Raw genomic sequence first — 122,733 nt, 5'->3', positions numbered from 1 at the left:
CAAAGCACTAAAGAACTATGTACTGAACTAAAAAAAAAAAAAGAAAAGAAAAGAAAAGCCCAAACAAACCACTTCAGGGAACTAAGAGACTGAGGAAGTGAGTGAACACCGCAGTATTTGGTTGTTATGAATCTTGTAGATTTGCTATGAGGAACCACAGGGAGAAGATAAAAACATGGCAAAAGAAAGAACACTCATAAAAGAACACTGACAGACCATGAACACAAATAACATGACAGACCATGAGCATAAATAGAAATAAATAAAAGAGAATCGTTGACCATTTCCAACAAGGTAATTACGCATGAGGTGAAGAAAATGCAAAATAAAAAACTTTATGGTGGGGTGTCGTCTGTGCTTTATAGACGGGATACATTCTGGCAGACTGAGAAGTCTAGCCTGCCAGAATCTGTATAAATAAAGGGAAAACGTCCCCATATTTACAATTTCACGTATGTGTAAAAATAAAACACATGATGTTTTAACACACTGTTCATTATAGGGAGGAAATACCGTATCTGGCAAAGGTAGAATAGAGCCGGAAAAGTCTGCCATAATTCGTATCCCTGATTAACTGTTGTAAAGAAAGGTCACACCCCTCCTTTTTCACCAGAATAATGAAGCACAATATGACACACCTGTAAAATAAAACACTTGATGTTTGAACACACACTTTGCGCAATAGAGAATGATCTTTTTTTTTCTTTTTGCATAGGAAAAACGCAGACAGGCACCTCTGGCACAATTTGTGTCTCGCTTAACTTTTTGTAATGACAAAAAAAAACTCCACAAATCAACAAGAGCAATGAAAGGTCATCTGGATTTGGTGCGAAATGACACAGTTGATGACTAGAAATACACTGCACCACAGAGCACTGATACGAAAGGTGAGGAAACATGAGACCACGACACCGGCAGAGGGCAGTGTTTTACCATTTATGCAAAGAGCTCGCTAGTTTTTGTAGGAACTTTAATAAGGACACTGATCTTGACTTTTCTGGCTGATAGATCAAGTTTCTGCTCAACATGCTGTAATTTACCGTTGGTTATGTACAAAAATCAGTATCAACCTATGCATAGGAGCTCGTTCAATATTTCTGCCATTAGAGGGACTTTCTTTTAAAAATCTAAACACATATTTGGAAAAATACAGCCACAAGCTGTGTCCACAAATTTGAAGAAAACATAGATTGATCCTCAGAATTAAAAAGCAAATATTACAGTATAATGTTGCATATGTTTAAATTTGGCATTAAATGCATGCATGTTTGCATGCAGCCTGATTAATAATTCACCTTTTTTTGTACTGTCTTTGCGTGTTGCATTTGTTTGTTCAGGGAGCCCAATGATTCATTTATCTCAACTGGTTTATTGCTCTGTGAGGGAACCGATCAACTGCCCCCCCCCCCCCCTACAAACAAAACTTGATTTTGGTTGTTTAGGTGCCACGTTTTATTGCACAGTCCGTCAGCTGTTTCAAAGGCTCTAAACAGCCTTTTGGAGTAACAAACTGAAGTTCCGCTGTACTCAACCAAATGGGACGTATACAGTATTGAGCGGACGTCACTCGGGAGGTCAGTGACGGTGCGTAGATCAGATCAGCTGTGCTAAGAGCAGCAGTGATGGTGGCGCTGGAGTCAGGGACGCAACTTCACCCACAGCTCCATTTCTCCACGGACATGGCCGCGTAAGAGCGTTTCAGACGTGATAAGGTAGGACTGCACGGGATTGTTTCGCTCGTCTTCGCATGTAAACACCTGTTAAGCCTCACACGCCACGAATGCGCGATGTTGTTTGCGTCGCGGTCGCAGCCTGTCAATCGCGACTTGAACAGATGCTTGAAGTTTGTTTCACTGCGAATTTTCTCGTAAATGTGAGCAAGTGATGGCACAGAGGAGGGAATTTGGGATGGTTCAGTTCAGCTAGGGCACCATTTGACAGAATCAATAAAAGTGTGTCAATAAACTTAATTTAGATGCGGGAAATCTCGCCTTTTGGAAAAAAAAGCTGTTGCTGTTTGATCGCTTTTTGAAAATTAACAAGCATTGCCTGGTGTTGCAACTGTAATGGTCTACTGTAAGTGTTTGAGTGTAACAGACTGTTAGTAGCCTAAATACTCTTTTAAGTCAGTTATTTTGACTTGATGGGGATAATAAGCAGGGACGTTTAGCAGTTTATCTCTTGTGCATTTTTCATTCCACCTCTGTTGATCAGTCATTGTTAATATAGTCACGTCATGTTGGTCGTCTGGAGCCAGCCCACTAATTTAAGTGATTGTCTCTTGAACACTACAATTGCCTAAGGCTTGGTGTTGAAACGTGCTTCAGCAGCTTAGATAAAGTCATATCAGATAACAGTGAGCAAAATATGTATTAGGTGGTTTGTAAGTAGAAGCAAACCAGTCTTTCCCAATTTAAGCTTCTGTTTCTCATGTATCTACATCTTCTTCTTTTTTTTTTTTACTTCAAAGATGCCATTAAGGCTAAGAAACACTGCAAGCGCATTGCAACATCCTCCCAGCCACAGCAGAGTTGAAATACACCAGATGTGAACTTACAGTTCACATATGGAACTGCAGCTTTCAAGATGTTCAATTTTTCAGTTGTAATTTGCCCCTAAACACTGTGTAAAAAGAACCCAACTTAAAATACATCCTCTAAAGTCATATAGGTAGTACAGTGAGTGCACGTTCAGTTAATGGTGCATACTGAGAATTAACTGGGTGGCCGGCCTTACTTAGAGTATGCGCAGCCCTGTCACAGAGGGCAAGGGCTGAAGGGGGCAGGGGGCCTCAGAACGCTGACCATCTGGCCCTTAGGGGGCTGGTTTCCTCACTAGCTGTCTTTGTTTCTTGCAAACAATTGGGACTTAATCTGGGAGGAGATAAGTAAGGCCCCGTGACACTGCTCCTGCACTCAGACAGGTTTCTCTCTGCAGCATTGAGGGAGACGTCTCTGTTTTTTGTTTTGTGAGAGTATTCAGTTGATGGGGTTTGGTGCTTTCTCTGTGTCATTGCTGCGTATTTTCTTTAAATGGCAAACAACAGTGACTCATTTCTTCTGACAATTCTGGAGTAGTCTTTTTGTTGTTGTTGTTGTTGGATAAATGTGTCACAAATTAGTCCCACCGTCATTATTTCCCTTTCAACAAGATACGTCGTCAGTATCTAACATTCAAAATATCAAATATCAATGATTTATTACAACCTGGTCTTGCTACATGTTTGCTTGTGCACAGCACAGCACTGTTGCTGTTTCATGATAAGAATTTAAAAAAATGCATTTGCTACATTTTACTTCTGATCTTCTGAATCCATGGACCTTCCATCCATGGAAGATCGTTAGACAGATGTCTTGCAGAACATTTTCCACAATTATTGCAATTTTTCTACTTCCCTCCTACTTGCAATTCTTTACTTTCCTATGACATTTAATGTAGATTGACACAAAAATTGATGTAAATGGTTAAGTCTAGATGTTACAAAGTAACCAGTTATAAAAATCTACATGCTTATGGCTTACATGTCATGCTGTTCAAAGCTCATGATTCAGGTCAAAACTGCCTGACAGACGACAACCAGCTAGAGATAGATTGCCATGTCAACATGTACAAATGGATCGTGTCCCTACTTTCTTTTGGAAATCTATATAAACGTACACATGCTCATTTACCCCTTCTCAAAAAAATAATGTACCTTCTGCAATTTAGGATTTAAGAAATAAAATGAATTGTAGCTCATTTCCAATCACCCTCAAATGATGAGAGCTTTAAATTGACACAATTTTTTGCTATCTTGTTATGATAACAATCTCCTCTCTTCCCTTTCTGTTTTTTGCCCAACATCTCATTCCCAGTTGTTTTATTGTGTAGAAGACCTGCTGTGAAGCAAAGAGGTGAACCAAAAATGCAACGTGACATTTCTCTCTCGAAAAAGCCCAACCATAGATAACTATTTCACATCCATTTGTGCATGAGGCAGTTGTCACCGGGGTAACAGATTGATTTATTTTATCTCATTATTTTCGCTGTAATTTACAGCACATCAGTGCTCTGCTTTTGCTGCTGATGTTCCGTGTTTGCTTAGTTGACCCTCTGTGTTTCCTTTCCTCTCTTTATTTGCACGCATGTTCATTTGAAAGTTAACATCCATCTTGTCATTGCTCTCTGTTGTGCCAAACCAGAGTGAGAGATCCTGGGATTTGTGATCAGAGTCACAACAAATCGATTGATTACTAGCCTGGTTAGTACCAGGGCTTTGGTTTCTTCTGCATTTTCAACTATCCCCTGAAACACATATATTATTCTTAGATATTGATCAAGGAAGCAAGTCTTTCTCTTGAAACATCTGCATGGATCATTCGTGATATTTAGATCAAGGAACACCACAGGGACTCGTCAGCAGTGCAGACAGATGCCTCCTTTCAGAAACACCTCTCTGTGACTGCGGGCTTTGCTGATCATGGGTGCAGATGGCAACAAGGGACAAAAATCCCAAATAGAGAGATCAGGGCTTTTGTTTAGCTTTTTTTTTTTTTTGACAACACCGGGACAAAACCTAGAAAACAGGTGGTCCCTCAAAATAGTGGTCATCCATCAAATTGCCAAAAGCAGGAGTCAGGAGCCTCTTTATAGGGTCTTACTTATGCCCACTGTTGTTGACACAAGTCTGTGATCTAACCACAGCCAATTAAACATCAGTGGTGGAGAGAGTATTTTGATCGTATAGAAAACAGCAGCAGAACGTTATAAGATTTCTTATTTAGGCAAATGTTTGTTAGTGGCATTAGCCAAGCATTCTTAAGAAAAATCAAAAGTGAATATGTAAAGCACAGTATCTCTTGGTGCTCCTGGCAAAAATAATTACTGCTTTATACAGACTTTTGGGAGCTTTAAGCTGTAACGTTATATCATATTATGGTATAAAATACAACTCAATGAATGGTCTAAAATGTCGTTGACCATGTTATGTTGTCACAGCATTGACCTCGTAAAGCCCAATATGCTGTTAATTTGAACTTAGAAAAAAAGAACAAAAAGAACACCCACCATATTTATCAGGAACTGTTGCAAAACTCTAAAGCCAACTTCACACTCGGGAATATTTTAAGATAACCACTTTCACCAGGCCAGAGAAAGAGCAAAAAACCTCTTTAAAGTCATTTAGATCGTAAATGACATCCTAATGAGTCATTGACAGTGGTATTTTTGAACTTGTTCCCAAAGATTTTAGGTGCAGCTCGAACAAACCTGATGCAACAGGGATGAAGCACAACAAACATCTCATCCATTCAAGACATGGTCGCACTTTGCAGTCAACGTACTGATTGCTCTACATTTTGAAAAATTGCTCTCATTATTCTTCTTATAACAGATTTGACCTGGTCTCAGTACATTTATGTTTTGCTCAACAGTGATGTAATGTTTCCACTTTGTTCTCGTTTGATGAAGTTATGTTTAGACTGGAATTTTAATTACTAATTTACTGCAAGAAACGTTCACACCTGGAGTACAATTTCTGCTCATTAACAACCTCATATCATGTTTTATGATGAATAGCAGTTCAGTATATTTATGCATATTTATGTCTTTAGGTTTGAAAAACAATATTTAGGTCTGGCCTAGTTACCTTGAACGTAAAAGAATGACCCCACGTTTCTTCCTCGAGATGAGAATTCCAGTTATTAATGTAACACTGGCCTCACATCATTAATTGATGTCATCTCACAATTAAGCCCAAGTATTAGTGTCAGTATTGGAACTGACAATATCAGATTGGAGCATTCACCCCATCGTTGTCAAAGATATCCACATTCATATAAAACTTAATTTAACTGCATGTGTTTGCCTACAAAAAAAAGAAAGAAAAAGAAATCAGTAATTAATTTGTTTTGCAGTGAAATGTGTGCTTTTATAGTAACAGCTCCACGCGAGGAGGAAGCATTCAGTTGAGTTTGGATGGTTTAACCAGTCTCCTATATGTATAATTAACTTTTTAACTCAGTAAGGTCGCTGAAGATCAGAGATAAGAAAATGGTTCAATGTCCAATTTCATTGAAACACCCGATTTAGAATAATATCTCATGTGCAGAGCTAAATGGATGCTTGTAAACATTTAACTTGTCTTTTTTTTATATATCGAGGGCCAAGAACACTCTGTTCACTGGGGCGGTCTGGGTGGAAATGCATAAACGAAAAGTTTCACTGGCTATAAATCACATTCTGTTACTCAGAAGCGATAGTCTGAGTAGTTCACTGTGCCAGAGTGTTAATCTGGAACCACTCATTAATGTATGAGCTGAATAGCTTGTTGTGTAGTTGAACAAATGAAAAATCTAAGTGTCTTACGGTCCTCTTCCTTTTCCTCGTAAAATTCACTGAAACTGCTAAAAAAAAAAAGATTTCATAAAAAACGCGGGAGTGAAGGTACAGATAAGGTCTGGAGAGGAGCAGGGGAGGATGAGATGGGATAAAAGGTTCAAACGGACGTGTGAGTGATGAGGAGCAACACAAAGCAACTGGGTGCAGACAGTACATTAGATACAGGGAAACATGGTATTAAGGTATTATTTTGATCCAAAACTCGCACTTGTGTCTGAAAAGGATTAGTAGATGAACATATGAGTGGCGTGTGCACAGCATGGAGTTAAATGAGAATCAAACTGTAAGTACTGTATAAGATTCTGTGACTCGACAATTGGATCATTAAAACCAATCTGACAAAGGCCTGCACCCCTCCCCCAGCTGAATTGAGATGTCAAAGGTCTGTGACCTCTTCCATTTACGTGCATTGATCCCTTTTGTGGGGGAGGGGCTTCCTCCTGCAACCCCTCCACCATCAGCTGTTACTGTATATCTTAGTTTCACCTGCAGGAAGTGGTGCAATTGTTTAACTTTTATTTGCTTATTGTCTTCTTTTTTTAGTTTTTTTCATTTAATTTCCAAATGCCATAGTGCATGCAAACTTTAAACATTTGAGTACATGATGCCTACGTACAGCAAGAGTGAGTATCTCAGCATACAATACACCCTAGAATAACTTGAAGTGAATAAATGTTTCAGTTAAATGTTTCGAGTAACTGTTCAGTATTCACATGTTACGTAACTCCAGCTTTTTAACTGATATATTTTGAATTCTTTGCTTTCTGACTATTTTCCGAAATTGCAATTAAAAAGCAAATAGTAAGGAGCTGAAGAGTATTCAGCTCTCCTCCTCGTTTCCTTGCTGTAATGTCCAAATTCTTTTTTTTATTCAACTTTCCCTTTTACTCTGCAGTCAGTATTACCAGATTGTGCAGACAATATTTTCAATGCGTTTACATGGAGATGGGTAAGGAATATATTTTGTGGGTAAGGAATTTTGGCTCGTGTTCCTGTTCCTAATGTGCTGTTGGAGTTATTTAACTAATTTCCTTTGGAAAAAAAAAAAACTCCCAGATTTACAAACCTTACCATTAATTTATGCTTTTGGTTGAGTCTCTTTCACACTTCTGTGTTTACAGCCTGCTTTAGAGAGAGGAGGAAAGGAAAAGATTAAATTCTATTCACTTTAAAAAGAAGCCGCTTCTTCTCCCAGTTACTGAACTCAGATTGTGTCTTTTTAGTGATGGACCAATGAAGGGAATGTACAGTCAGGAACATGGTGTATGGAGAAGTACAGCCAAAAAGACTGGCCTGAACATCCTGCTCTTTGTTGCAAGGGAGGCTTGGGCTGTTAACTTTGTGTGCAAGAGAGTGTGTGTGTGTGTGTGTGTGTGTGTGTGTGTGCATTTATGCAGGAGTAAACACGACCTCAGTAGATGCCACTTCCTCTTGTCCTGTTATCTGTGACTCTGACATGCAGGGCAGGTTCTTGTCTGTCACCGCTGGATCACTTGATTTACTGAACCGAAGGACTGAGTGCAGTGAACCCAATCCGTAGTTTATTTAAGCCATCTTTCACTGTAACGTCATGAAAAAAAAAACCCATTCCTGTCCATACATCTTTATTTGTAGCAGTAAATGCAAAGCTAAAATGGGCATGGGAGCTAAAAGTGTTACCCCACTCCTCATCTCTGCTCTTCCATCTGCAGATCAAAGCTGAAATAGCTCTATGACAGAAATGAATGGAACTTATCTAGCTGTGTGCCCAAGTCGTTCGTCAGGAAATGGCCAATGTCAAAGGGTCATCTTAAGGCGCAAGGGCACCCATGGGTTTGTGGCGGAGTGACGGCATGTCAAGTTGAAGGAGGAGTTTCAGCCTTTTGTTCTCTTGGTTGAGCTCTTAATGCAGAAACAACTTCATGGCAGCATTGTGGCATGAAGTGTGGACTCATGTCTTCAGTGTTCCTCTTTTTTTAGACCAACCTTTTGGATCTTTGCAGGCTCCATTACACCAGTATGAGCTCATAAAGAGCAAAGTGTGTGCAAAGCTCCATGGAGAGCACTTAGTAATAATATATCCTCATTCTTGCCATTGAAACCTGGAATGCATCCAACCGAGAATCCCCTCTTGCTCAGCACTGTTACGGAACACTGTGTTCTCACTCGGTGTACAGCTGTATGCCCCCTCCCTGCTCACTGATGCCAGCTCCATTAGAACAGTACCTGCGGCCAGAAATTTCTGCCAGCACCATACGTGCTCTCCTAAAAGAGTACAGTCTGTGCTGTCCAACAGGCAAGATTGTGCCACAATAGTCTACAGGAAAGCCAATGTTTTCTTTAGGTTAAATTCATTGTTACAGTCGTGGTTTCTTGAATTTTTGACTCGCTGATGATCATCTTCTCACATGTTATGATTATCATGCTTTCTTTTGGCCTGGGTAACCTGCAACAGATCTATTGATCATTTTCAGAGGTGCTCTGTTTTGGATTACGCGCCTCAGTTAATGTGTTGGACAACTGTAGAGGTGCACAGAAACAACAGAAACGGAAGTTTCCATTTGTGCAAAACATGACCAAACACAATATGTTATATCAGCCTGTTATTTTCAGACTCATGTCATAGATAGATATTAGATAAACAAAAGGGGGTCTAAATGTTTTGAGATGGCTGTTTTATGTCACATAGTGATTCACTGTCAAGTGATTACTTGATTTATCTGTTATATGTAATTGAGAAGCAGAACAATAATTGCAGATAATATGTAACTGTAGAACCCGATTAACGGATTGATGGTATAGAAAATGGATGGATGGATGTAACTGTAGAGTATCTACGTGCTTTTTGTTGTTTTATTACAAAGAATCATAAAATCTATATATATAACCAAGTTCAGTTTAGCTAAACATTACACATTACTGTAAGACCATTACTTCATGTGGTTATGGCTAATCTAGGCAGTTAAAGTTTCTAATTTGATACCATTACAAATTCTGAAATGTTTGCATGGAAATTACATCATGTAGCCAATACAACAAAACGTAAATGCACCCTGTTTGCACCCTGTTTGCTTGACAGGTTAAATCTTGCCTCATTTTCATGTAGCTCTATGTGGACATGTGAGTCAACTTGCTCAAACACTTATCCCTCTTATTTTTCATTTTCTTTTCCTGTGAATTTCCAAGAGTCAGCAGTGTGTAGCTACAGGTAGATGTGAGAACAAATAGCTAAAAGGCTAACCAAGTCGATTGTACATCTGATCAACACAAACTTTTTGGTGAAAAGTTCAAAAGGCTTACTGAGCTAGCACTGGATGGCTTCATTATTTAAAGGCAGTTTTTGTTGCTCTTATGCTCCATGTGCACATAAAACAGCACTGACAAAATGTGATAAAATCATCTTATTCCTCTAGCTGCAAGTGAAGTCCATCTATCCTTTCGCCCATTAAAAAAAATGCATTTCTTTACATTGAACAATAGGGGGCATGGTCCATTTATTAGAGACTCAGTTCAAGGCTGTGTGGAAATGAGACGCCAAAGCAGCTGTTTCTCAGGAGCAGCACAACGTAGCAACTTTACATTTAGAAATCTGTTCAAACTCGGGGGATCTTTCCCAATCCTATAAGGGGGTTTGAGCTCTGCAAATCTGGTTTGAATTTGTCACTGCAAAGCCAGAGCTTTCCTGACACACCCACAGCTGCATTCTATAGCTGACAGACAGGTGTTATGTCGTCAGTTTACTCCCCTTCCCCCAATTCAAATGGGCCAATGCCCGGGGGCTGCATGACAGAAAATATGATCTTATGCTGATAAATTACAATTATCAGCTAACGTTCACTTTTTATCTACATGTCAGAGATTAATGTTTAACTATAAAAAAACATAGCTGGGGCTGCACGGTGGTGTGGTGGTTGGCACCATCACCTCACAGCAAAAGGGTTCCAGGTTCAACTCCCAGCCTGGGGCCTTTCTGTGTGGAGTTTGCATGTTCTCCCCAATATGCGTGGGTTCTCTCCAGGTACTCTGGCTTTCTCCTACTGTCCAAAAACTGCATGTTAGGTTAATTGGTGTCTCTAAAATTGTCCTTAGGAGAGTGTGAGGTTGTGTGTGGTTGTTTGTCTCTGTGTGGTCCAGTGATGGACTGGCAACCTGTCCAGGGTGTACCCTGCCCACTCTCACCTCTTGCCAAATGAGTGCTGGGATAGGCTCCAGCCCCCCACAAACCAACTGATAGATTAAGTGGGTATAGAAAATGGATGGAAAACTACAGTTGTAAATCCACATCCTCTGTCACAGGTAAATTTAGCTGTTCCTACAGGAGTTACTTCATTTCTGCAGGTTTTGAAAAGTTAGTCAGATTAAGCAACATTTATCTTCATCTTCTTGGCCGTTTAAAAGGATTTATCATTAAAACCCTAACTATATGCGTCTGTGGGGAAAATTAGTGTTACAGTAATGTCATGCAGTTTTGTAGATTTAGTATTATTAATGTGAAAGGATCAAATGTGTGCTAACAACATCTGGAAACACTCAGGCTTACAGCCAGATATCCCTCATCTTCCCAGCAGCATTGTTGCCTCTGAGTACATACACAGCTCCAAAAGCTCCCTGCCATCGCACACGCTCAGATACACACAAACACAGACACCATCCCATGCCGAATACAGCACAAGGTCATCGTGTGTAGATGTTGTCAGGATTGTGGGGGAGATGCCGCACTGTAGCAGAAGATTTTTTCCATAGGCTGTCGCAGCTTGTCCAAGGCTACGGTGACCAAGACCCAGCTCTCCACTGTGAGGACTCAATGTTCTTCTGTGGCAGGGGAGGTCATTCTCCCTCACTCTGTATCTGCTTCACTTACTCTTCTGTGTGCTCTCTGTGTGCACATTTGCAACTCAAGTACGGCTACAAATGAAATGGGCAAACAGAAAATCTGAAAAAAAGCAAACAGGGAAGAACTATTGATTCTCTACTGCACGTGTGTATTACAGTAACTGTTTGTTAAGTTTTTCGACAAAATTGTAAAAACAACAAACGAAAGCAGTGTGCACCCCTCCGGTACATTTCAAGGAATGTATTTCCACAAAGCATCAGAGGAGCTTTCACAATGTGAAAGCTGGTAGCAACATGAAGGAGTCCTGTGTTGTCATCAAGTTGTGTGAAAATAGCATGTTTCATCAGATATATCATTTTATGATGATTTTATTAGATTTGCTTGGCTCCACATCGAATGATGCAGAATAGCTAGGGTTGGTTTTAAAGCGAAAGAGACTGTGTGCCATAAAAAGACACATGAAACAAAAAAAAAGTGATAACTCACAATAAGACTTGCTGTGTTACTGATACTGTCATGGTTCACGTTTTTCTATTTTGGTTTGAGGGTTCCTTTTATGCTTTGTATTCTAGCTCATTTATTTTGTTGAGCTTCATCCCAGTGTATTCTGCTGAGTTTTATTTCCTTTCCATGCCCACCTGGTCTTCATTACTTATTAGCGCTCATCTGTCTTCAATTCCCTCGTCACTCCCTCGGTATATTTAACCCTGGCTTTCAGTTGTTTCTTGTTGGATCATTTCAGGTGGTTGGTTTCTGTCACTGATGTTTAGCAGCTTCCTTGCTGTTCAGTAGATGCTCTTGTTTGTTTTCTCCTCAGCGAAAGTTTGGCTTTTGCTTATCCTCCTCATGCAGGGATTTTAATTTGATTTGAATAAACCTTTTTGTTCAACTTCAACCACCATTCCTCGCCTCCCTTCCTGAGAGTTTCGGTACTTAGGTCCTCGACCACCTGATCTTCCAGATACATTATTTCTTAATGTCTAACTAGAGCGACAAGATTGATAAACTATACTTGGCTATGCTCATGATACAGTAGTACACTTTGGCTTTAATTTGCTGTTTCATCTTTTAATTTATTCGAAAAGTGAACATTCAGTTTTGAAATTCTTTTTTTATTCACTCTTTTGATAAAGGGGGCTATATCGAATTTGAAGAAAGGAGAAAAAAAAACAACACCAGGCTTCTTCTTCTGGTCCAAATCACTTGGCACCTGATTATCTTTTTTGTCACCATCTCTATCTGAAGCACCTCATTGCCGAGGGAGCTGTCTCTAAAGACTCTTTCATTTAAGCCCTCAAACACCCACTGACATCTGGCTTCTGCAGTAAGCAAAAGAACAATCTCTGTTCACTCTAATGAATCTAATGACTCTGCAAGGTATATAACGACTCCAGCTCCAACTGGCGGTGATAGAAACATGATACCCAAGTAAATGCACTTCATTTTTGTCCCTTTTCTGCCACTAGCGTAGAGGCAGTGAAAGCTTAATAGCTATATTTGTAATCTCTGCAACTCTTTGTCATCTGAGCCACATTTCCCACCCATCTCTGATCAAGCATTTTTTTAAACATCGCTCAGTCTGTAATGAATTTGAAGAAAGTGTTCAAAGACTTAAAAAAGTGACCACTATATTATCACTGCCCTACGTGCGGCATTACTAACCATGTTTTTCATAAGCAAATGAGTTAGTTGCCCTCTTTTAGTCATTAGGCTAATTCTGATGTACAAAGGGTATTACTGTCACATCTGTCAGTTAGAGTATCCCGTCTCTTGCAGGGATCAGTTCAGGATGAAGCCCTGAATAGGTTTACTGTCACCTTTTCTCATCACTGAGGTTTGTGTGAGGGGTCAAGTCCTTAACAAAGGATGACTCTGCTTCCATTGTCCCATTAAGACAAAAAGAGCCCTGCTGATGCCATGGCTGTTGCTGCTGTAGAGACGACTGATGGGATTTAAGTGTGGGTCCTGTCACCGTGGGCAACCTGGTGCTTATTAATCTGGAGGGTGGTGGGTAATGGAGGATATGTGGCAAGAGAGTAAGGAGAGGTAACGGGGGATGGGGTGCTGCTGATGCAGCAGTGCTGCCTGAGGTCAGGAAGAGGGGTATGATGGATACAGCTCATCGCCCTGTAAGGAAGTTTAGAGGGAAAGAGGAGGAGGCTCCTTCGTCAGGACATAAAGAAGCCTCTTTGTCACGCTGTCACTCAAATAGTTTCAAGGTGGCTGAGACCTTTTTCAGGGAGGAAAAGAAAGGAGAGGTTCTATTGTGTAAAGTGGATCTCTCTCTGGATGCCTGATAAAGACAAGAGGCCTCTTTCTAATGTGTCCTCTCCTGGAGTGCTCGGTAGTCCTGTGTGGCAAAATGAAGTTAATGTGTCTTATGTGTAAACTGGGAAGAGAGCTCAGGGGGAAAATGTTTTGAGTTGAAATTTAGTACAGCTGGGTTGGGCTTCCATAGCTTGACTGAATATGATGTAAAAATATTTATGTGTAGTCATACCTGACAGATTTAAGAAATCTTTTTTTGTAACTAATAATAAAAAACACAAAAAAAAATCTTTCAAATATCACATTTGGACGAAGAATAGCAGCAAAATAATTTAAAGCTTGTTCTCTCTGAAAACAGTATGATTGACTGATTTGTCATTGACTGTTCATTTGCACTCCTTCAGTCAGTAAATGGATGTTTTGTCACTTGCAAAGCAAGATATCGATTGTTTTTGCGTGGATCAAATATCGGAAGTTGACATCAAATCATTGGTCAGATTAATTTGCAATGTTTCCTCATTGCTGTCATAATCCTCATCTTGACCTTATATCAGCAATGATACAACTATGATGATAACAAAGCTTCCAGCTCATTATCGAAACTTATGTAATTATACTCACATTTTTCACAGTTCATTTAAGATCTGCACCCAAAAGTGATTGAGGGTCATTTTATAAACTCACTCGAGTTTCAGATTTTTTTCAACGACAAGGTTTTTCATCTCCTAAATTAAATCAATCCACAAATGCCATTTTCCCACAGGTATTGGTATGACTTGACTATGACTCTGCTTTCCAGTGCAGAGTACAAGAGTGTTTACCTAATTGTTAATACTGAACTTTATTCAACACTGCTCACCTCTGGTAGGCAAGGACGGCTTGGTCAACAGCTCTTTGTGACAGATTCCAGTGCACAGAGTAGCCCTTTACCATATTATTTCGACGTTCTTCAGCTGCATGGACCTTATCATCCTTCTGCATCAGTCTACACAGCAGCTGCATCAGTCGTATAAGAGCAACAGGAAAATGTCATTCTGCAGTGTTTAATTGTCAACAAGTAAGGATGTCAAGAGAGAGGAGGGATACAAACCCAACTCCAAAGCATAAGACTTGAGTTCAACCTTGAGACTCCAAATTTTTCTTGCCTTTGTTTTGACTTTGGTCTCTATTTCGACTTGCTTCGTTCTACTCTGTACCTAAGGTACTGCTTTGCAACACAATAGAAGTGCTCACATAAGGTTAGTAAACATTGTGTTTATTCTCTTCTCTTTCACTTGCTCCTGACATTCAGAGTTGTTATTTGGTATTGAACAGCTATTTTCCAAAGTATTGCTAATCAAACCTGTTAGATTTGCTGATGAATGATGTTAGATGTTATTGAAAATGTTTTTATGACCACTGGCATGCAAAAGTCAACTGGGTCAAATCCTACATTAACCTCTGGGGTTTTATAACCTTTGTGGTGATAATCTCTGAAATCTCTGATTAGTATCACAACCTCAGCCCCTCCGTGATGTGGAGGGAGGGTAGGGTGCAGCTCAGCCTGGCTCCTGGAACTGAAACCTGACCCCTTTGCTGGGTTTTGTCATCTGATAAGAGCAAATGTTTTGATAGTGTTGGCTCTTTCAACGTGATCCATGGCTCTCCTTTTACACCCCATAACAAATAGGGCTGTCTAAACAGCAGTTTATGGCCAGGACAAGACCTGGTCAACCATCATCAAAGTTCTACTCTGGGATGAGCCATTAGGTGTGGACCAGATGTTGGAAGAAGCTATGATGTTGGTGAAGGATCAATGAATATTTTCTTTTTAGAAAAAAGGCCTGGGATGATTTCCTAGCCTTACAACCAAAAATGATCTTCTTTGAAGATGCATTTTGACCAGTTAAAATTGGGAACTACTCATAATGTTCCCTTGTTTTTTCTCATGTTTTCCCCTCCTCTCGTCTTTTAGCATTGACCAGTGTTTGACCATCGCCAGTGACAGCTTTACTGTATGAAATAGAACTCATTGTTGTCTCCTTTAATATGGCTTTCCTGAATAAGTCAATAAATGTATTAGGGCTCTGTTTCGCTCTCTGTTGTTCCAACTGTGGTGAACTGGCGTTCAACCCGGGCAGAGCAGTAAAATGCAGATTTGGTTCACTGGCAGGCCTTCTGTTTTATTACACAGTCATGAACTGCATTGTAAACTGTCACTTGTCCTTCACGTTCATTATTTTATTCAATCAGGCATAACATCCATGGGAACAAATATCTCTCTCTGTGGTCAAATTATCGAGGACCTAGTAGTTTTGTCTCTAGCTTGTCTGCTATGAAGCATCAATTTGTGCATACATTTTAAACTATTATGTAATTTTTCTGTTCAATGGAAAGGATACACAAAGTAAGGCCATACCTTTTAACGTGTCATTTTCCCCGAAATAAGAAATAATGACACAAAACCCAAAGTAAGTAGCCTCTGTTTTGAGCAGACTCATCAGAAAAAGTTTGAAAGTCATTTGTATGAAAAACAAAGTAGAAAAATAACATGCACATGTTTTCTTTAGACATTTACTTTCTTCCTCTACACCTCAACAATTCAACAATTATCACTTTCTTTTAACAGTAAGGTACTTGAGGACTTGTGTGCTGCTGAAACAGTTCGCCGGTTAATGTATGTCAATTTTCTGGAAATTTGCAATCATTTACAATTGTGTTCTTGAAAGTGTTTCTCTTAATTTTCGGAATTTTTACAAATCAAACAATCACTTGTTTCATAGAGAAAACCAGCAGGGAAAACTGGTTTGAAAGTAGATACAGTACAATCAACATAAGCTCCACCTGAGCCAACAACGGTGTCCTATTTTTAAATCAGTATATGAGTAAATTAATCTGGTGCTTAACTTACATTTTTACACAGTGACATGTGATAATATACTTTAAGCAATTTGCTAAAATATTTGGTGCTTTAAATGCTTTCCATAGATGAGGAGCTAAAGTCTACAGTTATCCAGAGTTTGGTTTTCTTTTCACTATGCTTGTTTTCTATTTGTGCTGCATCAGTTTTCAGTTTGGTAGGCCTTTGCCACTAAGAGATGCTGGCCTTTGTCCGTGGCTGAGATTTAGTTTAAGGTTAAATACCTTGCCCTTAAACTCATCCTCTGGGCCACAGTGTGTGGCAAGGTCACCACTTCAGGCAACCCAGTGTGAACAAAAGCCTGCTTGTTCCCTAATGAATTAACTCTACCGTTCCTCACCAAGCTACCATGCTTTTCTCCAGCCCTTCCCAGGCCTGCTGCCCTTACACATGCACCCCCCACCCCTAATTTTGAAATGAGTTTTATAACTAGACAGTAAACCTCCAGTGGCTTAATGATGATGACTTCTTCATCTGCCCAAATGCTCCTTTTGTCCACTCCTCCTCAAGCCCGAGACCCTGCCCCCGTTCCCTCTGGTCACATCAGGCTTTAAACCTTGGTTCACCCTACTTTATAGTTCCACAGATAATCCCCCACAACGCACACGCTCCCTCGTGCACATGCATGCACATGCCCACACACATATGCCCTCAAGCTATTATCTCCACTGAGCCCTGCTCTGTCTCTTTCTTCCTGTCTTTCTCTCTGTTGCTGCCGACTTCAGCAATGGCATTCAACTGGAATGTTTGCCTTTGTTTGTTTGGCTCACTGGAAAGCCATGAATGACCTCAGCTCATCTGCTATCCTCACTAGCAGCGATTTGCACTTTAGGGCCCAGCAGGTAGTCCTGAGGAGCGGGAGGAGGAGATGGAGGTTTTGGAAGAACCTTGTGGGGCTTTTATAAGGAAATTAGAGCTGTGGACTGCCACCCGGATAGTAAACGGGAGTGCGAGTCCTCACACCCTTGGCGTCAGATAGCCCACATGATCCTAGTAGAAAAGGAAATTCTGTTACGGGAATTTTCACATGGTGACTATATGGTTTTCTTGTTTTGGTTTTTGGTCCATCGAGCTGCAGGGCTGTTTTTCTTATTGTAACATGCTTATTTGCACCTAGGTTGCTCTACTTCCTTCTCATCTCAACACAGCTTTAAACCACTTACTTGTTGATTGAACCTTATCTGGAGTGGGCCTTCAGAGCCTCACCCTTTATGCAGTGGATAGAAGGCGTCCTGCGTGATGTGTTAGGTCAGTTAGTTTAGGGTGTTTAGTTTAGGGTGTCAGAACAGCGGCTGTTACAAGTTGCAATAGATGATTCTCCCGTAGTTCAGACCCAGCTGCTCCAAGCAACCATCATGTGTTTGGCAGCTGCTGAGTCAGCTAAGACAAAGCTTTTCTTTGGGAATCCCAAGAGATGCTGGACTCCTCTCCCCATATCCACTTATAAATTTAAGAGCTCCAAGCCCAAGATCTCCCAGATCATACTCGTAGTCATGTAACTTTTCTTTCCTCAGATGGCACAAGCAGGGACTCTTCCCCTTTGTCCCCTTTTGAGCTCAATGCAGCAATAAAAGATGGGCTCAGGGGAGGGCAAGTATTCAGTCAACACTCTTTTGTTTTTTCACACAGCGTCTTTTGAGGCCGGAGAAAATGCTGGGTTTACTCATTATCTCCATTTTAAATGGACTATTTAAGACAGGCCACGTCAAAGTCAGGGGCTTGGAGATAAATCACACTGACAGCTCCTTTCCCCCATTTGAACTTGTGGCTGTGCTCCTATCAGATTGATGATTGTAAAGATTTCACTTTTGTTACAACAAATAGAGTGGCCCCCTACCCATCCCTTAAAAATGTCAAATATAATCTGAGAGTTTACCATGTGATCTAAATTAGCAACAACCAAGCAAAATTCACGGTCCAACTCAAGCCCAGGGTTTTGACAAAATTTGCAGCTTGAGACAATTTAGAGCATGAAAGCTCAATTAGGACTAATGAAGGCCCTGATCTGCTCATGTGAGGGTTTACAACGGTCTTCACACTGAATGCACTGTTATATAACCATTGGAGAGGAAGTGAGAAGAGCTGCACACGACTTGATTAAAACAACTGTTGACCGTGTCTGTGGTAATGAACTGGAACATCATTCACAAGGTTCCGTGAATCTCGTCAGTGGATCAAATGATCATGAAATCATATGTGAAAACAGAGCTTTAAGTAATGGAAAGGTTTTTGACGTTGATCTACATAGTCATTTCACAGTTTGAGTTGGTATTTTTGGGAGAGTTGACACAAAGGCATCATTTTTTGTTGGATGAAATAATTCAGTTTTATGGGTATATTTAATCGAAAAAAACTATCTCGAGTCAAAAATTTTCTTACCAAACCGTTAGTGTTAAAGAGAAACCTGGAATCTCTGTGTGCGTTTTCCCTGCCATCAAGTAGATGTGAGTTTACTGTTTACCTGCCAAATTCTTGCTGACGTTTCCTGACAAGTTGCTGGATATCAGATGCAGATGCCCAACACTCGATGGAGCACAACATACTGTACATGTAACTTCACGTGTAACAATAACATTACACACTATGTAATATTAGTAATGTCCCAGGGCTACAGTTCAATGTACGGCCAGATGTGTTTCTACAGTGGCCCTGAGGAGCAAAACACAACACAATGGACAAACTGCAACAACAAATCAGAAAAACACTTGCGCTTGTGCGTTTTCTGGTTTGTTGTAGCTTTGTTGAAGTTTTCTCAATTTTTTTTGTGTGTTTTTGCTTTACTTTTTGTGTTTGTCTTACAGTTTAGTAAAGTAAGTAAGTTGTACTTGTAGTTGTACGTGTGCACATTTTAGTCTTGTTAACCTCATTTCCAGTATCGTGAGCCCTGAGCTCTTTGCTTCACTGCTTTTGGCAACATAATGATAACACAATATCACTGATCACTAATGACATATAATCCCCAACATCTGCCCGCAGCTGTTGATTTGTGGTGCACATCTGTTTATTTATTTTGACCAGATGAGCCCCTGGTATTTATAGCAGGAGTAAAAAAGCCTTGTAAGGGGTCAATTCTGGGTAAGACTACCAAGACAAAATGCTTGAGCTGACCCAACATTCCTGTCCCCACTTTGCTGGAGATGGATTCTCCTGTCTCTAAATTGGCCCCAATAAAATGTTGGGTGTGGCAGCTTGAACTGAGCTTGAGCGTGAGAGCAAAAGTCGGATTTAAAGACCTTCCACCCCCCCTCCCTTCCCAACTCAACTCCTACTGCTGCCTTTTCTTGAAAATGAAAACTTCCACTTGACAGGGTGCCCATGGCGGATGTCTTGACATGGTGAGGGTCACACAGGCCCTCATCTTTGCCCCCCCCCCCCCCCCCCCCCCTCGACTCCACAGGCCACCAAGAGCATCTGTCACCGCAGGGGGTCAGTAGGCCCGAGATGAATGAGCCCCCGGTGAATTCCCTCCCTGCTTGGCAAATGGCACAGGACAGAGGAGTGTGCAGGGGACTAGGGGGAGGGGTCTGTGTGGATGTGTTTGTTTGCATGTGAGTGAGATAGAGAGGCCGAGAGGGAAGGAGGGCTTTGGCTGTACTGAGGGAAAGAGAGGGATTCCCAGTCCTTTCTGTTGAGAATCATGCCAAAGGTGACAACAGGAAAGGACTTAAGCTCCATACATGTATGCTGCCTGTATAAATCCACCCTGGAAGGATTTCCCATTTAACATGGACTATATTTTATAATTTTTGCCACATTTTGGGATTTACTGCATTTCATTTGGATTTTAAGGGCTTGTCAGCTGGTCATGGAGTCATGGAAGGTACAGGAGAAGCTACTTAAACTCATTGCTGGCTGTGTGTCACATGTGGCCCTTATACAGCATTAATGATATGGGCTTTTAGCACCTCATTTAGAGGACATGGAGTGATGTTTGCCTTTTTTTCCCCCTAATTTCTTAACCCCATCCCCCTTTCTCTCATGTCTGATGGGCAGTGTCTTTTCTAATGTTAAGAGGTTGTTGAGTTCTTTCCAGCATGCAAACTATTGCAATTGACCTCAAACATTAAAACATAATAATGAGATGAAAACAATTAATACATTGATCAAATCACCATTCCCATTTTATGTACTTATTCTGTGGGGCAACAATATTAAGAATAATGATAATGATAATTAACTTAAATCCTAGATTAACTCATTTTCGGCTCCAAGTAATTGTTTGCTTAGCAAACAAACAACTACAGAGTGTCAAGTTTGACTGTATAGAAGGTGTCAATACCTTTTTCTTCTTTTTGTTATAATTGGCTTTGTTCTTAGACATTATGTATTCATATTCTATATTTTACTAAATAAGCTATGTTCCTTGCTGGTACTTTTCCACTCTACTCATACAAACGCAATGTATGTCCTTGAATGGTCCAAGACTTTAGGATGACATAGCGAGACAAAACAGCTGGGCCAGACAAAACATCTCTTTTGGGTTGGATAGGTCTGGTACATTAGATACATGCCTAAAACAGCACTCTCACACACACATTGTTTTTCACATCAAAAGAACACAACGAGGACAGTGGTTGGCCTGCTCAGGCCGCTAAAAACTGGCCAATTATACTTAAGTGTGAGTACAACCTCTGTGAGATAAAGCTGAATATAAATATGAAATGCTTCCAGATATCGGGGCTCGGCCTGACGGATTTCCTGCGAGAGCTCTGTCACCCCAGCGCTGCAACATACTTCCCACTAATAAATGCTTTGTTTAATAAAAGATTTATCCAGCTTGTTCTTGGGCTTCCAATAAAAGAATCGGGCTAACATTTTCATCAGGGATTTCTATGCAAAGTAAAGCAAAAGCAGTATTTCTTCCCATTTATTTGACTTGAATGTGAAGCAACTGCGAGGCTAGAATGTGGCCAAACCAGAGTGGGAATTAGTTTAATCCTGCCTCTATTCCCTGTATTGTAAACATTGTGATGTAATTATGCAGTTTAGGAAGAAACAAAAGAAGGACTGGAGAGAAAGAAAAGGCAGGGTCAAAAGTAAGACCCCACAGATGGAAAGAGTTGAATATCTTTTCATACTTATTGCCAGTAAAACGGTTTGATATGTGATTATATGTGATTTAACTAAAGCTTTCAATCCAAAACTGTGATTATCATTACAGAGGGGAACGTGACTCGAATCGCTGTTTTATTTTTTTGCTGTTGTGCTTTAGCTCTCTGACACGTTAAACTGACAACTGCACATTTCTTTGAAGAATAACCATGCTTCTAAGTCATTATTGAACCTTTGCAACAATAATTCAATAACCGCAAATGTTATAAAAAGAACATTTTTCATTTGAATAAGCAAAACGAGGAAACTGGCTGGACCTGATCTTTGTTTGCAACCTTTACTGTTCAAGTGAATCAATGTTGCTGATAGCATACGTGGTGCTAGAATATACCTGCAAGTATACCTGCAAAGAGTAATGAAAAAATACTGAAATCAGACTCTTGGTCTGATTCCTGCACTTGAAGATTTCTTTTAAACTTAAATAGTTTGAGTATACCATAAATGCAGCAGGCAGATACTAGACTGACCCATCGTGAGGATGTGTTTGAAGACATCTTCAGTGGAACTTGAATTATTACCATCAATTTGAATCCTTTTTTATTTAAACTAAGTCCCTTTTCGTGGAAACTCCACCAGCCCATCAACATTCCCTCCGATCTCATCGCTGGAAGAACAGGACCTCATTAGGTACCTCAGGCCCTTAATGGTGTCTAGATTTACTGCTCCTTCATCTTCATATCTAGAGCCATCTGCGTCTCCTTCTGTGTTGTCTGGCCTTTGCAACCAGATAAACATCAACATATTTCAAGAATCCACTGCCTGGGTAATTAGCAAAGAGTGAGAGCTTTGGTTCAGACTCATATGTTGGCGCATCCAGTGGAGGATAAAGCATGACCTTGTATTAGGAAATTAATTTTCTCTGATCTAAGATATTTAATTTTTACAAAGCAATTCAGATGCTCCGAAGGTAAAAAAGGAGCACACATCTCTGTCTGACACATTGACGTTTCTAACTCTTTACTTTGTCAAGTTGGCTAATCATTCCCAAAATGAGTTCCAGTGGGGTCAGTAAATGCAAGTTGAAGCAGCTTGTGTACACTTGCTATTTGAAGGACTTGGACCCCAGACCAGCCACCTTCTTGCAGAATAGCAGCTCGGTCAGAGGTGATGACTAGCCAGATTGTGACAGTCAGTATTTTGAGGGGAACTTTGCTTCTGTTATATCAGAGTCTGAGTGGCTAGACAATAGTTTGCCAAAGGGTCAAAGTAACTGCTAAATCTATTCACAGTAGAGTGACTGCTTGTAGGGGGTGCGGCTACTAACTAAAACAGCCCACTGTGTTTTGTGAAAATAGCCCCAAGGCCATGGTAGTATCACATGTCAAATAACATATCACATAACGCATAACATTTTTTAGCCTCGCAGTAGTGACTACATGTGTTTTGGTTTTAATTGCATTTCATATTTGAGTGGCCATAGGCGCCTCCACTCTTTTTGTGAATAAGTATGTTCTCTGGTGACCTGAAGTGCCAAAATATGCACAGCATGGATGTTTTTGGTTTTTCACATGATCCGCCTTACTGTTTCTAGACATTTTGTTCATGCAAGTGGAAAAAAAAATCATCTTCCAATGAACATAGTCATTGGTTGTTGACATATTTGTTTGATTGAACTGCTAAAATACATGGCAGCAATCTGCTTTTACAACATGCTTTAAGTATTGTTGTTTTTTTAAAAGTATGATGTGTTTTGTTGTCTTGATGAATCATTGTATTGTGGAAATACGCCCGGACTGAGTTTAATTGTGGTTACTCAGAGAAAACTTAACTGTTTTATTGCTTCAGTGACAGTGAGCTAATCAGAGATCTCCCTGATCTCCCCCTGCAGGCCTTTCAACAACGAGTGATGTGTGTTTGCTGAGACTTTCTGCTGAGTAGTAGAGATCCAGCATGTAGCAGAGGTAAACAAGTCCCTTCACGCCTGGGAACAGTCCAACATCGTAAGTTTCCTTCATCTATTTACAGATTTTTTGTGGTAAAATTGAAATTCAGTGATTGTGCTCTCACACATATGTTCTCTCTGGCCTGCCCTCCTCGAATTCGCTGAGTGAAGATCCAACTCGCTCAGTCTGACCCAGGGTCACATTCATGCAATCTGTTGATGCCACCCAGGAGCTGCAAATGGCCTTGACTGACCATCTGACTGGCCACCACTCCCTTATATGAACACCCCCTTTCAGCTATTAGTCTTTGAACATTAAACTGCCACTTCCCACTGGAGTCTGCTTATGGCATTTGACCATCTATCAAGGGGACTGCAGTGACTGACCTGAAATACCCCCGCCACTACTACGTACCTTAGCAAACGCCTAATTCACACCTCAAAAGCATTTGCTGGTCAACCTCTACCACAGTCGCACTTTGTTTTAAGTCACACAGGTGGTAACAGGTCAGCATTCATGCTCACCTCCAGCCTACACCAGTTTAATGACAAATCTGTCTATTGGGACAGGTGAGGGGGTCTCCAGAGCCTCCATCTTAACAGACAGCATCCACATAGAAATACCCTTAGGGTCTTATTTTGTTTTTGTTACCCTCTCCATCTTTGTTTTTCCATGCACTCACCTTCCTCCATCAGTTAAGCAAGATGTACTGTAGCTTCATTCTTTTAAGCTGCTTATCTCTGTGACAGCACAGTCAGGCATTGTTAATCTTGTCTTTTGTCTGGGTTGGTCAGATTCCTCCCCAGGAAGGTTGTTCGGTAAACACGAGTAATGGAACCTGTCCAGGCGTGGGCAAAATGGGACCTGGGAGGAGGAAAGGTTCAGGGTGTCTGTGTGACCGGCAGCTGACAACTGTAGATATTACCGTTCAAACTGACATGTTGAAAGTGAAGTGGAGTACTAAAACACTATTTCATTGTTTTAAGTCTGTCATTAATCAGCCGTAACAGAGGACCATTTTAACTTTAATCCAAAATGCAACCACACCTAATGGTTGCTGTTTGACACTGAGACGTGATCACTTTCATGCCATAGCTCATTCAATGTGAAACCTGTTCGAACTGAAGAAATGAACAAAATTAACTACTCTGACAACAGATAAAATTTTTCAGCCACATTCAAGTACACAAGATATTATTTAGTGGTGAGGGGTAGAGTCCATATTGTTTCAATTATGACTGTTTTTATAAGATAGGACTTAAAAAACAGCAAGTCTGAGGTTATTTAAGTCAACTAAACTCTTATCTCAAGTTTAGGTAACATACACAACATTCAACAGCTGCAGGGGATCTCAGTTAGACCTCAAAGAGTAGATTAAGCTTTTCCCAAACAGCTGAAGTCTTCAACCTGGGCCCCCACTTGGCTTCTGTGGTGTTTACAACAACACTGGCCTGCACCAGTCAAATGTAGTCCAAGGACAAACATAAAAGAGCCGTTTCAGGTCAAACTCGTATGTCAGGTAAACGGCCACCCACCCCCTTTTTATTTTCCATTTCTGCTCCTTGTCTCACACAGATTGAACGCTTGGCTCAAATCTGGTGATATGTTTTGACAAACTGCAAAAAGGGAGTCAGAGTCAGAATCTATACTGGAGCGTAGCCATTGGCCAGAGCTGCTTTTTCGCCACATTTGGAGTGCTTTCTCTAACTGCTGTTCCTCCTCTGGCTCTTTTCTTTGAGACCACATGCTTGGCCCTCTGTCCAGCTGCCAGCTGCCACCAGAGAGCCAGCCAAGTGAAGGCCCACATGGCCCGACCTCAGCAGATGTCCCTGAGTGGACACTGGGGTGGGGGGGGACATGGGGGCAGTGCAGGTGGGGTGACACAAGCGGACAGAAGGGCAAAGAGACAAAAAAATAAAAAATAGAAGAGTGGAAAAAGCCTCTGGCCTTGATCATTTTTGTTTTGACTGTCATGGACCAAGTGTGTGTGTGTGTGTCACTACTGGCCTTTACCTTTTGGTAAACCTGTCATCATTGTAGTTCTAGAATATGAAAGTTGCTTTGTTATGGAGCTGCAGCTGAAAATGATTGAAAGTGATATGTTGTCACTGACCAGCACCCCCAAGCATCAAGTGTTTCAACTTAACAGAAAGACGCAAGTTTTAAACATTTTGGAAACACATGGAGATTATTCATCTTAAGCTCAGTAATCTTTTTCCTCTCAGTAACCGGTAGCCAGTGCCAAATATAGTTGTTCTGAAACATAGAATATTCTATAAAAGTTCAGTTACAGCCCAATAGAGCAAAATACAAAAAAATTATCTTCGGAAATGTGATACTTTTTTTACATTGGAGGCAACTATGGCTTGATACAAAAAGCATTATAACCTCTGATTGACATTGTAACATTGTTTATAAAAATATCAAGCAATTTATTCACTTCTAATGGTAAAAATATCCTTCGAAGAACGCGGCTGAAAAGATTTGAGTGACACGTCTGTTGGGCTTGGCGTTATTATGTAAAGAAACAAATCAATGAGCTGAGATAAGCAGGACCGTGACACGTGTGCGTATTTGCTCATCATGGTCTCCTCTTCTCTTTGCTCTGACAGATAATGGGGAATTCGTACGCGGGGCAGCTGAAGTCTGCTCGATTTGAGGAGGCTCTCCACAACTCGATTGAGGCGTCGTTGCGCTCGAGCAGCGGAGATCCACAGCCGATCTTCACACAGCTCTACTTAGAGCCGGAGCCGTATCCAGGTAACATGGAAGGTAGGAAACCTACAGGAAAAAAGCTAAATGAGTTCTGGATTTAAACAGCGGCAGGATTACAGCTTCAGGTTCACTGTAACTTCAGCAGAACTCGATTATCAGATTTCTACAAATTTCTGAGGTTTTGATTTGGATATTACACGAAAGGAGCAATTTTCAGCCCAAAAATACTGTTTTAAATTGCTAATAGAATTGAGATATTTTGTTAGCTTTGTGGTCCTAATGTTACTACAATCATGAAATCTAAAATTTCTGAAAAGGTTCTTGACTTAATTGTAAGAAAAATTTAAATTTCTTATCAGTTTTTTTTTAGTTAATTCTAATTCTAATTTTGTTAGTTAACTCTTTGTTGAGCCCTTTTTAAAAGACTCTTGAGGTTACACCTTCCTAATGTCAAACACATTTTTTTCCCAGGAAATTTATAGAGAAGTTATTGAGATATTATGGAGGCATTAACTAATAATTCCACTGTTGTTACAGTAAAAATAATCAGCTCTAATGTGTGCAGTAGACGTCAAGTCAAAAACCGACATTCCGCTCCATGGCGGGGAGGACCAAGGGCACGAGCTCATAAATGGTAACTCCTCCAACGATCTGGAAGAGCTGGAGGATGATGATGACTCTAACAGCAGCAGCCCTCCTCTTCCCTACCTGCAAACTCCTGCCCCTGACGGCTGCTGCACGCTGGACGGTATGACCTCACCACAATTATTTCAAAAGAGAGAAACCAAAGCATTCTCAGAAAAAAAATGCTTATTGATTGGATTAGTTTAGCATAAAGATCATAATGATGATGCATAATATATTTGGTTAATTCCTCAAATATAACAAATTCTTGCTCTGACTGAAAAAAGAAAAACAAACAAAAACATCTCTTCCTTTAGGATTCTGTCAGGCCGGAAAGGACCTCCGTCTGGTCTCCATAGCAACAGAGCCCATTGAAGTCCCAGCAGGCTTTGAGCTGGTCGGTGCCAAGTCTCCCAGCGTCCCGGAGCACATCCTGGTGTGTGCCGTGGACCGCCGCTTTTTGCCTGATGAGAATGGGAAAAATGCACTTTTAGGTCAGTCTACTCTCTTGATCTCAGGTTAAATGAAGGAGACAGATTTAATTAAACAAATACACTCTTCTGCCTGTGCTCATCATACGCTGCACTGTACAAACTGATCATATGTGTTTGGAAAGCCGTGTAATAACTCAGTCTTCCTTACGTCACTTCCAGGTTTTTCAGGAAACTGTGTGGGCTGTGGTGAAAAGGGCTTCAGATACTTCACAGAGTTTTCAAATCACATCAACCTGAAGTTATCCACACAGCCCAAGAAGCAGAAGCACTTAAAATACTACCTGGTGAAGAATTCTCAGGGTGCTCTGTGCAAAGGACCTCTAATCTGCTGGAAAGGTTAAAAATGCTTTTCAGAAACCAGCCTTGATAAATCTGCAAACAGTGGCAAGCAAAAGTCTGGGCACCACAATTTCTGTTATTTTGAATAACATTTAGTGAAAAAAAAAGTGATTTTTTCCCAAAATGCATAAAGTTAAAGTTTTAAAATGGCGAACAGGAATAGAGCCTGCTTGTTTCTGCTTAGTTTTATTAAAAGTCATGGCTTCTGAACTTTTTGCCACTGTAAATGGATCCCACACTAATCTCTGAACTCGTTCTCCTGTGATGTGCGTTCACATGCCGTGTGACATTCTCTGTCACTCCTCTTGTTGCACTCTCAGACAGTAAAACCCGTCAGTTCGCCAGCAGTGCATCGACCTCCAAGCCGAGCTCGTCCTCTTCTCTGAGCAGCAAAGAAAACGGGCCCACCAGCGGACACAGCTCCTCTCCATTTTCCCTTTCTGGTGAGACTGTACACTTTCACCACAGATCCACTTAAAGAAGGGGAAGCAGCTCAGGATCAGGGATTCAGTTTTGAGCAAATCGGTAACATTTTATAGTTTGACTGAAAGCTGTAAAAACTGTGTGGCATATTTTGTCTTTTCTCACTATAAAAAGGGTGATTACATCTGTTAATATATGCTGGCAGGTTTGTGTTGTTGCCATAGAGACAAGTTGGGGTGGCTAAGCCCTCTCATTGATGAGTTAAGCATAACTCGATGCTGTAACCACTTCACTGCATTACCTGTTTAGAGCAGTTAATGTCAAAAAGGAGCCCTTGTTAGTTGTGTGTATTATGAGTGAATTAAAAATCCTTCCATTTTTTTTATCAGCAGTAGCTGTTGCAGCTGGTTGTAATTTTTATGTTCAGGCTTAAAAGTCAGTTTTATACAACCCCAATTCTCTAAAAGAAAGGGCATTGTTTGAAATGTCAATCAACAGGAATTTGATGGGAGCAACGTAAAAAGTTAAAGTTGGAACAGGGGAAACAAATGATTGGAAAAGCAAGTGACACTGAAATAATAGCTGGAGGAATATGTTACAACTAAGAGGTCAGTGACAAGATTGGGCTTAAAAAGAGCACCTTAGAGAGGCGGGTCTCAGAAGTAAGGACGGGCAAGGGTCCAGCAATCTGCTAAAAACTATGTCTACAAATTTCTGAAAAATGGTTCTCGATGTAAAAATGTGAAAAGTCCATAATTTACAAGACAAAGAAAATACAAAGAAAAATATACAGAAAATCTGGAGGCAAAAACAGGCACAATTCTGTCATGGACATCACTGCACGGGCTCAGAGACACTTCCAGAAATCATGGTGAACAAAGTTCACCGTTCCAGCCGCGAATGCAGGTCAAAGCTCTATCGTGCAAAGAACAAGCCATACGTGAACATGATCCAGAAACGGCGCCATCTTCTCTGGGCCAAGGCTAATTTAAAATGGACGGAGGCAAAGTGGAAAACTGCTCTTTTTGGAAATGGCTGCCACCATCCAACGGAGGTGAAGGACCGTTTAGCTTGTTATCAGCACTCACTTCAAAAGCTGGCATCTCTATTGCTAAGGGGGTTTGTTTGTGTTGTTAAACTCTTTAAGGATTCAAGTTCAGCTAATATTTTTCAAAAGATAGAAAAATGTCTCATTCTCAACGTTTGATACGTTTTATAGTTGGTTGTAAACGTGTGTGAAAATTTGCAAATCATTGCATTCTGTTGTTATTTACATCAGACACAGTGGTTCAACCTTTGGAATTGGATTTCTTCATTTTTGTTGTGATTCCATACTTCACATGTGTAATTTTATTCAGACTAATAACTGTGTCTGTGTGACAGATTCAGCTTTTCTTCACAAAGATGTTGATCTGCTTTGACTGAAACAGCTCCTGGACTTTTAGTATAGATTTCTTTCTGAACCTTGAAGCTAGCAGGTGTCTCACACATTAATGTGCTTGACAGCCAAGTTATCTGTTGGCATTTCTGTTTACAAGGCGCATCACTCATTTCGAGGTTATAATCCATGCATATCTCCCTTTTGTGCAATGTCTGACGAAGAGCAAGGTAACAGTCTATGTCTGTGTAATGAGATTGTATTCAAAATATGTTTGTAAGACTTTAGCAGAGAGTGCTAAACATCAGCTTGACAGGTATTTGGGCAGTGCTATGTGTGTTTTGATGAAATTGTACTTTTGTTTTTATCTCCAGATTCTCCACCCACCAGGATGGCACAAGCCTCCTCTGTCTTTTTTGGTAGTCAGGAGCTTGGAAGAGACTGCAGTTTCCTCAAACCTCTTGCCTCCACTCCGGCAAGCAAGACTCTGCCAATAGGTGAAGAACTTTTTCAGTTCATCAGTAGATTTAGCTTTGTTTTATCAGCTGATTATCTTGTTACTTTAGCTTTATTCTGAATATGTTAGCTTGTAAGACAAACAAGCATGACAATATAAGATACATGCATTTCAGTCTTCAGTCAGTATCACTACCATTTACAAGGATCCATGGGCTGATAAGGTGCTACCTTTATGTGAGCGACACATGAACAGTCTGGCCCTCATGCTGAACAATGTTACTTAGGTACTGGTTGTTTTATTTACGCAGTACAGCACAAGGATGATGGCTGACCGTGGAGCAAAGATTAACGTCTGCTACCTGCTTAGACACACTCATAGATGCATGCATAGAAACATGCATGTGTGTACGTGCCAATCAATACTGGAGGAAGAAATGCTGTAATGACTTTGCTACCCATTAGATGCTTTACAAGGTTGTGATATTGACAAGGGAGGCTACACATAATGATCAGTGTTGTGGTGTCTTCCCCATGTGAATACGAGTTGGGAAAATCTCCGTAACAGGCGTAGGAAATCAATAACCCACTGTTAGTACTGACTCATTTTTATTTATTGCCTCCCTTCTGCAGACAGTTACATGTTCGGAGAGTACTTTTATGTACTGTTTATCATTTGTTTTATAATGTCATATTTGCCAGTAGCTTTTCAAATAGCAGATCGAGGGCAGAGTCTCTTGGTTAATGCTGGCTTACTTCGAAGAAACTGCCACAGAACGCTGGTAAGAGGACCCAGGTGCAGAATGGAGATGTGAAGTTTTTTCTTTTGTTTTCTTTGATGAATGCAAAAAATTAGGCAAGAAGTCAGAAGAATAAGACGGGAACTCTTGAGGAGGTTAGTTGAAGTGATGGGGAAATGGAAGCAGATAAAGTGGGTACGTTCGATAGGAGACTGGGAGGGGACTGAAAGGGGATTTCTCCTCCAATGTCTTCTTCAAGGAAAGGATGTATGTGAACAAGGATCCCTAAGGACTTGGGAAGAGACGGTCGTGGTGAAAAGTGTGTATTGAGGGTAGTTGCACTGTCTCAACCTCCTATCTACATGAGTCTCCGACTGTATGAAAACAATCGAGCGTTGCCTTGAATGCTGCTGCAAAAAGTTGTGGGATGAGATCATCAATTTTTCTTTTATCCAACATCGTGCAGTGTAACAAGCTCAGAAGGAGGATCCTTTCCTGAGCATTTAGAGTTTTAGCAGTTTTTATCACCTAGATAAAATCACTATACAATTAAAAAAAAAAATTCTTGATCAACTTTATGATCAAATACCTTCAAAATCAATGACTTTCCATGAGGTGATAACATTCTGTGACTTTTTAGTGCAAATGTTTGCCTGCAAACGTTGTCTGTGCTATGTGTGGTTACAACATGTTCTTCTGTGTTAATGTGTGCATATGTCTTTGCTTCCAGTTCCCACAGCTCTTAGGGTGAATGGACCAACTAATGGCCTGGGTGCTGATGTGCATCCTCCCTTACTGAGCCCTTCCCAGGTCTCCTTCGGCCCTCAGAATCAGGCGTATCGCACTGCTGATCTCACAGACAGTCCAGGTAGGGCCCTCTCTTCAAGCTGTTTTTAAATTTTTTTTATAGTATTTGTTTTTCACCTCTATTCTGGCATTGTTTCTGTTTGATGTTCAGTGTCATCTGCTATGAATTCTGGTCCTCCAAAGAAGCGCCACCGCAGCTGGCTTTCCAGCTCACTTGTGCCAGTTCCACCAACAGCTGTCCCTGTGCCAGCGATTCGCCCAGTAGTTTGTTCTTCAGGTTTGTTCCTCAGCATCCTGATTCAAACTGAACTTTTTTTTTTAAATGAACTCTGCTGTGCCATGCGTTTTTCGTGTCTTTCCCTGCCCTTTTTTTCCCCCATTCCTTTGGTGGGGAGATGATTCATCAAGTGTTGCTATGGAGATGCACCTGGATAGTTTGGAGCAGAAATTATTTTAAGAATTACATTCTTGGGGAAGCTGTCTGGTTATTATGTAACTGTAGTTATATACATATAAAAACATTATTGTTTTCAAATCAACTGTCAATTCTAATTTCTATTTTTCAACATTCCCTGCATGGTGGACCTGACATCCAAAATATGGCAATAAGACAAAAAGAAGAAGATGAAAAACGGATTTCAGCAAAACTAATAAATTGCGAACGTAACAACTGGAAACATCGCTTTGTATTTTCTGAATCCTCATTTCAGAAAAAACAAAAACATCTCAGCAAACACTACAACAAAACAGAAATAACATTTCAGAAAATCCAACATTTCAGATAACAGAGAAACACTATGTTAAACACAAATAAGCAAATAAACCCACCAACATGCAACAAATCATGCAAACTAGGTGGGGCTTATTATTACTAATTATACTGTGTTTATCAAACTTTAGCAATTAATTCATTTCTAGTGCAATCACAAATATTTAATTGAGTGCAATTAAACCTCAGCAACTGTGTCCAGTGAAATCCAAAGGTCACTCAAATTAATGACATCATCTCTGTTACTGTTGCGATAAAAGCCTCCCAACAAGTCCTGCTCTGTCGAAACAGGACCCAAGATGTGTTGACTGTTAAGCAGCCAGTCAGTGAAGTAGTAGACATCATAGGAACAAGGAAGAGAGCTCCGGGCCAGCAACTGAGGGCCCAGACAAAGCTATTAAACATATTCTGAGATATGTTCTATAAAATGGGGCCAGGAGTTACTTTTAAGTCATTTAAGACATAAAGCGTTTCTTTCAATTGACGGCAAATTAATACAGTATGATATTGTTTGAATTAACATATATTAGCATTTAGGAGTTTAGGCATTGCATTGTTGTTTAGTTCAGACTGCTGGATAACTGTACTTCTCTGACCACAATACAACAATCTAATATACCACAGCAGCGTTATCTGTCAAATGTAATCAATGGCATATCAAAGCTGTAAGTTACCTTTATGTAAGCACTGACATATAATCTCTTTATCGTCCTCCAGGTTCTGTGATAGCAGTGCCCTCTCCTCAGCCACCAGTGGCAGGCGTTATCCAGCCCCAGCCTGTCACAGTTGGAGAAACAGTCATCATTCCTGACAACCTGCTCAACTCTTCAGGAGTTCGCCCTGTCATCCTAATCGGTAGGAGCATTGTTTTAGTGGTTTATTCCTTCCTTGGCATTAGGATTCATCCTGCACAGCACTGCAAAGCTTATGAGTGAATGTCAACTTTTCTTTTTAGGACATGGCACTTTACCATATTTCTATGGAAATGTTGGCGATATAGTGGTGAGCCCCCTGCTGGTCAGCTGCTATAGGAGCAGCCATCTGACAGAGAAAAACCTGGAAACTTTGGGCCTTCACAGCAGTCAGACACTCAACGTGGAGACAATGATCCTGCTCACTTTGCAGTACCTTGCACGCTTAGGTAAGCGGCCAACACAAAATATCAAATGCACATTGTGTTGTTATTCAAATGTTTTATGGTAGCTGATGAATTAGTGTAAACACAACACATCCCTGATAAAACAGCTATTTCATTTAAAAAATGTCAATCAGATTTAGAGCAGATTCCTCTGAGGGAGGAGCTGGAGCAGATAATTCTGAAGGCCATGTTGTGCTGTCCTGGGAGTCCAGCCATCTCCCCGTCACAGCTGCCATGGCTCGCTCGGCTAGAAGCAAGCGTCTCTGGGGGCAGCGTCCATGTGGTAGTTACTCACACATCTTTAGGGGAGGGTATATCTGAGTCCCTGCGGTCCCTCAGCGACGGCCCTCACCATCAGCAGCGTCTGCCAACCTATGTGGTCATTATATGTGCCTCAAAAATGAGTGGCAATGAGTTCTGTGTGCTTGTTTTGGGTGAGTTTCGCATTTAATTACACATCAATTAATTTAACCTGCTTAACTGCACAATACATACAATGACTCTAACAAACCTGCCTCATACAGGAAAGTATCAAGCACGGGCTTTAGCTGAAGGCATGCTGACAACCAATGAGTTTCTGAAGGAAATCAGCTATGAGCTCATCACCGGGAAAGTCGGTATCTTGACGTCTCACTTCAAAACAACTTCCCTCGGTAGGTTCTATACATTAAGCGTTTGCTCGTTGTTTTGCTCGTCTCATTAGGGAAGCAGTTACAGAAAAATGCTGATATGTTGTTGCAGAAAATAACCCTAGCTGTAGTCATACAAATCATTCATATTTTAATCATGCTTCCAACAGAAGAAGAAGGATTAATGAGCCATAGACAAGGTGTTCTTAAAAGAGCATCAATACTGTGCAAATTCAACTGAATGATGTGATGTAATAAGACTAAAACAGTTTACGTATATTTTTTTGTTCAATACACAGATGAAAACACAGTAGAAAAGGTGCTGTATATCAGATCTGTGCACAGCTGCTGCACTTTTTGTGTGACTATGGCGACTGGTTGTTTCTAGGGGACAATCTTGACAAGCAGCTGGTGCGATACCAACGCAGACGGAAAGGACAGGTCATCCAACCCTTTCAGGTTGATATCACTGACCACATCCACTCGCAGGAAGCTGCCAGCATGTCACCACCGTCAGATACAGGTTAGACTGCGCTTCAGTGTACTAGCTGTCTAAACTAAAATGTTTGACGAACTTGTTACTGGCAAAGTCCTTTTTTTAATCCAGGTCAAATGAGGGCATCAAAATGTTGCTACATCAATATGTTGCTGACCACTGATATGATTTATCAGAATTTTACTTTTATTCTGTGAAAGGTGAACCAATATAATTCAAAACTGTTTTACACAGGATGGGTTTCTTTTAGTTCAGTATCTTCACCTTTGAGAAATCGGATACTTTTCCTTAACATGTCTTCTCACGTCAAAGCTCAGAAAAAAAGTCTAAAATACACAAAATTAAATTATTTTTAAAAGGAGCATAGCTAATTTGATAATAGACTTTAATGTTTAAACATGTCATAACACTAATGAAAAAAAGTAATTTGATAATGTAACCGGGAGATTTCAGGGTGATGTTATTAATTTTTTTTTCACTCTCTTCACAAAGTACACAGCAACTTTTTTATATTTGAGTTAGTTTTTGAGGCAAAAGTACATTATTGGAAGGTATTTTTATAAGGAATCAGGCATTTTTTAAGGACTTTAATTAATTTATCTGATGAATATGAATATATCTACATCTAAAAACGTTACATTGTCCGTGAGCTTTATTTAAACATTCACACTGGATCATTTGTGACATCTCACAGTGAGTTTTGATCTATTAGAGCTTGTGTCTGACAAAAAAAAGAAAAACTAGAAGACCCAAGGTTGGGAAATGTTTTAAAATAGTCTGAACTGACAGTATGTACGTTTTTCCTTCAAAGTGAACTGGATGTTTTTCTTTTTTGAACTCATCGTTGTTATTTATGATATTGACAACTTCCCCGATGCTTTGTGCTTCTGCCGCAGATCTTCTAAGTAAGGTCTTTCAGATCTATCCAGCCCAGCTGTGTGTGGCTCGTAGTCTCCTCTCTCAAGTTTGCTCCATTGCTGACTCGGGGTCCCAGAACCTCGACTTGGGACGTTTTTGTAAGGTTGACTTTCTTGTTCTGGTCCCACCATCTCACATTCTGGTACACCAGACAGCACAGCGCATCCGACAATCAGGTACAGACAAAGTCATTTGAAAAGACTAAGTGAGGACTCTTCCTCTTTTTATACCTTAGTATTAAACATCTTAATCTTATCCGTTTTGTGCCTCTGGCTCAGGAGTGCTTGTTGACCTGGGACATGAAGATGTCTCCACAGCAAACCAGAAATCAGACAAGTACGTGGTGCGCCTGGACACTGACGTTCACGCCAAAATGGAGGCCTTCATGAAAAAAGTCAAGCAGAACCCCTACACCCTGTTTGTCCTCATTCATGACAACTCACACGTTGACCTCACAAGGTGAAGATGACTCTTAAAACACAGAAATACACTGCTAAACACTGTGAGAGCTGCCATTGTTTTTGCTGTGCTCATATTGTGTGGAAAGGCAAATTGTTATGACTCAGAATGCAGCCTTGTCCTTGATTAAAGAGGAAGACAGCTGTGAGCAAGTGGAAACAAACACATCATTTAGAATTTTGGTCAAATGTAGGCCAGGCAATGTGACATTCCTGTTTTGTTCTTTGTTATTTTTAGATCTATTTGTTTCTACGTGAAATTCGATTTAGTGCCAATTCAGTTAGAGGTGTTCACTGTTATGTGGTTGCTCAAAAATGGCTCCAACAGCTTCTCATGCAAGGATCCTCTGTTTATTCTGACAAAAAACTCAGTTTTCACTGCCAGAAACATAATAGAGTTCACTTCCTGTTTTCCAGAACATTTGTCTTGGGAATGACCTCCCTCACATTGGGCAGTTAGACCAGCAAACACAAAAGATTTGTGTGTGAACCGTGTCCCTAATCAAGCTGTTATTTTTGTGTTAAAAGTTATGAAGACCTATGGCAGCAAAAGTACAGTCTCTAAAAATAACCATGACTCCTTGCAAACACTTTGTTCCACTTCACTTGCAGTGCACTGTCAGGCTCTGTGTGCCATGGGGAGATGCAGGGTCTGGCTGACCGGGTAGTGAACTGCCAAGAGGTCTTAGACGCCATGAACCTCTTAGTCCTGCAAGTCAGCTGCTTCCCTTACACCCTGCAGACCCGCCAGTCCCGCATCAGTATCCACAATGAGATTCACTGGCCAACCAATGAAAGTCTGGTGAGTATTTTCAACCCCTCAGGTATTTTGAGATGACCGATAGCTTAAATATAACAAGAAATACTATTTTCTCGAGTAACTGCCAAATAGAAATGTCAGAAAAAAGAAAGTCTATTCATTGTTATGGAGGACTGTTTGTGAATATTTGGGTTAAAGATAGAAATTTGAACTTTCCTCCAGCCTACTTTAATAGTTGTAGCTCAGGTACTCCCCCTGCTGGACTAAAATGTGACTTACAACACATAGAAATATACGATTAGTGATAAAGGGCTTTCAAGTAGACAATTGGTTTGTTAGAATTTTACTTTATTTCTTTAGGGAGGTTACTTAATTAGTCAAATGACCCAGAAGACAGCCAAGAAAAGAAATGCTAGAATTATCCAAATTTTAAAGAAAGGCGCTTTAGTTTTCCCCATCAGCAGAGGAGGCACTGAATCATCCTTTATGGATGGAAAGAAGATAATTGTGTTCGACATTTCCTTGCAGCTGTAACATTCAAAGCGGTACCCATTTGTTTTATATGCAGTCAAACTGACTGTGATTCGAGTAAATTAAGTCAGTGTAAGCAGCCTGTGACAATATCTTTCAGAATTATGGCTTTTTATTTCCTCATTTGATAATAAAATATAATTTTATACAGTATGTTATTATGCTAACATGATATATAGAATTTAGCCAAATTTGAAACACTGCGATAAGACTGCTTAAGCCAAAGTTCTTAATGCGCTTTTTGTGGAATATTTTCACTTTTGAAGGCCCACATTGCTGCTTTTGAAAGATGTGCTCAGATTTTTGCTCATTGGTAGTGTTCTAAGTTGCCGTTTGAACACACTCGATTCGCTGGCAGTGAACAAGCACACCAAAAGCTAAAAGTATGGATATCAAGCAAACTCCTTCAGTCTCCTGATGGGTTTGTCTTCCAGCAAACGGAGCAGTGTCCCAATGACTTGCTCTACTTTGGCCTGGGAGACTACAGCAGCTCTCTGCAGTGGGGCGTGGCCAGCCCCATCCTGCGCTGTGACGATGCATTTGAGAAGATGGTTCACACTCTGCTGGAGAGGTTAGTCTTGAACTTCTGAGACAGCTGCCGTAATCCTGTCAGAATGATTTTTTTTCATGATCGAGGAATATGATAGTCAGTCAAACTAACAAACTTTCCAACATGTACTTCAGACATCCCCACCTTCACAGCATGGTGATCCGCAGCTATCTGCTGATTCAGCAGTACACTGAGGCCATGATGGCTCTGACTTCTTCCCCATCCCTGAGGGACCACATAACTCCAGAGACCCTGGCCATGGTGGAGGATCTGATAAACTCTCCAAACCAAGAGGGCTCCCAGGGCCGTGGCCACATGCTGCTGGTTCGTGTGCCCTCGCTCCAGCTGGCCATGTTGGCTCGAGAGAGATTAGAGGATGTGAGGGACAAGCTGGGACTCCAGCTGTGCTTCGCAGTGCTGCTGGGAAGTCCAGCGTCTGAGATCAACCTGCCCAGAACCTTCATCAATCGCCTCAAAGTGAGAGTAAAATGAGTCACTTGAGCTTTCCTTTTCACTGTTTTCTGCAATTGCAATGCTGGAGTGTTTGTACCATTTAGGGTGATCTAAGTGTAATGTATATAAAAAAAAAAGTCTTAATAATTTTTCAGTCATATAGACTAAGATCTTAGAACTTAGAGCTATTTGTTTGTATGCTAATCCTAATCCCTTTGTTGCCCTGTCATACTTATCCAGTAGTTAAGTGGGAACAAACCAAACACTGGCTTATAAATTGTGTTTTTCAAGTTTTTTTTGGAGCCAACAACGATTTTCCTTTGGCTGCATTCTACAATTTATATTGCTTGGCGTGGCTGTATCCCACACACTGGTCCTTTGGGAATATCAAACCCACAAGAGAAAAAAAATCCTATTGTTTTGACGAACGTTTTACAGAGAGGTCTGATGTCATTATCAGGGAATTTACTTTTTATGCGGAAGGAATTCACTTGTTTTCTGTAAATGAGACTTATTCACCCTTTGAAAATATGGAGGACCTGAAACCTGTACTGCTGCCACCATGCTTCAGAATTGAACCTGGGAAGCTGATTATGTTGAAACTGATAGACTTATTGCTTGTAATTTTTAACTTTAACTGTAACTTCTTTCCTTCTTCACAGCTTTTAACAAAATGTCTTACATTTAAGATTACATCTAAGCACCACCTTAATGGAAAGCACAGTTGTAACCGTAGTCAGATCTACTCTTACTATATAATAGTGACGTGGCAGTGACATTATAATTCTTTTAAGTCGTTTTTTTTTTGGTTTAAAATGGCACCTGCAACTGTGTTGCTTTTAGTTTTGATTTTTATAAGATATATGTCATTAACCTCTTAATGATTATTTGATATTACAGTTTTCTATTTGTCTTATAAATGTGCTGGGGAAAAAACTAAATCTATTAATCAGTAATACAGTGCATTGTCTGCACGTTTTAGAACCATACCAGAAGTTAGGGAAACCAGTAATATGCAGAATCTGTGTAGACATTTGACTCAAGTTATGATTAAGTTGCCAAATTTGCAATAACTAACACAACAACATGTAACCAGATGTGCTTAGCTTGACTTGCCAAGTTGTTTACCATTGTCATGACATCGCTAGGTGTGATTGCAGTTGTGCGGGTTCGTGAAGCCAGCCTCTAAATAAAACCCTAGGTTTCAGGTCTAAACTACAAGCTAAAATAAGAAATTTTGTCCGTGATATAGAAAAAAATCTTTATCATAAATTTTTGTCTTCATTTTGTAAATCTACATTTGGGTCAGAAAATGCTTGGACGATTACATGATTTTTTATTGATTGATTGTTTTAACTGTTTACCAAAACATACATAAGTTACAGTGATAGAATTAATTCGGGCTAACAGTGCACACTCTGTGTAGAACAAGTTCCAGTATCAGTCCAACGTGCACTCAAGGGTAAAGATCATACAAAAACTACATGTCATGTCATACTGCAGGCATGGCAAGGCTGTGAGAATGAAGACTGGGTACCACACACATATGAGGATCTGGAAGGACTGCCTTGCATTGTCATCCTCACAGGAAAGGACCCTCTTGGAGAGACTTTTCCCAGGTAATTCCACATTACTATAACTATAGCGTCAAGATACCTCACCACCACTTTAATCTGCAGTTGCTCTTTGAGCTCTTTTGCCTAACTTTAATTAATAAAAAAACTGATTTTACATCTTTAATTGTGTATCTGTTACGTCAATCAGCACCACTTATAATTCTGATACTGATTTAAATTAATTTCAGTATATTTGAGCAATTTATTTTGTCTCAAAATTATTTTTCATAAACAAAGATCTGAACAAAAGAATATTTGACATGATTATCAACAATGTCTTTCTACACAATCGTGCTCTTCTAGGTCTCTGAAATACAGTGACCTACGTTTGATAGACTCCAGCTACCTGACTCGCACAGCCCTGGAGCAGGAGGTGGGTCTGGCCTGCACCTATGTGTCCATGGGCATAGTCAAGGACCCCAAGACAGCTACGGTTCCCCGGCAATCAGATGGAGAGAAGGCTACCACCAGTTTGAATGATGGAGATGAACTGGAAAGACCACAGAGCAACGGTAGCGCTGCAACCAGAACATCTGGTGAGTTTCTTTGAAACACTGGACTGTTATATTATAGATGCAAACACCAGAGTGGGTAAGAGGTTAACCTTCAAATTGCTCTAGGAAAGTAATTTGGTTCAAATTTAAAGATATAGACATGGTAGTGGGTGTGTAGAAATCACAGCATTGCCCTTTTGACTGGAAAGAACATGATTTAAAGGCAATGTGCTCTTAATTTAGAGGGGAAAACAGCATCATTGGCTCAAATGTGGTGATTTAGAGAACTTTCTACTTATAAATACTATTTAGCTTTTTATTTGCTAAATTCATTTTTGATATATCACCCTCTTCGTGTCCTCACTCAGGCTCTCTGGTTGAGAATGGTGTCAGTTCATCTGATGCCGCCGATTCTTCCCAGAAGCCTTCCACTTCCACCTCCCAACCTGAAGGTGCCGTCAGCTCAGACGTGGGCACATTAACTCAAGGATTCAAGCAGGAGTGTGACTCTCTGGGAAGCCAGCTTTCCTCCAACCCCTCCAAAGCCCCCAATGTGCCCACGTCCCTCTACTGTAGCTCGTCATCTTCCTCCCCCTCCACATCTTCCTCCTCCTCGCAGAGGCCCAGCCAGTCTACGCGATGCGGACGATCTAAGTCCTGTAGAGTGTCACCACGGACAGTCATCCTGTCACGAGCGGCATACAGCCTTCTGACGGGGGAGTCGGGGAGTCAACTGAGCTCCTTCTCTCTGCTGCCTCATGCGGATGTCGCCTGGAGCAGTCCGCTGAGGCCCCTCATCACTCACAACCTGCAGAGGGCAGAGCAGAGCATGTACTACCGGCAGTGGACCGTTGCCAGACAGCATCATGCTGATTATGAAGCACCACCTGTGCCACATCCACGGCGCCTGCTGCTCACCGGACCCCCACAGGTAACAAAACATAAGTTCCTCTATGAGTGAGTGCATCACAAACAGCATCTCATCTGAGTTAATCCAAATACTGTATTCGCAAGTGAAAAAAATGGAAAGAAGATGAATGATAAATTAAGATGAACATGGGTAAAGTAAACCTGATAGTTTATTGAAGCTATTCACTTGATTAAGAATAGGATATTGACATTTTATATTTCTATCCCTACTGTTTTTGATCTGTGGTCTATTTAGTAAGTTTAGAAAATGTTGTAATATTATCGAACATTTGTGAATTCAAAGCTGTGGAAAATCTATGTATATGACCCAGATATGTGTCGTCGTAGCACTACAGGGGTTGTTTGTTTCTTGTTTTTTGCTAGGTGGGAAAGACGGGAGCTTACCTCCAGTTTCTGCGTATCCTGTTTCGGATGCTCATCAGACTGTTGGAGGTAGACGTGTATGATGAGGAAGAGGATGAGAAAGACGGTGAGGATCACTGGCGCTGATTTGTACAACCCCTTTTATGTTGTCACTGAGACAAAATTGAGATAAAAACAGAAATCGTGTAGCAAGTCAATTGGATTCTATGTCCGAATCATTTATTGACAGGATTTGTTTCAGTAAAAAGTAAGAGTCTCCTACTGGACAAGAACTGCAGTGATTAATGGATGTCAGCTGGCAACAACTTATTTAACCCTACCTGAAAACAAAAACAACTAAGGACATTTCTAAAACTACTAAAATTCAGTTTAGAACTGTCAGTCCCATTATTAAAACCTGGAAGTGGTGAACCATCATCTTGGAGGAAAAAATGCACATAAGCCTAAGAAAACCAATTACAATTAAGGCTAAATGAACAAAAAAGGCTTTAATGTTTCAGTAATATTGGACTCTGGAGCAATGGAAAGAAAGTTCCAGAGTGATGAGCACATCGGGGTAAGAAGAGCAGCTGATGAAGCACTGCATTCATCATGTCTAATGCTTACTGTACAAGCCTGTTGATGCAGCGCTATTATGGTCTGGGGGTTACTTAAGTTGGTCAGGTTAAGCTTCAGCATTGTTATGAGCAAAAAATTTAAGGTTATCTGACTTCCCTACTTATCAAAATAATGACAAAGTGAAAATATGTTGTAATCAAAGCTAAAGAAAGTCCAACAAAATATCAGTGCGTGACTTTGTTTTGGCCAGGCGGTTTATTAAAAATGTTCAGATACACATGATCTGTGTCAAGTGCAACAAAGGGCTGGAAAAGTTATGTAAAGAAAAAGAGAGAAGAAACATAATGGCAAATCTCACAACAAACAATGTTACTAAGCAACATTTTAGTGACATGATTTGAAACAAAAAGAGACCATCCCACAGATACTGAGTCAAAAGCTAATATAGGCCGTACTCAGGAATGCTAATAATAATACAGTGCAAGTTAAAACTTTACCACTTTCCCAAAGGAAAAAAATCGCATTTAAGATGGACCGAGGCAACATGGACAGCTGTCCTGTGGTCTGATGAACCCAACTCTGCCGTTCATTTTGGTAAAACACGGAGCCTCTGGGCTAAAGTGGAAGGGGTGAACCTTGTTGTCTGAGCACAGTTAAAATGTTAACCTCTGTGACAGTATGGGGCTGCATTAGTGCACATGGCTTGTGTAACTTGCACATCTGTGATGGCACCATTAATACTTAACTAAATATAACAGCCTTTGGAGCAAGATTTGTTGATTTTTTAAATTAAGGCTTTATTTTAGGAAGACAATGTCATTCCATATTCTGCAGGTATTACCACCACATGGCAAATCATTGTGTAATCCTTTTATTTACATTTTGCACATCTTTCCTGACTTTTTGGGAGACTATATATTTAAAGACATCGGATAAATGCTGAGGAAATCACTGTAATGCCGACACAAGTTCTCATCCTTTTATCCTCTACTCTGCAGAAACATCCGAGGCTACAACTCCAGTAAATACCCAGTGGCCTGACATTGAGGATGTGCGGAAACTGCCCTTTGATCCCAACCCCAGAGATCCTAAGTTCAGGAAGGCCAGCCCTGTTTACTCTGACAAGATGCCAAAGTGTTTCAAAGGTAAAAAGATATATATGCAAACACACAACTTACAATTACAGAATTTAACATTTTAACGTGCACTTGTTAATACAACTTGAGTGTTAATTAAACACATTTATTTCAATGTATTTTCAGAGTTTAAGCAAGAAGGAGAGAGTCAAACTCAAGTCAAACGAGTGACGAAGTCTATGCGACTCAGTAGGTTTGCTGCCCACAACGCCTTTCATCACTGTGAACAATGTCACCAGTACTGTGAGGCAGGTCCTGCCACACAGGTGAGTTACAGTCACATCTGAGGCTCTCTGTGGCTGCTATGACCTATAATAGCTTGCTGTCAAAATACTGGTTTTTAATAGCTTAAAAACTTTTTACTCTTTGGAATTCCGTTGGAATCTATTTGGTAATAATCCATGCATGTGTGCATCACAGCTTTCAGAGTGCACCTTCCATGCTTTCACCTTCTGCTCATCCATGCTGGGAGAGGAGGTCCAGCTCCAGTTTTTCATTCCTAAAGCCAAGGAGCAGCACTTTGTTTTCAGTCAGCAGGGTAGTCACCTGGAGAGCTTACGTCTGCCTCTGGTTTCCAGTAAGGTCAGTTTACTCGGCACATGTGGGCGTATTTTTTTTGTACGCTGGGTATATTTACTTATGTTCCTGTAGAATTAAAGCTCGTGCGCCTCCCTGCCTGAGCTCACAATGAAAACATTTGTCAGACATTTTATCTGTGAAAACAATATTTGCCTTAACTGAGTTTCTGTATCTGTGTAGGACCCCAATCTTTTGAAAAGTCCAATCTTCACCCCGACAACAGGACGCCAAGAACACGGCCTGCTCAATCTTTACCATGCCATGGAGGGCACCGCTCATCTGCACATTCTGGTGGTTAAACAATATGAGATGCCACACTATAGGAAGTACTGGCCCAACCACATCCTGCTCGTCCTACCAGCGATGTTCAATAATGCCGGAGTTGGTGAGCAGCTTACTGACATGACAGAACTCAGCTGAGGTTTAAGTTACTGTGACCCCCAACCAAATGCAGCCGGTGCATACTTAAGGTCAAACAAATGCATTGTCTGAATTTCCTTCTTCATAGACCACTTGCACTTTTCAGTGTTGACTGTTTTATCCATGTTTGCTAGCTTGCAATTTTCTTTTTTTCTTCTCTTGGCAGCTTATCAATCTGCTAATGATTGCAGTGAATGAGCCACCCAGGTCAATACTTACGACAGTCATGGTGTACACTTTGTTTGTAGTGGGTGAAAGGTTGCATTTCTCTTTTAGCCAATGTGAGACAGCCATTGAGTATAAACATCTATAGGACAATATGATCATTTGCAATGTCGCCAATCAGGTGTATAGCATAGTAAAATCGGTGTGACTATGTTAAGCATCCATGGCTGCCGTGTTACTTTGACCCTTGATATCAGTGTGGCTCCCTGCCAGTGTTTATCCTCTGGACAGACCATTGCACTGTATGACATCCAGTCTTTTCTAAACTATGGTCGTACAGTTTTTAATTTGTAATACATATACAAACTGTGCAAATGTAGGGTTTTCATGGATTTGCACAGATTGTTATCTCCTCCAGCAGTTTGTTGTGGTTAAAGGACGTTGTAGGTGACACAGATTTATGAGCGTATGAATGACAAATTGACAAATACACTCCTATTTGTTGAAGGTGCCGCCCGCTTCATGATCAAAGAGCTGTCTTACCATAACCTGGAGCTGGAGAGAAACCGACTGGAGGAGCAAGGTGTCAAGAGACAAGATGTGTGGCCTTTCATTGTCATGATGGACGACTCCTGTGTGCTGTGGAACGCCTACCAGTCAGCAGATGCAAGGTAGTGAGACCGGATCTGGTGCGGCCCTGTTTCCAAAAGAAGCTGGGGATGTTGTGGAAAATGTAAATGTAAACTATTTTGATTTCATCATGCGGGCGCATCATAATGACCCACATGATGGCACCAGAGGCCACAGTGACCTTCCTGGCGCTAATGACCCCATAAAGTGGTTAAGAACATGGAACACCCTATCAGTCAGACAGTACTGAGAAAACATTGGGGATTAAAAGTCTTCAAGACCCTGGAAACAATCTCTCTTTCAAGTCTCTTTCTTGTCCTTTGTGGATGGAGATTTGTCTGTATTCTTTGACTCTTTTAATGATAGTACTGTTTACAGGCCAGTCAGTGAAATTTCCAAATTCTAAGCAATTTTGCTGTTAGGTTATTTTTAAATTTATCACTGGCAAAGTATAGCATATAATCATGCAGACATGTGCATGTAGCTCTAGACTGTTTTTCTTTTTACAGTTCAACGTTGTTTTTATTTACATTTTAATCAGCTTCCCAACTTCACAAGTAACAGAGTTGGAAACGTGCGTGTAGTACATTTTAGAGACCTGTATCACTGTTGTCACAACCCTGTCTTCCCTTTACTCTCTTTCTTAGTGACACATCAGAAGGAAGCTCAACTCTCACCAATGTGTCTCTGAAAACAGTGCTGCAGCACATGGAGAACACACCAAAGATCTCCCTGTATGCACTGTGCGGTACCCGCAAGTGGAACAGCAGCCTGGCTCAGAAGTCTCCTGGTAACCCCTTCAGTCGATGTCACCTCCACGACTTTGTCATGCTTAATGTGGACCTGACACAGAACGTTCAGTATGATCTTAATCGGTAAGTTTGTGGAAGACTGTGGCAGCCAGCGCGTTCACCAAGTGTGCAGTGTCGTCATTAATTAAAATTGCTGTCCTGTGCAGATATGGCTGTGAGGAGGTGGACTTCAATCTAAGGGTGAACAGCAGTGGGTTGCTGTTGTGCCGCTTCAACAACTTCTGCCTGATGAAAAAACACATTCCAGTCGGGGGAAACAAAGACTTTGTGGTCAAACCGAAACTCGTGGTGGGTGTCTTGTTCAGATAGTCAATTTGTGTTGTTTTCTCTCAATGTAAAATATAATCCTGCGCTAAACTGCTCACTTGTGTTTCCAGGAACTGGAGAACCCAGCTCCAATCAGCCCATCGCAGTATGTTTGTGCCCCGGACAGCGAGCAGACCCTCTTGGATGCCCCGGCCCAGTTCCTGCTGGAAAGGTTCCTGCAGAGCTGCAGTCACAGGCTGTTTCCAAAGGCTGTTCAGAACAGAAACAACCCAGTTCTGTCAGTCGACAGCTACCTTGACCTCAGCCCGGAGGTAAGATCTCCCAGGAGGTTGTACTCATCCCTTTAACTAAACTTACAAGAGGGTTGAACTATGAGGCTACTGTGAACAGCTGTTTTTTAATTGAGGACAAGCATTCCTTTATATGTTGAATTTTGAACTGTGCTGTACCTTAAAAACTGCTGAGTACTACAAAAAAATTCAATAAATCTGAATCCAAATAGAGGCATGTTACATGATTTTGCCATCTGTTTTGCTTAGAACACTCTGACCTGCTTACATGCAGACAGTGAAATCCAAATACTGTGCATGTGCACTGTGCCGCTCAAAGCCCCTTAAAAACCTCATCTCAGGGCAAATCTGAAATCCTTATTGCAAATCTAAAGCTATTATGACTGTACCATAAAACGTGCAAAAAGATACTTGATCAATCAGTGATTAGATATTATAAATTATCTATAGAATTTCTCATGTATCCAAAATTAAATCAAGTGGGAAACCTGCTGATGCCCTTAGTTGAGATGTATTTGAAAATATGTATTTTGGTGACAAATTTTATTACAAAGACAGTTTTAGTTTACATGAAATGATTTTCAAAAGTAGAAAAACTGTAAAATGCACATACAGTTATACAGTACTTTTTTTCATAATAACTCCTCCTTTTTATTGTGATACAAAATTATTATAGATTTATGGGATTAATGTTGCTAACACTGGTGCTCAAAATGAAATGGGACAAGTAAATGAATGAGAGAGTGTAGCCTGTTAATTTTTGAAAAAAGTTATAGTTTCCTCTTGTTGCAAGCCATCTTGCATCAGATGTGGATGGCAACGCAAACTTTTTACACAGTCCTCAAATTCTAAGGAAAATCATTTAAAATAGAAGTGACAAGTAAGCAAACAGCCCACTTTAATAGCTTATTTAGCACATGTACGTGCTTCTACTGACAGTTGGAGAGTATAAAGGGGAGGAAAACATGATGAAATAGAATAAATAGTTTAAACTTTTATCTCATTTTGATGCTAATGAACTAGCTGTAGGAAAGAGCGGTACTTCATGTGCATAGAATGTATCTGTGACTGCAGAAACTCTGGGTAAATTACACTGTTTTCATACACAGACACTTTTTTTGTATTTTCTTTTTCTTTTTCTTTTGTTCAAAACATACAAATTTTCTTGTAAGGATATATTCTAAAGGAAAGTTTCAAAATGTTATTTGGTCAGTCTAATGTAATGTAATCTAATCTAATCTAATCTAAACTACAACCGGTTCATGTTCCCTTTAGTTTGCCAGAGTGGCATTAACCAAATGTCCCATCTTTGTCACAGATTTCCGTGTGCTACATCAACTCGCGTCCACACTCCACCAACCTGAACCATCAGGGCCTGGTGTTCAGTGGCCTGCTGCTTTACCTCTGCGACTCCTTCGTCGTCTCTGGACTCCTCAAGAGGTTTCGCTTTCTCAAAGGTGATGCATGCTTGTCCAAGTAGCTTTTGTTGGAGCTTCTGTCGTTATGCCATTTGTTTTGAATTTGGTCACCAAACGTGGTTGAGATCCCCTTAACTTGGCCTTATGTTTTTACCCTGATTGTATCCACAGGTGCCACCCTCTGCGTGATCTGTCAGGACCGAAGTTCGCTGCGTCAGACTATTGTCCGGCTGGAGCTGGAGGATGAGTGGCAGTTCCGCTTGCGGGACGAGTTTCAGACCGCTAACTGCAGTGAGGATCGGCCCCTCTACTTTTTGACTGGCCGCCATGTTTGAACCCTCAAGACTACTGTGCCACTGAAGAGACACAATTAGAAATAAGGGTCGCTCTCATTCCAAGCCATCCAGCACCCTCACTATTGCCAGGCCAGTAGATGTGGCTGTTCTTATATGTGTACCACCACACTGCACTATGACACTGAGTTTATTGAATTTTTGTTTCTGAGTAGGGCCCTTTAACTCTTGATTACCACTCAACTTGTCCCCACTATCAATTGTTCTACTGACAAAAAGACAACTGGGGGGAAAAAAAAGCTCAATTTGAACTTTGTGTTGTTGTCATATTCTGCAAAATGGATGCCCTCCAATCGATAAGAGGACTATTTAAAATATGTGTGTATCCATGAATTTTGAATCTAGTGTGTCCAGTCCTGGACATACGTGTTTATCTCAGGGTTTCAAAAGAGGGAAATGTAAGGGATGTCGCTTAAATGCGTTAAGTTTTTCCTCCCTGTTCACAGTGTATGTTTGGTATTAACTTATGTTGGCACCAAAGACTCAGCTGCACTTTGTCTTTTCCCCCTGCTTTCCTTGAGCAATCTTACTCGCTCTGCCTCTGAAACTCCATGAAGCTCATTATCTCACCACATTAAAAAAAAAAAATCAGCTTAGAGGTTGGTTTGTATTAGATTTCCATCATCAAGAGTATCAAATTCTGCTCCTATACCAGTGGGATTTGAACAGTGAGTGACTATTTGATGTAACACATTTAAACTTTTCTCTTGGGCCTCTTGAATATTTATGTGGCATCGATAATCTTCCTCACAAGAAGCCATGTTAGTGTGGTTCTACTTTCCCAGCGACTGAAATTTAAAGATGCATTTTGGCTTAAATACAAATGTATGAAGTTGGTCTGTTACTATATCTTGACCTCAATTTAGATACGCTTTATTTTCTAAAACCAATCTGTTAAAGTGTAATGTCAATCAGACAGAGCAAAATAGACCCATATTCTAAAAGAAATATTTTGCATAAACACATTTGCTGATTTGAATACTATAAAGTTGGTGAATACAATGTAATAATCAAGCTCCCTCACTGCCAATGATCTTGCTACTGACTGTGCCTGGGATATTAGCTCCTGCTGTAGGCTCCAAGACTGATTGTTCTTTGACGATTTTGGCTGCTATTTGCATACCTTTAACTGGTTTACTCTCTTAAGTGAAGAGTAATCCAAAAAAGAAAAGGTAACTTCAGCTTGCCAGGTCAGTTCATATACTTGAAAGTGTTTTTATGCGTTTCTCCACAGGGTTGTCCAAAGAATATGCCTTAAATGATATTTCACACAGTCACAGGTCACCCATTTTTCAGACCAATAAGAATGAAGACTTTAACTGTGAGGAGAAGAAATGTTGTTTGAGTGAAGCTAGATTAAATAATTGGGTTTTGGACTACTGTACTGTTTAAAGTTTTGTTTACATTATTAATATATTACATCACCCACTTAACCACTGAGGGTTACTGATGTTCTTTAGTCTTGTGTAACTTTTGCCAGTATATTTTTGTCTTGTCTTTCTGCATTTCATGTTGCAAAGGCAAGAGGAATCTACCTAGATGTATCTCTAAACATATGTCTGTAGCCCTTTCTGTTCTTGTGTTGGATTTGTATTGAAAATGAAAATCAGGTCCATTAGAGATTCTTATTTATTTGACAAGCATTTTGGACTGATAATCATAATGAAGTGTGATATTTGATTGCATGCTAAAGAGGGTGGGGGTGGGTGGATGTGTGTGTGTGTGGGAGGGGGGGGGTTCCCTCTTCTAAACCACCCGTGAATGCTTTGCACAGGAACCCGAAAGGAGGATTCTTAGATCTGTTGAATGTCATTGGGGGTAGGAAATATGAACTTGCACTATCCAAGTTACCAGCTGAAAAATATAAGCATAACATTTGCTCCCCCAGAACTAGTACAAGTATTATAAGACTGGTGATCAAAACACTTATGTCATCATCCACTGTTCCAAACAATGTGCTTTTCTTCTTTGATAATTTAATACTTAGTATGCAACTTGCTCTCACAATCCTAAATGAAATGTGTTTGGTGTGTTTGTGCAGCCCGGTGGTAGCCTTGGTGCCTGGTTGATCTACCTCATGTTTACCATTGTGGTTGTAGGCTGTGAATAATATAACAGTAGAGCCCTGCAATTGTTGTCGAGAATTTATGAATGTAATAAAATGACTACTAAATCCACGTGTTTGTTTATTTGTTCTCATTGTTTTTGCATTGCTTGGATTTTTGCAAGGATTTCCATGAATGTGTAAATGAGAATATAAGAGTGGAGATAAATACGAACAAATGTTTATACTTGGTTATTGAGTTATTCCGTGAGCCTTTACAAACTTTAAGCTGTGCATCCAAATGGGATTCACACCCAGAGACATCTACTTTGAATCCAATTTCACGTTTCACCTGGCAAACAAAATATATTGCTTAAAGGGTGTAAGATTTGCATGTTTTGACGGGCAGAAATGCAACGCAATATTCATGTTTTTTGTCAGTGTAGAATGGTGTAAAGATAAGTATTGCTGTGTTTTTGCTGCCTGCGCTGGTCCTCTTAAAGCCCCACCTCATTCCTGAAGTATCCTGAAAGGAACATACCACACAATGCCTCTATAAGTGGCATTTATACATATGCGTATATATTTTGATTAATTTATCTACTTTGTTTTCTAGTTTTGGAGTCCAAAGGTCCTCTGACATATTTGAAAGAAGAAGCAGAGGATAATCAGTTGATTGTTATATGTATGTATATATAGCTTTGCCACAGGCTTTTCACTAAAGCCTATTCACCGGAGCTTCCCAAGAGGACCTGGAACAAGCTGCACAGGTTATATGTAGGATTTTGTGGATGAAACAAACAACATGGTTTTAACAACGCTAACAGAACAATTCCCTTGATTCCTGTTTTTTTTTTTGTCTGTACGGCTTAAAGGTCTACAACACCAAACTTATCAAAAGATGTGGTTCCTGTTATCACAATTTGGGTTAGCCACGGCTGTCAGGATTATTTTGATCCAAAGTGGAAAATAACTAAATCCCCCATCTGAAAAGATAGGGTTGAGGTCGTAGTAGAGAGTGCATCTTATGGATCTGCACTTGGTTAGTTAGAAGGATGCAAACAGGATGGAAAATAGCTGTCGAAAGCATTTTAATTACATTGACTCTTAAAAGGTCAGCCTTTGATTTTTTTCCCTCAAAAGCCCTCAACTGGGTACATGTACACATAATTTTGTCTTGTTATATCATTTTGCTTGATACAAACAGAAGGTTTCCACATTTTCCTTGCATTGCTGTTTCAGGACACCTTAAATTCATCACAATCCAATCCTTTGTAATGGAATATTTCACAACATCTTTCAAAGAATAGCATAGTCAAATGGTTTGACCCTCTACTGTGTTGTGATTGAAAAAGTTTTGTTGCCACTTCTCATTAAAATTTCTAATACTTTCTCCTTGCAAACTTGCTAGCTTTGCTTTCTGTTCAGTCTGCTCATAACTCACATATTAGTCACCCAGTCTATTTACTCCCCCTGTGCCCTCTGTCCTGCCTCCCAGAGTATGACCTCTGCTCATAAAACATGGTTTGAGTTTTTCTAAAAGCCCTGTTTTTTTTCCTTTTATGTCCTGCATTTGGGTCCTTACTGATAAAATAAATCCCATAATCAGCCTCTACCACGAGACTTTCTGACTTCAAACTGTCTTTAAAACCCCCAGCTGACAAACACTACACATTCACATTATCACGATTAACATTGATCAGTTTTATGCATTATTATGATTTGAAAATCTCCCCAGAACAACATATGATATCTTCTATCTTTGGATTTTCAGTAGAACAGTTCAAATTTTTTAAAGTGGGTGTATAAACCTGGTTGAGTATTCATTCAAATGGATTTTTGGCATGTTTCTATAACTGTGTTGTGCTTCCAGGTTACCTATTGAGTATTTTGCTATCAAATGTGTTTCTAATGCAATAGCCCAAAGCCGAAGCAGTGCTGTTAAAATGCATGTGCCTCCCTATGTTCAGCCTGTGAATAGCAATGCACTCACACTCTCCAGCACCCACTGACTTTATCCTCTTATTCAGCATAAGAGCAAACCCTAGGCCCTCTCTCAACTTCCAGGCACCATCTTTCCTGTTGTTAGTCTCATCTCAACACATCCATAGCAAATCTGTGATGATGCATAATGAGCCCACTCACCATCTAAAGGAGAAATGGCCTGATAATGAATGCTAAGATCTGCTCTAGCAGCACTGTTAGGGCACAGGGGCATTGTCGGTCCAGGGATAGCACTATTTCAGCTCCTGTGAGGTAATATTAGAGCACATTTTCCATCAACCTACAACCCCTTGTGTGATATGACACGTGGCTATTTTCAGCCAGCTCCTGTCAGGTTAGGATAAGAAAGAGAGGGCAATAAAGACTGCATGGCACTCTGATTTCTGCACCTCATAATTGCTCTTTTGGGAAAGGCTGGAAATGATTGTGCACAAAGCCCAAAAAGATTCATCTCAAAAGATTTTAGATGTCCCCAAGAGATCAATTTGTGACAAAGGAGAGAATTGCGATGCTTAAAAAGATTGAAAAACGGGTTCACTAATACGTTGTGTATATATTGACATATATAGTTTCTCTCCACAGTGCAATGATTTAACTTGCAGTTTCCGTTTTTAGCTAACATTTTGTCAGATTCTGTCTAATTGAGTTACCGAGTCGTCAGACAATTCTGGCTGTAACGTCAGACTAACATCAACTCTTGTATCACGGATACTGTGAATACTGAATACTGTGCAATATTTGCTTTTTTTAATCTCAGCGCAAAAATGACTGTCGATTAAAAATGTTTAACTCTTATCATTATGTATTGCACATTTGCAGAGATATCAACATCCATAATAGAGGACTTGCTGCCACTTAACACCAAATCATTGTGATGAGCAACCAAGAGTAAATTACTCATCTCTCTTGGCAGTCAAATTACTCACAGGCATTCCTACATCATCAAGCTAAAAACCAAAGCTCATCTGTCAAAGGGCTTAATGCAGTTGGACTGTAGGTAAGTGGAGTGCTGGGGGATTACAGTTAGCCTCTCGTGGATAACATCCACCACTGCAGCGATGCATATCCTATCAGCAGCTAAGCCAGTGAGGGTGGATTGATTCAATTCCAGGGACAAAAAACTAATATTGGGTTGCGAGAGAAGAGCATTTGTGACCCTGCAGTGGCACACAGGTCATACCGCAGACCTGCTCAAATGATAGACTGTCAAATGTCTTGGCCTGTGGGGTTGATTTGGAGACCACAGGACAGGCTCAGTGTGAGATAAACCTTCCAAGTGAGTGCTGAGTTTCTGATTATGTAGTGCAAATGTAGTCCATACTTAGCCACACGATTAAATCACTGTTTTTAAAAAAAATGAATACTGACATGAAGACAAAGAGGCAACTGAAGACAGCTATTCTGACCCCACCACATGATGAGTTCAATATACAATGCTAAAAAAATGCATTGCAAGCAGAAAAAATGGAAACAGGAGACAAACTGACCTAGACTTCTTTTAATAATTTAATAAATACAGCATATTACACTCACTTTGATAATGTGAATATACTAGTACTTATACCATAGAGACAGTTTTTAAATTTAAAATCTTATTGCTGCACATGTCAATCAATGTTTATTTCACTTCTTTTTCTGTGGCGTACAAAATTAAATGCAGCATCCTATGAAAAAAACAAACATGTCCTTTGTGCTACAGATTACAAAGTCATGTTAAAGTTAAAGACATGATGACCTTAATGAGACACATGCTACTTAATGGACACTTGAACAATTGCTAAAAAGTCCTCATGCCGTGCATAACCGAAAGTCTGGTTGGCAGTCACATCGACTTGATTCACTGATGCCAACTCATTCATGGTAGCCAGCGCCTTGATCATTGTTGGCGAAAGTAAGCAAACATGACTGGAAATCAGGTTCAACTAACGACAGAGCTATGCATCTCGTAAAGCAGCATCAACCACATCAGACAGCCAATAAGCGCACTCTGTATTGCCGCACTCCTTCACTCACATCGTCGTGTCAAGCAGTGAGACTTTCTATCAGAGCTAACCACCAACATTTTCACAAAAAACCCCAATGGCCTTTTCATACTGCTCTTTCAGGCCTTTGGGACATATTTTCCATATCTCTAATAAAATTAGCGCCTTGCATTAAGGAATTAGAGGCATGGTAGTATCAACTAAAACAGTGCAATTTTACATTCCTTGTCAACGATGACATTTTTCTCGCTAGCATAAATTTGTCAAACTATTTGGTATGCGTGAAGCTACAATGAATGAAAATAAAAGTGCACGCAAGACCTACAGATAAAACAGAGAAATGTATGCGCATCTGCTTTCTTGCTGAGAGTCTGATTGACCAAAGTTCTGCAACATGTTCAAACAACTTTCCTTAGTCAAAAACCTAAGTGCAAATATAGCTGGGAGCAACGCTGAGGGGGCAAAGTAGCAGAGCAGGACACGGCCTCTGTGGCTGGTTGGTCTGGTCATGATCATGCTGGGTGTGATCTATGATTTAGGTTTTTATGATAATAGTGCACCCAGAGTCCATCCATCCATTTTCTATGCCTGCTTAATCCAATAGGGGGTTGCAGGGGGGACTGGAGCCTATCCCAGCTGCCATTGGCCTGAAAGGCAGGGGAAAACCCTGGATGGGTCACCAGTCCATTGCAGGGCCAACACAGAGACATGCAACCACGCACACACCTAGGCTCAATTTTAGAATAACTAATTAACCTAATGTGCACGTTTTTGGACAGTGAAAGGAAGCCAGAGTGCCCAAACCCACGGGGAGAACATTCAAACTCCACACAGAAAGGCCACACCTGTGATTCAAACCAGGAACCATGTTGCTGTCAGGTGACAGTGCTGATCACTACACCACCGTGTCAATATATCAAATTTGGTGTCGGTATATAAAGTGTTTGGAGGAATACAGTTTTATTTCCTAAGGACAGGAAAGTCCTCAAAGTAGAAGTGAGAAAAAAATCTATTGTGCAAACATTTTTCTGAAGAGCACAAGAAATCATTTGAGCCTTCAGAGACATTAAAGGTTACTGGGGAAAACTACATTTATACAAAACTTTTAAGAAGTTAATTGTTGCATTTCTTTAAAAGCTCCTTCAAAATGGGATCCAGACTCCATATATCAAGTTTGGTTTCGACAAAACACTACAAAATGTCACTTTTGACCAATTTGACTCTGATTTGATATTTGATTCGCCATAATGTAATTACATTTTTGGGAAATCCATAAAATACCTTTAGTGAGGCTTGATCAAATGATTGTCTTCTCAGATTTCACTGGGAAAAAAATGAACTAAAAACTATGGCCTCTGAATGAAAACTCCAAACCCCCCCCCCCCCTGTTCCACCTCTGTACTTTCACACAGGGCACACTGGAAAGCAAAGGTGCGCCATTCCTGCTTTGAAATACAGTGTGAAAGGGCCAATAGATGATGGCAGAGTAAGATAAAGAGGTGCACAGTGGGTGCATGTCATAACATGTCAGTCAACAAGACTTTCAGGAGGCGCAAATCCATGTTCTTATTATAATATACTGATAGCTGTTTCTTTCTGCTTCCTGCTTTTAAACTCGACTCAGCAAAACATCTACCACCGGAAGGTTTGAGTGGAATCAATCTTTTTCAACTCTCTGAAAGAAAGCACACGAGTGTAATTCACACATTAAAGGTATAACCTAAAAGAAAAAAACAATACTGTGCGATGGTTATTTACATGTACGAGAGATTAATTCGACAAAACAAAATTACACAACAACGAGAGAAGGATGAGTAAATAAAGAAAATCCCTGAGGGCTAAAATCCTACTGATATAAGTACTAAAAACCATGGGATGTTTCAAAAACAAAAATAAAATTATTGGATTTTCATAAACAGTACTTGTTTAGACTTAAGAAAAAAAAGATTGCACAGGGTGACTACAGGATTCTTTAGTGAGCTAAAGCAACAGCATGAGCGCAGATTGAGCTTTTCAGCACTGACAGGAGCAGCTTTGCTTGCCATTGAGCAAATGATTAAAGACTTGTTAATCGTGCAAAACAACTAAATGAATGTTGAATGCAGCACAGACGCTGCATTCAATAATGTGCCCTTTAAATAAGAAAGAATGCTTTTTTTGCTTGTGGCAGGAGGAAGAATGGAAAGGACGGATGCAAAGCAAAGATAAAAGAAAGAAAATACAAGGAAGGGAAAAGTTGAGTAGGGTTTGGTGTTGAGGAAGGAGCAAAGAGTGGATGTGTGTTGGGAATGTTAAATGGTTAAAAGATTGGACACCAATAGGAAGGTAGGAAAAACAATAATGGAAAAAAAAACAGACTGGAGGGAATATTGAACGGAATGCAGCGAGGAATGATGAATGACAAAGATGAAAGAAACGAAGGACAAAAAAACAGGATGAAGAGAGAGGAAGTAGCAACACTTTGTTAAGTTCTCTTTTCAGGAGAGGTCTTTGAGTCGGCTGCCTTGCTCAATGACCGCCTTTGCAAATTGCTTGAAGACTCGGTCCATATAAGTGCTATGTCGTGGCCAAAGCCCCTCCAGGAAACCAATATGGCCGCCGTGGTAGGTGATGAGCATGGCCAGGTGAGGATTCTGCTTGACGGCCTCCACCGGAATGGCTGCAAGCGAAACACATGATTGAGATACTGTTTTGTTCTTTGTGAACTTTGCACCCATAAAAAGAAAACAAGTTTGCTGCACGAGGCTGGTTAAGTGATTATATCTGTAAAGGCAAAACAGAGCTAACTGCCTTTTATATAGCTAGGAAATCTCTAATATTGTATACCTTGCAGGTGAGAACAGTGGCAAAATGTAAGCATATTCTGAGTACTGAGCAGTGTTTTGTCTGGATTTTCTACACTGATTTGTGCTACTTTTGTTTGACTGCTTTGGTAATTAGAGAAAAATCTGCTTGTGCCTGTGTTTCAGTGTTTCAGTGCAATGTTCGAAACTGCCGTTTCTGATTTTTTTAAAAACACACAGTAATTTGCCCAGTCAAATCCAGTGATTTACCCCTCCCTTTCTTCCACTTTTTATTGTTCTTGCTATGTATTTTGCCAGATATCCATTTTTTTTCTGTGCATCCTCTTTATTGGATTTAGCGGTTTCCTTGGACTTGATGAAAACTTTAAAGCATCTGCACTTTAACTCAAATGGGTTCGGCTTCGGTACCTCATACCTCTCTCCCCTGGCCCCTCTCCTCCTCCTGCGAGTTCTACTGAACCTGGACCCTACAGCTCAAAAATACTGCTCCAGTTTAAAAATGAGCCCCAAATACAGCATTCCCCCAAAAACTAATATTCGCTAATTATAAGTGGACTTCATGCCAACATATTAGTACTTCCAGGAAGCCTACCACATGAAAGTATTTTTGTACTTATTCTACAATAATTTGGTGGTACAAACTGCCGCAACTCACCATGGGATGGGGAAAAGACGTCATCAGCAGCGTTCAAACACAGCATTGGGACCTGGACAGACGTCAGCTTGTGGATAGGACTGGCATCATGATAGTAGTCATCATTACTCGGATAACCGAACATAATGGAGGTGAACCTTTCGTCAAACTCTCGAATGGTCTTTGCCTGGAGGGATCCAGCAAAACTATTAAACTCTATCAACTGTTTGAAATTAAAGTGGCTTAAATCAATGAAAATGAATCTCTACCTTCATGACATGATCAATGTCGTAACACTTTTCAAGAACCGGTCTGTGTCTGCAAGGAAGATTATAAATGAAACTGTCACTACCTGCTGTGAGGTTTCCATCTGAAAATGTCTGATACTAAACAAAGATACGAAAACAAAAAGATGCAACAACATAATGAAAGAACAATCCTGCTCTAAGAGAAGTACTGAAGCATAGCTGTGCATTGGTTATCAGCTAACACATCAAAATACAGCAGAAGTAAAGCTTTTTCCAAAAGGCGAACTTTAAATCGACATTTAAGGTACTTATATGTTAACCCAGTTTGCATGCTGTGTGCTTGCAGTGTTAGTGGCCGTGTTAATCCTGTTCTGGCCCTGGCTGACCTGTGCACAGACGCTTGTAGGCAGCTGGTGAGGTAGGAGTTGAAGAGGAAACGGTCCAGGGGTTTTTCCAGTGATGCTGTGCACTCAAATACATCCCAGCCAGCTGAGAAGACTACGACCCCTTTCAGACAGGTTTCCCGGCCCTTACGCCCCAAGTAGTTGGCAAGCATCATCCTGAATATGGAGAGGAGGGAGAGCTGAAGGGTCAGACAGGAAAACAGGGATTCCATTTCAAAGCAATCCCTCAATTCAAGGGATTAGTGTTGTGCAATGAAAAACACGTTCTTTGGCATGCAGCACTAAACGCCGGGCTAGAATTAAAGCACTGATATGTCCAAACCAACATTGACAGAATAAGTAATTCATGCTGTTAATGTTATTAATAGTCTCTAAAACACTTTGATAGCAGTAATACACCAGCACCAAATGTGTAATGCTCTCTTGTACATTTTAAAGTTTGATCTACATTTTTTTAAAGTCTGCTAGCACTGAGATGTTTCTTTACCCTCCCATGGATACGCCAGCAGCCATGATTGGAGCCGCTTCGTAGGTCCTCTGAATGTGCTCAATAACAGTCTCTAGATCCTCCGTGTTGGCTGCACAGTAGGTCCTCGGGGTCTGTGTACGACAACAAAACAATGAAGTCAGTCTTATCTTATCTTGTCTTTCCTTTCTCTGTAAGAATATAATGAAAACCTAACATGAAGGTGATAACTACAACATCTGCAAACCACTCTCACAATAACTGGCAACAGTATAGTTTTTCTCCAAAAAATAAAGTGACACTGGACACACATTTGACATAAATATCTTACAGATTTAGTAGATGAGAGGCTAAATCTGCAAATAGGAAGGAAATTGACACGCATTCTGTCATTGTCACACTTGCACAAACATGGCACTCGCAGCTCATCCTATCTTCCATCTTCATCTAATGAATAATATCTGCTGGGGTTGTACATCACTCAGAGGTCATGCAAGAGTAAAATGGATCAATGTGATGTATAACAAGTCAAACTAAAACTTCAAGGGGTAGTAATATACAACCTTGACAAACTCCTTAGAGCAGCGGCTCTGACCAACAGTCAAAACTAAAAGTGAAATCTAAGATGAAGCCTTTCAAATAGCTCAGATATCCCCCTTTCTTGGACATAACTAGTCAATTTGGACTCTTTTTGACACAGTCAAATCAATGCTGATTATCATCTTGTTTGGTCAACCCACGTTTTCCGACTGCGTGTCTATGCATTCAAGTACAACAGGCAGATTTGGCATCAGTTGATCAATCAATTCTATATTCCAGACAGGATGAAAAGCAAAAGAAGCTGCTGCAACCAACAAAGATGACAAATAAAATTGCAAATGTGTAAATAAATCTGATCAATTTAATCAAATTATCTAGATCTGATGATTTACAATGATGTATCTTATTTCACCAATGTTAAATGTTTTCCGGCTGTTCCAGCTGTTCTCGGTACCAAATAAAGAAGAAACAAAAAAGCGATTAAAAGCAGTCAGTGGGACTACTGTAAATGTTCACATTCATTGTTTCACTGCAGTCTCTAAAATCATAGGATGAAATGGGTTTTAATTGTCCAGTGACTTTAATTAGCCTCGTTTTAAATCATTTTATAGGTTTTGATGCAGTTTTGCAAATTTAATGTGAAAGCACACGCACTTTAAGAGAAAACAGCTGGGAAGTATTTCAAAGGTCAAAGACAAAAGATCAGCAAGAAAAAAGATAGATAAAACACACCAGACAAAAAGACACCAGGAACAAGTTTCTCTGTTTCAGGTTAAGCGTTCTCTTTTACTGACACATCTTCATGTGTTGCTCTCAGTAAAGCTCAAAGCGTAGTTTGTCTTTGACTTTAAGAGAGACGGACAGAGACTCTCCAACTGTCCATGGATTGTTTATTATTGAACTGAACAACTGGTGGTGTGGCGGTTGCCTCACAGCAGGAAGGTTCCTGGTTCAAATCCCAGCTGAGGCCTTTCTGTGTGGAATTTGCATCTTCTCCCCACATTTATGTGAGTCAAAAAACATGCACGTTGGATGGGTTGGATGGTTGTTTGTCTTGATTAATCTTCTCCTTTAGAACTTACTGATCTGGAGGCTGTGCTTTTACATATGTTTATCTCTTAACCCAACCTGCCCCGGAGCAGGTTAGGTTTCCGGCATAAGTTGCCACGGTAATAGATCGCAGTAAGAAGGGAACCAACTCTGTGATGCTTAAAAAACTAGAGCTGAGCCTGAAGTTACCTTGCTAAGCCATTAATCCTGCTTCCCAGCACAGTCCCCCGCTGGCCTGGTGACTGTGAACTAAGCAAGAAGTGTGAGGCACACAGGGTGAGAGAGGCTGTGTGCTCTAGGAAGAACATCAATACAATGTTTCTTCGCATAACAATAACTTGTGTGCTGTTGTTTTAAGGTTTTAAATGGTTCATAGTAGAAAATCAAAATGCATATATTTTCAAGGAATTTTCAGCCAAAAAAAATCTTCTGAGTGTTGCTCCAAAAAGTCAATACAGCTAAGGGCAGCTTTTCATTCACCTCAGTTAACTAAAGCACTGGCCTTCAGAATCAGGGATGTTAGGTTCAACGTCTACTTGAGAAGTGCAGTGAAGAAGCTTCAACTATGTAAACGTAATGAAACATGTTAGCACTGTCGCCTCACAGCAAGAGGATTCCTGGTTCAAATCTCAGCTGTGTGAAATTTGCATGTTGACCTGTGCACGCAGGGCTTATTTCCATGTATTCTGAGTTCCTCCCATTCGTGGGAGTGAGTGGGAGTGTGAATGGTTGTTTGACTCTGTGTTGGCCCTGCGATGGACTAGCGACCTGGCCAGGGTGCACCCCATCTTTTGCCCGATAATCTGGATAGATAGCTCAAAAAAACTTGGGCTCTATTTTTTCTTGTATTCATGCTGAAATTACTACTTGGTATGTAAAGCAGTTACCCAACAATCCACTGGATGGCAAGACAGTGTCCTCTGAATTAGTGGGGGGAAAAAGTGTCAACAGGAACTCTTTAAACTCTTTAACTTATAGATTCAAAATACTTGAAAATTAGACCAGAAGAAAGAATAGGGCAACCTCAAACAGCTGTCACTCCACAGCTGATGCTAACAAATATTTCTGGCTGTGATAAAAGCAATTTTATACGTGTGTGAGTCACTTTGAAACCGTGATGCCAGTCAATACAAGCTATTTACTATCTATCTAGTCCATTTACCAAGTGCTGTTTCTTAGAATGTGGTTTCACTTTTCAAGGCCCCTAAATGTAAATTCCCGTTTTTCTTTTCCTTTACTTTTAGCAAAAATATTAGAACTACTCAAGGACAGTAGATATTTCAAAGAGAAATCTAATAAATACATGGAACTACAATAAAAAAAAAACACAATTTTACAGTACAGTAGAATATAAAAGCTTTTCAAAGGGTCTTGAAATAGCTTACAAACCCTCTGGATAGTCTTTACAGCATGGGGGTGGGGGGTAATTTTGCACACAGCAGGTCATTTGAAAGCGTTTGCCAATTTAAACAATGGAGGACATTCACTCCAACTGGACACAAAGAAAACAGTGATATAAGTGTACAAAGGCTAAAGCATTTGCATAGACTACAGCGCAATCCCCAACAGAAATGAGGGAGAAAATTCCTTCCTTCCCACCACCACTCAATACAAGGCCTCAATCAAACCTGTTTTTTATTTAAATATAGCTGAGTCAACTAAATTGTAGATGAGACCTACAGTACGATCAAGCTTTAAATCTACCTGAATGATGCTAGACCCTTTATGTCTGTAATATTTGAAGCCAAGAGTGCAAAAAACTGAAACACAAGTGTACTTTGGATGGAAACTCTATCTGGTAGTGATGGCCCAGCACAGTTAGATCAGGGTAATACAGTCATCATCCATAAAGAATGGTCCCTGCTCAAAAGCAGACATGTTCACAGGAGGGGAGACAAGTTGCATAGTGAGCATGCTAAGCAGAGTCTGGGACCGTTTTGTTGGCTAAATATACCCCGAGTGTAAAAGGACAGATTAAGCCAGGTGTCAGAACAGCACGTGCTTGACGAGGTCATATTTCTGTGGCTCTGCATTAAAAAAAAAGTAGGTGCCTGCAACTTAATCCCTGCAGTGCAACAACACTCCTTGTGCACCGTCCACTTAGGCTTCCTGTAGCTCTGTGACACGTGTCCAGCAGACATGATCTGTGCCGGCTAACAACCAGCTAACTCCAACACTTCTTCAGATGCTGCAGACGTGTCTGTCTTTCTGAATTCAGATAATGGAAATAAAGAAACGTGATGATAAAGAACAAGAAAAAAAAACCTAATCTTTTTTATCCTTACCAGTAGTGTTTCACCAGAAACCCCTCTGTTGTTGAATACCACACACCTGAAATACACAAAACAAAACGAGTACTTACATGAATCTTTATGGTCTCTGCATTAAGTCTTTAATCACTTTAGCTATCAATGCTAAAGCTAAACTAAAACAGGTGACGCAACTGCTACAATAATCAGTCAGCTCATTTAGTTTCTAAACTTATTGAGGAAAAATACCTGAAACAGGAGCTCTTACACACTACGACGAAACACCACAGCCCAAAATAAATACACTTTTAAAAATATCAGTAGTAGTAGCAGGAAAAGAAGATAGTAGCATATGACTCCTCACTGCATCAGTGGTACCTTCACACATACTGTATGCAAATCATCTAGGAGGCACTCCCATACTGTTCCCAACTGCTGGCTGTTGCTCCTTTTGCTGACAACAGCCTGGATTAAATTCCACATCTTTGTCATGTAAAAACAAGACATGGGTTTTGTATTTTTTCGAAACACGGACACATGTCCTCTGCCTCTTTTTTTCCGTCTGAGATGAGCTCTTGGCATTTCTTCACAGAGTTGGCTTGCTCTGTGTGTAAAACAGTTTCAGGTTACATTACTACATGCAGCGGGAGACTATGTTGAGTGGGAGTGGTTTTCTAAGAGTTCATTCAATATTCCTCGTGGTGGCGTGACGGTTTCTCCTGTGGCGCCACCAGAGGGATCAAAGGTCACACTGGGATTTCCCCAGATCGTAGATATTGAGCGGCGAAGGTTCCCTGGCAATCCCGCATTAAGAAATGTATATTTTTAGAATTCAGTAATGATTTTCTAACGGAGATTGGTACAAAGTGGTGAGCAATAACTCATCCTTAATTGGAAAGTTGGTGGATTGATTTGTGGACGAGTCCTGACACCCTCACCTGTCACCATTAAATCTGCTGATAGCAGAATCTTCAAGAAAAATGTTACATGTTAATTCTATTAACCTTTTCTTTTCTTGGCACGACTCCCATTTTTATGTGTTGCTGGCATTATATGTTACATTTGTTTGTACTTTTCAAATATAATAAAACTGGTCACCGAAGGCACCGAAAATCATTCCTTTGACTTTTGTCTATTGTACAATGGCTCAAATGAATGAACAATTCTGATCTATCTATAGAAATTGCTGTAAGTTTATCAATGACTCTCCCTTAGCTCTAATATTTGCAGCTGATGGACACATCAAAAGATGTGGTTGATTTCATATAATATCCCAACAACATGGGTATGAGAAAGATGAATATTTAAAGCTCTACTTCCATGTTTGAAGAGTAGTGTGGCCCAAATTCCTTTCAATAAAATATCTCTTGTACAAAAAAGAAAAATGAACAGGGGGAAATGATGACATGTGCAAAAAGGCACAGCTGTGTCAGGGGCATTTTTCTTTTTTTTTTTGTACTGTAATGCTTCTCCCCTCGTGCCACAACTCTCCAGATATCTATTATGTGGTGGAATCAGACCTGCTGTTTTTATTTGTGTAACTCAGCAGCAGTGCTGAGCGCCATGGGAAGTTGGGCAAAAGAAGGTAGGACCACAGCGGTGGGGTGCTTAAAACGCACTCTGCAGCATAGCCGGAGCTAAGCTGCAAAGCTTGTGGTAGGATAAGCTGTAATTAATTAAGCAACACAGACTAGGGTGAGGGTTGGAAGATGCTGAGTTTGCCGGCTCTCTTCACACGTCTTCCCAAATCTGGGTGAAAGAACGGGTGCAGAGAACACAAAAGAGCCTGCTGGAACTGGACAAAAAAAGGGGGGAGAAATGCCTGACTGTGCAAGTCTTCAAGCTTGTGCTACGTTTGCCTATTTACAAAAGTAGCTCTTGACAAACAGCTTAGCTTCCCACTTTGTTAGTTCACGTCACCTGAAATAACCCCAAGCCATGATGAACTAATTAAAATGCACAACAAAACTGGAGGTCAGGTTTTATCTTGTGATCAATAGTGGTATGACCATAAAAGTGTTTTGTCTTACACTAGACAATAAATCTGTACTGTATATAGAGAGCAAATTAGAACATGAGGCAGAGAGAGAATTTCAGGTCTGTGATTCAGTGCCCTGAATGCTCTGCTCAGCATTGGACCTACGCCAAGCTTTCTGGCCAAGACCACCCACCTATAGCCCAGATCCCGGCTCTGTTGGACCATGTGCAAGATGTAGGACTCTCGGCTAGTGCCAGTCAAACCGGGTAGAAGGAGGACTGTGGGCCTGGTGGCGGGGTCGGGATGAGCGTGGCTGTCGTCATTGTCAAACCAGTCCACAGATATCTGTCCTCCATCTGCTGCCTTAATAAGCTCACTGCAGAGATGAGTGAGACATGCAACTCAGCGATGTGGGTCTTTCTGAAAATCATCTTCCAGCTGTAACTGTATGTATTCATTTGTCTTTTTTGTTTGTTTTGCTCATGCACCTGCATGCGCACACCTGCGCACACGATAAAACTGTTGAGAAATACTGACAATGGATGCTACATTTAGCTTTATATGCATAACTGCTGATTAAAAAACAACAACTGCTCAAATACTACACATAATTATATTGCATTTCTGTTATAATTAATTGCACAATTGAAGATTCTAGTTCAGTTCCAGATAGTGATTACTTCATGTTATCTATCACATACTGCGGCAGGGGAATTAGTTATGTGAGCAAAGTGCTCAACGATAGCTGCCTCATTTGCCTTGAGATCACTTTTTCAATGGACGTTGCCACACACAGCTAAAGCAAAGATAAAGAAGACAGTTCACCATTAAATTCTTATGGCCAATCAACTTCTGGGCTGTACTGTTGTAGAATGTAGATCGACCCATTGAATCACAGTGCCGGTGCCTCCTAAAAGCTGTTAGGCACACAGACTCACGCCCAACTGCTGGTAAGCCAGCTTGGCCGGCCTGAGGTGAAGACATCCGCATGAAATTACAGAACCGCCATGAATTATACACCAAGGCGAGACTTTAAAGTCAAGATGTGCCAGTTCAGAGTGACCAGCGCACAAAGTGGGGTGGGATGTGTGGCTTATCTTCCCCTCGGACAACAAGGTGACTGGAATTTCATCCAGACAGCCCACAGCAAATAGGACCTTTTTCATTGTGTTCGTCACTGGGTCAACCTTGGATAATTTAACCATGGGGGGTGTGGGGGTGGGATGGTGTCCAATGGTCTCAGGAGTAAATGTGATTGTAAGTGACCATTAGTATTATCAGGTTTAGGGGTGCACTAGGATGGATACAGTCCCTGTGCATTATGGGAATACTCGTCCCCTTGAAAAGGGAGACCATCAAAGCAGAGGCAGTGTGACTGTCCTTTGGTTAGACACCAAAGGGAATAAAAATCCCACCGATCAATAAAAAGAACAACAACATTACGTCAACAAATCATCATTTTTCTCCCCGCCTGTGATTAAGTGATTAAGTCAATTAACTTCAGCTGTGTTTTTACATTAAGAAAAATTAGAAGAAAGAACATTTACGATGATCCTTTTTCAATCTAGTTTTTTGCTGACAAAACAAAAAAAAAAACACGTTCTACATTGTTTACAGCCACAGACATGTGGACATCTAAAAAAACAACTTCTAAGTTGTGATGAAAAAGAAATCTGTTCGAACTAAATGTACTCTCCTTCAAGGAATTTAGTTCCAAGTTATGTTCCAGAGAATGAACATTTATCAAAGAACAGAAGGCCAAAAGCTTACAAAAGGAGCATAAAAGATTTCTTTCTTTTCTAAGCTTTTGGGTTCAGCTGAGAACAAAGGCTGGGATTTGTTTCCAGTTGTGACACTGGAAAGAAAGAAATCAAGGAAACACCAACAGCAGCTCTCAAACAAGGCCAACCTCGTCTGAAAATTGTCAATATAAAGCTGTGGATGGATGGGAAAGGTTCCAGATTCCAGATTCCAGATACTTTGTAAATATTAGATGTGGTTACTGCACAAGCTCATACCTAAGATTTTTTATTCTTTTTCTAATGTGTATTTCAACGAAGGAAATTGTATAATTTCAAGAATAAAAAACAGAAACAAATCTTGTGTGAAGGACAATTAGAATGTCAGGACTTACTTTCTGTAGACGACTCCAGGTTTGGCTGTAACAAAAGGTCGAAGTAGAGTCTGGATGCGACTCTCCCAGCACCAAAAGGTGGGGTAGTAGGTCTCTGACACCACCGGACATTGCTCCCTTAGAAACTGGTAGAATTTATTACCCCCAGAGATAAGCTGAGGTTTCTGAAAAAAAGACAAGTAAACAAAGTGTGGCACGGATCAAAGTATCACTAAATATGAAGACTTTTATGTTTGACAAAACGTTAATGTATAATGAAATCATTCTGTTCAAAAATTATATTTCAGCAGCAACGTGAGACTGAAAAAGTATCTATAACAACGTTACGTCAGTGTAAGCATAGACTATATCATAAGCCTGAATCTTCAACCTTAATTACTAATGAACAGACTGAAAATGATGGTTAAGTTAACGCATGATCAAGTTCACGTGAAAATCCACGTTCTAGCATTAGTTTATAAATTCAAACAACTGAACATCATTGCGTAATTTGGAAAATTGGCTCCAGAAATATATAGCTCTTAATCCACTCAGTGAATATCGCTTCAAAAGTATTCACCTGTATGTTTATGTTGAAAATCTGCGTTTTAGAAATGAATTCATACGTAGCAAAACACCGTATTGATGTATAAAGTCGACCCTGCGACTATGCGTCGCTTGCCAAGTGAACCGCAACTTGGCGAGCATTACATAAAACCCTTCAAGCTGTGCAACCGGCATCTCTGGACAACACACTGGGGGTTAGCTTAGCTTAGCCGGTGCCTTGTCTTTCTTGGACTGATAAAACCTACTGACATATGAGCTGCACTTGAATGCATAGTGTTCGTTATGGATAAAGAAATGCCGTCCGAAGTGCATATCTCATTTCCACATGTGCGGCAGTGGTAGCCAACAAGCGGGAAGATGCAACCTAATCGAAACCTCCATCAGTACGCGCACCGGCCGGCTGTCATCACTCACGAGCATGGCAGCAGGGCTACTCCTCAATAATAAACACGCGCCGGTTTACGCTAAATAATATACACCGTATACCTCCAAAACATTCGCTCTGGTCGGAAATTATCTTTCATTTACCTTTGCTACTGAAATCAAATAGTAGCAGGTGTATGCTGCGCTAAAGCCCAGCACCAGAGACAGCCCAACTCCCGAGCCGAACAGTCCCACTTTCACTTGATTTTCCAAATAATGCGACAGGTCCCTGGTCAAAATGTTGAAATTGAGGTCCAGCGAGATCATTGCAAGGTCCCTGTTGTCTCCCGTACAGTGAGGACAGCGGCCAGCTCGAATGGGATTCAGCTGTATCTGCCTGTGAGCCAACTATGAAGGAGACAGTCAAGGGGAGCTGCTGGGGGATGAAATATGTGTATGAGCGAGAGGTGGCGCTCTTTGACCGGCTATCCATGTTCAGCCGGCCGCTCAGAATCACTCTGTCGCCCCCTACAGTCGACAGAGGTGACATGCACCATGTGCAGCCAGTTTCAGTGACAACAGGTCCGCTCGTCAGTGGTACATTATCTAAAATTAAAGAAATGGTTCAAGTTTAATAACAATCCAATTTTTCTAAAGGCATCGTAATTAATTGGCTGTGGTAAATACTACTGTATTTAGTGCAGAGGCAGTTCATGGCTCAAATCTTTGAGTAAGCAGACAAAGCAGGGTGATGCCCCTGAGGCTACAGACCCACGGGGCCGTTACATTCCAGCTTCACCATGTGGTAATTAGTGGAAATTAAATTAACTGAAAGTGTTATGAAATCATAGGGGCGTTAAGCAAATACTATTAACTACCTGATAGGAAATCTTGCAGAGAGTGTCCAAGAGTTTATATCTAAGGTCTTTTTTTTTGTTCGTTTGTTGTATTTAGTTTTATTTGTTGACATGGTGGAATTCATCAGACAGATTTTAGTTTTAAGGAAAATGTGTAAGCTCTACCAAGACTGGCAACATAATAGAGTAATGAGCTCCATGAGCCAATTTTGAAAAGAACCCTTATTTGTTTATTGATATGAAAAGAGACTCAAAGGTGTATTTTGATTGGTAATTCATCAGTAACTAATGATGAGTTAAAGTTAAAAAAAAAGTGTTGGAGGTCTGTTTTTAAAAGCATCTGTATATCCCTCTAAACTTCAGTGTCTTTGTAAATGTTGTGTTATAATGTGAAAAGATGTACATTAGGGATACTATCATCAATGGTAACCATTGTACTTAAAATATTAATACTTATATTTAGATTATTATGTCAGAGGTGGTTTTGTTTCAGTTGACTTTGGGTTGAGTTGCAGTTTCTTACAATTAGGTCTAACTGTAACGACCCCACGACCATTTCTAAGTATGCACCACATATAGTACACAGTTAGGTTCAGATACATAAGAATAAAAGCCTCCACTTGATTGAATGCAAATAATTTCAAATTAAAACAACTACTTTAACTAACATCATATTTATATTTACATCTTAAATGTGACTTTAAAGTCTCTTTAAATCTATCCATTCTTAAATGTTGTTTTACATTTGACTTGTTACGGTTACAAAATTAGTATTTATTAGGGACCTCGAGGGACATTATTTTTTATTCCTTGAGGCAATCAATTTTATGCGGACTTTCCGACCAAACATATGTTTCCACATAAACAATACACGTACTCTTCAGCCATCCACTTGTGAGCCACACGTTTCAGATGCGCACGCGCACCGGCAGTTGGACTTGGCTTGTTTTCACAAAGCCCCTCGCGTCTTCGTGCTTCATCGTACACCTCCGTAGCTAGTTGTTGCTCGTCTGGGGCTTGAAAGATGATTGACTATAATGGCGACGCGTCTATTATTCTGAGTTGAGTTCATGGAACCATTTGAGGTTGGCAGAAGGAGCACGTTGATTTTCTTCGGCACCACCAAGAATAAAAATAAGGATAAGCAGCCAGCACAAGGAGTACATTCTGTCGCAGCGACAAGGAGCCAAGAGAAATTTGTATTGCTAGCATTGCTATCGCTAGCAGCTGTGCTCGCTAGCTTGCTAAGTTGAATAGGTGGCTTTCTTCTGTGTGAACTGGAGATGGACAGACAGGCTGTCGCATGCTGAGATCTACGAAAACTAGCAATGCATCTACTTTATAGTCTTTTTGGATTGTTTGGTGCTTGTTTCCACGGGTTATCCTGAATAAGCATTGCCTTGCAGTTGACGCTAGCTTGTAGTTTTTGGAAGAGGACCCAGTACTCTCATTTGGTAGCTAACTTAGCTAGCAGGCTAGCTTTTCTCCCTAGTCTTTCTTGTCAAGACTTGTTCCCACTTGCACTTGGAAACTGTCTAACAGTCCACCAGTAGCTGACTAGCAAAGGTTGCTAGCTTGCTATTTTTTTAAGAATAGTTGTGGTATTGCGAGATCTTTTCATAAATGACTACCGGAAGGAATAACCGAGCGATGATGGAAGGAGTTGGAGCCAGAGTGGTCCGCGGACCTGACTGGAAGTGGGGGAAGCAGGATGGTGGAGAGGGACATGTTGGCACCGTGAGGAGTTTTGAAAGTCCTGAGGAGGTGGTTGTCGTTTGGGATAACGGGACTGCTGCCAACTACCGTTGTTCTGGTGCTTACGATGTGAGGATATTGGACAGTGCGCCAACAGGTAACTTTACGTCAGTTGACACAAAGAGTTACTCCCAGTGCAGAAAAGTTTTCTTGCACAGCTTCAAGATACTGATTCGTTTTACGCCTTTTGGCGTTTCGGTGAACGCTGTAGTAATATTGAGATAGTAGCTATTCTGATAAAAAGCTAAAACATAATTTATTCAGATAATGATATTTGTTGTGTCTAGCTTGTAATCTCTGTTGAGCCTACACAAACGATTTAAGATTCACAGATCTGATCTCCTTAAAGAAAAAAAAGTACTGCAGAAATGCACGCACTCAAAGCTGGGGGGGGGTTTGGAAAGGATCACGAGATTAACCTTTTTGGATATGCACAACATAAAATCAGAGGACCACTTTAAATTTGTTTAGTTTAATCTCTAAATCCTGAGTGACACCCGAATACATGTAAGCCTGTCAAGTTCATGTACCTTTTTCAAGTATCTATGCGTTTTTAGTCAGCTGATGGGGAAACAGCTTTGTAAAATACCTACAGACCTACAGGTTTATAAAAATGTTTTTCAAATAACATTACTGATGTTGATAAACGCAGCACAATCTCTATTTATTAACTTACAAATGCTACCCGCCATCAGGTATCAAGCACGATGGAACCATGTGTGACACCTGCCGTCAACAGCCCATCATTGGTATTCGCTGGAAATGTGCAGAGTGCACCAATTACGACCTCTGCACAACATGTTACCATGGAGACAAGCATCACCTGAGACACCGGTTCTACAGGATCACCACCCCAGGCAGTGAGAGGTTGGTTAACTTGGCAACATTTGCCATTATAGTGTCTTTCCTTAAACCCACCATTTTCACTGTGGTCATAAAGTAGCCAGGTAATCCCTGCACTTCATTGGGATTGGTTGGTCCACTTAGAGTTTCTTACCTTATCACAGTGTGTGACATTTGAGATGCCTTTTGAGCTCCCTGCCTCTCAGGCAGGCAGATTCGGCCTCTTGTGCTCTTAGCCCTCAGTTGCCTGGCAACTGCTTAGCCTCATTTTAAGATTCAGACAGACCTTTTTTTTTTTTTTTTTAAATTATTATAGTAATGCAGTGTTTCTCATTGATGGGGTGTATTTTTCTAGCAGATTTCCTCCTTTTTTAAAAATTTGTATTTATGTCTTTTGGAGCCTACAAGCAGCAGTCTTATATTCTACTCTCTCACTGATAAGTTTTAAAGGACTTTGATTGAAAGTCTGAGTTGACTATAAAGTTTCATAATGTCAATAATTTGACTCTATGTTTTCATTAAATATGAGACATTTTTATTTATTACTGTAAAAAGCAACCATATATAACCTATAACACCTTGGGGTTTTAGGGCGAGGAAGACTCATAAATGTGTATTAACCCTTAGATTAGTGATCATATATTACTATCACTGCTGCTACGATGAAAAAGATTAAAAAGATTAAGTTTAGACATTGGCATGACATGTGTTTTCATGCTATGCTGCCATCAGACAGTGCCAAACTATTTACTTGCTTTATAATGATTTGGTTACCACTTCTTTGCCTGAAGTCATTCTGACAAACAAATGGTATCTTTGCCGTGGGGTCCCTACCTTTTTCTTCTTTGCTTCTTATTTACAGCTCGAAGCTTATAGTGATGTCTTAAAGTACTTTTTCAAATCTGAGCTCAGTATCTCCAGCATATACCTCACAATAAATGCATTTTGTAAAGACGGGGTGGTGTCAGAAAATTATTACATTTTCAGCAAAGCTTTATTGGTAAAATCAGTTGTAATCAGACCTTGGGCTGTCCCTGATTTAAAGCTTTTCTTTGTCGACCGGCAATCGCAATTTAAAGCAAATAGTCAACTATTTGTTGCACTTTCATAGTAGATATATTGAGAGTTTTATCCAGAAATGTAGGTGGTGTGCAGCATTTCAGTTTAGTCTCTAACCTCTTTCTCTTCCCCACACAACCTGAACGTGAGTGAGAGAGAGGAGAATGAAGGTACTCGGTCACTAATAATCTAAAAATGATAATAGGACATATAAATATAAGCAGAAAGTTCATGGCAAAGTACCAACTTTCGACTAAAGCTTAGCCAACTATGAGCAGCTCGACTCAGACCGAGGTCTCGGTAACAGTGAATTCCTTCCTCATGAGGAACATTACTTAAATGTTCAACATATTCAAGTTGGTGCATGTGATGGTAATTACCTTTTTTTTGTTGTTGTTGTTATTACCACAAAAGAGATTGGCTAAATGAAATGGTATTTCCACAGATACTGTTAACTTGTGATTGTTTTTCCTTTTACCGCCACGTGTTTCAGATGTGGAAACTTGAAACGTTGCCAGTTCGGGCAGTTCTTGTACAAACTGTCGAGGACAACTTTTCTTGGTGCATTGCTCTTGATTCTCCAGATGGAGATGAGGGAAGCAGGGAGAACAAGCAAAAAATCATGGGAAACTTTGAGTGAACTTATGGAGCTTTTAGTGAGTAACACTCCTCACTGAATAGGGTTACTTGTGTTTGGTTTTGATTTCACATGGACTGTGAGTACAGAAGTGATGTCTTTTTTTAAAAATTTTTTTAATTTAAGGCCACTTTTAGCCAAACATCATACATTTGGTTTACAAGGCTTAACAGCTGGCAGCCTTTTCAATGAAGCACTATTTTATTTCCCTTGTGACAGACATTGCATAATGCACAGACAATCCCACAGCACACACCACTCCTGCTGCATGGTGGGGGTGTTTTGTTACACCACATTTGATTCTTTCACGAACTGCTGGAGAGGGAGTGGTTAAAGGCTGCAAGCTGTTTGCATTGGTTAGACCTACAGCGTCCAGCTGCTCTGTCTACCGTGGCTCACATTGTTCTCTGACGAGTGGAACTCCGCTGTTTATTTACTGTTATCTATTGATTACTCAAACTTGTGGCTGTGCTGGCGTTTCCTGCAGTACACTGCAGCAGGTAGTCATTTCTGGGATTAAAAAAAAAAAAAAAAAAGAAGTGTATTTGACCACTTAACCATTTACATTTGTGATTTGAATGTCTTCAGTAACCATGTCTGTATGTAAAATGTCAAAAGAGATTCCAGTTTTGTTGAGAATTGTGGTATCTTCTCTGCAATGCTTATTTGCTTGTCAGTGAAATGAAAACTAATTTGCACATGGAAACGGATCCCCTGTTGAGTATCACTCGAGTGATTAACTTTAAATCCAAATGAAAACACTTTTGTTTCTGTTTGTCAATGTTTTATATGAGCAGAGTACTTTTGGAGTCGCGTCGCAAGTCAAAGAAAATCACAGCCAGAGGGATCTTCGCCGGCGGGCGGGTCGTGAGAGGAGTGGACTGGCAATGGGAAGACCAGGATGGAGGCAATGGGAGGAGAGGAAAGGTATGCATCAACCAGACAGGTGGAACTTCTTTCTGCCCCCTTCCTAAGATCAAAATCTGTGAAGGCCTATAGAAGTATGTGTGAATGGATAGACAAGCACACAGTTTACATTTAGTGTTTTGCTCTGGCAGTGAGCTTTTAGGGCTTAGATAGATAAGCAGGGCTGCTAAAGGGCACTGTTGAGAATATAAATATAAATATATATATATATATACTGTATGTATATACTGTATATATGATGAATATTTGGGCATTCTTCATTGTGAAAAAGCTCAATGGGTTTTTGCCCTTGACGGTCTTTGGGAGGAAAAAACATGCTTCCATTCCAGGATATGATTTGATTGAAATGTGCGGCAGCCTCAGCCAAAACAGGAAGAGCACTCCTTGACCTAATATGCTGTGGAAAGGATATGGAAAAGAAAACAAGTACACAAAAAGACCTCGCTTTTTAATACCCTCCGAGGTTTGTTCCACTTTCATTTATTATTGATTATAAATCATTTTAGATAACTAAAAACTGTATTACGTCTTGTGTGTGCGACTCGTTTTGTACTCATCACGCAAATGTAGAGAGAAAAAAAAATGTATTTGTTTTTCCAGTGGCTCAATTTAGCCTAATTTAAGAAATAAAGTGAGATTTGATGGTAAACTTGCAGACATATTTACCAGAAAAGTAGATTCCCCTTTCTGTTTGAGATTGCTATTTCTCTATATATCTCTCGCTCCCTTTCTTTTTTTTTTTTGTGCCCACTTGAAGATTTTCAGAAATGATGAGAACTGATTCTAGCAATGTGAAGGAACCAAATCCAGAAAAAGCATTTTGAATGAATTCATTGTGAAAGCATGGAAAGGGGTTACTTCATCGACATGTAGTTGCAGTTAACCCACAAATGTTCTCTTTTCCCATAACCAATCCATAAAAGAAACATGTCTGCTTTTGCACAATTTACTCTTTATTTACAAAACACTGAGTTTAATGAGTGATACACAGGATGTTCTCATGTTTTTGACTTCATCAGCCCGAATGAAGTGCAGTACACTGTGATCTCTAAGTTGTAGAAAGAGCCTTGTGTATACACAATACCAACGTAATCAAAAGCAGAAAAATAGTAATTGTACGTTGGTTTCTTCTGGCTTGCAGATGAGAGGCATGATCAGTTTCAGTACAAAAACCTTAAACCGTGCGTTTACTTGCCAGGTCTTGCACATCAGACACCCCCATAGTTTTCATGCTAACTCCTGTTCATATTTACATAATAAACGGTGTGCTTTACTGCAGGTTATTCCAGCACAATGCATGTACTCTATACGCGATTAAAGAAATAGTACAACGTCTGAGGAGGCTTCACTTGTTGGGCACAGTTTATTTAGATTTATACTGTAACCGTGCAGTAAAGTAGATTTGAGTCTCATTCAAGCCCAAGAGTATTCAGTTTAAGAGCCCTTTTAGGCAGTTTAATACTTCATTTTGTGGTGTTATTTAATGGTATATCTCATTACTGTTTTATGATGCTGTAAGCAATACACTCCGTTACTTGTCCTCCAGCTTAGATGTTCTGTTAAGTTAGCATGAATATCACCTCCAAAGGCTCATTAATCCTCTAACTCTGGAAGGGGCCTGCAAATAAATTAAGTTTGATTTTTGTGTTTACTTAAGGCACTGCCTTTAATTAAAGTATTAATTTACTCCACTATAGCCCTTCTCTTGACACGCACTTAATTTTATGAAAGCAGTGTACTGCTTGAGATGAAGAGTACAAATGTAACCCCTCTTGTTTTTACAAATTTGAACAGATTTGGTTAAAATCTGAGCTTATTTATGTCTGTAGTTTAACATGTGACTGTACTCGGTCCACGGCTAAAAACTTTTAACCGTTTCCTGCAACAAAAGTCTGACATAACATTATTCATTGTTGATATTACTGTAAGTGAGGAGTCAAAAGGATGTTGCAGACAGTCTGCGAGGGTTTATCGTGTTAGGTTTCTGACCATGCCAGACCACCCAGCCCACTCCCACTTACGTCCTTCGAATGAACACATTTTCTGTCAGTTTGAGGGGTGCTGTGCAGTCACAATGCAGACGTCTTTGGTCTCCACAAACTGTAAAAAGTTTAGATGAGTCCTTTATGCTTTTGTGTGATGGATCTAAACAGTAGAGGTGCCTAAACTTTTTAGATTTTTAGTATATTAATAGTATATTACTTTCAAAGAACTCAAAAAATGATAAGTCTGAGATGTTTCAGTTTCCCTGTGAGTAGAAAAGCCCTCCTCTAAAGTTTATTGTTCGTACACTTACTTGCACAGTTTGGTCGAGCTAATTGGACCACTTTCCTCATCCTTCTATACATGCACAGGAGGTTAGTAGACTGAATTGTGTCCTATGCATCAATGCAGTGTGGACTGTGTGATGAAATGTTTAGACAGTCTGCCACTTCTAACTTTGTCTGTAGGACGTTATCATGCATGGAAGTAGAGTCAAATTCACGGCATAGATATAGTCTTTCAGTTACTTGATTTGCAATTTTGGCAGATGAATATCAAGATAGTCCTAGAGCAAAGTGACATTCTGGAAGTGCTGTTTACATGTAGTTACATTTAGTCTTAATGAGCTCATTTTGCATCCCAATTTTTGACACGTTTAGCTGTTTGGCCAAAAGTAATAGAAACATATGAATGAATGCAGCTTTATTGGGAATTTGACAGTATTAATACACTCCTACACTTTATTGTTTGTACAAAAAGTTGCTGAAAGATGGAACTTTTGAGCATGTGCAGTGGGCCTAGAGTATGAAGTTCATACACACAGGAGAGATTAACTTCCTAACTACATTATCTGGGTGTTAGTCCAGTTCTGAGAAGATCAATCTTTTTTGGGTTTTTTTCTTTTTCTTTTTTAAATAGCTCTGATTAAAATGAATCCTGTTATGTTGAGTGCTTCATCTGTTTCTCATTTGATCTTTTCTCCTTTGTAGGTGACAGAGATCCAGGACTGGAGTGCAGCCAGCCCTCACAGCGCTGCCTACGTACTTTGGGACAATGGGGCCAAGAACCTGTACAGAGTTGGCTTTGAGGGAATGGTGAGGAAACTTCTAGTGTTCTGTCTCCTACTCGCACAGAGTCTCATAAAAGATCAGCTGTCAGGTGGCTTTTGTGTTTGACCGTCACTGCCAGGCCTTTGTGAGAGCCACGCAGCCAGCATGTGTAAGGCACCATTGTCCAGGCAGCTGGAAGGGGAAGGTATCTACATGATAAAGGCAATCTGTTCTTTCAGCTATTAAAGGAGAGAGAGAGAACACGGAGGTCAACTTTAGAGAAGGGTGACACTCTCTTGGGGCTGCTGTGGGCAAAGCGACACACGCGTCCCAGATGAAAAGCCTCTATTTCATTGGCTGAGACTCCCCTTGTCTTCTTACAAATGTGGCCAATCGGGTTTCTCAGTTGAGTAACAGATTTGTCCTTTGTTATTCTAATAGGTTGAAAGAAGTGGAGATGGCATCTGCCTCTTCAGTAAAACATGGATTAGACCCCCCATCTTGACTGCTTCATTTTAGTTTTAGTTTTCATTTAGACTGTAGACGGATACAAAAAGATTGTAACTTAGTGAGCGATCCAAATGGGGCATAAGGGGCCATGATCTTTCTTGTTTATTAATGTCTGCTTACTAGTCAAAGTTAATCAAATCAAAGGCTCCCTGTTGGCTGGATACAGCACAGTTGACAGGAGTTAATTTGTTGATACTTGTTGCAGTCAGTACTTCGGTTCCATTAGTTCAGAGGAATGTTTGCTCCACCTTATAATCATCTCTGCCCTCCAACTCTGCCACAAAGGCTTCACATCTGAGTCATCACAGATGTTTACCCCCGGTACATTATATCCTTGCCCTGCCATATCCTAAGGGCAGTGATATTGTTAGTGTATGCAACACTTGAGCCACTGCAGCTCGATTGTATAATACCTCAATCTGATTATTCATGAACATGCCTCTCCAATGGAATTACCTGTGATTATCTAATAATTTCTCTTCTTTTTTTCCAATTCCTCTCAGTCGGACCTAAAATGTGTCCAGGACGCCAAAGGAGGCTCGTTTTACAGAGACCACTGTCCGGTTTTAGGTAAGTAAGCCTGTGATGTGTTTCTATCGTCATTATTGCACCAATTCTTTCACCTCTTGTTCTGGTGCAGTGAATTCAAGGACATTAGGAGAGTTTTACTTGTAGTTAAACGCGTTTGGCCACTAGATGTCAGCCTTTTACAGTCAACTGGCTACAAAACATGGGACACACTCAGGTCACGCAGTTTCAGTGTTCCAGTAATTCCAGGGATAAATTCTCCCTGGTTTTAACACTGCAGTGAAATATCCTCTAGAAGTTTAACAGTGTTTTTATTAGTGATGGAAGCAATTTTGATATATATTCAGTGTACAGTTGTCATCCAGTGGATACATTTCCTTTGCTGAAACTCTGCACTTCTGTTTAAAGCCATTTGTAGACTTTAAAACTTGCTGCATAAAATGTGTTATTAATGAAGTTATTTTATTGATAGATTCAATCTAACCTTTATCTCCCAGGTGAGCAGAATGGTAACAGAAACCCTGGAGGTCTTCAGATTGGAGACCTGGTCAACATTGATCTCGATCTGGAGATTGTTCAGTCCCTTCAGCATGGCCATGGAGGATGGACAGACGGCATGTTTGAGACACTCACTACCACAGGCACGGTGTGTGGAATCGATGAAGATCACGACATTGTGGTTCAGTACCCCAGTGGGAACAGGCAAGTACCTTTTTCAGACGGATTCAGGTTTACAAGCTCTTAATGAGTTAGACTAATAAAGCTGCGGCATATCATCACCATATTTCTCATTAGTTTTATGGAACCACTCTTCCTGCACATCTTTCCGAAGTTATAAAAAAAAAAAAAACCTCTCGGGACTTCTTCAGTAGACGATCAAACTTTGGTTTGTTACACGTTCAAATAATTAGATGTAATTATTTTTTAAAGAATTGTAAAAAATCCAACTAATTATGTCGCTTTATTTCAGCACTTTAATTGCTAATATTCTCTCCGGCTCTGGTAGTCATAAATATATTTTCACAACACTGACACTGATTGTGAAAAAAAGTCCTGATTAAGTTCTTTTTGGCCCCGAACCGGGTCCTTTAATCTTGGATAATTGCTTCATTGAGGCTCAATCCAATACTTAACAAAGCTGCATTTTCACCAGCTTAATGAAGGTATCATTCAAAGCTGTTTGATTTGTGAACTTAAATTATTGATATGCCATGACTGAAAAAAGAATGTGACTCTTGAAACTTATGTGTCGTGATTTGCTTGAGAGGTTGTACTCACCTGCACTTCTGCACAAAAGGACTTCAACCGGTTTTTGTGCAGTGGCGTTATCAAGTAATGTTCGTTAAAGCTCATTAATAATCCTTTTATAGTACAGACAACAGGTGACACTGAGCACACAAATTGTTCACTGCTGAATTAATAACAGGTTTATTTTTTTTATCATAGTTAGTAAAAACTGCCCTGATTCGGATAATCCATCCGGGATATCTTTATCATAGGTCCTTTGTGTAGATCTACTTTATCGTGCTCCAAATTTTAACTCTTGTCGGCTGACTCTTTCTGAACTGTGAGTGAAAACCTGTGTTTCCTGGTTCCAACACTTTCTGTAATCCTCAGGTGGACGTTTAACCCGGCAGTGCTGACGAAGGCCAATGTCGTTCGCAGCGGGGAAGTCGCAGCCGGGGCAGAGGGAGGAAGTTCTCAGTTCCACGTCGGAGACCTGGTCCAGATCTGCTATGACATCGACCGCATCAAACTGTTACAAAGGGGCCACGGAGAGTGGGCTGAGGCAATGCTGCCTGTGAGTTTAAAAAAATGACTGATATGTGAAATTTTGATGAACCGCTTTCCCATGTAGCCAGAATTTAGATTATATAACTCAAAATTGGAAACCGTTATGCCCTGTCCTTTGTATATTGTCTGTGTGGATGATGAACAGCCTCGCTAGAAGAAGGGAGTCTTTCTCAAATACCCATCGTCTTACATGTGTCCTCTGAAGACTGAGAGCACACATTACATTTAAAATACTTTTTTTTTTTATTTACAGTGAGAACAGTCACTTTGTTGAACAGGAGTATGCTTAAGTTTATCTTTTCCTTTCACCTCTACTTTTGTAGCTGTTTGTCATGGTCACTCTACAGCTGTACTCCCCCACTAAAGGATTGTTACATAGCCCAAAAGCAACAACCCTTCCTCTACTAATGAGTTTGTGATACCATTTATAAACAGACGCTGGGCAAGGTAGGCCGTGTGCAGCAGATTTACTCTGACAGTGACCTGAAGGTCGAGGTTTGTGGGACTTCTTGGACGTACAATCCTGCTGCTGTCACTAAGATCGCCCCCTCTGGCTCTGCTGTCAGCAATGCCTCTGGAGGTATGTGTAAATATGCATGACTGATGGCAATAAAGGATAATTTAAGCCTTTATCTTCACTGCTCCCTTTAGTTTTGGACCCACACACAATAATCTCCTTTTCCCCAGAGCGTCTGTCTCAGTTATTGAAGAAACTGTTTGAGACACAAGAGTCCGGAGACATCAACGAGGAGCTGGTCAAGGCTGCAGCCAATGGAGACCTGACCAAAGTGGAGGACATTCTTAAGAGACCTGATGTGGATGTAAGTGCTCCAACATTTGTTCCAGTACATTTATTAATCAGCTAATGAAGTTGATGTGTGATCAAGACCAAATTCTTTTATCATTAAGCATACAGATTATTTTATCATTAAGCATACATAAATACATAAACGGATTAGATCAGAGTACACAGTACTTGTATAAGTGGAGCTGAAATACTCCGGGCTCTGCTTTCTATTGAATTGGGTGAGTCTCCCAGGATAGTTCTCTAAGATCATCCCACCCATGCACCTCTCTCAGTCTGAAAAATATATAAGCCGGGCCCAGAGGAGGCACCACAGAGCTCTGGTGTGTACTGCAGCAAAGACCCTGATTCAATCTTGGTTTCGAGTGGAGACCCAAAAATTCCCTGTTGTTGTAGATTATGACTTGATGCAGGCCACAGGACAGAAACTGATGCCTCCCACAGGTTTTTTTTTTTTTAGATCATTACGTCAAGTCTGCAATACAGCCTTCAGTCAGAAGAAGAGTGAGTGAAAGAATATGCGTGTGTCATTAGTGAATGTTGGCCAGATGCCCTGTTGCCTTTCAGTGGAATTATTTGCTTAAAGCTGAGCACACTGTGCCTGGCCAAGTGATCTGGCTGCCAGGACAAGAGTCGTCTTGAGACTCCCAAAGGAGTTTACATTAATATTTATATTCTCAGTTTTTGCAGTGCTGCAGTTGGTGATAAAAGATGCACGCCCAGCAGTGTACTCACATCTACACATGCTAACACACCCTCACAAATCACTTTTTTTTTTCTTCCTCTAAGCATATATATTTATAAATAGATATCAAAACGTGATATTGACATGTATCCGTGTTCTCTGTGGCTTTGATGTGTTTGCAGGTGAATGGACAGTGTGCTGGACATACTGCTATGCAGGCAGCCAGTCAGAACGGTCACGTGGATGTCCTAAAGCTTCTGCTTAAACACAATGTTGATTTAGAGGCTGAGGTTGGTATGATTTAGATGCAGAATCCTTGGCCCTCATCTGTATACTAGATTGTGTAGCAAGTATAAATCCACTCACAGGTTGAATCCAGTTATCATTTGCTGTGTTGCTGTATGCAGGACAAAGATGGAGACCGGGCAGTGCACCATGCAGCTTTTGGTGATGAGGGCTCTGTCATTGAGGTGCTGCAGAGGGGTGGTGCTGACTTGAATGCCAGAAATAAGCGAAGGCAGACTCCTTTGCACATAGCCGTCAACAAGGGTCATTTACAGGTGGTTAAAACCCTGTTGGACTTCGGCTGCCACCCCAGCCTTCAGGTATTTGTCACTTTAATTTATTTACCCCTTTTAAAATCCCAGAGAAGCACGTTTTGCCGCTTCTATGAGTTGAGTGGTGATTATAGACATGGTTTGTATTGATGAGTTAAAGGATAGTAAATAACACAAGATTTGCCTTTTTAGGATTCAGAGGGTGACACACCTCTGCACGATGCCATTAGCAAGAAGAGAGATGACATGTTGTCAGTGCTGCTGGAGGCTGGTGCAGACGTCACCATCACAAACAATAATGGCTTCAATGCTTTACACCATGCTGCCCTGCGAGGAAACCCTAGGTAAGTGACACTTTGCTGCCGCTGTTAGCTGTCACGCCTGTTTGGTTTCTACAAGTAATGAGGACATGTTTAACTGAAGTCGGCCAGCAGTATCATCGGTATCTCATCAAATGCTGGTGTAAAGCTCTCAATAAAGCCTAATTTAGTCATCGAATCTTGAAATTTACCTCACCTTACCTACCTCAGCCTACCTGTATGTTTCTCCTGTCCATACATTAAATTATTTTATGATTGGTAAAACAAGATTCATGGAAGGTTTATGGTTCCATTTAGAAAGATTTGGCCTTGATGCACAAAATGTGGGTGTTTACTACCCATAGTAAAGAAAAAAAACACTCAATATGCCATTAACAATGAGTTTTTGATATCCTTTTGATACCCATTATTGCACAGAACTGAAATTAAGCTAAGTTGAAAATTCAAGCTATATCAAAACGACCACTAGGTTTAAATCTGCTTCTTAGAGGACCAAGACCTTGGCAGAATCCCTAATCTCTTACTTAATCGTCCTCTTTTAGAGTGGAAGATGTGGATTCACCACTAACAAGGTCTAAACTAGGAGACAGTCTAGGCTCGGTAGAGATGTAAGCAAGAGTTTGATTAACTGGCAAAAGACCTCCGTGAGGCTTTGTTGTTTGTGCTGTAAAATCCATTTTGAGTCTTGGGTTATGTTTTTTGTTGCATCTTCCAAACAACACAGTCTTTTGTGAATCAGATGTCTTAAATGAACAAACTTGATGCAAATATTTGACTGTTTCACTTAGTTTTTAGAGTCAATCCATCAAAAGTGAGATGAACTTACTTATGAATACTTTCAGTTTGGATTTGCATCGATCAAAGTTTCCAGCAGCTTTTGAAGTTCATTTGCTTTCACCTTCACTGTGGGTTGTGAAGGACTTTAGACTGTGTACACATGACTCATTTTGGGCTACAGCCATTCCTGTTGAGTAGTTTGCTGTTCCACTCCCAACAATGAGCATTTAAAAGATGACTGTCAGCTTTAAGGTTGGCTATCCAGCATCTTTTAACTCGATGGGTGTCAAAGTCATGTGACCAGGGTGAAACACTGATGCATCTTCTGAAAAGAGGTTACTGCACCTTAATGTGTTCAGTGCTTGGTGTGTTCATGCGTTTCCCCCCTCTGGGATGAGGACAATTGGAGTTAAGGTCAGGGGGCTCTGAATCTCCTTCCACAAGCCAGGGCAGACCAAGCCCTCCACCCCAGATATTTATATCTGTGCTGCTTTATATTTTTTCTGCTATTTTTAATGCAAACCGCTTTGCAGGTCGCTCATCAAAAGCAGAGGATTGTTTGTTGTATAGTACAATTGTATAGTATCAATTAGTGGAAGCCAACTTGGATATGAAGAATAAGTAAATAGATACATAAAATGTGCTTGCCAGGGTTGAGCTCACTTCCTAAATGACACTCAAAAAACCTAATAAAAAAATTTAAAAAAAAAGGATCTGTATGGTCTGCAGTCCCTGGCTGGACTTTGGAATCTGAAAGAAGATATTACAAGGCTATTGCACAGCTTTTAAACTGAATGAATCAAAGTAAACTGAAGGTCAGCTGAAGTTATTGAAGAGTTAATTATATACTTTATAGATATGTAAAAGCAATTTGTGCATGTTTTGTATGTGTAAACCTGGTTTCACAGTGTACAGTAGAGAGCTGGTCTTCTGTAGGACTCGTTGATTTACAGGCAAAAAATGCTTGAGTTCAGCATTTTCTGTATTAGGGCCCCTGTTCTGTTGTGTGTGCATTTCCTGCCTCAGTCCACACTGTCCCCTTGCTTTCTGAGAAACAAAGATGTATGTCACCATCTCCAGTCTGCCCATTTACTTTTATTTCACGCTTGAGCTCCTGCAGTATCAGGGAGGGAGTCCTCAAGTCCTAAAGCTCTCAAAAATCCCTCCCTAGGTTCAAGTGAAAGTACCTCGCCCGGTGTGTTTAGTGCAGAGGCAGTTGTTTCGATTGAGTGCTTCGAAGAATTCCTAACATTGGATCATATTTCTAAGATGTACCCTTGATGACTGTCGATAAGAAGTGCTTAGATTTGGAAGCATGACAAAGGGCTCCATATTGTGAATATCCCATGAACCCCATCAGGGTCATAAGTACGGTAACTGTTTAAGTTGGATCTTTGTTTATTTTTAGTGCGCATTGTTCTGGTGTATATGGTCTAAATAAAAATCTAAAATGTTATTTGTCAGTACTACTCTTCCAGCTCCGCTCCTACAGAACAGAAAAAAGCTACCTTCCCCCGTGTGTTCTTCTAACTAATGAAAATTATCAACATGGTGTATGGGTTCAAGTGAGAATTCGTCAGAGTCCCTGGTGGGTGTGTAATGTGCCTGGGTGTTTTTAAGAGCGTGGGCTGGTCTTACAGCAGTGGAAACTAGATTGAGGAAGATGCATAGGAGGAACCCTGTGGGTGACGAATGAATCTTTCAACTTGCAGTCCCAGATACTGAGAGAAATCAACTCTACCCACAGGGGAATGGCATAATCTGTAGAGTATTACAAGTTTAACTTGCTCATTATTTATATTCACACAGCTACAGTGTACAAATGCATTTTTCCATAAACCAAGCCTTGTTGTTAAGTTTCACCATTGCTGGTAAGCTGAAACTGCTGATATGACCTACAGTAACATGTCCGAGAAGGGATTTTCTTGGAGATCCACCTTGTGTGTTCTTCTTGTGTGTTTACCATAGCCTCGGCCTGCAAGGGGAGTCTGGCTCATCTCTGTGTCTTTCGTCCGGCTTGCTAGAAGCCAGTAGCTGCTACAGTACTGTAAACAATACGATTAATAGCCCATGACTCATAAATGTGCTCTAAACAAGGCCTACAGTGGCTGTCTCTACGCTTTTACGTGTCACCTCCTTGTAATATTTGCCCTCCTCCCTTTCCCATGTAGTTCTTAGCTTTCTTTTAATATGGCTTCAGACGGGCGAACCCCATATAGTAATTGCCCCACATGAGGAGATGGAGAGATCTGCAAGTATTCACACTGTGCTGCTGACAAGTATTCCCAATATAATGACAGTACTAATGGGCAGCAGCATAATGGCAAAATTGTAATGGAGATCATAGGTAGAAAGAAAGTTGTGCTGCAGGCCTATGGAGATCATGATTGGTGATTTGTTTAGCATTTCTTGAGGTTTGTCAAAATGTTCTTCATGGATGGCTTTGATTTAATGATTTAATAAACTAAAGCTTGTTACAGGGCACGAAAGATGGTCCTGAAAAATACTTAGGCTAGTGATGGATGTTCTTATGTTAAAACCACATTCAAAAACCCGTTTGAGAACATTCACAAATCACAATGTTTTTTTGTGATTATGTTGTATATTTTACATTTTCAAGTTTTAACACTGTTACGTGGCACATTAAGAAAAGCAAAGGGGCTGAAGATCGTTGAAAAGAAAGGTTTGATTTGCCTGCTTTCCTCCAACAGCGACGCAAGAAAGCAGTTTGAAATTGTCACTTTCTGTGATTTGTTCAGTCAGCTTCTGTCTTACAAAGCACCTGCATCTCATCTACCCCAGCTTGTCTGGCATGACTAAAGGAGGCTTTATGGGAGGGAGGCCAGGGAGTTTTAGTTTGTTTGTATATATTTTGTATTTGCAGGATTTTCCCCTTTTTGTTCCTGCGCTGTTCTTTTTAGTTTTTCCTTCTCATGAGCTGTTTACATTGCGTTTGATTTGTACAACCGCTGAGACACATCAGCTATCTTATTTTATGTTTTGTCCTTAGTATATTTCCACCCACTGTGTAATTAACTGCTGACAAACAGTGACAGTCCATTTTAAAAGTGTTGTAGCAGGACAGCTGTACATTCTCACACGGACATGTGAGTGCTGTACTTCTGAAATAGCACCCTCTGCATGTCTGCCCCTTGCTGCTTTTGAAACAGCTGTTGATGGTCTGGTCAGAATATCAATCCCTCAACGGACAGTAAGGCAACACTCAGTCACGAAAGGGGACCAGACAACAGTTTAGAAGCTGGGACTGGAGTCTTTATTAGTCAAAAATGAGAGACAGGTTCATCATTGCATATGACAGACAGTGAACATCTCAGATGTTGTTGATGGAGGGAAAGTCGTACGCCACTCCTCGTCGATAAATGGCCTGTTGTTCATGTTGTTGAAGACATCACAGTAAAACTGGTACTCCTGTAGTCATCAAAGCATAGCTACAGCTGGTTGAAGGGGACCAAATCCATTCAAGAGGTGATTTGGTTCCATTTTACCAGCTTTAGCAAAGCATTGTGGAATCATAGTTGAACACAAAGGCTGCTGATGTGAACTGAGTCAAAATGTATCCCATCAAAGGTCAACCCTGGAATGACATGCATTTCAATACCTTTTTAGAAATGAATAAGTGGCCCATCAAAAAGGCCCACCCACTACTTGGAATGGACAGTGCTTCCTTTGTTTATTTGTTTTTGTATTATTCTTTACATGGTCTGTTCATCTTCATCCACCAGTGTTTGACACTCGGGTCTATTTAGCACCTACTCGCCATTTACCGCCACATCATCAACACACAGCCACAGTTGATCAACCTTAGCTAAGATCCTCCTTTGCTGCCTCCCAGGCAGTCTATTTATCCTCCTCGCTATCTTTTCAAGTTTTATGCTTGGCCCTCTCAGAGAGTGAGAAAAATTGTTCCCTGAGAAAAGGATCATAATAATCTGTGGCAGTGCACTTGAGTCAAATGTCCTGGAGTCATGAAGCAATTACAGACTCTGACAGATGGGCCCTGCTGCAAGCAAGCTGCCGCTCTGGTCGCAGAGATGGCCAACAGACAAATGCAGTGGCATAACTACATACACAAGCTCTCTCACTCATGCTCCTACAGCAGCACTCGGGGGGGTGTCAAGTCACAACATTAATTTAAACCAGTCTTTTAAGTCCTTGGGACTGATTTGCAGTGTAGGATACTGTTTGAACAGTGACTAAGGGTGTATTTTGTTATGTCAGTCTCAACCCTCTACTGTTGTAAAGTACTTTAAAAAATTCTTCTAAAAGTCATCACTATTCTTATATAAACGCAGTCACATCTGAAGATCAGTAGCATCCAGATAGAGAAATGAGATAAAGCTCTTCTGTATATGATCAAACCAAACTATGGTGGCTGTTGTCAAGTCAATATTTTAGAGATGATCGTTTACATCAAACAGCATTCTGCGAATTTGAACTAACTGTACATTTATTTTAGTTTTTTTTCATTCAGATTCATTGCTACAGTATGTTAAAATGCAACAAAACCCTTTGCACCTGTGCTTTTCAAAAAGTTGCCCCGCTACTCTGATCTTTGCATTGAGATAGAGCTAAGTGGTGTGTATTTGGCCTTTGTTCAACTGTTATTTGTTCGTATTCATTATTAGGATTGTTCTTTTGATGCTGTTTTTTTTAGGGATCTGTGAAACCCAGTCAGCTGTTATGATTATTGACTTTTTCTGCCAAGGCACGGGTTAGGTGGCCAGTGACAGCTGAGGGATATACACCACTGCTTGTAGACAGGATGGAGGTCAGCATAAGGCCAGCTTGACATGGCACACCAGAGGCAGGTCTATTTGTAACATACACATGCACATTCATGCTTCCTTCAGTCACTCAGAGTCAGGTGGCCAGGCTACTCACCTCATCTAAGGGCCATAACAGGGCAAAAGCAAAGGGGAACGACAAGCACTTAGCATTTGATAATGTCAGCATCTGCTGTGTTTGTCACTCAGCCAGCAGGTCATTGCTATTGATGGCCTGGACGAAACATGCAGAGCAGGGCACACAGACCCACATACTTCTGAAATCTTGGCAGAAAACTTTGAGATGGACATATAATCAAGCAAATGGGCACAGAAGGGGCTATAAACTGTAAAAGCAGAAGTCTGAGAAAGGCAGTGTCTTTACAATGCTATTTTCAGATTAAAAGTGTTTTTTTTTTTCCTTTTGTTTTACATCTGGAGTCATGTGACATTCTCTTATTAGCTTGATTTTCTTTTTTAAAATCTCAGTTTATATCTTATAAACGAATGCGTTTCCATTAGACACAACCAGCAGTTTCAGAGTGTGGTACAGATTGTGCGTTTTGGAATAAGATTTTTCCTTTGGAGAGTTTTGCCAAGATGTCATCTCTTATGTCATCAAACATGTCTTCATTAAAGCAAAGGCTAGATAAAGAACATCAGGAATGAAGTTATTGGATTCAGTTGTTTATGAATTAAACGTATTCAGTTTTCAGTAAACTTAACAAAAAGAAATCAAGATTGATTATCTCAGCTTTGATGTGTTTTTTTGATCTAGAGAAAAAGAATAAATCAGCCTTACACATGGCATACTTTTTTGTCAGAGTGAAAGGCCTTGTATGTCATTAGGGTGAGCTTTCATGCTACAGTAACCTACATAAACTTCTAACATTTTTATTCTCTTTGCAAATAGTGATTGTGTCTGGTGAATCTGGTCTCTCACTTTCATAGAGCAGAAATCACAATTGCAAATACGTTCTGTGTTGCTAAGCCACTGATTAGCCTATTTGTTTGTTAGAGTTATTGAAATTCTTGTAATGATTATTTGCTTCACGCATTAACTGAGGTTTTTTGTTTCATGTTAATTATTTTCCCGCGTGGGCTTTTTCATGCTGGAGACAAAATGCACTTGGAAAGGTTGCCTTTCTCAGAGCATCTGCAAAAAAAAAAAAAAAAAAAAGGGTTTGTGGAGGGGATGTAAAACTGTGCACAAATCAGTATATGCCTTGTCTATGATCCAGGCGCAGGCTAGAGAAGGGGTCAGAGTAGGTGAAAGTGTTAGATATGAATAGCTCCCATGCAAACTACTGCCCACCTCCCCCCCTCGCTTCATTTCTCTCTGTGCCTCTGTCCATATTCTGTTGCTTTTATTTGTTTGAAGCAGTCGACAATTGGAATCAGCTGACAGGCCAGAGCTGACCCTGATCCTGCATTGTCACTTTTTTGATGGTCTAATCTGGCTGCCATGCAGTCCAGCAAAGCATTTGGCAAGCATAGCAAACGTGAACAATGAGAGCAGGACTCAGAAAGGGAGGGGAGCATGGGGCAGCCGGGTTGATGTGGGGTGGGGGTGTGGATAAGGGCACGGGCATTAAGGTAGGGCAGTCACAGTTTAACACACAAGATTGTTAACACGGGAGCCATATGATACGGCATTAGCAGCATCAGTACCTCTTTACTCTGCCTCAACAACATATTACCGCTCGTTCAGTTATCTTTTTTTTTTTCTTTTAAATTTTTTTTCAAAAAAGCTAGCCGAAATGTTAGTTTTTTTGTCTAAGTCACCTTTCTTTCGTTCTCCCTTAAGCCATGTGGAGGAACTGGAAAAGATTATGGTATTAATGGTCAGGAGCAGCTCTTGCATACCACTCTCTGCTCACTGAGGTTGGTGCTAAGTTGCAGCTGGCTGAATGTCAAGAGCTGTAATGCAGCAAAATCACCCAATAATGAAAGAAGGCCCTGTTCGTATGGCAATGTCACAAGGCGACTCCCCGTAGATGTAGGTGGTTTAAATTGTTGGCTCAGGCCATTTAGCTGTCAAAACAGCCTAAAACATCATCATGACCGTTTTGTGCTAACTTAAGTAATTGTCCAATGAATTGTTGCCGTATCTTGGATGAGAGATTTTTATTGGCCATGTCAGCTAGTTTGAGAAAGCAGTAAGTTCCCTACAGCGATCACTGCTGCAGTGAGACTGCCCAGAGACAGTATAGCTAATGTATGAGCTATGCCTCTCACACTTATTCTCTTTTTCTTCCTCTATCCCTCACCTTTACCTTGCTTGCTGTTTTTTTTTGCTTTACCGTGATAAACAGGCATATATGAACAAACTGAAAAGCACAAACATATCCTCAGACAGCGCTGCCAAACATTGTGATTTCAGATCGAGGACTTGAACCTCACCAGGAATACATACTTCTTTACATTCCATAGCTATCATATGTTCATATGGGTACATAAAGAAGTATGTACACCAAGGAGGTAATCTTAGTTATAAAGTGTTCTCACCTTTTGCCAAGGTCAGGAAGTTATGAGCAGAACATTTTTCCTCACCGTTCTCTCTCCCAAGTATGGTAGTCTGCACTGTAAGGTGACTTTGAGTGTAAATTCAGTTCAACACTCAAGGCTTTTCTTTGGTTGCCATGTATGGCTGAAGAGCCAGTCCCCCCGCCCCTGAACATAACAGAAACTTTGCAGTCCATACCATAGTCGACTGTCCCAGTGACCCCCACTGTCCTCCAGGCAAGTGGGACAAACCAGATCCTTGGGGGGGGAGGAATACAGCTCCCTTCTTTAGAATGAGCTCTTTTTCTCTTTCCAGGAAAAATGATGAAGTTGATGATTAAGAGGTTGAAAAAATAGCAGCAGAAAAGGGAAGACTTTTCTCCATGATTATTTAAGAGTCCATCTTGGAAGGTGCCTGTGGTCTTGTGTGATGATCATTTGCTGCCTCCTGGCAGCAGTGGTTCACCTATAAGCTGAGGGGTCCTGCTGACATACTAAATATGTTCACTTCTCTCCGCCCACTTGTGTTTGAATCTGGCTTCTTCAACTTAACTTTGTAATATTTTCTGCCCACTGTCCGTATCCTCTCTCTTGTTCTGACTCTCACTAGCAGCAGTATGTACCTATCTCATGCCTGTCCATTGTCTCGTGTGCCAGCAACGTCCACAGTGGCTAACTGGAGCGCTTGCTGATGTTTGAAAATGAGGGTGATCCAAGTTGAACAGGAAGCTATTGTGAGCAGGATTTGGGTTTTACGCACAGAGGCAGGCCATAGGTCACATGAAGGCGCTAATGCCCACTCAGCACTTGTGGATTGGTCCTGGTTATACCCCCCACCCACTGCCACCACTATCACAACCACCTCTCGCTCTCTTCCTCCACCTCTCTCTCTGTCTCTCTCCTGCTCTCTCACCATACGTAGGTCGTTGTTGTTAGTTATCATTTTCTCATTTACCTTTTTTTTTCCCCCAATCAAATCTCACCTGTCTGTGTTTACACTGAAACCGGCTGTTATGTGCAGAGTGGGTGGAACCGATCAATAACCATTTGCAGGGGGGTGAGAATTGTTCAGCAAGTCTCTAATGAATCTTTACCCCAGACCAGCACATTCCACAAGTCGACACTGCCTCCAACCACGCTAAGCTAGCCAGCAAACTGAATGCTGAAGAAATGGGTGTAAAAGCAAAAAAATGGATTATGGGAGACTAGCTTGGCTTTAGGTTTGGAGACTGGGTGGCAGAGAACTGAAAAGAAAGGGGGGAAAAAATGGTGCAATGTTTTTGCAGTGGAACGGTTTGGAATAGTAATGAGAGAAGGTGTAGGTGACAGTTGTTCTTGGCGCAAAGATTGGGTTGGGCAGGTGGAGGAGCCTGGTCCTAAAGGTGTGACGTCCTGTTTAGGAAATGTCACAGCTGCCCGAGAGGGTGAGCACACGGGCCAGAGAGGGAGTGAAATTCCTTCCTACACAGCGGGATAGAGCTTTAGGAATGTGAACCAGCGAATTAGCCCAATGGTTGTTGTGTCTCTTTTGGTTCGGGTGATAGTACTGCAGCACTGTGTGCCCTGCATGCCCTGTCTAGCCTATAGCAATTTGTTATATAGAGAGGAAAGTGGGTTACTACCCTAAGTGCTGTTGGTTCAGCCAGTGATACACATCTCCTCAGCCAGCCACATCTGTGTTAATACTCTTCTCACAGCTGTGTGCTGTCAATCCGCTTTCCCTCCTGTTCAGGATACATGACCTGCCTGCTGTTAATTATACTGATGCCTCGTCATCTCTCTTTTCTCCACATTCCAGCCTTCCGACCCGGTCGGCACACCTTGGTCTCAAAAGTATGGCATGTCCTCAAACTTACCTCCCATCCACTAAGAATGGCACTGACCAACCCTGCCACCGTATTCAATTAACGTTTTGTCTGGAAAAGCCCTCAAATAAAAAGAAAGTACCAAAAAATATACTTAAAAAAAGACAGAAGTAACACATTAAAAAGTAATTATAGTATCCTTTGGTCGCGGTGACAAAAACATCTTGGAAGGTGTCGGATGCAAAGGGTGCGCTGTGGATAATGGAATGTCTCTCCACACCAGTGCAGGTCTGAGTTAACGAGTCCGTCATTAGATAGCGGCAGGGCTGCAACCATGAAGCCTAATGAGCCAAAGAGCTCTGCTGCTGCAGCATGTCCGGCCAGTGCCAGGAACACAAGAGAGGGAGGGGGGGGGAATAAGATGAGAGAGATAGATTGGAGAGTGCAAAAAACTGGGATAAAATCCATGTGGACTATAGCAACTCCCCAGCCTCCCTTTTCCCCATTTCAACTCCACCTGCATCATCTTTCTCTCCATAGTTTTTCTTTTTATAAAGCCTTCACTTCTTCCCATCCTTTAAGACGAGAGGAACGAGAGAAGATAAAAGCCCAAAGGTGTTCTCGGGTTAAGTTCTGTCCCAGGGATGCTGCTGCTGCAGAACAGTACATTCCACTCCCTCTTTCGACTATGCGACTCACAGGCAAACCATGCGCTTAATAACTGATTGCGTCCGAAGAAGAGAGAGGCAAGAGACAGGATGTGAGACATCAAGGCCCTTCAGGGGTAAACTCCGTCCAAAAGCGAAGGAAGAGCATATATTACCTGTCAGATCAGTTTTTTTATCCGTGCTGTTCCTCCTTTCTTTCCCTCCTCTCCTCCTCTTACCGTAGTGAAGAGAGCCATAATGACCTAGAGAGCGCTCCAGCTGCTGCAGCCATCGTGTGTGCCGGGTGCACGCCTGACTCGCTGAATCAGCTTCTATGATTGGAGGGGGGGGTGGGGGTGGCAGGCGAGTTGAGTGCCAGAGTCCGGGAGGGGTAGTGGGGGAAAGGAGAGGAAGCGGGCACACGCACACATATGCACACACACATTCCCACACGAACACAAGTCATACCTTTAGAGGAGGAAGACGTAGAGCTGACATGGAGAGCTGCCATTTGGAGAAAAAGGGGAGGCAGAAAGAGAAGGAGGGGTGAAAAAAAATCTGCAGCATTCTCCTCTCCATCATGTGCATTCTGAGGAAGAAAGCTGGGAGGATGCCCTGATCGGTGGAGGAGGCAGAAAGTGTACAAGTCGTACTCCCACTCTGCCTTTTTCTCATTCCATAGACACACACAGAGCCCCAGAGCTTTCTCCTGCTCCTAAAATGTGCTTTTATTATTTAGTGGAACTTTATACGGCAGCTTAGAAGAGAGAGTTTCCTGAATGTTTGGAAGCAAAATTGTGATGGATGCATTTATAGAGAAAATCAGTGGCTGCGCCTCCGCAGTGAAGGACAGCTGTACTTTTAATAACCGTGGTTATCCATTTAAATTTAATTACCATTATGAAAGTCAAGTAATAGAGGATATTGCCTTTTTTTTTTTTTGGCTTTTTTGCTCTATTAGATGGTATGGGTGTAACTTGTGCATTCTAGTGCATTGTGAGGGTCACCTTTATACTAGGAGGAGAGCAAGTAGAGATGCTGCTGCGGTTCAGAGGGCAGAAAGCACAGAAATAAACCGTGGCAGCAAGTTAGAAACAAGAGGCCAACCAGCCAGAAGCTTTCTACCCCACACTGCGGAGAGCTCTGCTGAATGGTTAGCACTTTGTAGGAAGCCAAGCATTTCAAACATGCCTCAGTCCCATTTTGCCACGCCGCTCCTGTCTTGTCTCACCACCTCCCTGACCATATTTAGTCAAGCAGTGCAAAAAATAGTTCCCGTTCTACTGCACTATGCTCCTCTTCTTGCCCCCTCCCCACCTACCCCGTCATATCCCCCTCAGCAACTGTTGGCTGCAGGCTCCGGGAAGCCTCCCGTACGCTCCCTACCTATCGATTCCACCGGCCTGGAAGGAGAGGAGCGCTAGGCCAGATAGCCCCTGTTACCATTTGCTGCTCTATTTTTAGTAGCTCCAAATAAAGTGGTCTTCTCATGCTTCCACTTGTATATTCTTAAAACCTCCCCATCTCATTCTCTACATCTGTACCACTGCTTCCTCTGATACCACCCCCTCACTCTCTGTGTCCTTTTGACCCACCCCCATGTCTCTATCATTCTTATTTTTAAATAGAGCTGGAACATGCTGCTTATGGTCGAGCCTCTGTCTTGTCATCGCTATAGTTAGAATAACTGCAGATATAGGGAGTACATCTGAGTGTGTAGTGAAGCATAGGAGCATGTTGGGTATTAGACAACAGGAAATATTGTTTTCCAATTTATTTATTTACACTTGGATTTTTTGGAATGGTGGGAGATAAGCAGCAGCCTTTCCTCTGAGGTGCTGAAAGGTTTTAACTGCTTTCTCCTTCTTGAGTTCTCATTAATTTTCAAGTGTCTTTTTCAAGCTTTCCCGAGGCGCACCCTCTGAAGAATCTATTTAATTAGTTGGTCTCATTACAGTGCACATCTATACTGTACAGAACCAATGTCCTCTTTGCCCTCCCCCTTTTTTCACTCTCGGCTCTTTTCGTCTTATATCTCAAGCCTTCTGTTGGTTCCTCCACATGCTGGTGCGCAAGTCCTCTTTCTTACCCCACTTGCATTTTAAACTGCAAAACGCCTCGTGTTGCGTAGGCCTGTGTTTCTGGACGCCGGTTTGCTCTATCGGGCAAACCTATGCAAATCAGATGGTGGCGTTACAGATATGAGAAACGGGAATGTGAAAACGCACAAACACTGATGCATGGACGTTTCATGAGCTTGAAAAATGTCATGCAATTCTCGTGTGGTCTGATTAAGCCTATATCCGCCGTTTTCATGGTGGAGATAATCCATCATAGATTTAAGTATGCCATTTAATTAATGTATTGTCTATGCAAATTATAGCTTTTCGATTAGGTTATCTCGGCGGCTGTTCCAAGAAATGACCATTTGTGGGATACAATGGTTTCCGAGCTCTAATGTAGCTCCTCAGAACTTGACCTTATGTAGCCAATCAAAGAGAAGGAATTACAGGTGAATAAATGGCAGCTGTAAATGTCCTCCTGCCCCACAGTTTCTCCTTTTACACACCACTTAAAATTGAACCAGGAGTAATTTGCCAGGCAGCCTTTTCATCGGGTGCCTAAGTTGGAGCTTTTATCCAATTTTCAGCTGGTTAAGATTTTTGTGGTGTATTACGATCTCAGCTGGGGGATGCCCTCATGCTCTTTGTTTATCCCATTTTTTTTGGGTTTCCACTCTGCTTGTTGCAGGCAACCAACCCACCAGTTTAATCTCAATTACATCCCACCAGCCCATCTGCTCCTGAAACACAGCAGCATGGCTTATGTCTTCCCTACATGATGAATAGCACAGGGCCGAATGTTTAGCTGAGCAGTTAATCGATCAATAAAAAAGGGGTTTACTAATGGATGTGCTTTATTTCACTGAATGAAGGGGTGGGTTAGTTTTCTTTTTTCTTTATTTTTTTTAACGAGTACTGTTTCAGATGTGTTCCATTCAAATGAAATACAAATACACATTAAAAATGATTAGTTTAATACAAACTATTTGCATACTTTTATAATTCTCACTGTGATGGAAACAAATGCAGCATTTTAGTTGTTAATAGAATGCTTGTGGAAAGTTGAATATTTGAAGGTCCTTTTTATCTTTTAATGATACCAGTTTAATATCTAAGATTTCTGACACTAACTGAAAAGTGGTGTACCGACTAAATCTCTGCAAACCTATTTCAATTAGCTCTGGATTTAAAACATAATTAATTGTATAAATACAATTAATACCCCACATATGGAGATTTGAGTTGGATTAATAGCTTTTCTTGCAGTTCTTAAGCCAATTTATAATGCTTTAGATCTCAGAAGTTATCACAGGATGATGTTGCCACTTCGGTCCGACTACAGGATGTCCTTCAGGGTTGTACAGATTTAGCCCCTCTTTGGGCAGGCTTGGGTTATTGTTTTTGGAAAAAAAGCTGTTTTGTTTCTGTCTGCGCTGAAACATCGAAGGTTGCATCCTGCTTAATAAAGGAACAACTCTTTTTGTATGTACAGAATGTTGAAATAAAGATTTAGTCGTTGTAATATAGTCGCACCTCTCCCGTCAGCGCCTCTCCTCTCCCTCCTCCAACACCCCCTCTTTTGTCTTCCCTTTTCTACACCTTCCTGCCTCTTCATCCCTTTACACAGTGCATCATTTGAAGAAGTGAGGATGTTGAGTGCTTGGTGGAATAAAAGTGATTTATGAATGGGCCAGCCTACCTGGGTGCTGGAGGGGGAAGCCAGTGGCAGTCATGTTCTCTTATCAAGCAGCCCATTGTTCCCTCCAGCCTCGCTGCAAGGGAAGCTCCTCTGCATCTCTTACCTCTGATGTTATAAACTGCGCTTCACTTGTGCAGCATTTCTCTATAAAGTGACTCACATACTGTACAATCACATTTGGACTGCCAGGTTTGAATGTGTGCAAAATCATTTTCTCAGAGACACAGCATACAACTTACAAGGTATGTTTGCATACAAATAAGTCAGCTACCCTAGTAAACGGTAATGGGACATTACTTGGCCAGAATGATTCGGTTGATAGTTGTCATGTGCTGTATCTTTTTGCTGAATATTGCAAGATCATTCTTATAGGCAGATGAGTAGTTTAGGCAATAAACGTATTTACTTGTTATTCAAAGAAATATTGAAACACAGTCCTGTGTTTGTTGTTTTCTAGTAATTATTTATCCTTGATATTAACTGTTGTTATTCACAGTTATCCAGTTAGACCCAGCATTGTGCTGTCGTAAACTTACTCTGATTAGAGCATCATTTAATCTGTTCTGGACCGGTTGATTCAGCAAACCTGGGTACCAGTTTACTGCAGCATGCAATAAGAGTTTAAAAACCTCCCACTAGTAGAAGCCCTCCCAGTGTCCATCTCTGTCTATGAACTAGGGCCAATCCCACAGATCAGCCAGAGGACACTCTAATACATGCCCCAATCCCCCAGTGACCAATCAGAACACCCACACTTCCTTCAAGGGCTGGGCCAGCAGTGGCTCTGTGCCAATTGAAAAGCTCAGCTATGCTGTAATGCTCTGCCTGTCCTCTGGCATGCTGAAGCATGGAGTCTACCTACTAATACATGTTGGGTAAGCAGGGGCTGGAGGTAACAGAGGGAGAAAGAATGGATGCATGGATAACCGGGAAAGGGAAGAAATGAGGAATCAAGGGATGGATGAATAGATGGAGAGAGAGAATGTGGGTGAGGGGTGTGGTGCAGCCCTTACTGAAACAACTCAAGGACATATATAGGAAAGTGACTAAGATATGCAGAGAGAAATGCTTGCATCGTGAAGCCAGTATAATCAATGATGTTTTTGGCTATTGTTGTTATTTTCATTTATTTGTTATTCATTTCTTTTTTCCCAACTTACCAAACCTAGAAAGAGCAAGATTTATTTGCGGCACTTTAAGTGCTTCAGCATTGCAGGTAATAAATATGACAGAGCAAGGTGATGTACTTCCACAGCACAGCTGTCAGGCATCTTTAATGTTGTCTCCCACATTTTAAAACATTGTTTTGCTTATCTATTTATTTGATGTATTTGGAATAACTATAATAAATGATTTGCACTTGATGATATTTAAAGATTGCTGATTTCACCTTGGGCTGGGTTTTATGAAACTCTGACGTTTGCTGCATATTCTGTAGCATCAATGCATGTAAAGCCTCATTATAAAGCCTGGGGTGTGGTAGCTATGGCTTCACACCCCACAAAACTGAAGGAAAAAAGTCTTATTGTGTAGACACTTCTTTTCCTTGCTTCCTGGGGTGATTTTTTATTTTTATTTATTTATTTATTTATTTATGGCATGTGTACAGCGTCCTGTTTTGTTGCTCTTACAAATTGCTTTTATGTGAGTATAATTACGATATAAAATAGATTTTAGTATCCTTAATATAGGTGCAGATGTCTTTATACTTTTAGGTAATATTTAATTTCAGTGCCAAGTCAAAGGTTGTATTGTTATTGTATATCTTTCTTCAATAAGGTGGCCATTTAGATGTATATATGATATCATACAGTTAGTTTGTAAACGGATTAGTAGCGCTATTCATATGTGTAACAAATTTAAAATGTGGTTGTGGTTAGTTTTATCCTCTGTACAGTCCTCAACAATTCTTGTCAGTAGAGTAAGTATTAATAACCTTAATGTAGTCTGAGGGACACATTCAGGCCAATGTTCAGATCTGAACCAACCTTATGTGATGAATAATTCAGGCCATGTTACCTTGGTAACCTGTGTGGACACTGAAGTCAATGGCTCCAATGTAAATGCAATGTGACAGGTCAGAGAAGATGAAGATTTGTTTGTCTTTAAGTGCTGTGGTTCCCAACCTGGGATCCTCACCCCTCCCTACGGGGGGGCGCCAAGATCACAAGGGGTGCATGAGATGTTCACTTTACAGAGGTTATCAAAATGAGCTACAAATAATAACACATTTGCTGGATTTTCAAGTGTCTGTGTGTGGATGAAGTGCATCAATCACCGCTGGTATACACAGAGGCACATTGGTTGTATGTTTTATGGAATTGTTGGAAGTAGAATAATTCTTGAAGGAGCACATATAGATCATTGTACAAGCAGCTGACAGGCAACTAACTCTTTGTGATTAAAGCAGTGTACCTCGCTGATACATTCCCGCTTCACAATGAACCATCAAGCAGAAACAGGATCCTGAATCAAAGATCGTGCAGAACAAAGATGTTCTTAATGCACAAATGTGGAGCTGCAATGATTTCCCCTGTAAATGAAACGGTTAGATGGTGCTGTGCATATTTATTTCCGCCCTGATTTGTGAACCCATTTGATGCTATATGAACATGCTGCAGGGGGAAATTAAGTCTCGTTTTACCGATGTTGATGCATACTTGGTAAATAAATCGTGAGTGTTGGACCTCTTCTTTTCAAGCCTCGAGGACATGTAATACCTCGGCTGTGAAGATGAGCCCCCTCACCTTCAAGCTGATATGGCGCCAAAGAAATATTTGTCATTTGATAAACATTTGTTTATCTCGCTCTTTTGCTCAGACTGGTTTAATATGTAGTGTTCAAATTATTTTCTAATTCAGCACCACATACAAAGAAAGGCTGGGAAGCTCTGTTTTAGTGTGTAGGCAGACAAAGTATCTTAAATGAAGAATTGCTTAAGAAAACCTGCATCGCTGTGTCAGTGCAGTTCTAAGCTGTAGGGGATCAGTAGAAATTCGTATGAAACCTTATCTGTGTGATGTATAAGACACACATGCAAACTCCAGCCACTCAACATTTACAAGTTTGCCTTAGACATTTTCTCTGCTGCTTTGGGGCATATGGTCTGTTGTTTCAGTGCTTATGGGAGACAGTAGCTGATACAAGGTCCTTTGCTCTCCATTCTTTTCCACAGCAAACAATAGATTGTAATTACCAGACTCCTCTTTTAGCCACAGCTTCTTCCTCCCCCTATGTGCCTAGAACTTTAACTGGCAATGAAGTCAGACTCGTCAGCTGCCATACGGCAGCTTGTTTGTGTCACGTTGGATCTGCTCTGCCAAGTACCGTGGTAAAGAATTTAAACGGTGTTATCCAAATATTTCTTTTCCCTCTAAGGAACAATTCTGTCATTGCCACCTTTGTATTTGTTAAGAGAGCCTCACAGAATACTGGATACAGCAATGAATGTGCAGGGGAACCGGTGTGGGTGACAAGGTTGTGGGCGAAAAAGGGTGGAGGGGTGGGTCAGGCACAGAGAAGTGATTTAAAGTGGTAGATTTGTCGCGAGGCTGTAGATCATGGGAGCCTCTCAGACTGTCCTCCCGTATGGTGACAGCGGCAGGTTGCTGAGTGGCTTTCGATCGAAGGACCTTCAGAGCAGCTAAATTCTCCACTGCTCTGCAAAACCCACAGTCCCTCAGTTCTATTTACTGCTCTGTGTGGAAACGCCTGCAGTTCTGTTCGCCTCGCAGGACGAAGTCTAGATTTGTTTCAGTTGCTTTAAAATAAATTTAATAATAACAGAAGGACTTCATCTCCGTTATATTGATAAGTGTCATAATCAGGAATTAAATCTGAAACCCCTGAAAGTTATTCAAATGACACAGTAACTCCTCTCAAAGACTCTTGATGAACTAATAAACACGAAGGGCAGCTTACAAAGTATCTTTCCGATTTATTTATTTTTCCTTATGCCTATAACAAGAAGCCGGCAGTAGCTGAATGGACTCGCTTTCCAAGTCTCCTGGAACTATGACGCATGTCATTTGCATTATGAGAGGGTTACATATTTGCAGTCTTTTCTTTTTTTTTTCTTGACCTAAAGTTAAGCTCCACAGTCAGGAGGTGTGATTTGAAGCAGATTTTAGGAGCGTTCAAAGCGGATCTGCTGCAGATAGCTGTTGGTAGAAAGCGGAGGAGCAGGATGAAAGGGGTGGGGTGATTTTCTTTGCTCTGTTACCAGCTTGCCTGAGGTGAGGTGACTATAATGAGAGGTCAGAGAGTTTAGATGCTCTAGTGACAGCACGTTTGAATGGGTTTGTTTCTTGAGAAGTTAATCCTTTTCTAATCTTTAAGTTGTCAGTCGTTTTAAATGCAAAACAAGCACAAACGTTAGCTATGTCTTATCTATCTGTGACTCAGTACATCTGTACCTACTGATCATAGTTGGTGTGTCTGATTATCCCCGTTCTGTTCTCTAGGCCTTTTACGAGTTAGATTAGAAGATGGTAAGATTTTTATCTCTCTGGTCAATAAAGACCACTTTTGAAATGAATAAAAAGGAAACAGAAATATGAATGGGCATATTACATCTTCATTTTTTTTTAAAGGTTTCCCTCTTTATTTCAGTTATTATTAAAGGATTTTGTCATATTCCTGCAGAAGCGTTTCCTCCTTCCTCCACAAATTAGTGCTTTGGAAATTTTTCCACTTATCTTGCTGCTCATTGTTTTACATTTATGTATTTAGCATCTTTTCCCAATTTACCTTTATGTGTTTCTTTACGTCTGCTACTCATTATCAGTTTGCAATAGAATGTTTGTGATTTTCATGGCTCTTCCTTCTCCTGCTTAATTGATTTTTTTTTTCTCTTTTTTTTCTTTCTGTCTTTACTTTTGTATTGCTGGAAGTCCACCTTTTTAAAATTTAATTCAATCTCTCAGTTGTAGCGAACAAAATAATAATATTTCCTTTTGTTATTTTATTTTTAGGTTTTCATCTTTGTCTTCAATGCATTTATTTCTTTAACTGAGTCCTAAGTCAGTAAAAACTAGCTGTAAACATCAGGTTGATACCATTTCTTTGCTACACTAAACATAAAAGTGTAACTTTATATTTAGATGCAGGCCTATCGAAACCTGTAGGGAAAAATGATGCTAAGGCATTAAGTTGCAAAGTTGTTGTTTTATAGATAATGATGTCATGGAGTGTTCTTCGAGAAGCAGCCACAATATTTAGTATAATATTTAGTCTTTTTCAACATAATCTGCATCCCCTTGCTCTTTCTTCTATGTCATTCTTCAATTTTTGGGGAACATGACGTACATTACAGCGATTATGGCTGTTGTAGCAATGAGCATGAAGCTATCAAGGTGCTGAGGAAGTATGCAGCACTCTGGAAGTGTAGCATGGGCAAATAATTGGGTCATCTTGAAGCAATGGGATATTAACACACCATTGGGCTTCGTCGACAGCCTTGCTGTCTCCTTTTTTATAAATGGCCATGAATCAGGACGCTCCAGATCACCAGAAAATTTACGGCTAATTAAAGCTTAAGCCTTTATTGGCTCAGAATACTTGAAAAGTGGACAGCAAACTGTACCTGGAATGTCTGAATTGATGACAACATTCCAGGCAGCAGCAAATAGTTGAACATCGTAGAAATGTTCTTCTTTCCTGTTGGTTCATGTGAATAGTCCATGATATAAGCACGCTCACTCAGGGACCTCAGGTACAGGCAGGCAGGACAAGGTCACATTGTAGGGGAAATTATTCTCCTCACGGCACGGTAAGGAAAGCTTTCTTTTTTCTTTTTTCTTCTTTATTGAGCGGTGCCAGTTAGTTTCTTGTCCTCGCTCTGTATTTATTTACTCTTTCCACCGCAGGACAGCAGACACCTGTGGGACTGCACTGACAAAGTGTGACTGATTGGCTCTAAGGGTGATGTGATGGTCACAATATACATAGAGTTTTAGATTTGCATGAAGGTTGTAGTCTAATTAAATTACATTTCTCAACTAATATCTTGTATCATTGACCAACTACTCTGAAAATAGCACTTTACTTTCCCCTTTTCTTTGTGTCATGCCCATTTTATTTTCAAATACATATAAACACATGGTTTTATAACCTCCACCCCACATTCAGAGCGTTGTGCGTTTTAATCTCCCTGAAGTAGTTTTATGTCTCTCCCCTTCCCAGCTGCCAGTGACTTAGGAACTCTGTAGCTTCCAAACCTCTCACACATGATGAAGAGCGCCTCTCTTCTCTGAGTGGAAAAGAGAGAAGGGGGGTCCATCGGAGGTAGTGTTGTTGCCTTTGTGAATGATTTGTAGGGGACAGCATACAGTATTTCAAAAGACCTGAAAGTATTGATCCAGTCTTCGATGAGCTGACACCATATGTATCGTCTGAAATGGTCTCATCTGGAAAGGCTGTTCCAAGAATGGCTGTGCATCAGGGGAAAGAGGTCCAGCCTATACTTGGAAACGGATATGTTGAGAAAGCTCACAGAATGTAATTAGCGGAGGTCCATGTTGGCCATATTAAAGCCAAGCATTGTTCTTTTGCTGAAATCACTCCACAGGCTCATGAACACTTTTGTAAATGTGTCTGGAGAAACGGTTGAATCTACAATTGCAAGTTAGAATTCTACTGTGGAAAAACAAAACAAAAAATATATACAACTGATGTGCATAGATGCAGCTGCCATATATCAATTCAGATGGACTTTGGCAAAGTGGGAAACTTTTCATGTGGTCCGATAAATCAAAATTAGAAATGATTTTTTGGAAATCATTGACAGCGCCTCCTCTGGGCCACAGAGGAATCCAGGGCATCCAGCTTGAAATCAGTGAGGTTTTGGAGCAAGATGACATCTTCCAGGTTGGGCCTTGGTTATTTCATCCTGCATATATTACAACAGCATGGGTCAGAAGAGTTTGGATGCTAAACTGTCCTGCCTGCATCTCTTTTAATTCCGGGTTAGGGTCTGTTGTACCATTTCCTTCCTTCAATATTAGCAAAACTGAGCTTTCTTTGGCAGTTTTGCCAATACATTTCATTTTCCTAAAGCAGGTGGCACCTTTGAGAACTAATTTCCAATGCAGTATTTTGATTTCATGTCTTGAACTTGAAGCCATAGTTAATTGAAGATATTATGCCTAACACGTCTCCAATATCAGACTTACCATATGTTAGTGCTCAGCCATTAATCTCTGGCTTGGTGTTGACCGTTCCTGTTCTGTCCCGTCCTACCCAAGTTTTTGTCCCCTGACTCCCGCTTCCTGTTGTAATAAAGAATACTGACCAACACGCAGATGGCTGTCAACCAGGCGAGGGCGACAGAAGGACCCTGTCGACCCTAACACTCTCTCTCTCACACACACACACACACACACACACACACACACACACACACTTCCACTGTCTTAGATACAGTGACGAATGCCAATATACACAGAGCTGAGGGCATCAGCATGTGTTCCAGTCAGTGACAAATTGCAGCCCAAAACAACAAGACCCGTTGTAGCTCTCCTGTGGGACTCTTCAGATCTCTCACAGGATGACCCAGTTCCGTCACTTTTCCCCTTCTTACTGATCCCATACCTTTTCCTTTCCTCAGCACTTCGTCCCTCTGCATTTTAACGACTGTGTCTTTTGATTTCAAGGCAACACAGAATGTCTTAACACAGAAATCCTCCACACAAACTTAATGCCCATCTGTTTCTCATAGCAGACAACACACGTTTCCCCCCCTACCCTCCAAACGTTGTACCTCAACAGCCAACACAGTTTCTTTTATCACTTCTGACGTCATTGCTAAAGAGATTTAAGGAAAAAAAAAACAAACTTGAGTTTATTTCTCTAATCTTAATTCAGCCTCTTTTTTTTCTGCTTTTACAGCAAATGGCTTAACTGCAATGCAGCAGTCTTAGTGTGGCGTATTAATATTAATGTCTGCCCATTTCACCCTGCGTGGCAGTGAGCCTGTCAATCTAGACTTGTATCGGAGGCTCTGCCTACACAAGCAAACACCTGTTTAGCACTCGAGTGCCTGGTTCCAGCGCTGCAAGGTGCTGGTCTGCTCCTGCATCATGGCCGGTGCGCATTCATTGGCCAATTATTCTTCATATTGTAGATTTATCTGTCCAATCTGGACTCCACAAATATTCCATCTTCTACCAATGGGAATGAGGAAAATGGCTGTATTTTGAACAATATCGTTGATTCTGTAAAATTGAATTAATTGTTCTCTTTTATTATTACTCTGTCTTGAAAGAAGGCTAAAAGAATATTATTTTTAACCTCTGGGAGTACGCTTTGTATAATAGCTCTGGGGAAGACTCTGATGTGGCTTTTCTTGAATAACTTGCTTGTTTAAGTCTCATTTCCTCCCCAGTGGGTAAGCCACAAATGAAATTACTCACAAGTCCCCTATGAGAAGTAGAATCCACAGTATGTAATCAAACGGTCCTTTTGTAACAGTGGCTACACATTATGAATGTGAGATTAGGCAGAATGGGTGCGGTTGCTATCACACATAAGCAGTGCATCTCTGCATTAAGTGGTTGAAGATGGCTGCAAGCAATGCAGGTGCGTAAGCTTCTGTGCAATGAGAGGCAGGGAGAGAGCGAGAGAGACTGGGATCAGTGTGCTGCGCTGTTCATCACTGCAGCACTACACCAGCCCCCAAATCTCCAACCGAACAGAGGTGCTGACTGCCTGCCCCGTGCCTCCCTGCCCCTCTTTCTCTGCTTTCCTCAAGAGGATTTGCCGATGATGCTCTTTCTTTTCTTTAGAAGGAGGGGTGGTTGAACTATTGGTTTAGCAGAAACCTGCGGAAAATCATTTGTGTCTGATAGCTTCACTCTAAACACTTGCCAGCTTTCTTTTCTTTTCTTTTTTTTTTTCCCTCTGTCTTACTAGTTGACTGTTTTCATTGACATTGCGAGCCGTGGCCTCTGCTTCCCTGTGCCGGAGCCCATTTTCTCGCTGTACTTTTAGATATCCTGTTTACCTTACGTAAACACTCCAGTGCGTGCCATTCAGCCATATCAGGGAGAGTAAAATCAGCTGCCTCCTTTTGTCGCAGTTCAAAGATATACCCTGCATGATTATTAAGGGTTAAACAAGGTCAGAAGTGTTCCCTCTAGTACAGCCGCTTTAATGCTTATTGAAGGTACACCGTGTACCCAACTGAAGACAAGACACAAGAACAGGTCAGGGATGTGGCTTTTAACTGTCCTGTTTCGTGTTTCATAGTTTTTTCACACCCTCTGAGTTCTGTTTCCTGCTTTATTCCTTCCTCGGATATCTTTCACTGGTGTGCTGTTTACACACGAAAAGAGGAATCAGTCTTATGTCAGTATTTTGTATTCCTTGTGTACCGTAAGTCTGAATAAGCAAGAGCAAGAAAGGAGATGGGGTCAAGGGCAAAGAGAAAATGGATGCCCTCAAACAGTGAACTACAACTCAATACTATAAAGTCTACCTGGAAGTAGACTTAATGTATCTATTTTTATTTGCGAATGTATCTCAGCTTAGGTCAAATATTTCCTTGAACAGTTTTTTTTTTCTTACCTGCTACATTTTCATTATTTGCATCTAATAAGTTTCGGCAGCAAAACGGGTCCCTTTTCCTCAGCGACTCGGTAGAGAGCGACAGTTGGGCCTTTCACTGTATCCCCCACACATCCTCTAAATGACCTTCAGTGCCACAGAACTGGCTCTTTCCAGCAGGCCACTTCTGCTCCAAAGCCCTATATAAACAATAGATATTTTCCCCCCATCCCATTATGCCCATGTCCTTCGCAGGAGGAGACCTGGTTGAATGCAGCTAAATCTCTTGTAATTACCATTTTGCCTTCCAATGATAGGCACTTTTGCACATCATCAAGAGAGAAGTGGGCTCCCTTTTTAAGAGAAGATGGTAGTGAGACGGGTGCTCTAAGATAACATGCAGCTCTTCTGCTGCTCAGAGTTCCATGTAAATAACACTCTGCTTGGTAAAGCAACTCCTCCCAAAGTTGATTTGGTATTCTTGTCGCAATGTGTGGAAATGGGATATGCTCTGCTGTTAAAAGAAAAAGAAAAATATAGCTGCAAGCAGCGATACGGGGTCTAGCAGAATAGCAGGTAAGCCTGCGGCTGATCAGGAAGGCATCATGAGTCCATAGACCAAGTTTGGTGTTTGAAATGAACTCGTCTTCATCCAGGGATTCCAACGGTACCTCATTTGTCCAATTTGAACAGACTGCTCCAAATCTATGAGCAAAATGCAGTTTGTCTACTTATAGCGCCTCCACTGGGTGGAAGTGCACCAGACTTCTTGGGCCTCTTAAAGACTTGGTCATGAGTCTGTATTAGAAGATTGATGTCAAAAGATCAAATGGTTGCTGAGATATGGCCTCACGTCCTGTTTGGCGCGTCATTGCTGAGTTTGATTAGCTGCTACGGGCAAACGGAAGTGAATATAAAAATTTCACATGATAGCTCTTGTGGGGCATGGTCTGAAGATTCTATATGTCAAGTCCCGTGGAGATCAGACAATCTGGGTGACCTGTAATGCGTTTTGAAGGTTTTTGACATAATTCAAAATGGCGGACAATCCAAGATGGCGCGAATGACGTCATAAGATTCGTTGACCTCGGCTATATCCACGGATTACAACGGTATGTCATTTGTGAAATTTGGACAAACGGGTCAAAAGATATGAGCAAAAATGCATTTTTTCTAAATATAGCGCCACCTATAGGTCAAAGATCACCAAAATTCTTGGGCCTCTTCAAAATCGAGTTATGAATATGTGTTATGAGTTTGATGTCAAAAGATTAAACTGTTGCTGAGATATGGCCTCACGTCCTTTTTGGCGTAGTCGCCATCAACTTTGATTGGATATACTGGTTGAACAAAGTCAAATTTGAAGTAAAAAACGAGCAACTTTTGTGCGGATTGGTCTAAAGATACTCTGTGCCAATTTTCATGAGAATTGGTCAAAATTTGTGACCTGTGAAAATTTTTTAAGGTTTTCAACAAAATCCAAGATGGCGGAAAATCTAGTCAGACGGAAAATGACGTCATAGGGTGCGTTGGACTCGTCATGATCCAAGGATTCCAACGATGCCTTGTTTTTTAAATTTGGATCAACGAGTCAAAAGTTATTTAGCTGAATGGGCTTCAAACTTTGACCCGTTGGTGGCGCTAGAGAGTTTTGAATTTGGGCACGAAATTTGTTGAATTTGCTAATGGGAATGTGCTAAATAGATATGCCAAATTTCACAACTTTTTACCATTGCGTTAATGGGGCTGCCATAGACTTCAATTGCAGCGGAAAGTAGATCAATAATAATAATAGGAAAAACTACTAAAACAATAGGGTTCTGCAGCTTCGCTGCTAGACCCCTAAAAAAGTGCATTGGAATATGTTGTGTATCAGCACTACAGACTCTATGTTGTGTGTTGTACATAAGAAATTCCCTGACAGATGTATTTTGGCATTTGCATCACAAATTTATACCTGTTATCAAAATACCTTAATTGCCTTGACGTTTTTTGTTTTTTTATTAATGCATCAATTCCCAGAGCCCAGCTAAGCACTCACTCCTGTCCCTCTTCTCTTTACTGTGCAGTGCCATGCGAGTGCTGCTATCCAAACTGCCAAGGCCCTGGATTGTGGACGAGAAGAAGGATGACGGTTACACGGCGCTACACTTGGCCGCCCTCAACAACCACGTAGAAGTAGCTGAACTTCTGGTGCACCAGGTAGCGACATTCACAAGCCCTGCGACTAACACATTTTACACCTGTGCTTAATCACTGCGCTTGAAAACAAATGCTGTGATTCATTTACAGTTGAACCGTGTCTACATAGATGGTTTGATCGCTTTAACAGACCAGCAGCAGCATCTCCAGTGTTCCCAGAAGGCTTTGTCCAATTTGAAGTGTTTTAAGCCTAAAGTTGAAGCCTATTCTACAGCCAGACATGTTCCGAATTGATTCTTTAGAGTGCCTTGGATCCTGTTTTCCTGCTTGAGAACAATTATTGAACTATTTGATTGAAATAGAAGCAAATCTATTTGGTTAGATGCATGTCATGGAAAACGTGTGAAACGCTTTGTTTTATACATTCCCTTTTATAATTGGTATCCGACAGCACAGCAGTATGAATTCATCCAGAATACTTTGATTAATGTAACAAAAGACTATTGAACTCAGCCTCCACTGCTTTCCCTGCAGCAGGCAAGCTGTAGACCAGTTGAAGCTCCTTTATCTTCCTTTTTTTTTTTATATTGAATCCATAAGGTTCACAGGGCCTCCAGGGGGTATTCTTTAGTGCTGCTGGGCCATATCCTCCTCCTCTTGCAATTATAGGTTTGCACTCTTTTTTCTTTTTTTTTTCCCTTCTGAGATTGCAGGTTTAGCTCCCTAAAGACTAACGCATACACGAGTTTACAGCAAAAGTCACCTGATCAAGCCAAAACTGGGTTAATGAGGACGTGGTGCAAGGCAGTAATGTTGCTGCAACATTCCAACGCATGAATGTTCGCTGTGCAAGCTACCTTTCAGCAGGGACAGCTTCCCCCCCCCCCCACAAGTTCCTGCAATGGGCTCGTTCGTAGTGATGGCTCAGCTTTCTACTCAGAAACTGCACCACACTACTAGGTGCACTGCAGATTCCCTGCCAGCCAACCAGCCAGCCAGTCAGTCTTATTACGTTGGGATTTTACACGCCGCCTGATCACAATACTTATCTGTTCTCCACATCTCCTCGGCTGAGGTGTTTGCAATTGGAAATGACAATCACATGCAGCATTATTGTAGGCTGCCTTTTTCTCACTCACATCGGTGGTACTTAGTTGGTTGAAAGTAAATAAAGAGCAGAAAGGCTGGTATTTTCTTTCATGTGCTAAACAACCCCCCCCCCCCAACAGTTTTATTTAATTTACAAATTCATTCATTTATAATTTTCATTTATAAAATTCTTCTCGTCTCTATAAGCACATAAGCGTGACACATTACGTATTGTTGATGTATGCTCAAGTACCTAAATGTTAATGATGTCTGTTTGCTTCTCTTGTTCCCACCTCCCAGGGCAACGCCAGCTTAGACATTCAGAACGTCAACCAGCAGACGGCATTACACCTTGCAGTGGAGCGCCAGCACACTCAGATAGTTCGGGTTAGTGTGCATGTCTCTTTGTTAGTCTCTTTTTCCCATTTGTTCTGCTCCTTTTCCTTCCTCACTTGCACTACTAAGTGAACACGCTGCCTTAAGTTATCTGTCAGGCTGTCTCTCTTTCACAAAAGGGAGTGGAACAACATCAGTGCAGCCCCACATTTAATTTACACGGTTGGATGTCCTGCAGTTGAATGAGGTTCTGTCTCTGAAGGGAGGGGAAATGTTCTTTGAGGCAGTGTCTTTTGTTGTACTGAGGGACTGAGGTTGCTACGTTGCCATCTTGTGGACTCAGGAAAAAAATGCACTCCTTACTTGGGTCTTGTACAATACTGAAGTAATTCAGTGTCAGCAGCAGCCTTATAAATCAGTTCTGTGGCATTTGCATTCTAGCATAAAATTACAGTTGTGGTGTGGCGGTCGCTTGAGTTTCCAGTTGAATGCCTGTTGGTGTGACTCTTTGTTTCTATGTTTCTCTTAACAGCTGCTGGTGCGGGCAGAGGCCAAGCTTGATGTGCAGGACAAGGATGGGGACACACCACTTCACGAGGCACTGCGTCACCACACTCTGTCCCAGTTGCGACAGCTCCAGGATATGCAGGATGTCAGCAAAGTGGAGCCCTGGGAACCCTCCAAGAACACAGTACATACGAATTTATTATTTACTTAGCTAATGTCTTAGATTACAGTATCTTAATCATGTAAGGCTTCTTAAGGTGTATAGAAGCAGCTGATAAAAAGATAACAAGTATTTAGTTCAATACATCTGTGTCCAATGATGGACTTTATTTTTAGATGCAATTCATGAAAACTGCTCTAGAACTGCCATTCAAGCAAGCTTACTCTGGATGGGACTCCATATATTTTGATAGGCTGATGTTATCCAGTTACACATCTCCAAATTTATTTGGTTAGAACTTTATACCACCTACCATTTATGCTTCTTTAGATCGGTCAACCTGTCTTCTATCGTCTGCAACCAGCTTTTTGCTATTAGAAGCAGTTGAAGTGTCATGTCACGGCTGTTTGGAGGTCTCTGATGTCAACTTTTCCCATTTGTCTCGCTCCTTTCTTGCAAGTGACACAGGAAAGTTTGCAGATTAAAGTGGAGAAAAGAGATATGACCGAGACTGGATAAACGTGTGTCCTCAGGACCTGTACACAAACTTGTAAGAAAGAAAGAAAGAAAAGGAGGGAAAAAATAAATATGTGGCCCACTGTGACAAACGATAACGGAGCCTATTAAGTCTGGAAACTCCCAGTTTCCATCACCTACATCACTAGACAACACAGCCTTGCCTTCTGCTTCATTTTGACCAGCCTGATTGGGTCCCTTTGTAGAGGCCAAGAGGGCACATGTCATAGTTGAACCCTTTTCATTTTAACACCTCATCATTAATCGCCGCAGGGAGGATTTTAAAGTCTTGCTTCAGAGACATATTTCCCATACTTGTCACCTTCTGTCTCACTCCCACTCCTTTTTCCACTTCTCCTCAATCTCCCTTTCTGCCCTCTCTTGTTCCCCTGCAGAGGGGCGGAAAAGACAGACAGCAGGCCTAATTGAGAAATGTGCAGTTGGGTCACTCTCCCATAGCTCTCCCTTCTCTTCAAGATGAGAATCGAATTAGCCGCCCCGATGGCTCCATCAGTGAAGATGTAAAAGCTACTGGTTGAAGACAATCAGACATGGAAAGCCTAAATTGCTTGAGAGAGAGTAGCTTTGAATCGGGGTTGACAAGTGAGGGGATGAGTTATGGGAGGGAAAAAGAAGGGACAGTTAATGGGATTTTGGATGGGCTGTGCAGGTTACACTGCCTGATAGTCTTCTTAAGGCATGTCTTTGATTAGATAATTTGTTGTGAATGGATCTGTGCGTGGACATGGTTTGCCTGAGTTTAATTCTGAAGACGTATTAAAAGAATTAAAAGCAGGGCTTCTTATTCTTCCTACTTTTGACTTTATTCATGGTTTAAGTGCCAGTGTGCAAGGTCGAGGCAGGACACTGTTCCCACTGGCTTTGATTTGAGAACAATCTCTGGTGTCAAAAGTCAAAATTTGCCTGATTTGCCTTTGACTTGGTCTGTTTTCCTGTTTCTGTCTGGCTCTCTGCAGTTAATCATGGGCTTGGGCACCCAAGGGGCTGAGAAGAAGAGTGCAGCATCCATCGCCTGCTTCCTGGCAGCTAACGGAGCAGATTTGACCATTCGTAACAAAAAGGGCCAGTCCCCTCTGGACCTGTGTCCTGACCCCAGCCTCTGCAAGGCTTTGGCGAAATGTCACAAAGAGAAGAGCAGGTAAACATCCCAGGAATTGGCTGACATTTTGGGAAGCACACTTACTGGCTGTCTTGCTGAGAATTGGACGAGAAGGCCGATACCAATGTCATGTCTGTGTGTCTGTACAGTAAATGTGAAGCTGGAGCCAAGAGAGTTTAACATAAAGACTAAATTTAAGGAGAAACTGCAAAGGCTGACCAGATTCAATAAGAAATATACCTTACCTCATTTAGGGTGAAAACCCTAAATGAGCATTTTACATCTTGTATATTCAACACTTACAAAAGCAAAATGAAAAAAAAACCAGTTTCTAGTTTCACAGAAACTGTTTCGTGTACTGTTACATTTCTTTTTTCTTTATTGATTTTATTAAATTTTTTCTTCCTTGAACATACTTTTTCTTCTTCAAAGGACTTAAAAGTTCATCAAAATGATTTCACAAAGTACTTTAAAAGTCTCCAACTTGCAGACACCATAGGCAATCAGACATGAAAAGTGTCTGATGTCTGGTCATGCCTCAGCAGCCATTCTCACAGCATCTGAAAGAGGTCACATCTTCTACATTTCACCCTGTTTTCGTCACGCGTTTTCAGCCGCTTTTGCTCGTACCGTCTAACACACTGTGGCTCTACTATCAATGTTCCAGTGGCCAGGTGGGTACCCGCAGCCCGTCTCTGAACAGCAACATCGAGTCTCTGGAGGAGTGTATGGTGTGTTCCGACATGAAGAGAGACACTCTGTTTGGGCCCTGCGGACACATTGCCACCTGCTCTCTCTGCTCGCCCCGTGTCAAGAAGTGTCTCATCTGCAAGGAGCAGGTCCAGTCAAGAACCAAGGTATGAGGAGGTGTACTATAGTGTGCCGTACCCATACACACTGCTGTATGACCCAGACTGGATCGAGTTGTATTCTGTGCCTGTGTTTCGTGTGCCCCCTCTACAGATTGAGGAGTGCGTAGTCTGCTCTGACAAAAAAGCAGCTGTGTTGTTCCAGCCCTGTGGTCACATGTGCGCTTGTGAGAGTAAGTTACACCCCCACGTCAACATCTGCTGCCCTAATTTTGCTGCGCTTTGGTCAGCTTTTGTGTCAGCAGTAAACTGCAGATTTTGCCTTGGGTTCTGAACATGTCTGTCCTCCGCAGACTGTGCCAGCCTCATGAAGAAGTGCGTACAGTGCCGGGCTGTGGTGGAACGCCGCACCCCCTTTGTTCTCTGCTGTGGAGGGAAAGGTATGGAGGATGATGCCGCTGATGATGATGATGATGATGATGATGATGATGATGATGACCTTAGTGAGTGAATCTTCCACATGTTCCCTTTTAATCCACCTCCTTTTTTTGTTTCTGTCTTTATTTCTACACCTTTTACATAGTATCCTCTAGTTATCTACATCTTTGTGTTGCTGCCTTGCTCGTGCATTTTGTTTGCATCACCTTTATGTTGTTTTGCATCCTAGAAAGTAGAAACTCTCAGCTAACCAGACTCAAATGCTTGAATTAGTCAGTCTTGCTTTCCAAACTAATTGCATTTCTAAATCTGGCATGTTTTTATCATTACAACCAGTCTGATTCTGTCAACTGTATTATCTTCCATTTAGATATTAGCTTTAGTGGATAGTAGCTTAACCAATGCATAGCTGCTTTGTTTGAAATCACCACATGAAGCTCCCAAAGATGCTAAATTTCGTGTTTCAAATCATAATCTTTTTATGTAGCGCTGTATCCATTACTAGATTGAATTTTGTTGAATAATGCAATAATATCTGATTATACAGATAAACTAATTATCTTCTTAGTGTTTCTGAGGACTCCAAAAGTTTTACTTATCATATTTATTTAAAATGGGATTAACTTATTTGTAAACGTAGATGCTCTCTCAAAGTGAATTTCTGAATAAGGGCAAAGCACAGTTTTGGAATTATAAAAGATCTCGGATCGATGACGCATTCTCCAGGCTTGTTTCCAAGCTGCAAAGCTGCTCCAGTTCATCATTTTTATCTAATATATTGTTTTCGACGGTTGAACGAGTCATGAGGTAATGTAGTTTCTGAACATGCTCAGAGTTGCTTTGACAATCTGTCATATTTTCTGTTTTACTGCCATGCTATTTATTTTCCGGTTTACTTGTACCGTATTTTCCACATTTTTAGTTAAAAGGGTAACTGTTGCAAGTTCACAGCTTCCATGTTTTCTACTTTTTTTTTTCCTGTTAATTTCTCCACAAATCTTCCCAGCACTCATTACCAAGTGAATACAAACCAAAGCACACATACACTCATGCAAGGGGCAGCATTGAATGCTTATGTCCTTTATCCCTTTGTCCCGTTAGGAATACCTGTTGCTGCCCGTTTAAAACTTATGTCACTTAAGTATTTTGACTACTTACCTTGAGATTGCTACGTGGGTTTCATAATGTACTTCTAACCCGGTGAGTTGGGCAAGAAGGCAAGAAAACAAACAACAAGAAAAAAAAAGATAACCCTTTCTGCTTTTAGTCTAGCTTCCTAGCTTCCTCTTCCAATTTTTTCTCTGAACCTCCCTTAGAGGTTATAGTAAGTAGTTTTGGTCATCAGGCCAACTGTTGAGCTGGTGAGCGCAGCTCCTGCTATAACAATGTGACTGGTTATTCCCAGCAGGGAGCTCTAACTCTATGGCAGGGGGATCGCAGGATCTTCTCCAGCCCAACAATCTGGCACTAAGTTGGTGTAAGTATACTTCCATGATCCCCTCCCTTATCAGAGCCTTGTATTAAAAGAACTCCCCACAGTGCTGCCCTGGCCCCTCCCCTCTCCCTTTAACCCCATTCCTTCTCTTTTTCAGTGACACACACACATCGAAAAATAGATGGTAATGTATGTAAGATGAATATCAAGTGGTATTCACCTCTGTTGGCAGATGTTTGTGTGCAAAAACCAGCTGCCTTGGAGTTCCTGGCAGGTCCGGAAAATTTGAATAACACATTGAGGCCATTTCACACATACTTTTCACTAACATCCAGCAGAATATGCAGTGCCAAAAGTGGTGAGTTTTGTTGTGCAGGCTTATTTAGCAGATAATTACAAAATGCGCGTTGCTGAAGTAAAACCATCAGAAATGAGCCAGAAGTGAAATGCCAAGTGATAAAAATGCAAAGTGCATGTGTTTATAATCCATGCTCGTTTATGAAACTCCTGCTCCGAAATAAAATTGAGCGTCCAGCTTGTGTCAGAATGGCAATGCTGCTGTGGCTACAGTTCTTTTACCAGCAGTAAAGTTTTATGGTTAGTGGTGGAAATTGAGGTGGCCACTGGTGCTAATTGGTTTTTTTTTTGGTTTTTTTTATCTTTGGGCTGATCAGAAAATTCCCTTTTTCCTCTCAAAGTGTGCTTTTTTCATCTTATGTCCAAACAGCCAGTGGAAACATCCCGGCGCTGCAGAGAGACAAGGACAACACAAACGTCAACGCAGACGTGCAGAAGCTACAACAACAGCTTCAAGACATTAAAGAACAGGTGAGCCACAGAGAGACCCCTGCTGTGGATTTCTACATTTGTGAAATGAACTTGAAAACATGAGATCTTACAGCTCATTTTCCGTCTCCCTGCAGACCATGTGTCCAGTTTGTCTGGACCGGCTGAAGAACATGATCTTCATGTGCGGCCATGGCACCTGCCAGCTGTGCGGGGACCGAATGAGCGAGTGCCCCATCTGCCGCAAGGCTATCGAGCGCCGCATCCTCCTTTACTAGACCTCCTCACAGACTCTTTGTTCTGTTAAAGCCCACACTGATGACGCCTGCTACGCCACATCCACACCAGCTGCCGCTGCTGCCATTCTCACAGCACCTGAGTCAGCCAGCCACGTCTTAACACTAAACTACAAATGCTCTTTATTGTGATTGTGTTCAAATGGAACTTCTGTTACAAAACATGGAGAAAAATGAATTGACTTAAACCAGTCTTGCTGTTCTTTGTATGTCCTCAACGCAGCCAGGCAGACAAGAATATCTCCTTTTTTTTCTTTCTTCCCACTGCCTCTTCCCCCTCCACTCGCTTTTCGTCCTCCTCTTTGTGTTGTTTTTCTGTTTTCACTTGATATTTGAACCTGCTATTTGTCTTTGAACACAAAGTTCACATTCAGTCTTGGACGTGAACTCAAGGGGAAAATCCCATCTTTGGATTTCACCAAGGGCTTTGTGCAAATTCGCAGTAGCGGAGGAGAAGATGTGGGTCTTTTATTTCTATGGTAAGTTCTCATGCATCTGTCACATTCATTGCCTGCTGCGGTCGAATTTTATTGTATTTGTAAATTTTTATGCAAGCGTATTAGTATCGGAAGCTCCAGATGTGAACGTGGAAGTGCTTAAATTTATGCCGAGTTTAAGACGTGTCGCTTCATTATGAAATTCAGAGAGGATTCCAGCTTGCTGTCTGAGCTCACTTTGGCTGGCGGCTCTGTATGCAGACTGTTCTTGCAGCAGAAGACCAAATGTTGGCAGGTTTGCACTAGAAAAGGTAAACGCAATGTCTGCACTGACTGGAGGTAGCACACTACACCTGTATTTTGTTGACCAAGATGTAACCGCAGCAGCATTGCGACGCCCTTCTTGGCTGCAGTTGAGCTGCCAAGTTGGGATTTAAGGCAAACACAAAAAAAAACTCACGCTTCTACTGTCCAGTGAACAGTTTCAGTAACTGTTTTGATGCAAACATTTCAGTATCAAGAGTTATCTTGTCACCTTTTGATGTTAAACTGTTGAGACTTGGTTGTATTGTCCAACAAAAATTGTACAATTGACGAAACATCGCTAATTTACCATTGACGAGTCTGTGCCATTTGCTTCCAAAAATCCACTTGTTAAATAATTTGTATGGGGATAAGGTGCTCTTTATCTTGTACTACTTTTTTTATTTAAGTGTATTCACTTTTCTCAGAATCAACATTTGTTCAGCTAGAGAGTCAAATCTATTAGAAGAATAAAATGTAGTATAAATTATTTTGTATTGCTGCCCAAAACAATAGGATTTCTAGGTATCACTGCCTTCCTACTATGTAGCCTCAAAATCTCTCAAAACATTCTGCTTTGATATTCACGTTGAAACACGCGGTGTCATTTTGTTAGCAGTAGCTTTCTAGCACTCATCCGTGGAAGCGTTCATCTCTGCAATAGGTGTCCGTAAGCCGAGGTTTTCAATTTGTGGAACAGAGAAATCCGTTTTGTTGTCGAAAAAATGTCAAGTTTCATTCGGGAGGAAAAGGCTAATGAATTTTAAAAGACGGAACTCGCCTTACCTCTTTTCAAAGGCAAGTTGTCCACGTGGAGGCGAAGTGGTTAGTTTCGCTCAGCTATGTGAGAATTGGTAACCACATGTGAGAGTTTTGCTTTTCAGGACTCACAGCAACTTTTGTGGACAATTTTGATTCTTTTCACTGATCACAATAACACTTTAAGCTAGAAGCACTAATACGCTTTATGGTAGTTTTGTCTTGTTATGGTTGTTATGATAAAGCCTATTTTGTACTTTATTTTCAACACCTGTACCTGTCCTGTTAGAGATGTATTAGTAGTGTTTTCTTTGGCATGAATGTTTGACACGCAGTACGACTCGTATCATTGAAAACTGTTCAGTCTGTATTGCTAATAAGTGCTTTTAAAACAACCATTCAGCAGAAATAAAGTTCGAAATGAACCATGGGACATTAAAAGTGCTGTTTTCTTTTTTTTATTTTCATTAGCTTGTGTTTTTGCTTTGTTTTGTTTTGTTTTGCAGGTTTGAGCTCAGATGTTGTTGGCTTCTTACAGGCAGAAAATTAGCATTCTGCTTCTCTTCTCCTGCGGTGCAGTGTCTGCCTCACCCAGGAGACAGGATGGCAGAGATGGTTGGTGTGGGGTATTTGAAAGTGTTAACACCTCATAATGACTCAGCAGCAGCATGAGACGGGTCAGCTATCCTAATCAGACGGAGGGGGGAAAAAAGAGCAAGAATGGGTGTGAAAAATGCACTCGGGAGAGACGACATTCCCGAATAGAACCAAGTGAAAACAGCTCAGCAAGCCAGACGTCTCCAAAGCACCACGAAATTATGACTAAAGGTCGTTTACGTTGTAGCTTATCGACTTGTAACTTCATAACCTGAAAATCTTTGAGGGTGTCTCACAGCCAGCAGCATGCAGCAGCTCTTATCATGCTCTCACTCTGTTAGCACAACAGAATGAAATTGAATTCTCCTTCCCTGTCTGATTGATTGTCGTTTTATACTGAGGTCAACAATTGTCTTATTCCATCCGTGAAATGAATTATTGTACTTGCAACCTCATTTAAAAAAAAAAAAAAGAAAATCCAAGACTCGAAAAGGTAAACATATCCATGCCGTCACAGAGGCCGGCTTTTGAAATGTGCACCAAAGGCACGTCAAATGGTCCCTCTGCTTCGTTATGCGGTGTCAAGAGTATTCCAGATTTAATTTTTTCACCTAAAGTCTAGCTTCAGGCATAGAAAAAGCAGTCATTTGGGATCTTTTTGTCTTAAACTTGCGTTTGCGGGTGCGACCACTCTCCATCTTCCCCGATGCTGCATTACAGAAGAGGCCCTGAGCCACGCTGGGGTCTCCACTGTGTCTGTCCATAAAGCCAAAAAACTGAAACGATTCTATTATTAGCAACTTTGTTTTTTATATACTGTAGAAATCTCTGAGATCTTTGCAATTTTAATGCTTTGAAATGTCTTGTTTTAAATTATGTTCTGTATATTATCTAAATTAATTTATTTATTCTCAGCTTTACACAACTCAGGTATTTTGTTGCCTCTTGCCCAACATTTTCTTTTTTTTTTTCTACATTTCTGAAAAATCCCCCCCCCCAAAAAAAGACATTTACTTGATTACTTTCAGCTTAAAACTGGGTTTAAATGGTGTACAGGTCATTTCCCTTTTTATTATTCCCTTTATTCACAGTTTACACATCAGAAAGAATAATGTTGAACAATCACAGGTGATTCTCCCCAGATAATTCAGCCGACAGATCATTGTTCAGAGTTTTTAGGAACGATTTCCCTGCACTGTGTTGAGACCTCGGCCCAGTAAAAGAGATTTGATATCAATTGTGATGCCGGGCCATGCTGCCCAGCATCGTTTCCTTACTCGACTCTGAAAGAGTGAGAATTGTTGAAACAGCACTTAAAAAGGAATGGTTACGGAATATTATATCCAGCAGCTGCATATTAGTGTAACGTTTTTGTTACCTCAGCTCCCGGGGAGATAAAAACCATCACACTTGACCATTAGAATGGTCTGTAAGCTGGTAGATAGAGCCGACTTCTCATCCCTCTCTGACAGCCTGCAGACTCGCTGCCATGCTGACTGACTGTCAGGGTGCCGGAGACGCTGCTATCTCCCCTTCTGGCCCCTGCCTGATCCTGGGGAGCATCCCTGACCACCTCGCATGGTAGTTTCAGCTGCTGGAGGGCTGTAGTGTTTGCAGAGTGGACTGCTGGGACTGTTACTCCCACACCAGGGGAGGTCAGTTAATCCGCTCGCTGCCCTGCAGAGTGTGAGTGATGGTGGCACAGAACTGCAGGCTCCACTGAGCAGCAGATAGAGACGAACCAAGAGCATGATCAGGCGAGAGACCTGCTTCGAGTCTACTGCGATCGCAGGGAAGGGTCAGTGACATGCATCTCTTGGTGGGCTCTAATGGCTGCATGTCTGCCCTCCTCAGGCTGTGCCCTTGGTGTTGATTCTGAAGCTATGACCTGAGCAATGAATATATTGTGTGTGTTTTGATATGCAGGGCTCAGAGCACATCACAAGGTGGCAGCACACCCAGCGGTTTAACGCTGTTGGTCCCCTCTGTCATAAATAAACTTTATTTTGTTGCGCAGAGGACAAAAGAATTTAAAGTAAGACGGTTCATCGTGTTCTCTGCTTGATGTGACAGCAGATTATAGACATTGTTTATTTAGAAGTGATCCTATACTTGTTTTAATGCGTAGTCCTGGGTTTAATGGGGGAAAAATAGCTGCTTAAATGAACTGTGGCGTTTAATAAAGAGCTTGAGCGTAGTATTTTATGATCCTTCGCGTGATGGGACGCTGTGGGAATTAACAGCATGAGGGACAATTTCATGAAACCAAACCCTGAGAGAAAAATAAAACCTTGCTTGTTGCACCTAAGATGCATTTTCCTTCATTGTCTGCATTGATTAAAAGGGTCCCAGCGAATGCTTGTGACCAACATGCGAGAGGACTTGATGTGGAGACCTTGAATCTTTGCCATCTGCAGCACATTTCTTCGTACACAGCATTCCACCGAAGTCGGCGTTTTTAAAAACCCGGAGCTGCAGAAATCAATTCTTCCACGATTCAGGTACCACACAGATTAGGAAAAAGAGAGACGTGCTTTTAACTGCCTGTTTTGGTCACTTGGGCTTTTCCTGCCATGCTGGAGGAATTGATTTCTGACGGTCTGAAGGTTTCTCTCATGTCGTCCATTTCAGAAGTCTGGTTGAATTTATTGTCCCGGTTTATGATCGGGCCGAGCAAAGTGCACTCTGGCTGTCTGGACAAACTCTTTTAGGACCATAGAAGAAGGGAGGGGCCCGAGGATTGTTTTGGGACCTTTTTTTTTTTGTTTCCCTCTAAAGTAAAGTGAACATTTTTTAAACTACAGCGACCAGCTGATTTAGCTCGACCTTCAGTGGAAGCTGAACTGTCTTAATATTGGTCGGTTTCTTGTCAGGGTAGCGGTCGGAATGAATCTAAGCTACCTTAATGTGATATGATCACACATGTTTTTATGTGTCTGTACAACTGTAGTTGGGTGTACTTGTGAGCAACAGCCTCACCCCTCAGAGTAAAGCCATAAACTCAGTAATCCCCTCCTACAGATCCCTCCTTGAAACGCGCAGGCTCCCGACACACTGATTGCTTTATTGGTGTCAATCTGAGCAAAGTGTCACACCGCTCAGGTGTTTGTTGTTTGTGCATAGAGATGGTTCACACAAACAACTCTCGCATTGAACTACCCCAAAGTGGGGTGGAAGTCGATGAAGAGAATCATTTTTAAATCAGGTTTCTTTCTACGATATAATCTACGACGGGATTGTGTTTTTAAAATTTGTGGATTTTAGGGACAAACTGTTCCTGTCAAAAACACGTTGCTTTTATTTTCCTTCATGTGTTATCAAAGCGCATTTTGCTCTGCAGTTTTAGAGGCCACCGGTCCAATTCTTACTTCACTTGATCTTTTGTTAATTTGAGAATTTTTACAAAGTTTTTTTCTTTCTGTTCTTTTCTTCTTCTTCTTTTTTGTTTAAATCCCAAAAAAATACAAATATTCCGTGGCCCTTGACCCGTTGGTTGTGTCCGTCAATGTCCCCGTCCTTATCAGCCTAGCAAAATTGAAGACTGGAGCCTGCGATCCACATTTACAGTGCAAATGTTATCATTACGATGACACTTTAAACAGTCTTTATCAATATATAGTCATTCAGGGTTTATGAGCTTTGATAAAATACCACTAACAAGCAGGGTCATTACCTTGTGCATCTACAAGGTGTCATTTAGAATTGAAATTATTATTATTATTGCTATTATTCAAGGAAACCTGTGACTTTTAAGTGAAACAAAAAAGTCAGCAAGTCCAGAGAACAAAGGTGCAAGAGATATTGATTTTCTGCTCAGAAAGAGCAGAGTAAGGGCAAACTGCAGTGTGAGTTTGGCAGAACCTTATCACTCTATTATCTTTAAAACAGTGGGTTATCATAATTGCTTACTTAATAATTCTATAAAACTGTGGAACTGCAACCTTTGCCTGGGTAGTAAACTGTCAAGTGCTTTGATGCGGAGATTGAAAAGATCTGTGATGAGGTTAGAAATGCTGCAACCTACCAACTGGAGCGTTATTTGAACTCAAGTGAAGGCTACGAAAATAAAAAAAACAGTCTTAGAGCTTTCTCTTTGAAATAAAACATTCATCACTTTAAGTACTGCACCGAACTTACTAATTAAACTTTCAGATGATGAAGTGATTGTCGCTCTTTTTAGATGCGATCAGTTTCACACCACTGCAAGTATACTGAACAATGGTGCAGCCGTACTAATCAACAAGTGCTAACCTCATCACATTCAGCCCTCTGCTAAGCAAACAGGCTGGTGTTGATGACACTGTCCTCCTGCATGGTGCCAGGTGAGCGTTTCTAATCAGTATTCGAAGCCACATGTGTGTTGAGAGTTCAGCAAGCAAGTTATCCCTGTGATCTCGGATATAGACGTGAAATAAAGCCAGACTTTACTGAATTCCCTTGAGCAATGTTTTCACATTTGTTTCTTGCAGTTTCTTTCAATTACTTGGGGACAAGAAGAAAAAAAAGGGGGCTTCTGTGGAGACAGCGAATGCTACATTGTACATCTGACAGGTGCTTGCTTCTGCCGAGCAGGCAGTAACCTTGGAGGGAGTAGACAGGAATGTAGCAGCCCTATCTGAGCTCACAGGGAAACACTGACCGCAAATACCCTTTTTGTCTTTTCTTTTCTTTTTTTTTTTGTGTCCTGAGAGAAAAATCAATATTCCAGAGTCCATCACACAGGCAAGCTTTTTTTTCAGGTGGGCTGCAACTATGTGAAACGGGCTCAGAGTGACCCCTGGAAAAATAGTTAATGTCTAACTCCTTTATCTTTGTTTTACAGCCAGGGGTTGTACCTCCAAATCAATACATGATACACAAATATCTCCATGTTCTAGGCTGAGAGTGGTGACGAAGGCTTGGGAGTTAGTCAGCTTTACACCACCTGGCAGGAGAGAAGGTCTGCCTTTAAAAGCCAGAGGCTTCTGGTAGAGTCAGCGTAAAAACAAGCGTGAGGCCGGCAGATAAAGGCATTTCAATACTGTTTTAATAGTTCTGCTCTACCAAATGTTTTGAATGAAAACATTAAAGGAATAGATGTGACACTTTGTAGAAATACAAATATGTATAATACAATTTTACATTTTGATTATCTGTGTTATTCACAAGTGAAACCACGTATATGTCATACACAATCAGTTTGACTCAGCTACATTTTTTACCTTATTAATTCATTTGATTATTGGATTAGATTAGATTTATTGTTTCTGGAGTTCTTGTGAGAGCGGTCAGAAAGTCCACAGATATCCACCTGAAAAATACAAGCTGACATTAACATTTTTCCCCTTACGTAACTGCTTGTTATCATGATCTGAGCCATGTGA

At 40.9% G+C, this 122,733-nt stretch overlaps 3 protein-coding genes across 10 annotated transcripts; 2 read left to right on the top strand and 1 right to left on the bottom strand.

The window, feature by feature from the left end:
- Positions 1 to 1,610: 1,610 nt before the first annotated feature.
- On the top strand, positions 1,611 to 50,239 carry greb1l (GREB1 like retinoic acid receptor coactivator). Of its 5 annotated transcripts, none has more exons than XM_072364624.1 (34): positions 1,611 to 1,712; positions 23,299 to 23,410; positions 25,966 to 26,125; positions 26,634 to 26,816; positions 27,010 to 27,186; positions 27,346 to 27,522; positions 27,846 to 27,968; positions 29,701 to 29,823; positions 31,253 to 31,390; positions 31,481 to 31,606; positions 32,816 to 32,953; positions 33,054 to 33,239; positions 33,371 to 33,670; positions 33,761 to 33,889; positions 34,254 to 34,388; positions 35,258 to 35,455; positions 35,558 to 35,738; positions 36,350 to 36,539; positions 37,463 to 37,599; positions 37,713 to 38,055; positions 39,535 to 39,650; positions 39,951 to 40,183; positions 40,510 to 41,072; positions 41,435 to 41,540; positions 42,991 to 43,137; positions 43,255 to 43,394; positions 43,549 to 43,710; positions 43,888 to 44,092; positions 44,801 to 44,963; positions 45,570 to 45,797; positions 45,881 to 46,022; positions 46,112 to 46,312; positions 47,610 to 47,748; positions 47,881 to 50,239. In XM_072364624.1, exons 3-34 carry the CDS (start codon positions 25,969 to 25,971, stop codon positions 48,042 to 48,044), a joined length of 5,850 nt encoding a protein of 1,949 aa, XP_072220725.1. In that variant the 5' UTR covers positions 1,611 to 1,712; positions 23,299 to 23,410; positions 25,966 to 25,968; the 3' UTR covers positions 48,045 to 50,239. The 5 variants fall into 5 exon arrangements, with proteins under 5 accessions (XP_072220725.1, XP_072220728.1, XP_072220727.1 ...); XM_072364627.1 differs by lacking the exon at positions 1,611 to 1,712 and adding an exon at positions 19,943 to 20,178 and having other exon boundaries at positions 25,966 to 26,113; positions 26,637 to 26,816; XM_072364626.1 differs by lacking the exon at positions 1,611 to 1,712 and adding an exon at positions 19,943 to 20,178 and having other exon boundaries at positions 25,966 to 26,113.
- A 3,363-nt stretch (positions 50,240 to 53,602) lies between these two features.
- Positions 53,603 to 67,930, bottom strand: abhd3 (abhydrolase domain containing 3, phospholipase). Its single transcript, XM_072364476.1, has 9 exons — positions 67,674 to 67,930; positions 66,600 to 66,763; positions 64,659 to 64,841; positions 62,524 to 62,569; positions 58,670 to 58,782; positions 58,165 to 58,338; positions 57,800 to 57,848; positions 57,552 to 57,717; positions 53,603 to 56,751 (listed from the first exon to the last, which is right to left on the bottom strand). The coding sequence occupies exons 1-9, from the start codon at positions 67,833 to 67,835 to the stop codon at positions 56,570 to 56,572; spliced, it is 1,239 nt and encodes a 412-aa protein (XP_072220577.1). The 5' UTR covers positions 67,836 to 67,930; the 3' UTR covers positions 53,603 to 56,569.
- A 1,389-nt stretch (positions 67,931 to 69,319) lies between these two features.
- mib1 (MIB E3 ubiquitin protein ligase 1) lies at positions 69,320 to 117,203 on the top strand. Of its 4 annotated transcripts, none has more exons than XM_072364557.1 (22): positions 69,320 to 70,217; positions 70,816 to 70,987; positions 73,457 to 73,586; positions 76,559 to 76,663; positions 77,632 to 77,698; positions 78,154 to 78,358; positions 79,274 to 79,457; positions 79,886 to 80,030; positions 80,138 to 80,271; positions 81,123 to 81,230; positions 81,348 to 81,545; positions 81,690 to 81,841; positions 107,710 to 107,842; positions 109,172 to 109,258; positions 109,740 to 109,898; positions 111,368 to 111,549; positions 112,178 to 112,367; positions 112,474 to 112,552; positions 112,673 to 112,759; positions 114,166 to 114,234; positions 114,920 to 115,020; positions 115,116 to 117,203. In XM_072364557.1, the coding sequence occupies exons 1-22, from the start codon at positions 69,989 to 69,991 to the stop codon at positions 115,254 to 115,256; spliced, it is 3,057 nt and encodes a 1,018-aa protein (XP_072220658.1). In that variant the 5' UTR covers positions 69,320 to 69,988; the 3' UTR covers positions 115,257 to 117,203. The 4 variants fall into 4 exon arrangements, with proteins under 4 accessions (XP_072220658.1, XP_072220657.1, XP_072220656.1 ...); XM_072364556.1 differs by having other exon boundaries at positions 114,163 to 114,234; XM_072364555.1 differs by having other exon boundaries at positions 69,321 to 70,217; positions 112,673 to 112,822.
- Positions 117,204 to 122,733: the final 5,530 nt, after the last annotated feature.

Source organism: Leuresthes tenuis, unplaced genomic scaffold (genome assembly GCF_036924035.1).
Source record: "Leuresthes tenuis unplaced genomic scaffold, fLeuTen1.0.hap1 SCAF_14, whole genome shotgun sequence".
NCBI lineage: Eukaryota > Metazoa > Chordata > Actinopteri > Atheriniformes > Atherinopsidae > Leuresthes > Leuresthes tenuis.
Note: the sequence above shows the minus strand (reverse complement) of the source record. Positions and strands in the feature narration are given on the sequence as shown.

Coding starts and splice junctions, on each gene's coding strand:
- greb1l (XM_072364624.1), top strand. CDS start 25,969: ATGGGGAATTCGTACGCGGGGCAGCTGAAGTCTGCTCGATTTGAGGAG. Junction 27,187..27,345: donor TGGGAAAAATGCACTTTTAG/GTCAGTCTACTC, acceptor CGTCACTTCCAG/GTTTTTCAGGAAACTGTGTG. Junction 41,073..41,434: donor TGCTCACCGGACCCCCACAG/GTAACAAAACAT, acceptor GTTTTTTGCTAG/GTGGGAAAGACGGGAGCTTA.
- abhd3 (XM_072364476.1), bottom strand. CDS start 67,835: ATGATCTCGCTGGACCTCAATTTCAACATTTTGACCAGGGACCTGTCG. Junction 58,339..58,669: donor GCTGGCGTATCCATGGGAGG/GTAAAGAAACAT, acceptor CTCCATATTCAG/GATGATGCTTGCCAACTACT. Junction 56,752..57,551: donor CGTCTTTTCCCCATCCCATG/GTGAGTTGCGGC, acceptor TTTCGCTTGCAG/CCATTCCGGTGGAGGCCGTC.
- mib1 (XM_072364554.1), top strand. CDS start 69,989: ATGACTACCGGAAGGAATAACCGAGCGATGATGGAAGGAGTTGGAGCC. Junction 111,550..112,177: donor TGTCACAAAGAGAAGAGCAG/GTAAACATCCCA, acceptor TCAATGTTCCAG/TGGCCAGGTGGGTACCCGCA. Junction 112,368..112,473: donor AGGTCCAGTCAAGAACCAAG/GTATGAGGAGGT, acceptor CCCCCTCTACAG/ATTGAGGAGTGCGTAGTCTG.